This window comes from Nyctereutes procyonoides, unplaced genomic scaffold, assembly GCF_905146905.1.
Source record: "Nyctereutes procyonoides isolate TBG_1078 unplaced genomic scaffold, NYPRO_anot_genome, whole genome shotgun sequence".
NCBI classification, from domain to species: Eukaryota; Metazoa; Chordata; class Mammalia; order Carnivora; family Canidae; genus Nyctereutes; species Nyctereutes procyonoides.
In genome coordinates this window covers 28,691,994-28,834,541 of record NW_026575024.1, presented here as the reverse complement: position 1 = coordinate 28,834,541, position 142,548 = coordinate 28,691,994, and the positions used below count along the sequence as shown (strand labels likewise).

The 142,548-nt window shown below is 49.3% G+C and overlaps 2 protein-coding genes across 6 annotated transcripts; one reads left to right on the top strand and one right to left on the bottom strand.

The window, feature by feature from the left end:
* The first annotated feature begins 33,465 nt into the window (after positions 1-33,465).
* Positions 33,466-46,574, top strand: PDYN (prodynorphin). 2 transcript variants are annotated; one of them, XM_055303312.1, is made up of 4 exons: positions 33,466-33,609; positions 34,862-34,918; positions 43,043-43,187; positions 44,500-46,574. In XM_055303312.1, exons 3-4 carry the CDS (start codon positions 43,059-43,061, stop codon positions 45,139-45,141), a joined length of 771 nt encoding a protein of 256 aa, XP_055159287.1. In that variant the 5' UTR covers positions 33,466-33,609; positions 34,862-34,918; positions 43,043-43,058; the 3' UTR covers positions 45,142-46,574. The 2 variants fall into 2 exon arrangements, with proteins under 2 accessions (XP_055159287.1, XP_055159277.1); XM_055303302.1 differs by having other exon boundaries at positions 43,040-43,187.
* Positions 46,575-84,322: 37,748 nt separating this feature from the next.
* On the bottom strand, positions 84,323-126,703 carry LOC129523286 (tyrosine-protein phosphatase non-receptor type substrate 1-like). Of its 4 annotated transcripts, none has more exons than XM_055345972.1 (9): positions 126,495-126,703; positions 125,317-125,404; positions 106,809-107,162; positions 101,703-102,023; positions 100,764-101,102; positions 98,740-98,847; positions 95,502-95,526; positions 89,190-89,241; positions 84,323-86,947 (listed from the first exon to the last, which is right to left on the bottom strand). In XM_055345972.1, the coding sequence occupies exons 2-9, from the start codon at positions 125,393-125,395 to the stop codon at positions 86,693-86,695; spliced, it is 1,533 nt and encodes a 510-aa protein (XP_055201947.1). In that variant the 5' UTR covers positions 125,396-125,404; positions 126,495-126,703; the 3' UTR covers positions 84,323-86,692. The 4 variants fall into 4 exon arrangements, with proteins under 4 accessions (XP_055201947.1, XP_055201929.1, XP_055201957.1 ...); XM_055345954.1 differs by lacking the exon at positions 126,495-126,703 and adding an exon at positions 126,040-126,117; XM_055345982.1 differs by lacking the exon at positions 126,495-126,703 and adding an exon at positions 126,040-126,117 and having other exon boundaries at positions 89,202-89,241.
* Positions 126,704-142,548: the final 15,845 nt, after the last annotated feature.

The following is a 142,548-nucleotide window of genomic DNA, read 5'->3' as shown; positions in this document are numbered from 1 at the left end:
TACTACTTTTCATGAAGGCAATATGACCAAAAAAAAAAAGGCATCAAGAGCATTAAACACATAGCTTTTCCACGTCCAGATACAATATTTAGTGGATACTTGCAAAGATTTAATTAAAAGGTATGCTAGACTGATGATTGCAGTGCAAAATGTAAAATAATGTTCAGCACCAGATTCTTAAATAAAGGTGCATCTGCTCATAGGGCTAAGCAGCCATTCTAAATGATGTTTTTAGAAGTGTGGTCATTGGTGTGAATATAAAGTTAATTGGAGGAAACCAGGGAAAAAACTGCAGGTGTTCTATGATCCCTGGAATGGATGTGAGCTTTTCATCTCGCCAGAATGTTCAGGGCAGGCCATGTCATGACAGGCTCCCCTGGGCTCCTGAGTCAAGCTGGGCCACTGAAGGCCATCCCTAGGATGATGCTAAAACCCTCAGAAGAGAAACAACTATCCTTCTATAGGCCTAAGGCCTGCCAAGAGTTGTGGTATGCCCTTTTGCCATCATGTGGGAGAATCTGCCTGAGATGAAATCAAACAACGGAAAGTAGAACAAGGAGATGTGGGAAGACAGATTCAGATGACATTCATTGAGCTCCTGGATCCACTTGCTCCTGAAGTCAGACCCCTGGGATTTTCAACTCTACGAGTCAATGCATCTCTTTTATTGCTTACATTGGTTTGAATTGGATTTCTTTCCATTTAAAGAGTCTTGGCTAAAATAAGCCCTGTTTTTTGAAAATCAGTAACAAGAAAGTACTCCATAAAAAAAGAAGTATTCATAAAGGTAGACACCAAGATGTTTTTGGTGATTTTCTTTGAGTACCCAAGGCTATGTTGTTGCTTATTATTTTCTTTTTGTTTGAATATGTAGTAAAGTTAAAACATGCCCTCCCCCCAAAAAAACCTTCCCCAAGCTCAAATATGTCCACAAATTCTTTGATACCTCTGCCAACAGAAGATGGGGTCTCTGTTCTCTCCCACTGAATCTGGAGGACCTGAGTGACTGAATACCCTCTAGAGTGTGGTGGAAATTATGCTCTGTGACTTACAATGCTAAGTCATAAAATGCCATGAAGCATTGGTCCAGTTTTTCTGGTACACAAGCCTTGGAGCCTGGAGCTTCCACATAAGTCTGAGGCAGCCTTGCTAGGAGGAAGCCCAGGCCACATGGACAGTCCCCGTGTATGTGTTCTTGCTGACAGCCCCAGCTGATGTCCCAGCAAATACCCAGCATCTATGACCAAACATTTAAATTCAGATACTTCTAGATCATTTCTCCCCCCACCAATAAAGTCAGTCCCAGACTTTGGTCTTCCCAGTTGATGGTCCATGCTGGTGCAAATATGCCATGGCTACTGTGTCCTTTCCGAATTGTTGACCCACAGAATGTGGGAGCATAATAAAGTTATTTTAAGTTGCTAAATTCCGGAATGGTTTGTTACACAAAAATAGATAGTTGAAACATAGATATTTTCCGATTATTCTGCAACAACAAGGCTTGTTTCATATTTAAGAATTTAAAAAGAAAAACTAATAGGAAATGTTACTCTTAAAAGTTGCATACATAAAAACAACACAGCACCATCTAGGAACAGAAATTGGTCTCCCCCCTCAAAGAAAGAAAGAGAAAGTTGGTCTCCCACCTGCCTGTTTCTCTAGGTCAAGGTGACAGATATCATTTTTCTTTATAGTCTACTGCTTGCTGGATGAGGGGGGGGGCAGTGTGAATGAGTTAATGTCCTAGAGTCTTTGTGACCCCTGATATCCTAAATTATTGAATTCTTAGAAGCAGCTGTCTTATCAAAAAGGTTAAAGCAATTTCAGCCTAATTGCAAATGTCGACAAATCCTCGAAAAATAATCTAAGAGCATGTATTATATGCATTAGGATGCTTATGTTTGAAAGTAAAGATAAAATGTAACTCAGGGGCACCTGGCTGACTCAGTCAGTAGAGCATGTGACTCTTGATCTGGGGGTCATGAATTCAAGCCCCACGTTTGGGGCAGATATTACTTTAAAAACAAACAAACAAGGAACTTAATGTGGTTTAAACGAGAGACAGAGACAGAGACAAAGACAGAGAGAGACAGAGAATTTATTGAGTAACTAAAAAGCTGAGGGGATGGGAGCACCTGGGTGGTTCAGTGGTTGAGCATCTGCCTTTGGCTCAGGTCGTGATCCTGGTGTCCTGGGATGAAGTCCTGCATCAGGCTCCCCTCTCTGCAGGCTTCTCCCTCTGCCTATGTTTCTGCCTCTCTCTCTCTCTCTCTCTCTCTCTCTGTCTCGCATGAATGAACGAATAAATAAAGTCTTTAAAAAAATTAAAAGTTGAGGGATAGACAAATTTCAGGAGAGGCTTATTCCAGCAGCAATGTGACCCAGGTCAATTTCTTTTTGTGTATTTCTCTCCTTTGCTTCCTCGCAGGAGGGGGCGGTGGTGGTGTGCTAATTCTTATTAAGCGATGGGACCTCCCCTTATGGCCACAAAATTGATGTTAGCAGCATAGGAGCTGTATGCTTTCTGGCTCTGGTCATAGCTATGCATTTTCCTGTTGGTGGAAAAAAGAAGTGTTGAATCTGAGTCTAGTTGGTCCCACGGGTCTAGCTTTGATCATGTAATTATCCTTAAATCCATCGCCGTGTGTGGTGGTGGGTGGAGTGGGGAGTGATAGAACATCCTGATTGGATTAAACGAAAATTTACTCAAGGTATTAAGGGTTGATCAGTCCTACCTAAACTCTATGGGTGGCATATTCCAGTTCTAATGAAGAAAGGGGAAAGGAAAAGTATGGAGTGAGACACATGTCTCTGTAGCAAGAGGCACATTAATCTTTATGTCCTTGTCCCAGTAGCCCTACTTCTGGGGTAATGTTCTAAAATACAAGAAAAGGCTTATTTATGGAGATGCTCACTGTTATTTACAGAAGTAAAATTCTAGAAGCATCCTCAATGTCCAGTTCACCCATTTATTTCAGTTATTAAGGTCTTTTACAATGGGGTAGACATTTGTACTAGACTCTGGGGACACATGCAAGTAATAAGACACAATCTGGATGTGACACTCAAGGTTCAGAGGGGAAAATAAAGTAAATGTGCAGTTTTACTAGGGCAGTAAGTATGAATACAGTAGATCCACAACGCTGTGGAAACCCAGAGGAAACACACCCAACTTGGGTTTTGAGAATGATGATAGGAGGGCTTCCTGCAGGAAGAAAGACCTAAAGGACCAGTGAGAGTTGCCACACAAGGGGAGTGGAAATGATGTAGGGACGGTGGGGGGAAAGAGGGGAAACATTTGAAAACTACCAATGCCTAGGTCCTACCCCCAAAAGATTTGTTTTCTGTTAGTCTGGGGTAGGACCTCAGCATAGTTTGCCTCAGGGGAGTCCTGTCAGTGTTTAAAATAAACAGCTGGATAAACTGTATGGGGTGGATAGGATATGAGACCTCAAGACCATTGCTTAACTATGGAGAGGTGATTGCTCTAATGTGGGAACTGAGGCAAGGAGAGGCATCTATTCTGGTTCTGAAATAAATTAGGAATGGTGATGGCGTGGGGTGCTATTCAAGTGTTCCCCCCTCTCCTCTTCTTTCCCTCCCTGTTCCTTCCCTCTCTCCCTTTTCATTCCCTCTCCCCTCCCCCCTCCTCCCTTCTCCCTTCCTCTCTCCCTCCCTTCTCCCTCCCTCCCTTCTTCTCTCCTTACAGAGTATCTAGCAGGGTCAGGCTGTTCCCAGCCAGCACAAAGCCCTTCCAGACACCTTCCTGTGAATAGTGAAAGGCAATATAAGGGAAGGGAGAAGAAATGTGTGGGAAATATCAGAAAGGGACACAGAACATAAAGACTCCTAACTCTGGGAAACGAACTAGGGGTGGTGGAGGGGGAGGAGGGCGGGGGGTGGGAGTGAATGGGTGATGGGCACTGAGGGGGACACTTGACAGGATGAGCACTGGGTGTTATTCTGTATGTTGGTAAATTGAACACCAATAAAAATTAATTTATAAATAAATAAATAAATAAATAAATAAATAAATAATAAGTAGTGTGGTTCTCGGGAGAAAAAAAAAGACACCTTCCTGTGGACATGCCTCTGGATTTGTTGAACACTTTCTATGGTTGGACAGCTTGTGGAGTCCACAGGGTGACAGGGTGGGAGGATGCATGTGGGGTTTGCCGAGATATCAGAGACAGTGGCTCCCAATAAAATCAACCGAGGGCACAGCCCCATGGAAGTCACAGGAACTGGGGGTGGGGGGGTGTGCTTCTGGTTCCATGGGCTGTGGAGTGGGAGGTTCCAAGCTCTTTGAGGGAGCAGTGGGTTAGGATACCAGTTGAGCTGGGATAGAGGGTCTGGCATCTTTGGGAGCTGCATGTCATTCATTTGACTGTCTGGTGCCAGAGGGAGAGGTGAGTGACAGGACAGGAGAGGGTACCGGTCGTCAGGTAAGCCTATTAGAGTACTTGGACTTCATCCTGAGGGCAAGAAGGAGCCAATGCTTATATCTGATCGGAGAGTCTCATGATCAGATCTGCCCCCCAGGAGATCCCAGCGCTGCTGTGTGGAGAACACCCCACCCGTGGCAGACCTGGCCTCTGTCTTGGGGCTTTGCCGCTCACAAGTGAGGAAGTGGTTTCACCTCTCTGAGCATCAGTGTCCTCATCTATAAAACAGAGATGAAAATGTTTACCTGCTTTGGGTTGTCGGGAGGATACATACAATGTAATAAGGTGAATAAAGCCAGAGAGCACCATGCTTAAGAGGACTGACGACCAGGGAGCCGGATTACCTGCTTTAAATCCTGGCTCTGTCGTTACCAGCTGTCTGACCTTGGAAATTCTCCTGACCTCTCTCTGTTTCAGTTTTCCCATCCACAGAATGGAGATACGATCATTCATCCTTCCTAGGATTGTTAGGAAGATTAATATTATTATAATATTAAAACAGTGATCCATTATAGAATGAATAAGTCCCGGAAATGAAAGACACAGCATAAGGAATATAGCAGATGCTACTGAAATAGCGACATATCCATTGGGACAGGGGGTCGCTGTAGTTGTGATGAGCATCGTGTCATATGTAAACTTGTTGAGTCACTATGTTGTACACCCGAAACTAATGGGACATTGTTTGTCAGCTATACTCACAAAACCAAAGCAAAAAACAGTGACCAGAGAAGTGTTTGCTAGTAAAGTAGCTGAAAGGGCACAGGAGGGCCCAAAGCCGAATGGCAGGTAAGGTGTGTCAGAGCCCGATCTGAGTTAAAGCCTCTCCCTGTACAATGCCTTTCCAGTTAGACTGTTCATCTCCTCACTATTGTTATGAATCTTTTCTCTAATATGAGAGGAGAGCACAGACCCGAACCATAAACACCACATAACACTGCTCCTAGGAAACACCTGGCGCTTAGCAATGATTAGTGATCAGAGAAGCAATGTCCCCTCTGCCATGCAGTGTTGAGTGGGAGGATCAGCACAGTTAAGAAAAGGGTGTGCGAAGGGGGCTGAAGAAATCCTGGGGTGGGTCTGTGCCCCCCTGGATCTGCATTTTATTCTGAGTTTGAGACTTGGCCCTGCCGGTTAGTAGAAGTGCGACCTTGAGCAAGTCACTTAATGTCTCTGTATCCCACTTTCCTCATCTGAAAACTGGAGGGAATGTAACAGTATCTCCTCTAGGGGCGCTTTGTAAGAAATACTTGAGCTAGCACATGTACCCGGCACATGCTAAACGCTGAAAAAGCTTTTAAAAGCTACGACGATGATGGAAACGGTGATGGAGGTTCTTGAGTGTTTACTCTGTGCCAGGCTTTACCTTCATTGTCTTATTCCAGACCCACACAGACTTCAGAAGGCAGGATTTATATCTGTCTTTTTCCAGAGAGGTGAGAGCTTGGACTCAGAGACTTGACACACCTTGCCAAGGTCACACAGCAAGTATAAGGTCAGGCTGGGATTTGAATCTCCATCTGTTTGATTACAAGAGTCTAAACCTTCAACCACCCACCATCCTTTCTCCTGTCAGTCAGCAGCACCCCCAGACTTCAATGGGGGTGAAAAGCATATCCTATTATTTTCATACCCTCCACCACTCTACTCCCACACCCAAGGGCTCATCCCAGAGTGGGTGCCAGGAAGTGTTTGCTGAGTGAATTGATGATCTCCCACACCTTGCAGCCTTCCATCTCTACATCCTTGAACCAGCAGCCTCTACTGAACACAAGAGGAAGAGTGACGAAAAAAAAAATCTTGGTCCCCAAGGATACAATTAATCAGAATGCTTCAGTTGCGTACATACCTCTGTCTGTATAAATATGTGTATTTGTATCTATATAAATAGTAGCACTCACAAAGGTTGCTGGCTCAGTGATGTGGTTGAATGGGAGACTGACAGCATGATTCATGGCTCAGGTCAAATTTAACTCTAACCTGTTGTGCAAGACAGATTTACTCTGAGAACCCTTTCTGCTGCATAATTGCCATGGGCCCACCTTCTCCCCAGGGAGAGGATATTTCCACACCAGCCCACACAGATTCTTCTGCTGGAGTCCTTGGCTACTTTCCCAGTGTGGGCCCAGGTGAGATCCAACCAGGCAGTCGTTGTTGGCAAAGGTAGAAGAAGCAATCAAAAGCCACAGCCTGAGGCATCCTGCCAGGAACCTGGAAGGTGATATGGAGACCCCTCTGGGATAGGTGGTCTAGGAAAAGCTTCTCATCTACCCAGGCCAGCCAGCTGTCCTGTTCGTACAGCTGTCCTGTTATTTACCTAGAGCATCCATCCAAATGTGTCCCTCCAGCCATTTGTTAATTCATTCATTAACAAATCCATCCATCCATCCATGATATTCTCCCATCCATCAGAGCCTATCCCTCCAAGCTTCGAATGTGTGTGCAGCATCTGCTATGTGCCAGACACAGTGCTGAACACTGGGAATATAGTAAACAAGTCAGATATTTTGCCCTCACGGAGCTTCTGTTCTAGCATGAGTTCAGAAAATAAGCAGATAATCATGCCTGTGTTTTTTTTAGCTATGGGCTCCAGGAAGTAAATGTAGAAAAGGGGTAGGTGGTATTTAGGGATCCAATGCCATGGACAGATGTTGACTTAGTCTTGGGGTTGGGTCAGAGAAGGCTTCTGAGAATTGATGGGTGAGCAAGAGCCATCCATCCACCTGAGAGCCGAATGGAACTTTCAGGGCGGAGAGGACTTCTAAGTGAGCATGGAGGAAAGGCAATGGAGTGCATTAAGGATGTTACAATGACAAACGACTGGTGGGGGAGGTGTTGGGAGGCTTGATCTGGAAGCTCTGGAAGGATTTGGTGTCTGAAAACGCTCCAGTTTCCCTGTGGTTCCATTTTCTCTGAAGAAGTGGGAGTTTCACAGCTTTGTTTTTAACAGGAAGGTAGGAAACCATGGTGGAAAAGCACAGAGCTAACCTGAGCAATTGGCTCTACGGCTCTACAGGTGTAGGACCTTGTGAGGCAAGCTCTTTAACCTGAACCTCAGCTCGGAACCTCAGGGGCACCTGGGTGGCTCAGTGAGTTGAACGTCTGACTCTTAATTTTGGCTCAGGTCATGACCTCAGGGTCATGAGATTGAGGCCTAAGTAGGGCTCTGCACTCACTGTGGAGCCTGCTTGGGATTCTCTCTCTCTCTCTCTCTCCTTCTGCCCTTCCCCTGCCTCTAAAATAAATAAAAGCTTTTAAAAGGAATTTCTCTGAGCCTCCGATTTTTCACCTATAAATAATAATGATAATTCTGCTGGTCTTTCTTCCTTTGTTTAATATTTAAAGAGTCCCTCTTATGTCCCAGGTGCTTTTATGGACACTGGTAATATTCCAATGACCAAAACAGACTAAAACACTGTGTTGTTATAAAGATTAAATGAGATAATGCAAATAAAACATTTGATACCTTGCCTGGCCCGTTGCCTATGCTTATTAGATGGTGGCTGTTTTGACTAGTATTTTAAAAATCAATCAAGGAACACATTTCTAATATGGCTCAGTATACTGCCCCCCCCCATGGAGGTAGCCGGTGGCATATTCCCCTGCAGCCCTAGCACCCCCACTCATCTGTTCTACCAATTCAGAAACCGGAGAGGCATCTTGCATTCCTCTCTCCTCCTCATACCTCACAGCCAGTCGTCACCAAGTTCTGCTCTTCCTGTTTTCTAAATATCTCATATGTACCCACTCATCTCCAGCCCCCTTCATTGACATAGCTTGGGGCTCTTAATGTCTGTCACACCTGTCTGACAGACATTGTTAATTAATTGCTTACCTGAAATGTACATTCTCGTCGTCTTCTTCTACATTGAAAAACATCATTGTTTTTCATTGTGTCTGTAATATCTATGTATCTCAGGTTATTCACATTCCCAGCCTCTCTTGCATTTAGGAGTGACAGTTGTGACAAAGAAGAGGGAAACAAAAAATCTCGTGGAGGTAAAAAGGATACGGCATGGAGCCTTGTCTTATACCTGTTCTGAATTTTTCTTTCTTTAAACATGCATGTGATGTCTGGAGCTGTGGCAGCTATCTTGGAACTGTGAAGTAATAAGCTGGAACGGAAGGACCCCACCATCACCACCAACAACAAAAAGATCCTGGATCTTTGGTAAAATAGCTAACTGCTGACCTCTAAATTTTGTGTGGAAAGAAGAGGAAACCCCTCCTTTGTGTAAGCCGCTGTCATTTGGGGTTTCTGTTATTGGGTATAAATGGATTCCTACATGGTCTGCATGTTGTGTTATCAGCTTCCCAACTTGCCAGCTTGCCTCCCCTGGGGCGAGCCCCCCAATTCATTCCCTGCGTAGCAACCACAGGTATGTTTTGAGGCATACAATTCAGTTCCCTTTGGTGCTGAAAACTTTGCAAAGGTTTCTCATCATCTACAATAGTCCCTGGGCATGGTGTTATTTTCTGGCTAAATAAGGGTTTTCAAGCATCTCAGCACCTTGATGAGTTTTTTTCTGATGAATATTGAGATATTAATCTCTCACTCAACTCATATGACACTGCTGTTATTGCAATAGCATTTCAAATAGAGTATTAAATTTAACTTTACCTGACTTTAAAGAAAAAGAAGAAATGGAAGTAAAATTGAAGTACTTGATGATTTTCAAATAATTTTTCTTCACACAAGGGTTATTATATCTTAATAGATCTCTCTAAGGAAATTATTAAGGAGACATGAAAACTGAGTGCAATGTGGGATTGGATCAGATTCTGGACCAGGAAAAGGACATGATTGGGAAAACTGGCAATATTTTAATAAGATCTGTAGTTCTGTTGATAGTATTATATCAGTGTTGATTTCATGATTTCAATGACTGTATAGGGTCATATAAAAGGTTAACATTAGGGGAAACCAGTGAAGGGCATACTGAGTCCTCTGTATTATTTTTTCAACTTCTCCATAATTCTAGAATTACTTCAAAATAAAAAGTTTTTTAAAAAAAACACTTTAAGGAAAAAATTTATAAAACACAAAAGAGTAGAGTAAGTTTTTTATTGAATTACAATTGACATACCAGATGAGTAGTTTCTAATTATGTTCTGATTCAAGAGAATATGGAGCACTCCCTGGTGTGAAATGTGATGGCATGAGCACTTCTAGAATTCCTTTCATTTTCTCTTCCTAAACTTCCAAATTTTTGTTAATTATTTTTATGTTGTCAAGATTTTAGAACATTGACTTGTTTGTGGGCTTCCTCATTGCTACTGGAGCTGTTTAATCCTAATTATGTATTTAAGTAATTCTGCACTCACCACTCTGTTTCCTGAATTCTTTTTTTAAAAATTTATTTATTTATGATAGTCACAGAGAGAGAGAGAGGCAGAGACACAGGCAGAGGGAGAAGCAGGCTCCATGCACCGGGAACCCCATATGGGATTCGATCCCGAGTCTCCAGGATCGCGCCCTGGGCCAAAGGCAGGCGCCAAACCGCTGCGCCACCCTGGGATCCCTGTTTCCTGAATTCTTTACTTTGGTTTATTTCCTAATTGGATTTCATAAATGAATACTTAAAAAAATGTCTCTGACTCTTAAAGAGAGAGAACTGAGGGTTGATGGAGTGAGGGGGGGATGAATGGCGTAGATGGGGGAGGGGTAGTAAGGGGGGCAATTGTGATGAGTACTGGGTGTGGTATGTGATGAGTCACTGAATATTTCTGAAACCAATATTGCACTGTACATTAACTACTGAGAATTTAAATAAAAATTTGAAGAAAAAACCCCACACAATGTCTTTGCTCCTAGGTTCACGTGTACTTGAAAATGTCTATGTGCTGCCATTTCATTTATACAAATGAAAACTTGACTGGGTATAAAATTATGGGATTTTGGTTTGGAACTTGTAGACATTTCTCTACTGTTTTTCTGTCATTGGTGTTTAAAGCAATTTATATACAGTGCCGTTGACTTTTCGGTATATACTGTTTTATGAAGTTTAATGCGTGTAATGTTGATATAACCACAACCGGAATCAGAATGTAAAACAGTTCTGTTATCCTTCAAAATTTCCTTATGCTGCCCCTTTTTGACAACTCTTGCCCCATCCACTGACTTCTGACAACCAGAGATCTATTCTTTGTCCTTATCATTTTGGCCTATAGATGTCATATAGTGGCATTATGTAATATGTAACCTTTTAAAAAATAAATTTATTTATTTATTTATTTGAGAGAGAGAGTGAGCGTGAAGGAGTGAGGAACAGAGGGAGAGGGAGAGAATCCTCAAGCAGACTCCACGCTGAGCATGGGAGGGACTTGATCCCAGGACCCTAAGGTCTGAAGCTGAAGACCTGAGCTGAAATCAAGAGTTGGAAGCTCAACCGACTAAACCATCCAGGTGCCCCACAATATGTGATTTTTTGATTCTGACTTCTTTCATTCAGCTTAATGCTTCGGAGTTACATCCATATTGTTATATGCATCAATACTTTGTTTTTATTATTTCTTACAATGTATTTAGTATTACATTATGCTGATGGTACACACTTCATTTATCGCTTGTTGAGGGACAGAGTGGCTATACCATTCTCCTTCCCCCAACAGTGGATGAGAGTTCTAGTTGCTCTGAATCCTTATCAACACTTAATATAGTTAGATATATTAAGTGGCCACCTTAGTTGTAGCCATCCTATTTGGTGTATAATGATGATGGTTTAATTTGCATTTACATAAGCAAATGATGGTTGAGTATCTATTTGTGGCTTATTTACCTCTCATATATCTTCTCCGGTAACATGGCTATTGAAATACTTGACCCATTTTTGGTCTTATTACTGCTGAATTTGGAGCATTATTTATATATTCTGAATAAAAGTCCCTTACAGACTATGTGATTTGGAAATATTTTCTCTCCATATATAGCTTGTTTTTTCATTCTCTTAGCAGAAAAAAGTTTTCAATTTTCATGAAGTCCAATTTATCAGTAATTTTAATGGACTATGTTTTTGGTGTCATATCTGTGAACTCTGTTTAACTAAAGGTCATGGAGAGTGCTTCTATCTTTTCTTTTAAGTGTTTTATGTTTTATGTTTTATCTGTGATCATGTTGTGTTAATTTTTGTATAAGGTGTGAGAATATAAGTTGAGGTTCATTTTTTTTGCACATGAATGTCTAATTGTTCCACCATCATTTGTCAAAAAGACTATCTTTCTTCTATTGAATTGCTTTCACAACTTTGTTGAAAAACAATTGACTGTGTTTATGTGGGTCCGTGTCTGTACTCTCTATTTTGTCCCATTGATCTATGTGTCTGTCCTTTGTTTAATACCTCACCTCAATGTCTTTGTTACTGTGGCTTTACAATAAATGTTAAAATTGGTTAGTGTGAGCCCTCCAACATTGTTCTTTTCATCAAAGTCGTTTTGGCTGTTCTAGTTCTTTTGCATCCCCATATGAATTTTAGAATTATATTCTAAATTCTATATTTAGAATTATATCTACCGAAAAGTTCCTGCTTCAGTTAGTTTAGGGATAATGGGTATCTTAACTGTTGCCTTTCAATCAGTGAGCATGGTGTGTCTTTTCATTTAACTTCAGTTTTTTCATCAGCATTTGGGAATTTTCAGCATACAGATCCCATACATGTTTTGTTAAATTTATACTTACATATTTTACTTTTTGAGGACTTATTATAGATGGTACTGTTTTTAAAACTTCAGTTCCTAATTGTTCATTGATAGTATATATAGATACAATTAATAATCGTATTTACAAAAAACAATTTACACTCTGACCTTCTATTTTATGAGCTTGCTAAACACCCTTGTTAGTTCTGGAAGTTTTTTCTTTTTGTAGATTGTTTGGAATTTTCTGTATAGACAATCATAGTATTTATGAATACAGTTCTTTTTTTTCAATCTGCATGGCTTTTATTTTTTTTTACTTGCCTTTCTGCAGTGGCCAGGACTTATAGTACAATGTTGAGTCAGTAGTGAGAGTGAGCATCCTTGCCTTGTTCCCAGTCTTAGGGAAAGCATTTAACCTTTCACCATTATGTGTGATGTTAACTGTCAGTATTTTTGTAGAGGCCCTTGATCAGGTTAGGGAGAATTCCTTCTAATCTTAGTGTGCTCAGAGCCTTAAAAAAAATCACAAATGGATACTGGGTGCAGTTTAAGTGCTTTTTCTGCATTAGATAATATGATCATGTGGTTTTCTTCTTTACCATGTTAATGTGATGGGTTACATTGATATTCAAATATTGACCCAGACTGCACTCCCCAGATAACCCTCACTTGGTAAAGATATATTATGTGTACATGTGTATGTACATACCTTATACACAGACACACACACACATTGTGTGTATGTGTACATATATATGTGTGTGTAGTTTGCTAATACTTTTTGAAACCATGTACTTGTGTGCATATATACACGTGTGTGTGTGTGTGTGTGTGTGTGTGTGTGTGTGTGTAGTTTGCTAATATTTTGTTGAAACCATAGGGGCCTGGAGTTATATTGTTCAGAATATTTTAAACTACTTATTTGATTTCTTAGACATGGGAATGTTAAGGTCATCTATTTCTCCTTGGGTGAGATTTGGTAGTTTGCTGCTTTCAAGAAATCAGTCCATTTCAACTAAGTTGTCAAATTTAAGTGGGTAGAGTTGTTCATAGTTTTTTTTTCTTTATTATCCACTTATGTCGATGGGGTCTATAGTGATAGTCTCTATTTCATTCTGGATACTGATAATTCACATCTTCTCTCTTTTTATTAGTCTGGTTAGAGATTTATCTATTTTATTGACAGTTTCACAGTAGCAGTTTTGGTTTGATCAATTTTCTCTATTATTACTTGTTTTCATATCATCAATTTCTGATCTTTATCATTGTATCTATCTTTTTTATTTCCTTCTTTCTGATTGTTTCTGGTTTATTTTGTTCCTTCTTTTCCTCATTTCATAAGGTGGAATCTTGGATGGTGGATTTTATACCTATATGACACCTGCCCACATACATGCATTTAATGATCTACATTTCCCCCTACACACTGCTTTAGCTATATCCTACACATGTGGAGAGGTATTTTCATTTTCCATTATTTCAAACTGTTCTAATTTCCCTTGATACTTTTTGTTTGATGCATGGATTATTTAAAAGTGTTTTTTGTTTGCTTGTTTTTTAATTTTCTAAGTATTGGGGGGCTTTTCTAGGTCACTTTTTAAAAATATTTTATTTATTTATTCATAGAGACAGAGAGAGGCAGAGGGAGAGGCAGGCTCCATGCAGGGAGCCTGATGTGGGACTCAATCCCAGGTCCCCAGGATCACACCCCAGGCTGCAGACGGCACCAAACCGCTGCGCCACCAGGGCTGCCCTTCTAGGTCACTTTTTGTTGTGAATTTCTGATTTAAGTATGTTATCTTCAGGTATTTTTTGGAGGTTTTCAAATTTTCAAACTTGTGAAGGCTTATTTCGTGACCCAGAAGATGGTCTATTTTGGTGACTGTTCTTTGGACATTTGAAAAGAATATGTATTCTGCTGTTCTTGAATGAAGTATTCTGCAAATGTAGAATCAATTCAGTTCCTTGATGAGGAACCAACTGTTGTTGGTTCTTCTCTATCTTGCTGACTCTCTCTGTGCTTGTCCTGTCAGTTACTGAGAGAGTAATAGTCACATCTCCAAATATAATTATGGATGTGTTCATTTCTCCTTTCCAGCTCAGTAGTTTTTACTGATTTTGAAACTCTGTTGTTAGATACAGGCAGTTAAGAATATGGGACACCTGGGTGGCTCAGCGGTTGAGCACCTGCCTTTGGCTCAGGGTGTGATCCTGCGGTCTCAGGATCGAGTCCCACATCAGGCTTCCTGCCTGGAGCCTGCTTCTCCCTCTGTCTACATCTCTGCTTCTCTCTTCTGTGTCTCTCATGAATGAATACATAAAATATATTAAAAAAAGAATATTATGTCTTGGGGTGCCTGGGTGACTCAGCTAGTTAAGTGTCCAACTCTTGATTTTGGTTCAGGTCATGATTTCTCAGGGTCATGAGATTGAGCCCCACAATGGGCTCCTTGCTGAGGGTGGAGCCTGATTACAATTCTCTCTCTCTCTCAATCTCTCTCTCTCTCTCTCTCTCCCTCTACCCCTCCCCTCCCCCACACATGCAGGCTCTCTCCCTCTCTCTCAAAAAAGGAAGGTTGTACCTTTTTTGTGAAATGACCCTTGTATCATTATTTAGTGGTACTTCTCTCTTCTATGAGGCATACTTTGATAATAATAGAGCCACCCCAGTTTTCTTTTTCTTAGTATTTGCATGATACATTCTTTTTCATCCTTTTACTTCTAACCTACCTACATCATGAATTTAAGATGGAATTCTTGCATGCAGCTTATAATTGAGTCTTTTTTAACTTCAAATCTGATCATCTCTTTTAATTGTATGTTTACACCATTTTCATTTGGTGTAATTATTGAGAAGTTTGAATTTAGGTCTCCTATTTTATTTTACTTTTTTCATTCTTGACTTCTGTTTTTTCTTTGCTTTGTTTTCCTTTTCTGACTTCTTTTGGATTTTTTGAAAATTTTTTTAGTATTCCATTTTTCTCTTTTTATTTACTATATCTCTTTGTATGCAGTTTTTAGTGGTTGCTGTATTATAATATATATGCTTGATATAGGGAATACAATATATATACTTGACTTTTAACAGTTTACTAGAATCAAGAGGATGTGGTAATTAATTTAATATGGGGATAGGAAAAAATAAAGGATTAAATATGACACTGAAGTTTCTGGATCAGGAACTGAGTGTAAAGTAATGTCATCCACTACCAAGGTGAATTTAAATGGAGGAACAGATCTCAGGAAAATGAGTTTTGTTTGGAACATATAGAGTTTGGGATGCTTGTGGATCAATTGAGTGGAGATGTCAGAAGGCAATTTTTTAAAAAGATTTTATTTATTTATTTTAGAGAGAGAGGACATGAGTGAGGGGAGGGGCAGTAAGAGAGAGAGAGAGAGAATTCCCAGGCTGACTCCCAACTGAGCACGGAGCCTGATGCAGGGCTCTATCCCAGGACTCTGAGATCATGACCTGAGCTGAAATCAAGAATCACATGCTTACCTGACTGAGCCACCCAGGTGCCCCATCAGAAGGCAATTTATCACATGGATTTGAAGTTAGGAGAAAGGTCCTGAGCTGAAGGATAGATTTGGAAGTCCTCATTTGCAGTTGGCATCTGTTGTTTTTGACACTTAACATCTTGGCCTTTAATATCCCATCTGCAACTCTTGGCCACATGAAAGGAACTAACCCACTCTTAACTCTAGAAGTGGGAGTTGAGTGGACTCAACTAATTATCATATCCCATTCCTCCTGGCCACAGGAGGGGATTGGCTTAGGGCTAGTTAGATCTGTAACCAAATTTGGCCAATGATAATAAGGTCCAATATTTCTGTCCCATTGTCTCAGGGAGACACACTTTGTTTCTAGTTGAAGTTAATCTGATAGGAAGTAAGATCTGAAGATACTGCTGCCATCTTTCTTCCCTGAAGGAAGAATCATCTGCAAATACATGAGCAAAGGAGGGAGCAGAGCTGAGGGATGCTGGGAATGAGTAGGTCCAGGGGATACTATTTGAGCCTCTGGTCAATCTGTGCTCAATCTCTGGACTTATCAATCATGTGAGCCATATTTCTTAAATTATGTGGATTGGGCTTTCTATTCTTTTTGAGTAAAGAGTTCTGATTGATATATAAGCATCTAGTGGGTGTGGAAGCCATGGTGGTGAATGAGAGTGTGGAATAAGAGTGGGTCAAGTGTGAGTGAAGAGGGAGACCCATTTAAGGGATAGGTAGAGGAAAAGGAGACCATGAGAAAGCATGAGAGGAGCACTCAGAGAGACAAAGGAAGGGCTCTTTGTCTTAGAAGCCCCAGAAAAAGAGTGAGTCAAGAAATAGAGAGGAATTAGCAATGTAAAATACTTACGGGGGATCAGTCAAGATAAGGACTGAGAAGGGCCCTTTGGATCTTCCAACAAGGAGACTGTTGACAAAATAGTTGTAGTTAACCAAAGTAGAAGGATTCTCTGAAATAATCATTACTTTATACCCTCTTCTGCAAATGAGGAAATTGAGGCAATTGATACTTATTTTTTTTTTAGTAACGGATATAAAATTACAAGTAAAGAACAGAACTCTAAGAGTCCTTGAAGGTCACTTGATCTAATTACTTATCCAATACTCGAATCTCTTATACAACATCTCTGAAGGCTGTGCTTAAATGCAGCTACTGAGAAAGAACTCATTACTTCCCAAATCCTGTGAGAACTCCCCAGTTTCTGACTTCTTAACCATGTTCTCTTTACCCCACAAAGCAGACACATGCCAAGAGATTGTATACATCCTAAGTTGAGCTGTGGGAAAGCTGGTTGGATTTGAGGAACTCAGAAGATTAAGTCAGATTTTGAATGTTAAGAGGGATTTTTGGCTGAGATGGAACCCTCTTTTCATAACTCCGTCCATTCCTTAAATAAAGCCAAATCCCAGGATGCCTGGGTGGCTCAGCGGTTGACAGTCTGCCCTCAGCCCAGGGTGTGATCCCAGAATCCCAGGATCGAGTCCTGCATCGGGCTTCCTGCATGGACCCTGCTTCTTCTTCTGCCTATGTCTCTACCTCTCTTTCTCTTCTCTCTCTCTCATGAATAAATAAATAGAATCTTAAAAAAAAAAAAAGCCAAATCCCTTGGGAGTTTCAGGACCAAGACATCCCAGGGCCAGCACTAGATTTCCATGGGCATGCTCACAGGCAACATAAACATAGTATACCAAAAGTTGAACTCCTCACCTTCCTCCACTAAAACCTGCTTTTACTCTTGAGATTCTGACTCCCCTTACATCCAAGGGCTCAGGACGGAACCCCAGAGATCTCCTTGACTCTTCTCTCTTCCTCCACTCTCCCATTTCTTATGAATCACTGGTATCCCTGGAATTTGTTAATTTCTCCTTGATCCATCATCACATCCAAGCAGAGGCCACCGTTACCTCCTGCCTAGACCATGATCAGTCTCCAGCTGGTTTCCTATACCCAGTGTCTTCCCCTACAATCTGCTCTCCACACTGAAGCCTTATCAGACCCAGGCTCAGCACACTTCAGTGACTTTCCACTACCCTGAGGAAAAAGTACAGGCTCCCTGACATGGTCTAGAGTTGGTCCTTAACCCTGAGGCTTCTGCTTACTCTTCAGCCTTCCTTTCTCACACTCATGCCTTCTACCTCCTTGAAGAAGCCATGCTCTTTTTCTCTTTTATTCCCTTGTGCCATTCCCATTCTTGGTACTTCTTTGTGTCCCCTCCTTCTTCTCTTTCATAAATACCAATGAATTCTTTGTTTGGATGTCAACTCCCCAAGAAAGCCTCCCCTAACTACTCCCACCACAGGCAGAACTGCTCTCCCCACCCCGTTCTCTCAGTAGCCACTGGAACTCCTCTCTTACACAGAACTTATAGTCTTCTCTACTTGTTTTGGAATATTTCTTGCCTCTTTGACTTTAAGACCCATGAGAACAGGAAACTCATCTTCCCTCTTTATCACTGTATTCTTACTGCCTGGCACAGTGCTAGCACACAGTGTGTGTTGTGTGTACAATTCTGTGGTTTAATTATTCGTTTAATGCTTATGGTGTTGTTGGCACCATTTGACTGAAAAGAAACTGAGCTCAAATGAGTTAATGTTGAGACATTCTTACTGCACCTTATAAAATCCAGCTGGAAATCCTCGAAATTCTCCACTGCTGTCTTAGAAGGTGCTAGATGTAACACTGAAGATGGGAATCATTAAAGCCTCTCCAAGAGACCAACCCTCAAAAATTTATCCTCTTCAATACTGGAAATTTCTTCCCTGAAGACCAGTAAGCCCCATGATGACATCAAAGCCAATCAGATCTTCTGATTAGGGACTCCTGGGTGGCTTAGCGGTTGGGCCTCTGCCTTAGGCTCAGGGCATGATCCTGGAGTCCCAGGATCGAGTCCTACATCGGGCTCCCTGCATGGAGCCTGCTTCTCCCTCTGCCTATGTCTCTGCCTCTCTATGTCTCTCATGATTAAATAAATAAAATCCTTTAAAAAAAATCTTCTGATTAGCATGAAACTAATTACTATTAGTCAGTGATTCAAGCCCACATCTAAAGTCTAAAGGTCCAACCATCTATTCACTCATTTATTCAGCACATATTTATTGAGTCTTTATGTCAGTCTCTCTGCTAGATGCTGAGGGTACAAGAGACACAGGGTCCCTGCACATTAGTTAACATGATTGTTGCCAATTAGACCATGGGGAAAGAAATGCCTACTTTATTTATTTATTTGAGAGAGAGAGAGAGAGAGAGATATGGAGCAAAGGGAGAGGGATAAGTAGACTCTGAGGTGAGGGCAGAGCCTGGTGCGGGGCTCCATCTCATGACAATGATATCATGACCTGAGCTGAAATCAAGAGTCAGACACTCAACTGACTGAGCTACCCAGGCACCTCAAGAAATGGCTATTAATTAAATAATACCTTGTGATTGTGTGCTCGCTTCAGCAGCACATATACTAAAATACCTTGTGATTGTGATTAGTGCTATGAAGGAAAGCATTGAGTACTCGAAGAGCATATAAAGAGAAAGAGAGGACTGGATACAGGTCTCAAGAATCATGGTTTCCCTGAAGTAGTAACCTAAGGTGTATGTATTTTTTTTTCCTAGGCAATAAAGTGAGCAAAGAGTGTTCCAGGCAGAGGGAGCAGCAGAGCAAAGAGGCTTAGAAAATGGGAAGGGGCATGATGCCTTTTAGCTGCTGAAGGAAGGCAGCTGGCACGGAATTTGAGAGAAGAAATAGGCAAAATGAGGCTGGAGAAGAAATTACGTACAGACCATACAGATCCTTGTACACCATGGTAGGGATTTACAGTTTTTATTTAAGAATAACGAAGAGTTCTCACAATGAACTAGTCAATGCTCTGAGAAAACAGGAGTAGCTGGTGTCAAGTATTTCCCATGCATTTAATTGTTACAACATCCATGCATGGTAGATGTGGTGATTTTAAAACTTGATTGCAAATTGACACTCTTCATTTAGAGATAGGGCCTATATCCCCTCCCCTTAATCTGGGCTCATTTGTGATGGTTTTGACAAAGAGAATATAAAGCAAGTGATACTGTGTGACTTCCAAGATGTTGCTAGGTCATTAAAGGTCATGCAACTTCAGCCTGTTAAGTGGAACTCTAGCTCTTTGGGTCCTGAGCCACCACCCTGAGGATGCCATGCTGGAGAGGCCACTAGTCATTGTTCCAGATGAACTCAGCCTTTAGTCACCCCAGTATAGGACTATATGAGTGAAGAAACCTCCAGGCCATTTCAACCCCCATCATTTGGATTCTCCCATTTGAGGCCCCAGACTTTGTGCAGCAGAGACAAACCATAACTCTTATGTCCTGTCTGAATTCCTGACCTAAGAATCTGTGAGCATAATAAAATGATTTTGTTATGCCATAAAGTGTTAATGTAGTTTTTTATGCAGAAATAGACAGCTGAAAGAGTAAGTACTATTATTCCTGTCCTGTTTTACAGACGAGGAAACCGAGTTTCAGAAAGACAAAGCAACTTGATCCGGGTCCCACAGGTAGTCAAGATCTGAACTGAGGTCTGGCTGATTGATTGGAGCTTACTCTCTTCCAATTATTCTAGATGACTCTGACTGAGTCAGTCTCTTTGACAAAATCTCCCAAGTCCCCCATTACTTTCTTCAGCCTGGAGAGCCTCCTTGGCCAATCTACATTTCAATGACTAAGATATGGTTAGAGAAGCAGCCTTTATGAAACATTTGATTCACATCCTTTTCAAATAATTGAAAGATATTCACTCTGCAATCAGTTCTTTCCTGATTTTATTTTCTCCTCTGCACTCCCAGGCAGGAGCCAGATACTTCTGCCAAGCCTGACGGATCTGCTCCTCCTCTCCCCACACTGCCCCCAGTGCAAATACCCACTGGCCCCCATTAAATCCCAATCAGGCTTGGAGATAGCTGATTCAGCCCCCTCCCTTGCCTCCCAGGAAGAGTTAGGGATGAGCAAATCACTTATTGGAGTAATTCTGGGAGCTGAGGCAGAGCCATGGCTGGAAGCCACCCGCTAACTAGAAACCCAGGACATCAATCAACCAAACTGATTTTTCCGCTGCTGCAGCCATTTAAACAGTTATCTTTGCTCAGGGCTTTGTCCAAAGTTACTCAACCAGTGGGTTCCTGGGCGATAAGTCACCACAACCTCACTCCACTGTCTCTGTGTCCTGGGGCTGCCTCTTTACTCACTTCTCAAGAGGGGTTGAAGTTCATTTGTTGCACTCTAAAAAGAAAAGAGCCTGCACTTCTTGTGCACACGTTCTGGTTATAGCAGGAAGATGAAAGGGGAGCCCAAGGTCTGTTGGGATATCAATATACTTCTCATTTGACGCCCTGCAGAGGCCGGGGGAAGAGATTTTACATTCATTTTTATACCGCCCCCTGCTGGTCCCATTGCTCAACTGCAATAGATGCATGATCCAACTGGGGGATGGGAGTTGCTGGGAGCGGGGTGCTTATTAACCAGGTTCAGGGGGGAGGAGAGTCTTTAGCCGCTATACCAACCTCCTCTCCACACTTTACATATGGGGAAACTGATGCCAGAAATAAAAATGTGATATACTCAAGGTTGTGATTTAAAGTCATGTTAAGGTTATAACTAGTCTCTCCATGACTAGTACTTTGTCTAGTTTCTAAGAGTGCCCAGGACATAGTAAGTGTCTCTGGTTGCCATCATAGCATGAAATCAGAAGATCCTGGTTTCTAATCCAAGCTCTGCCACTTAATAGCTGTCACGAGAAGACAATTCCCTGAGTCTCAGATTTCTCATCTGTAAGCTAAGGATGAAAAGACAAGGTATAAAACAGGGTTTTGTAAGAGTTCCTTCGTCCACGCGTCTATTTAAAAACTGCTGAGTAGGGCAGCCCCGGTGACTCAGCAGTTTAGCACCTGCCTTCAGCCCAGGGCGTGATCCTGGAGACCCGGAATCGAGTCCCACATCAGGCTCCCTGCATGGAGCCTGCTTCTCCCTCTGCCTATGTCTCTGACTCTCTCTCTCTCTCTCCTCTCTCTCTCTCTCTCTCTCTCTCTGTCTCTCATGAATAAATAAATAAAATCTTTAACAACAACAAAACTGCTGAGTATCTACTATGTGCCAGGCACTGTGCTGAGTATTTGGAATATAACAACACGTAGGATGTTGCACTACCTATTCTCCTTGAGGGTGGCAGTCTAGTGAGACATGTGCCATCACATGGGCAAAAATTCAACAATTGTTGAAAAAGGAAACATTTTCCGTTTGACTCTCCAACTTTTCAAGTATCTGGAGGCTCAGGGCCTTGCCCCAGCTGTATCAGTCTAGGAATGTTGATGACTTGAAGGGATTAAGTTATTTGAAGGTCAAGACCACGTAAATCTTTATATTCTCCAGTGTGCCTGGCCCCAGGATGTGCTCAGTAAATATTTGTTTGGCTGCGTAGATGCCCCAAGTTCTGGCTCCCTCTGCCTTCCCGGCTGCCAGCCGATTGCTGTCCGTGGTGCTGAAAAGCAAATTCCTGCTACTCAGCATGAGGCAGCGCAGGTGCTGAGGCAGAAAATGGAGCCCAGGGGAAGTGAATAGAGAGGGGGAAGAATGAGCCAACTTTTCACTGGCTATTAGTGACATCTTCATTTTGCCATATCTTGGAAACCAAAGCTGGTATTTCTTTTTCCAGCTGTCCCCATTTGGCATTTCTTGCTAGCTGAGAACATTAGGTAGGTAGGTGTTCTTTTTGATAACCACACAAGGTAATAATGTCTAAGATGGATAAGGGGGTGGCTCCTGGGAGCCCATAGTCCCATAAAGCACTGTTTGAAAATGTTATTGAAAATTGGTGGTCCTGGGCGCCTAGGTGGCTCAGCAGTTAAGTGTCTGCCTTTGGCTCAGGTCATGATTCCTTGGCCCCAGGATCGAGCCCTACACTGGGCTCCCTGCATGGAGCCTGCTTCTCTGTCTGCCTCTGCCTCTGCTTCTCTCTGTGTGTCTCTCATGAATAAATAAATAAAATCTTTAAAAAAGAGAAAATCTGTGGTCCTTTTTCCAGTCTCTTCCTGAGCAAGTAAAAGGCAGCAGTCATAGATGCTCCCCACCCCTAGTTGATTTCACCCATGTCTGCCCCCCAGGAATGTGGGAATCCCTGAGTCAGAACTGGCCATAGGGAAACCAGAGATAGGCAAGTCTGGAGCTGGTGAGTTTCCAATTGGCCAAGGATTCCTTTCGACCAGTATTTTATGTGATAATATGTTCATTCATTCATTCAGTCTATGAATATTTATCATGTGCCTACCATGACCTGGCATTGCTATAGGAGCTCCAGATAGAGTCAAATTAAGAAAATCAAGGGATCCCTGGGTGGCGCAGCGGTTTGGCGCCTGCCTTTGGCCCAGGGCGCGATCCTGGAGACCCGGGATCGAATCCCACATCGGGCTCCCGGTGCATGGAGCCTGCTTCTCCCTCTGCCTGTGTCTCTGCCTCTCTCTCTCTCACTGTGTGCCTGTCATAAATAAAATTTAAAAAAAAAAAAAAAAAAGAAAATCAAGGCCCCTGACTTCCTGGAACTTACATTCTGGTGGGGGAGATAAACAATAAACAACTATAGAAATGAATGTGTTGGGGATCCCTGGGTGGCGCAGCGGTTTGGCGCTTGCCTTTGGCCCAGGGCGCGATCCTGGAGACCCGGGATCGAATCCCACGTCGGGCTCCCGGTGCATGGAGCCTGCTTCTCCCTCTGCCTGTGTCTCTGCCTCTCTCTCTCTCTCTCTCTCTCTCTCTCTCTCACTGTGTGACTATCATAAATAAATAAAAAATTAAAAAAAAGAAATGAATGTGTTGTATAAATCCAAGCAAGAGGGAAGATAATGAAAAGGAACACTCTTTTAAGTAAGATGATCATGGGAGGCCTCTTGGAAGAGGTGAAATCTGAGCATAGTTGTAAATTAATTGAAACAATAAGACATGTAATTATTCGGTTAGGACAATGTTCCAGGCAGAGGGAACAAAAGAGCAAAAGTGTTGAGTGGGAAAAAGATGTTCAAGGACAGGAAAGAGGTCAATGTGTGTGGAACAGATTTATCAAAGGGGACATTAGAAAGGGTTGGATAAATACACAGAACCCAGATCCCATGTTTTGAGGAGGAAAATCAAGATGCTCAGAATAAAAGAAACACAGAATGACAGTTGTAGCCACACCTTCCATGGATAAACCAAAATACTCTGGATGTCACTAGAGATATAAGGATAATTAGAGCTCCTGCCTAGATAGATCTCACCATGTTTAAAGATCTAATAAATGGAGGCCAGAGGGAGTTAACAATTTACCATTTATTCAGCCAACATTTTTTTAGTGTTTTTTTTTAATTTTTATTTATTTATGATAGTCACACAGAATGAGAGAGAGAGGCAGAGACACAGGCAGAGGGAGAAGCAGGCTCCATGCACCGGGAGCCCGACGTGGGATCCGATCCTGGGTCTCCAGGATCGCGCCCCGGGCCAAAGGCAGGCGCCAAACCGCTGCACCACCCAGGGATCCCTCAGCCAACATTTTTTGAGTACCTGCTATGTACCCAAAGGCCATTGTCTAAAGCAAGTCTCAGGTTTAGAAATGGGAACAGAGGGAATGAATCACTGGATGAAACCAGAATATCTAAAGGCAAGTAAGAAGCTCCACATAGCAGAGGGCTGAGGTAAAGCCACTTCTTTCTGATACTTATCTGTTCTCCAATAGGGCCTCTTGAGGAACAGCGGTGGTCTAGAGTAGGCTAATCTTAGAAACAGGTGCTTTAGAAGCCCCAACCATTGAGTCTGAGTCAAGCAGCATGGGCTACTTTCTGCCAGACTACATAAGGAAAGCAGCTCATATTTCAGGCATCTTTGCCAAGAATTTCACTTAGTCTTCCATGAGGTGGTTGGAGTTTCCTTATCACCCCCATTAGGAGACTCCCAAGTTCCCAAAATAAATCCTGCCAAACAAAAAGAGTACCTCCTTCACTGGTCTTGGGTTGCACAGGAATTTTATACACCCTGCCTTGTAGCTGCAGGATCCTCAGCAAATTTGAAATGTTGACAGAGTAATGTCTATTCTTTTGACAAAGGAGAAACTGAAGCTTGGAAAAATTAAATGACTTCTCCAGGGTTACAGAATGCTTAAAGTGATGAAATAGGACTCAGTCCTGAATCTGCCTGACCCCAAAGCCATTTGCAGTCCTAATCTGTTCTTGGATCTCAAGCATGGAGATCATGTTTGGCTTTTTTAAAAAAAACAATCAATCCTCTGTTTGGCTTTTTTGAAAAACAATCATCCTTTGGATATTTAGAACCAAATTTATAATGGTAGCACCAGACATCTCTGCCCCTTCTATGGCACAGTCTCATTCTTAATCTCTCTCTTTTTTTCATTCTTAATCTCTCTTAATCCTCCCAACAATATTGGAAGGTAATAGTGATGAGAATAATAGTTAACATTCACTGAGCACTGAGTATGTAGTAGGCACTTTCCTAAGCATTTTACATGTACTAATTTCATATTTGCAACACCTGTGAAGTAAGCGCCATTTTATTCCCATTTCATAGGTAAGAAAATTGAATCCCAGAGAGAGAGAAAAATAACTTGCCAAAAATCACACAGCTAGTCAGGCAGAGCCAGGTGGTGTGGCTCTGGAGCTCTTGCTCTTAATCACTGTACTCCACTGATAAAACAACCATTACTCAGAGAGGTAATCAACTTGCCCAGTTATATACAGTCCAGAAATGATGGTTCAATGCAAGCCCAGGATCAAACTCCAGATTATTACCATTGCCCCACACTGCCTTTCTCAATGGTAAAGCAGAAGAAAGGAGAGAGCTTGTTCTATGACACCTTCATGGAGCACAGTGTGATTTAATGCTGCCAAGGAGCCTCATGGGGATTTTATTTAAATGATGATCTGCATTGTGCAGTTGTCTGATATTCCCTCCCACTTACTTTTCTCAAATGTGGAAACCATGTCACTCTGTTCACCCTTCCCAGTGCATAAATGCTTCACTGGGGAAGGGATTTGGGGTGTTCAGAAAGTTTCCTCCTTAAGTGCTGTTATTGCAGGGACCTGTAAGGATGACTCAGAGAGGGAGAAGCTGTAATGGAAAATTAATTATTTTACCAGAGATGGGACTCAGGATGAATACTCAGAATTAAACCAATAAAGGCCTTTTAATGAGGGCAAGGAGGAGTCCTGACTGGTCATTGACCAGTTAGTTATTCAAAGGGAAGTCAAGAACAGGGCTTCCCATCTTCCATTTCCCAGAACTTTTAATATCTCTAATGTGTCCCAGAGCCGTGAGGTGTGCCTGTTGGAGAGTATGTTTCCTTGTGTCTGCTGTGTGTACATTTGAGTGTGGTTGTGTTTCTGTGAGTTTGTGTGTCAGCCTGAAGGCCGGTGAGGGTCTGTGTATGTGATTGTATTTGTGTGTGTGTGCTCTTGTCCTTGTGTGTGCATCAGTGTGTGTTTGGTGTGAATCTATGGGTGTGGGCTTGAGGATACTTGTGGGTCTCTGGCTCTAAGTCCCTGAGGGCCTCCAGGAGGGGATATTGGGTTAGAAATTGACGTATTGGTGGGGCAGGGATGGAGGAAGCACTTGCAAAGGAGGTGTTTTGATGCTTCTGTGATGTAGGAGAAGAGATGGAAATAGAGGATAAACACTATAAAACCTTCAAAAATTTTTTTCTCCTGAACTGGGGAGGATGAGCTACCATTAATAATAATAGAAGGTTATAGGGATCCCTGGGTGGCGCAGCGGTTTGGCGCCTGCCTTTGGCCCAGGGCGCGATCCTGGAGACCCGGGATCGAATCCCACGTCGGGCTCCCGGTGCGTGGAGCCTGCTTCTCCCTCTGCCTATGTCTCTGCGCCTCTCTCTCTCTCTCTGTGACTATCATAAATAAATAAAAATTTAAAAAAAAAATAATAATAATAATAATAATAGAAGGTTATAAATTAACAATAGTATCATAGAACTAGTCATATGAGCTCCATTTAGCGAGTACCCACTCTAAGCTTTCTTTTGTACATGTTAGCTGCGTTCTCATCATTACTCTGTGCTACCGTTATGTCCATTTCAAAGAGAAGGCAGCTGGAGCTCAGAGGGGTAAAGTAACTTTCCCAAGGTTGCACAGCTAGGAGGGCTGGGGCCAGGAAGAGCATTCAGGTCTGCCTAACTCCAGGGCCTGAACTTTGCCCCCCATTGTCAGACTGTCTTCCTTGGCCGGCATCAACCACTACCCCCAGCTCTAGCCAAGCCCCTGCCCTGGCAGGATGAGCCTCAGAATAGCAAGGAGAGGGGCCGAGGCTGGCTGGTAGAACAGATGTGATACAACGGGAATAACTAAGTTCTAGGCCCCGCTGGCCATGCAGTGGCTGTGTAGCCCTTATAGCACTACTTCTTCTCTGGACCTCGCTCTATGTGGGTCATAGGGCTGGGGCTCCATAGGGGCCCCCACATTACCTGGGGAGCATTGATGTGGAAAATCGGCTCTGCGTGAGGGCAGAAGAGAAAGCTCAAGACATGTGTCCACTCAGCCTAGGACACTTGCCTTTCCACATACAGTGGCCATGCCGGCTTGGCCCTCAGCACGCCTTCCCACCACCTTCTCCCACTTCTCTCTCGCGTACCTCCCTGGACAGCAGTGATGAAAATTGTTTTGCCCAGACTCCCTTGCAGCTCGGGTTCTGGATGCAGATTACATTCTGCCAATTAGCAGAGGTCAGGCAACCGAAATGGAACAGAGGTCATCTTTCTGCTGCTTGGGCTCTCTCCTCCAACAAGAGCAGTCATGGAGGTGTGGGGGGCTACACAGCAGCATTTCAGGGATGAGGGACCACCCCTGGGAATGGAGGGGCTGCTGTGATGGCAGCGTGGTGGCTCTCTGGATCATAATGTTGTGGTAAGTTCTTGAGCTCCCTGTTTGCAGGGATGGCTTCTGTCTGCCTACTTTCTGATAGTGTGACTGGTGTCATACAGTGTTCTCAGATTCATTCCCAGAAGCCCAGTCTAGTCCTCCAGCACATGTCCCCCCAACCCCAACAACATCTTTTTTAAATTCCCCAATTTGCTACATTAAATCTCTGTTAGTGAAAGTTCAGGATAGTTTCTTTCATCCACACTGAACCTTGACTGATCAGCATGGTGTATCCCTACTTAGCCTTCAAAACCCAGCCTCAGCCTTCAGCTCTGGGATGACCACCCTTAAGCTAGGCTGACTTAGGTACCTCTCCCCCATGATTCCACAGTCACCGAGTCGCAGACTTCTCCACATGGTACTGAAATTAACTGTTCACTTTCTATCACTCCCATCAAACTGTGATCCCCAGATGGCAGGGATTGAGTCTTCTCAGCCATGCCACTGGGTGTTTAGCAGAGAACCTGGCCTATGGCAGGCAGTCTGTGAGCATTTTGTGGGATGAATGCAGAAAAGGTACCAACTTGCCAGTTTAGGAGAAACTGTGAGATTTAGAGACTGAAAATAAAGCAATTTAATCTCCCCCTTTGGCAAAAAGAAACTTACTTCTCATTAAGAGCTTTTATTAGGGGTGATGGACCTCATGGAGCTTGTGGGATGATGAGGAGCATTTCAGATCAAATATCCAGAGTCCCTTGGTAGAGTTGTCCTCCCACTGATGTTCAGACTACTCCTGAGGAATATAAGAACAGGTGGCTTTTGAGAAGCAGCGTGATGAGTGAGGAACCCCGGCTTTCCAGGCTGACAGACTGGGGTTCATATACCAGCTCCTCTACTTCTTACTGGCTGTGCAGCCTCAGGCAAGTGACTGCACTCCTCTGAGCTCGGTTTCCTCCTCTGTAAGGTAGACCTAATGGTCTCTATGTCATAGGGTGGTTGTGAGTGGTACGTAGGGTGGTTTAGGAGAAAAGATGAGCGCCTGGTGGAAACTTGATACATGGTGACTGTGATATGATTTGGGTGATTGGAGATGTAAGGTTTTTCTCTTCTTCATTTGAGCAAAACATTTCTCACCATTGACCTCCTGTTTGACTGATGACAGAGGTCAAGAGTGGGCTCCAGGTGTGGGAAGTTCTCTCCAATTTCTGTTCATCGATTCCGCTCTTGGCACCGGCCTGTGTCTCTCAGCTAGGAGAAAAACAACCACTTCCTCCCTGTTGTTACCCAAGAGCTCTCCTCAACCAGGAAAATAGACACCTTCTTTTGTCTGTCCTGCCCCTCCATTTTTAGCCATTTGAAAGTGTACAGTTCAGCGGCCTTAAGCACATTCATTATATTGTGCATCCATCACTGCTGTCTATTTCCAGAACATTTTCATCACCCTAAACAAAAACCCTGTGCCTTTTAAGCAGTAACGCACCCCTTGGTGGCTTCTGTTCCCCTTTCTGTCTCTGAGTTTGCCTGCTCCAGATGCCTCACTGAAGCAGTGAGATGGGGACAGTTCAGCCGAGAGCGGGTCCTGCAAGTAAGGAGTATGGGTCTTCTTCCAAGCTGGATGAAAACCACTGGAGTGTTTTAAACAGGGATGTAGCACAATTGGAGGTGCATTTTAATTTTCATTCTTTATTTAAAAGATTATTTATTTATTTATTCAGGGGGGCGGGCAGAGACACAGGCAGAGGGAGAAACAGGCTCCATGCAGGGAGCCTGACGTGGGACTCGATCCCGGGACTCCGGGATCACACCCTGGGCTGCAGGCAGCGCAAAACCGCTGCACCACTGGGACTGCCTAATTTTCATTTTTTTTTTTTAAGATTTTGTCTGTTTGAGAGACAGAGAGAGCACACAGAGGGAGAAGCAGACTCCCTGATGAGCAGGGAGCCCAACGTAGGGCTCAATCCCGGGACCTTGAGATCATGACCTGAACTGAAGGCAGATGCTTTTTTTTTTTTTTTTTTTTTTTACTTATGATAGTCACAGAGAGAGAGAGAGAGAGAGGCAGAGACACAGGCAGAGGGAGAAGCAGGCTCCATACACCGGGAGCCCGATGTGGGATTCAATCCCAGGTCTCCAGGATAGCGCCCCGGGCCAAAGACAGGCGCCAAACTGCTGCGCCACCCAGGGATCCCTGAAGGCAGATGCTTAATGGACTGAGCCACTCAGATGCATCCCTCCGAGGTACATTTTTAAAAGAATCTCTCTGGCTGTGGAGGAGCCAGTAGTAGGTAGGGGTAGGAGTGGAAGCAGAAGCCAGGTGGGGAAGTGGTGGGTGCTGGCCCAAGGCGACAGAGCCATGGCAGTGAAGACCTCTGACGAATCAGAAGGGGGGCAAGAGAAAGGGGAGTGAAGCATGAGTCCTCTGGAGGATGACATCCTCCTCAACTCTCCTTGCCTCTAAGCCTTCCTCTGAACTGTTCCCTCTGCCTGGATGTCTTTTCCTCCCCTTTGCCTGGCCAACTCCTACTTGGGATCATTTCTCACTTAGCTCTCCTGCCCTCCAGGAAACCTTCCCCTCCTCAAGTACAGCTTCGGAACTCCTTGGCCCTGTTCCCATGACAGCCAGGTTCACACATGGTGGCTCCAGCATCAGAGGACACCACAGCCGGGACACAGGAAGCCAGTTGGAGACGGGAACTGAATCCCACTGGAGCGCTCCGTGTGCTCCATGTCAGCTGCTCCCAAGTTCCCAGTGCAACAGGTGAAGCAAGAAAATATGTAGAACTTCAAGATGAGATAGAAGCAAGACAGGGAGAAGCCAGGAAGCAATAGGACCCCTGCTTGGGGCACAAACCCTGGTCCCCCTGGCCTGGTTTCAGGCGGCACTCTGCCCTCTTCTCCCTGCATGGCTCCGTGCCAACAACGTACCCTTCCCAGCCTCTCTTCCTGATGTGTAGCATGGGGGTAGCAAGTGCACCTGATTGCAGGGTCACTGGGAAAATCAGGTGTTATTATTAACTGGGAAAGATTTGCTACAGGGCCTGGCATGGAGGAAGGCCTTAGGAAATGCTGGTTTTACTTATCTTTCTTCTGCCAAGTTCTTCCTTTTCCTTCTGAACAGAATGACTCAGGGGCTGATTATTGCAAATATTTTCTTCTCTTCAGTGTTTGCTTTTGGCCCACTTGGAGATCTGAATTAGAGCCTTGTCATGCCAGGAAGAGAGCATGACGGAGCTTTGGAATCATTTCTGACACCTGCATGGAGCTGGTGCTGTCCGCCTATGTTCAGATGACTCAGGAGCCCAGAGAGGCGAGGGACCCATCAGTTGCCACACAGCACGTAAGTAGGAGCATTGGGGTTTGAGCCCAAGTGGGCCTGTGATTCCACGGTTTCCCATCCCACGTGCTGCTGTCTGTAGGGCTGAGATGTGACCCTGGGCATCACTGAGACTGTGTAAAGGACGCTGCAGAAGGAAACAAAAAGCAGATGAATAAACCATTTGTTTGTCAGGCTCACAATTGGCTCCGGGAGTGAAGAATGCCAAACCCTGATGGTGTAAAGCAGGATTATCTGTGGTGTCTCTACTCTGTCTCTACCCTGGCTGTCCTTACTCCTCTTTGTGATGAACAATGGTTGAAAGATGCCCCCACTCCTCTAACTGGTGCCTGCTGACTCCCAGGAATGGGAGCTGTTGTATTCCATCTCTTAGAGCCTTTGTCTGTTCCAAGGTTATTACCAAGAGCTTATGGAGGTAGAGGTAGAGAGGCTGAGCAGGAGGTGAAGAATAAGGAGGCTGGAGACAGACTGAGGATGCAGTTGGCTTTAGGGAGGAAGAAGCCACTGCAGCCCCAGGCTCCCAGATCCCTGGGGTGGCAGTGAGTGGACTCCACCCAAGTCCCCTGGGTCCCCTGGTGGGAGGGGGGGCACAGCTTGACCTGTGGGCAGGAACTCACTGAGCCTGGGCCATGGTCACTGGACACTGGGGACAGGGGCTGCCACACTGACTCATGAAGTCCTTTGCAGCTGCCCGTCAGACCCCATGTGCTGCCTGAGAAAATGGACAAGGGGGAGAAGAAAGGCAAATTCGGATCCCCAAGAGTCCTCTCTGAAAGGGAGGAGGTACAATCATCTCCAGGCTGGAGGGGAGCATGAGGGGGCTGAGCCCTGGGGCCCAAGGGACTGGGTTCAACTCCTCCTCCCTCCCTTTGAGACAGACTTCCACTGTCTCATGGGTTTGAGGATACATCTCTGTCACACACCTGCTGGTGGTGAGGGTGCAGCGCAACATGCGGACGTGTGTGGAACATAGTAGGTGCCCAGCAAACGGCTCCTTCCATCTTCCTCCTTGTCATGAATCAGGTGCAGGGAGAGGACAGCGCCCCAGAGAACGGAGAATGCTGGTGCGTCAGAGCGCGAACGATGGCATTCATCACACGGACAGATGGTGACGGAGCACTCATTAAGTGTTGACTGCGTGAAATGATGCTGCCCACGTCTGTTTCACTCTTCACAAGAGCCCGATGAGCTAGAAACTTATCCCCATTTTATAGATAAGCAAACAGGAGCTGAAGTTGGGAACTTGTCTCAGGTCTCCCCACCCATGAGCTGGAGATGTAGGCAAACCCACTTTTTCCTCACTGGGGAGATGGGGATAATATTCACTACCTGACCAGGTGGTGAGGACTAAGCCCGACAACTCTGGCTGAGTGCCTAGTGCAGCATCGGTGCCCAGGGAATGGGCAGCCCCCGCCAGACTTCTGAAACAGTCTTGCCTCCCACCACAAACTGTGTGTCTGCTGTTGAGTGAGGAGAGAGGAGAGGCATGTTCTCTTCCAGACTCAGAGACCACCCCCCATCCCCACTCCCCACCCCACCCATGTTCTGGAAGGTATTCGTAGCCATGAGAGTGCAGCCTTCAAGCTGCTGCTGGCACGGGCCGAGGGCTCACAGGAGGTAGGGATGCCCCCCACCCGGAGTGCAGGCAAAGGCACATCGCAGCCCATATTTTGAGGGGGATTTCAAGATACTCATTTTGTGTTGTCACCAGAGCAAAGTAAACCGCAGCTCCTGGCTGCCGGGGAAGGGCTGAGCTCCTGCCAGGGCTGGTTGTGCCTGGCACCAGCCCAGGCATGTACCAGAGTCGGCTGTGGGTGCAGGCAAGTGTACACACAAAAACATTTCAGGACACGCGTGACCAGCCACACGCGGGGCTGCCGTAGCACCCAGCACCCGGTCTGCCTTCCCCTTCTCGTCGCTTCCCTTGTCTGGGGCTCTCTGCCTTTTCTGTGGTCTCTAGATCCCTGTAGGTTCCGAGCCTGTCCTCTTGCCTGGTTTCCTTCTCTCCCTTCCTCTGACTGTCCCTCCACCCGCCCCCCAACGCCGTCTCTCCGGTGGCCCCATCTCTGGCACTCTACGTCTCTCCGTTTTCCTGCGGGCTCCTTGTCTGGATCCCGCCCTGTCTCTCCGACTGTCTCTTTCTCTTTCTGATCCTCTTTGAATCTTCTGTTTCAGCTTCTCTCTCTGTGTCCCCATCTGTCTCCAGATCTGTCCTGTCTGACTCTCTCTCTCTTTCTCTCTCTCTCTGTCCCCATCTGTCTCTGTGTCTCTCTGTCTGCTGGTCTCTGGCTCTCTTTCTCTGTCTCTCTTTCTCCAACACTTTCTGTCTCTGCCCTTCCCTACCTCTCTCTCTTTATTCCTGTGACTCTCTCCTGGAAACGCATCAAAGACTGAAGTGGCCGGATTTCAAGTGACAAACAGCACTACACCCAGGATCCAGCCCCCTCCCTGCACGGCTGCTTTCCTCCTCCACATCCCCTGTCACGAAGAGAAGCCTATTGTGTGGGGCCCAGGGAGTTTGAGTTGAAGGGCCCGGGGGTCTGCGCCTCTGACTGCTCTGAGCTACTTCCCCATTGGCTCCCAGCAGCTTGTGCTCAGCAAGGGCTGAGCGACAGGGGGAGGCTCTAGTCCATAAAAGGGGGGGCGAGGCACCAGAACTGCCATTCTGAGGGGCTTTGGTGGTGCTCACGGCCGCCTCTTTGGCACCTCCTTCGGAGCCCGAGTCTGGGAGACCCCTGAGTCTTGAGCCAGCCACCTGCCACCACCCTACGACCTGCTCAACCAGAAGCTGCCCGGGGACAAAGCAGGGCACAGGTAATGTCTGGAGGGGCACGAGAATCTCTCTTTTGATCATATTTGTTTTTCCTTGTCCTCTGGACCTGGGGGGGTGGTAGGAGCTCGGGCTGGGGGATTTCAGGTCTGGGGCTGATAATCTGGCAGATACAGTTACAGTTACGAGGCTGGGTTGCGAGCGCCAGATCCGTCCGTGTGAGACGGATGGTTCTTCGGAATCCGCCCTCCGCACAGCCCCGGCTTAAACAGGTGGGTTCTTCTCTCCCAAGAGGACCACCCCTCCGTGTCAGCTCCAGGGTCATCTTCTTCCCCAGCAGCCTGCACACACAGTTCCCATCTGAGGATGGGATGCCCTGGGTGGAAGAAGTGAGTTTGGCCCCTCGGGAAGGTTTTAAAGGTCAGTGATTCTCACCGGACTCACAGAACAAGGTCTGAGGGGACGTTAATGAGATTCAGGGCTCTGGCATTTACCAGGTATCATGTACATCACTGTACAGCCAAGTTCAGCCTTTTCATCCCTTTTTGGATCATGTTTAATTTTTGACAGGGTACTGGCTTGAGTGGTTTCCTTTGACATCATTTACACGGAAATGAAGTTTGGGGCTATTTTGTTGGGAGGGAATGGGGAAAGAGTGACAGCATGCCAGGAGACTCAGGCTTCGCAGTATTTTTCTTGTCAATTTTACTTTGAAAGGACTTGTTGCTCTCATGTAAATTAGAGCCTGAGAAGTCCAAGTTGGGCAGGGAAAAGATGCTCAGAGGGGAAAGCCATTTGCTCACTGGTAAAGACATCCCTGTCCAAAGAAGAGTATTATTGATTCCCAAAGTTTGACTCTAGCAAAAAAGCTGGTGAGCTTCAGAGAAAAGAGAAAAAGGGAGAAAAAATGCTTGGTGACAACCCAGAGGTTGAATAGTAGATTCTGTGACCCTATACTTTTTCCTGGGTATCTTTTATCTAGAATCTCTCCAAGCTTTACAAACATTCCTTAATTAAGCCTCCAACCTTCCCAGGGGAAACAAGCTCTTCAGGTTATTGGATCTGATTTCAATTCCCTTCCCACAGACTGAAAGTCTTCATTACCGTCTTTCTTCCAAGGGTTGGTAAAATATACAAGTCTTTCTAATTTGACAGGCATTCCGGTCAAGATCCACTGCAAATGTTTCAGAATGTCAACCCCTGGCCTCCCCCTCCCACTGCCACAGCTCCCTCTCTTTCCCCCTTCTTCCTCCCCTCAATCCCACCCCACCTTGCCTTTTGTTCTATTTTTTGCAGGTCATTTATCTCCAGGCTTTGAGATCTGCGTGGGGGAGCTGTTGCAGCAGCCGAAGGGTGAGCTGCGCTGCCTGGGGGAGGTTTGCGTTTGCTGACGGGATCTCAAGCCCACTGCTTTGCCCCAGATGAGCTAGAGGTGTGATGGGTGGCGGGCGAATCCCGTGTCTCCGCTGGCAGCTGGGAGTGGGATGTCGCAGTGCTTCCTGAGGCATGTTTTAGCAGAGCAGGCAAAGGGACGGGCTTGGGGGCTATTGGAGGCAATTTGCAATCACCATAAAGCAAATGGAAAGGGATGAGGGTCTTGGGATAACTCCTGGGAGCCAGGAATGTTCCATAGATTGTCTAAATGTGCGTCTCACAATACCCAGATCTGGGGTCAAATCCCAGTCTCACCACTCATTTGCTGTGTGATTTGGGACAACCTGCAGCTGAAGGTTCATTTCCTCACCCACACGGTACGGATAATAGTATTCACCTTATTGTGAAACTCCCATTGGGTACTCTAATATGCCTGGCATTCAGTAGGTACTCAATGAGTGCTAGTGTGACTGCTCAAGTTCCCACCGTCTAGAGCGCAGAGTTGGGCCCCTTTCCCCTCAATCTGTTATAATATCCCTCATCATTCCACACCATCCAACTGTGAGCTACGTCAGTGTCTGTCCGTGTCTGTGTGTGTGTGTGGGGGGGGGAATAGGTCCAGGAAATAGGTCTCGTATTTCAGTTTGCAGGGCTGGCACTCCCCTCCCCTCCCCATCCCGTCCTCTCCACACCAACAGAAGACCATTTCTTCATCTGTTGCCTCAGGATCATGAAGTCTTCCATATCGATCCTCCCTAGCCCCCCTCCCACTGCCTACCTCCTTGGGCCATTCTTGCACAATTGTTGTATTTATTAGATGTCTTCCATCATTCTAAGTGGGATCAATAGTTGGCGGTTTGATTTCAACTCGTGTCTGAGAAAGTGCAGTCAGCTAGCTGATTTCTCTCACCGTTTTCGTTCATCTCAGCCCATAAATGTTGGTTAATCTCACGGCGTCTGACAAAGGTCTAAAACGATTTCACTGAGACAGGGCTGGCCATTGTGGTGGCAGTAAATATTTCTGGAGACACTCAGCAAGCCCAGGATCAGGCCCTGGAGATGGAAAGGTGTCCTGGGTCCTTTGATGTTGGGCCTCATAAATCCTGCCCCAGCCCAGGTCCAGATTGATGCTCCTGGCAGGAGGTAGATGGCCCAGATCCACGAGGCACATATCCGGGCTCGGGACGCTTCTCCAGGAGGCCATCCAGCCAAACCCATGGCCGGAGTGGGGGGCTACAGGCATGTTCACTGCATTTGTCCACCGTCATTTGGCTCTTTGACTAAATGAACCTGTTGACCTGTTACTGGATAGTTCTGTTTAAGCTGAGAAGGGTTGAGTGAGTAGTTATGTGATTGGATCTCTGGTCCACCGGCAGGAGGAGGAACTGATGTTTGTGATTCCCACAGTAGGTCAAAGCCCTGGATCCAAGTCCACTTTCTGTCCTGCCTTCCCTGTCTCTGGTTCTGTGCCCTCCCCTCCTCTTTTCTCCTCACCTCCCCACCTCTGCTCCTCCGTACCTTCTGCCTCCGGTTCCCATCACCTCTCTCACTGTTTGTTCTTTCATCAGTTCTCTGCTTCTTTGGTGTGTTTATCTCTTTCTCTGTGTGCGAGAGTCTCTACCACTCTAGTTGGCACACCCCCGTGTATGTGCCTCTTTGTCCCTGTCTTCCTCTCTGTCTCTGCCGCCCTCTCTGTCTCTGTCTCCCTCTCGGTCTCTGTCTCCTTCTCTGCATCTGTATTCCCATCCCTCTCTTTGCTTTTCTCCTTAACCCTTAACTGCATCAAATAACCAAGGGTATGACTCCTGCTCTTAAAAATCATTCTTTTAAAACCCCCCATGACCACCGAGGGCAGGGCTCCTTCACTCTGGTCTCTGAACAGCAAATGGCCCAAGAGAGAGGGCCAGCCCTGAGGGTGGGCCCTCATTACCATGTTCTCCGCTTTGATTCTTGCTGGACTACATGGTAGTTTCACTTACCATCTGATTTCTGAGCCCCCCGTGTCCCCCGGTTGAGAATCCATTCTTTGTCAATGACTCTAAAGGCCTCACAGGAACACTGTCCTCCACTTTTCAGGATCTGCCTTTGCCAGTCCCTGGAGACCTGCAGAGGTGAACTTTGTGTGTTTTCTGGTGGGATAGAAGTCCAGCAACTATCTCAGCTTCAGGAATGTGAGAGTTTGGTAGGAGGGTCCGCTGGATAGCCAACGTGACCACACACCTCAGGGAAGGTTTGTGGGTGGAGCACAGACCAACTTTCAAGCCTGCTTCTGCTATGTCCTTGCCTCTTGGCCTGGACCTGGTGATTTTGTCTCTCTGAGACTCTCTTTCCTCATCTGGAAAATGGGGCTCATCATGCCAGCCTCGTGGAATCTCCTGAGGGTGAACAAGCAATAATTGAGCTGAAATGCAGAGCGGTGAGTTGGCCCCCATGGCTGTGTCTTAACCAGGGATGGACTTGGAGAGCCCAGCTCTGCCATGCATGTGCTCAGGACCCTGGGGCCCTTAGTCACTTGGTTCTCACCCTTCCTTCCTGGAGCCTGAGCCTGTACCAGTAGCAGCTACCCCAGGAGGGGCCACAGGAGGCCACAGGTCTGGCACAGAGCCACCGTGCAGTACTCCAACAAGCTGCTATGAGGCAGGTTGTTGGGGGGTCATTGAAACACCATCTCCTCAGTGCAAGTCACCGCCTGGGGGTGGGAGGCCCCAGCTCTGTCTCCACTTCCCTCCTGACTCATGATGTGACCTTAACAAGTGACTTCATTCCTACCTTTTCCCATTTCCTCTTCTATCAAATAGGGATAATCATATGCGATAAAGTGCCGGGAGAGATAATTGCAATGTTAAATCAAGCCATTATTATTCCATGCTGGCTTTTTAATGCTTGCTGCTCCTCTGAGCCCTCTGACTACAATATAGAAATATCACCAAAAGGAGATGAGAGGGCGGGCAGGCAGTCCCTTCCCTTTCCAGGAACCCTGGGCCCTGGGTAGGAGAGAGGACTACTGTGTGCTGGCCCTTTGAGCGATGCTGTCACTGGGGCAGCCCTGGCACAGGGCAAGGGGTGATGCGTCCACTTCAGGGACAAGTGAGAAGCGCAGGCTTGAGGAGGGGAATGATTCCCCTCTGATTTTTCCCCAGAAAGTCAGCTTCAGAATGATGAGAATAAATAGAATTAGGAAAATGATTATAAGATTAGTAAAAGCAGGGGTCAGCAGACCTGGTCGGTAAGAGACCAGCTAGTATATATTTTGGGCATTCGGGGCATCCAGTCCCTGTCTCAACACCCAGCTGTGCTTTTGCAGCATGAGAGCATTGGGTGTGTTCCCAGGGCTCCCCAGAGAAATGGAAACAATAGGATGTGAACATGTAGAGAAAGAGATTTGGTAAAAGAATCCAGTGATTGATGGAGGCTGATGAGGCCAAAATGTCCTCTCCTGCCCCCCACCAGCCCCTGCATCCCTCACTGGGCTGTCACAAAGCCCATGAGGTAGTGGCTGAGGAAGTCCCATAGATCTGCAAGGAAAGTGGGTTTTTCTTTGGGAAGGCTGCTGGGAGGCCCCCCTGGCCCACCCAGCCCATGAAAAGAGGTGCCTCCTTCCCTGCAGGCCATGCAAGCAAGCTCCCCATTGGGGTCTGTGCACCTCAGCCCACCACATGGGCTTGCTTGCGCTTCTCACCCCGTGAGCTTCCAAGTTCCTTTTCTTCTCAGTTCGTTCTGGATGGGAGTTGAGGGGCAGACAGGGCTATCTCTGATGGATGAGAGCTCTCCTGAGCAAATCCCCTGAGCAAAGGTGAAAATGCTCCTGGAGGACCCATCTGGCAGTGCACAATAATTTGTTTATCCTACAATAGAAAGGAAATAGGATTGCTTGGGAAAAATCTCAGGGCTTATGTGTCTTTATTAGAGTCACCTTTTAACCCAGAAAGATCTGGTCAGAAGCCTAACTCCCATTCACAAGCTAAGTGAACTTGGGCAAGCGACTTCTCCTTCTCGGCCTCAGTCTTCTCCTCTATATAAAGGGTATAAAGACGTTTGCTCCCACCTTGTGGTGAGGACGAGAATCACGTGTGTGAAGGGGGAACACACAACCTGGCACCCAGTGGGCTCTTGAGCTGTGGTGGCTGTTACTGGACTGATGTGACCATGAATACAGAGCTCTCATCCCTGCCTGGCACACAGTAGGACCACCACATGTGGAAGTTCATTCATTCAACAACTTGTTTTTTGGAGTTTCACCTGTGTGTGTTCTAGGCCTTTGTTATCACTCCTTTTGGCCTCTTTCTTTTTGTATCTCCTGTAGTGCAGGAGTTGTATCTCCTGTAGTGTAGGAGCTTTCATACTCCACTATTTAAGCACCTACTATGTGCCAGGCACCCTGCCCGGTATGTCCTGTGCATGATCTCTTATTTAATTCCCACACCAACCCCCTGGTACACTATTATTAGCCCCATTATGTGACCAAGGAAACAGAGACACAGCAAAGTTAATTTTCCCAGACGGGGTGGGGGTAGAGTCGGGGTCTGAATCCATATAACTAAGCCCTTGGTGATTCTGCTTCTGGGTCAGGAAGGGATTGGAGGTGCTCCTTTCCTTTCTGCTTAGAGGAACCCTCTGACCCCACGGTGCTTCTCCAAATTGTTAGAATAGGCCATGCAGGGGCTGCAAAGTCAACTGTCTGTCAAATGCTTGGCAGCAGACACAAGGGAAACTGCCAGGTAGGGACATTGGTGACCAAGCTGCAAGTGTCATTTGGGTGACAGTTGCCATACGGCAGCACGGGCCCGATGTCTCCAGTACTTCTGATTTTTTAAAGATAAGTTGGAAATTAAGATTTGAAAATTCCCCAATTTAAAAGTGTTGGCAACAGAATTAAAACCAAAAAGAAAAAACCCCTGTGCAAGTCAAAACACCCAGTGCCATTTGCTGTTTGTTCCACCGGCCACCAGGCTGTAGCCTCTGAACTTTTGCCATGTGCAGGGAGAGTGCTGTGGTTGGGGGAGAGCAGGAGCCTCAGCCCTGCCCGTCTCTCCTGACCCCCATTGCTGCCTTGACCCTTCCTGGGCACTCCCATGCCCTTCAGGTCCCTCCCCAGTTCTTCCTGGGAAACACACTGAGACTTAGGGAGCCAGGGCCCTGATGGGGGGAGGGAGGTGTAGGGTGGTGGGGAGAGAGGGGCTTTGCTGGAAGACAGGGACTCGGACTCGGCCCTTCCCAGGACGAAGGAACCACAGCTCTGATCATGCCTTGAGCAAGTCTGGAAAAAAATCAAAGCCTCACAACAAAGCCCCTAATATTCAGCATGTGACCTGGTTCCTTCTGCCTCTCTTGTCTCCTGGGCCTTCCCTCTTTCTGTGCCTCCCGCCTGTCTCTCTCGCTCTTGTCTCTGTTTCTCCCTCCCTCTGTCTCTCTCAGGACTGTTTTTCACTAAGCCCGCCTCATCCCTCCCCACCCCCTTCCCCTTCCTGTCTGTCCTCTTCTCTTCCTCCCCCCCCCAACCTTGGCTCCCTGGTTTTCATAACATTTTCTCAATTTCCTCTAGCAGTGTTGACTCTAGACTGCTGCAGACCCCGTGAGGTTTCTCTGGGGGCATGGAGAGGTGCAATACAGAAAAATTCAAACTAAGCTTCCCAGATGTCCAGGGGTGATCTGTGTATTCACTCAACAAACCCTGGGCCGAGCTCTTGTTCACAATGGAGCCCCATGTGCTGCGCTGGGCACCCCATTCACTCCCCCATTCATTCATCAATCCTCAGATGGCCCTAGTCTTTCCACATTAGAATGAGGTGCAGACCCCTCACCTTAGCCTAAAGGTGCTAGGCCACTAGCACTATCTGGCCACAGCTCATCTCTCTGCTCTTCTACCCCAGTCTCCTGCCTTATGTTCTCTTATCCATCCTGGTATCTTTGTCATCCTCAAATGCACCACACACCCTCACTGTAGTGACTTTCACCTGCAGAGACGAAGCCCCCCACTGGTTAGAAACTCAGAAAGCAGGAGCACTTGTGTCATAGAGCCAGCATAGTGACTGTGGGAGTTCAGAAGGTCAGGCAGACTTCCTGGAGGAGGTAACCAAGGCTGAGTTTTGAAGAACAAATACAAGTTAGCCAGGTCAGTGGGAGATAGGAGTGGATGGGTGGGGTGAGGAAGGTGCTCCGGGAAGAGGGAATCCCTTGGGTGAAGCATGAAAAATGGGGTACATGGGGCACTATTTTGGAGTTGCAGGTGGTGTGGTCAGGCTCACATCAGACGAAGCTCACAGCCAGTCTGGGTGCTGCATATTTGCTGGGCTGCCTTAGACAGATGACATAGTCTCTGGGCTTCCATTTCCCTGCCTATAGAATGGAAAGAATATTAGTCCCAGGTTTATGGGATTGTTATGAGACATCCTTCCATTAAGACACAGCTGAGGCTCAGCACAGCCCGGCATGCAGTGAGCACCAGTCAGTGCCAGCTCTGCTTGGTGGGAAAGCCCTGGAGCAGCTAGCTAAGGGGCAGCCTTCCTCTCAAGGTCAGTGGAGAGCCGGGAAGCAGGGCAGGGGTGCAATCAGGCTGGTAAGAGCAGAGGCTCCCTGGAGCCTGAGCCAGAGAAACTGGAGACTTGGGCTGGGAGTGGGGTAGACTGGAGGAGCCCGGCCAGTGCCCTGTGGTAAGAAGATGGGCTCGAGTTAGACGCCCCCCAGATACAAATCCCAGCTTTGCCACTTACCAGCTCAAGAACATTGGCAGCCTTCTTAACACAGTCTTCTGATCTGTAAAGTGGGAGCAACAATGGGACCCACCCCAGAGAGTCGCTGTGGGTACAAATGAGTTCGCTTGTGAGAACACCTCAGAACATCATGAGTAGTTAACAACCATCTGATCAGCTAGGATTATTATTAAATATGAAGTTAGTGGATGAAGGGAAAGGCCGCTGACATTATTTTTGCCTGGGACACAAAGGATCTCTGATCAGGCCTCCTAACCTGGAAGCCACGCCGTGTGGGAAGCATCAGGCCAGGAGGTGTGTGGTGTAGGCTTCTCCTCCCCTGCAGGTAATTCACTGCTGATCTTGTACTGAGCCAGCCCTGCCATCACCATCCGCTGATATCAGAGAAAACACAAACTGCCTGCTTTGCATCTGAGCATAAAAGGCGCTGCTTGGTCTCCTGGAACCCCAAGCCACTCAGCAGGTGGTAGAGCATGAGAGAACATGGGGGGTGAGGAAGGCGAGAGAGGTGGGATGGACCCACGTCCACTCTTCTGGGTTTTCTTCTCTGAGCCTCCCTGCTTTGTGGAGCAGAATGTGCCCAGCCTCAAGAGAGGCCTGGGTTCCCACCTTCAATCGCTATGTGACCCTAGATCTGCCAGGCCTCTCTGAGCACCTGTTTTCTCATCTATAAAGTGGGGATGATGAGGGGCCAGGCCTGACCCAGCCTAACAGGTCTGACTGCAGGATTGCCATGCTGCGCAGGGCATTTCAGGGCGGACAGGGGGGATCTGAGAAGGAACTGGAGGCAGGGAGGCCCACTTGGAGAAGGTGGAAGTATGGCCACGGTAAGTAGAAGTGCTGGGGTAAAAAAGGCAAATTCTAGAGAACTTACAAGGCAGATAGGACAGGCCTGGGGACAAGCTGAGAAGTCGGGGGCAAAGGCAGGGGATGGGGCCTCAGAGAATCTAGGAAAGCAGATGCCGAATGTCTTCCCGCTCGGTAGGTGGGTAAAGTGGATTTTGAAGGCTGGCAGACCCAGATCAAGTCCTGGCTTGTCTGTTGCCTGACTGGTGCTGGTGATCGCTTCCCCTCTTGAGCCTCGACTTCCCCATCTGTCTGATGAAAATAGACAGACCCTCCTCCAGAGCTGTCGTGCAGATGGAAGGTGAACAGGTGGGAAAGCTGCTGGCACGTAGCAGGTACTCAGCACATTAATTCTCTTCCTTGGCCCCCAACTTTGGGCACCCACTGTGCCTCCCTGGGCCTCTATTTTCCTGACTGTGAGATGGGAATGAGAACAAGAACGTTAGCCTTACAGTGTTGCCCGCAGGGGTCAATGAGATAGCTCAGGACACCCATGCAGAGTAGGCGCTCACTGGTTCATTATCTTCTCTTTCTCCGTCCCCAGCAGGAAGTGCTGAGCCAGCATGGTGTGGCAGGGGCTGCTGCTGGCCGCCTGCCTCCTTGTGCTCCCCTCTGCCACAGCGGACTGCCTGTCCCAGTGCTCCTTGTGTGCTGTGAAGACCCAGGATGGGCCCAAGCCCATCGAGCCCCTGGTAGGTTTCAGGATGTCCAGGTCCTAGGCCCACGTGCAGAAGGGACATCTGTGTGCAGGGCATGGACAGACAGCTGTGTGTCCTGTAGGCTTGTCCTACTAGTGCAGGACACATCCTGCCCCGGGGTAGGTCTGATTACCCGGGGCTGCAGGTTCCCACCTCCATCCCCACCTCAGACCTTACCACCACTGCCTCGTTCAGGTCTGGGACCTACAATGCAGGTTTCCAGGGAGCCTGATGCCCGGCAACAGGGAGGGCCATTAAGGAGGCTGTGCTGGGTGAGAGTTGGCAGCCTTCTGGTAACTTTCCAGGGCTTCTTACCATTCCCAATCTAGTCACTCCTACAGAAGGAGGTCTTTCCAACACCACTAAATGCCAGGATCCAAGGCTTGACCCCTCTCCTAGGTCTCAGCCTCTCTTGACCTGGCCTTGTTAGCTTTGCTTTGACTCAAACTCCCCCACGTGTCTCTCCTTTGATGGCAGACAGGTGAGACTAAAGGTCCCAAGGGTGTGGTGGACAGAGCACAGGCTTTGGTTCTGCCACTTTCTCACTCCACGACCCTGGAACTCATCCCTCTTCAGTTTCCACATCTGCAATGTGGCGGTGATTCTATGAGCTAACAAGGCAAAGTTCTAGACACGCAGTCCTAGAGGTTCTTCATTGAGAGGCATGCTGGGTGCCAGCTGCTGCCTGCTCTCAGTCACTGGAGAGCACAGTGGTTAGGCATGAGGGCTTATGGCATTAGCCTGCCTGGGTCCAAGTTCCAGAATTATCCAGTATTGTCATTTTCATCCTCAAGACCATCATTGTGATCACGTTTGAATTCCCCCAGCATTCCTATGAAGGAGCTACTTTTATCCCCTGGGTTTGATGAGCCCTCAGACCCATCACATGTGTTCTCTCCACCATCCTGCATGGTTCCGTGCCTCTCTGTAATGTGTTAAGAACATCCTTCACACCTGGGGAAGGTGGGGAGAACCGAGTACTCCCTCTGGAATCAAGCTGAAGAGGATGAGTGAGTGCACCAAAGAGCTCTCTGGGAAGATCTTAGCTGTGATGTTGGCATTGCCATCTGTAGCCACGTTTCCTTGGGAAAGCCGGTCCACTCTCTATGTCTCTCGCACGCAGGCATAGAGTCCCCTATCTTCATGCACCTCTCTGGGAGCATTAAGGTGGGAAGCCCAAACTTTAGTAATGGCAGATACTTTTTGATATTCTCAATAAGGGAACTCTCTGGGGCAAGGGAGTGCATATGACCTGGCAGTTGGATGGTGATGAGATCACCACTCTGGTCTTTTCGGGTTTTTGCAGATCTGTTCCCTGGAATGCCAGGCTGCTCTGCTGCCTGCTGAGGAGTGGGAGAGATGCCAGAGCCTTCTCTCTTTCTTCACCCCCTTCACCTTTGGGCTCAACGGCAAAGAAGACTGGGAGACCAAGGCCGCTTTGGAGGAGCCCTATAGTGAGCTGGTTAAGCGCCCTGAGCCCTTCCCGAAGGAGCTTGAGAAAAACAGGTTTTTGCTCAGCACCCCAACAGAAGAGAATGCACTGAGCAGGAGCCTGGCGGAGAAGCTCCGGGGTCTCTCTGGCAGGTTGGGGGAGGGAGGGGAGTCTGAGCTGATGGGGGACACTCAGCTAAATGATGATGCCATGGAGGCTGGGGCATTGGATTCCAATGAGGAGGACCCTAAGGAGCAGGTCAAACGCTATGGGGGCTTCTTGCGCAAATACCCCAAGAGAAGCTCAGAGGTGGCTGGGGAGGGGAATGGGGATGGGGATGCGGTGGGTCACGAGGACCTGTACAAACGCTATGGGGGCTTCTTGAGGCGCATCCGTCCCAAGCTCAAATGGGACAACCAGAAACGCTATGGAGGTTTTCTCCGGCGCCAGTTCAAGGTGGTAACTCGGTCTCAGGAAGACCCTAATGCCTACTCTGGAGAGCTTCTTGACGGGTAAACTCTTCCCCATTGTGGAGTTGAGTCAGGAGCTTCCCCTGACCCCCTCCCAAACTGGAGTTCCCTCATTCATCCTGCCGTATATCTCCGTCCCCATGTTGAATTCAGGCTTGTGTGCAAAGCACCTAAACCCAGCCTGCCTCTTTTATGCCTGGGGCACAGTGTTTGTCTGGGGTCAGTGAGGAAAAAGGATGGAGGTTCACCACCTCTCTAGTAGTCTCAGTGCTTGGCTCCAACTCTAGACCTTTGAAACTCTGGCCAACAGCAGCTTTTGCTATGAACTCCCCCCCCCATTAATGTGACTCCCCAGTTTCAGGAATCTAGACTGACTTGTTCTTCTTCCCTCTAGATAAATAGCAAAACAAGATAAATAAACAAATAGAAATCCTAGCACTTTATCCCAAACCAAATGGACCTCCTTGAGGAGACCATGCTTTAGGCAAAACGCTCAAACACTGCATTTTATTGGAGCAGGGAGTCTTACACGAGAGAGTTCAGTCCTCCAGTGGGCATGTGTTCAGTTGAGTTCTCTGCGTTCTCCTCATTTAGAAACATACCTCTTGAAGAACCAGGTTCCTGGACTCCAGTTCATGTTGGTACCTTGGATAGCACCCAGCCTCAAGTGAGACGAAGGGGCATGAAAACCCCTCCCCAAATGGTAATGAGAGCAGTCTTCCCACTGAATACTGAAATGATCCAGAAGGGAGCAAGACAAAGCAATCTGCTCTGTGCAGCAAACTCAAAATGTGGACCAGTTCCCTCAGCCCTCATTAAACTAATTAAACAGATCGGCATCACACTCCTACCCCAGGATGAACTGAAGCCGAGTCAAGTTGATGAGGTTAAGCACGACCATGTTCTTGAGCAGCTGAATTGGCCGCCAAGAGTCTTAGCCATCTGGTCAAACATATGCATTGGGCATTGGGTAAGGGAATCCAGAAGCAACAGCTAGAAAGACAAAAAGGCCCTTTTCAACCCCTGTGATGATTCTTTCCTCTTAATGTCTCAGAATAAAACCCGAAAGAGCCATGAAATGATTAAGTGCTTGAGGCCAAATGAATTCCCTTGATTCAGATAACCCAGAATCAGAGGCAGAGACCTCCCAATGCCTTGGTTTCAATCAAAGTCTTCTCTCTCTCTGTTGCTCTTATTTGCTCATCCCTAGGCACTATGATTTGGTTTGCAGGCCCAAGAGGCTGGACTGGATAGGAAAGGAAATGGTCTTGAATTCAGTTAATTTGTATAAGATGCTACTGAGCATACCTCTTCGTGTGCAGCCCCCAGATCTCATGATGTTCTGAAATGTGTAGATTGTTTTAGGGTTACTTTGTATGCTTTAAAAAAAATCCCACTTATGCAATTTACCCAGAATTTGCTTTATTCCTTAGCAGGCCTGTGTTATTTCCTACTCCTTCAGTGCAATAAATAAAAGAAAGATGGTGATGAGTCGGGTGTGCATGTGTGCGCCTCAGTCCCCAGAGTGTAGAAAGACCATTTGCAGAAAAGAGTGCTGGGGAATGAAAAATGCACACACACACACATGCACATTCACATCAGAAAACTAAGTGTAGGATGAGAGAAAGAGCACAAACTTTAGAGCACCATTGCCCTAAATTTGAGATCTGTGTGATGTTGGGTAAGTTATTTGACCTCTCTAAGCCTTAGTTTCCTCTTCTGTAAAAGAAAGACAACCCCCACCCCCGACTCCCAGGGACTTTCTCCTATGCTGAGAGGGGCAGATGTTGCTAGACAAAGGTGAAGAACCCTCTAGAGAGTGGGTAGCATAATGTCCTTTACTAAAATGACATGCTTTATTAAATGGCATCAAGGAGATGTCTTTAAATAGTGCTGGTGTGGAAGAGTCTCAGTGGCTCCAGACCTTGTGGGTCTGGCTTTCTGAGTGACTCTATAGAAAACACAGGACCAGGGAGGTCTCCCTCCTTCTTTCCTTCACTCAAGAAAGAATTAATTGAAAACTCTACTGTATGGTAGGTCTTTTTCTAGGTTCTGGAGGTACAGGAAAATGAAATGAACAAAGTCTCAGTTCTTACAGAACTCACAGTCTATGGCAGGGGGAGACAAGTAAACCAAAATAGAAATCTAAAGTGAAAAATTAAATTTAAAAAATAAATAAAATGTAATGAATTTAAAATTAAATATAAATGAAATGTAAAATAGTGGTAATTATTGTGAAGGGAACACTTGGGATTTAGTAATAATAGATAATAGAGGTAGGAAAGGAATATCCCTAGGGCATTCAGGATCCTTCTTGAGGAATATTCCATTCTCGATGTTCAGAGGATCATCAAGTTGGAAGGAACCTAAGGCTGGGATTATCTCCTCCAACTAGCTACTCTTTGCCAAATTGACACATTGATAATAAATTTTAACTTGGATTTCACAACCTATTGCTATTCCTTTATGATTCAGTGTGAGGAAGTTCTATCTTTATTTGGGTTGAAGTTAGATTTCTGTCCCTTTAATACATTGGATCTTGATCTTGCTGTCTATCAGCCCAGGAGCCTGTCTAGGGAAGAATTTTCTGTGACTTGTAGACAAATGGCTCCTAACTATCTCAAATGGGTCAAACGAACAAACAAACAAACAAACAAACAAACAAAACCCCAAGTAATTTGTTGGCTCACATAAATGAAGAGTACAGGATATTCGCTTTGAGTACAGCTTGAGCAAGGAGCTCAAAAAGAACACCAGGACTTCTCTATCACTAACCTCTTTTCTCCTCTGTGTTGAATTCATTCTAAGACTTCACATGCTTTTAAGATGCTACCATACCATGCAAGTTCAGGTCTAGTATGCTATTCTCACAGAAAATCCCCATCAAAGTGTTACTGTACCTCATTACCTCTGACTGTGTCATTCATTCTATCCTGAGCTAATGCCGATCATTATGGACAAGCCAATGCAATGCTCTGATTGTCGGGACTGAACGAACATGGATAGCCAGGGATCGATTCTACCCAACTCAAAGCAAGGTGGACTAGGAGTGGGAAAGAGGATGGTTTTTGGAGGACAACTGGCGCATGGTTCCCAATAGAAGAAAGAATAAATGCCAGCCCACCATTAATAGATGGTCACCTCCCCTAATGAGTGAAAGTAGCTGGGTGGGAACTGGGGCAAACTGGAGAGTGTGATGGGGAATATGGGCTCAGAGCAGCCAGATTTGATTTTTAAAAGACCACAGAAATCTGACTTTGCATTTTTTTTCATGTAAGTAATTTTTTAAAAGAAGTATTGAGTAGGACGAACAGTAACATGCTTGGGATGAGATGCATCACTTTCTTACCATTATTTTGTGACTTCTTTCTAAATTTTTTTAAAATAAGAAACACTTCTTTTTTGGGTTTTAAAATTTTCCTCATATGCCATGGATTCTTGAATGCTATTGCTCTGGACTCCCTTTTCTGGACCCATTTCACTTGATCAATGAGGCATGGCCACATGAGGTGGAAGAAACATGGTTGGGGTCCCAGAGACCTGGGTGAGGATCCCACTGTCCTGGGTGGCTCTGGGCATGCCGCTGCACTCCACGGAGCCTCAGTTGTGGGTTTTTAAAAACATTTGTTCATTTATTTTAGAGAGACAGAGAGAAAGAGAGTGTAGGGAGGGGCAGAAGGAGAGAGAGAGAGAAAGCAGACTCCCCCCTGAGCGCAGAGCCTAACCCTGAGATCATGACCTGAGTGGAAACTGAGAGTCACATGCTTAACCGACAGATCCACCCAGGCACCCCTGAGCCTCAGTTTTCAATCAGTTGGGGAGGAAAATACTGACTTCCCTTGAGGGAGGAGAGGATTTGGTAACATGAAGTCTATGATGCACCTGCCACACCAGAGGTATATGATGCTAGTTGCTGCCCCATCTAAAGTGTGGTGCCTCTGATTACAGTATTCCAGATGTCACCTGAGTGAGGCAGACACCTGTTGAAAGAAGGAAATTTTCCTGATGGTAAGAGAAGGATGAAATTTTTAAAAAATTTTTTATTAAACTATAAGATATGTGCTGTAGAGTGTACTCAATCTTAAGTGTGCAGCTCGGTGGATTCTTACATATGTATACACCTGTGTGACCACCACTCGGATCACAATATAAAATATTTCCAGCACCCCAGAGAGGTGATCATTTTTTTTATGAGCTGTTTGAGGGGATGGAGAGCAAGCCATATGAAGGATTGGAACAAAAATACCCCAGACCCTGCAGAGTCCTGATTCTTTGTCCATGTCACGAAGGCCCCTGTGCAGCAATCATAGAGCAGTCGTTGGCTAAGGGATGCCAACATCCCGGTAGCCTTAGAAGAGCGTGTTACTAATAAGCACACCGTTTCCACGACAACGCCATACACCATTAGCAGTGAGGAAAGTCTTGTTATAACGATCATGACAATCATAATGATCTCTCGGATTTGGATCACCCCTCCCCCACCCCCAGCTCCAAGCTCTTCACACAAGCAAGCCCAGTGATGGGGCTTGTCTATTAATTAAAGGCCCCCAAGTGAAGACAACAAAAATCCCCATGACAATGCTGGGAACAATGGTTCCCTAATAGATGTCATTTTGGTATTCTTGATTCATGTACCGGGTCCGTGTGGACTTCCATTGTAGCTGTAGGAGGTTTATAACAAAGATGTATAATTACTCTTCTGATATGCAAATTTGCATGTAAGTTGCACTCCCACCCTATTTGTCTTGTCTCTGTCTAACTTAAGCCAAGCCCCATTATTCTTTGTCCCCAGGACTCCCCTCATTCTTAATTCCTTTTGACGTGAAGTTTGCCATCCGAAAATGTCCACCTGTCTCGGTCTTAAACTGCCCGTTACACGAGCATAGCTCCTAAAGAGACTGCCCTGGTGTCTATGAAATTTGGGAGTGCTTTCTTGTCCCTGGTAAGATCCATGCGGGGTTTGGACTTGGAAGGAGCACTGGACTGAGAGCCCGGGGACCTAGGGACCTGAGAGTGGCCAGGCTCTGCTAACTGGCCATGGGGGTGGGCTTTGAGTTCTCCAGGACAGTTTTCTCTTTTGTAAAATGAAAAAGATTAAAAAGATAATATCGTTAGGGCTTTTGTCATTTCCAGAGCTGACACATAGCACTTGTTCTATATCAAGCACTGAGTCAAAAAATGATGAACAGAGCAAAAGAGCCTCAGTTTCCTCCTTGTCTGACAATGAGGGTGATGGTTTCTGCCCTGGCAGGTAGTGGGGGTCACATAAGAAGAAGACACAGGGACAGTACTTGGCCCAAAGCTGGGTGATTAGTGCTAGTACCCTCCCAACCTGAATCCATCCTATCGCTTGATGAACATTTATTGGGCAACTGTTGTATACCTTGCACTGAGGTAAGGGCAGGGGGTTCAGCTGTGATCAAGTAGAGTCCTCACTTCACAGGGCTCACTTTCTGGGGGGAGGGGACCAATCACCTATAAATTAACCAATGGGTCAATATTTCAGGGGGGCATGAGTGCTATGAAGGAAATTAGAGGTACCGGATTCAAGTGATGGCAGATGGGAGGAGTTACTCAGGGGAGTCCCAGAGGCCTCTCTGGCTGGGGGGCATGTTTGACCAGAGGTATGTAGGAAGTGGGGAGAGGGAGCTTTGTGTGTATCTGGGTAGAGTCAGGGGAGAGCATTCCGGACAGGGGAACAGTAGGTGCATAGGCGGAGAAGAGGGTGCATAGTTGCTGTGTAGAGAAGGGTGGGGGGGTGGAGAGTGAGGGCAGAGGGTAGGAGGCAGGCTGCAGACACAAACAGGCAGGTCACAGAGGGCCACCCAGAACTCGGTCCTGGCATACGCTATTTCCCATGGAATTACTAGAGCCTCTTTTACTCTCCAAGTCTGTTTTGGGTAATATATCATCTCGTTGCCTTTCCTTATGGAAAGGATCTTGACTTTTGCTCGGGGTGAGATAGGAGCATTGGAAGGTCGTAAGCACAGGCGGGACATTACCTGACACAAAAATTCAGAGGGGTCAGGCCAGCTGCCATGGGGAGAGCAGGCTTCAGGGAGCATGGGCGTCATTCTGTGGTCCTGTCAGAGAATGGCACCCTCCAAGGTGTGCAGGAGAGATGCAGAAGCTTTTCTTCCTTGGAATGGAGGGGCCCCAGGCAGAGTATTCTCTTCTTAACAGGAAGTGGTGGACACCAGGGCCATGGGCAGGCAGTGGTGTGCCCTCAGTTGGTGGATTGCACTTAAGAAACCAGTCTGTAGGGACACCTGGGTGGCTCAGTGGTTGAGTGCCTGCCTTTGGCTCAGGTCATGATTCCCGGATCCTGGGATCGAGTCCTGAATCAGGCTCCCCATAGAGAGCCTGCTTCTCCCTCTGCCTATGTCTGTGTCTCTCTCATGAATTAAAAAAAAAAAGAAAGAAAGAAAAGAAAAGAAACCAGTCTGTAGACACCAGCTAGCAGCATTCCACCTGCCCTGCCCCATCTCAGCCTTGAACCAATGTTGCCTTGGTGGTTTGAGCTTTGTGCTTTTGAAGAGAAAAGTCCCTGAATTGGGACTTTACATAAAAGATTCATCATTGGAAAGTGTATAAATCAAATTTTTATAAATCAGATTTTATTTTAATGCACTAGGGAATATTGCTATTCAATTTCCTTATTGATTTTACAGATTACGACACTGTCTCTTGCCTGTTTAGAAACATTTGACAATGGGGCAGCTGGTGGCTGCTCATGGTGGCTCAGCAGCTTAGCGCCACCTTCAGTCCAGGGTGTGGTCCTGGAAACCTGGGATCGGGTCCCACATCCGGCTCCCTGCATGGAGCCTGCTTCTCCCTCTGCCTGTGTCTCTGCCTCTCTCTCTCTCCCTCATGAATAAATAAATAAAATCTTTAAAAAAAAAAAAAAAGAAAGAAACATTTGACAAACTCTGAAATGAACCAACAGTCAGGGTTCAGGTATCAGACATTTACTGAGCCTCCATCCTGGGCCAAGGCACAGTGAGTGTCAAAACATGTGTGATCTTTGCCCTGAAGGAGTTTCCAGGTCAGCAGAGACCTGATAGAGCAAATAACTGTGAAGAATACATAAGGAGTTACTCTGGGGAGGAATGTGTTGCAAAGGGAGCTTCAGATGTAGAGAACAGAGGCCTGACCTGATGGCAGTGCTGAGAGGGCTTCATGAAGCCATGGACCCAAAGCTGAGATCTGAAGGAGGAGCAGGAGTTAGCCAGGTGTAAGTGCGGGTGAATGTAGGGCGTTTTCAGGAGAAAATCAGCAAAGGCAGATGTCCAGAGGTGGAAGGAGCAGTGTGTGGGCAAGCATCAGGAGGAAAGCCAGGGTGCCCATGCTTGATCACGCCAGACCTGTAGGCCATGTCGTGATGGCCCTATTTCAAGAACAAGGGAGGCAAGTGGAGGATTTCAAGCAATGAAGTGACATGGTCCGGTGTGCTGAAACAGTTTTCTGGAACAAGGTGAGGCATAAATATTTATATATAAACCTACAACAAAGAAAATAATACCAACTTTGGTCCCACCCCTTAGAGACAGCTGGATCAATGTAGTAACACCTCCTCCCAGGGTGGCTTCTCTGCTTATCTCTGAACACTGGATGACATGCTGTCTTCATTTAACGCTATATGTCTTAAGCATTTTTTATACATTCTTCCTAAGTGTCATTTCTAAATTGACATAATCACAATAGTTCACAAATTGGATCTACCATAAAGTTAACCCAGGCATTTCCCCATGGGTAGAGGGACTGAACGTCCCCATCCGCCCGAACATTCACAAGAGTATGCCTTTGCCTTGGTGTCATCATAGCGCCTCTTTCACTTTTAAGAGTCTTGAGTGAATAATTACATGGTCCCTCTTCCTAGAGGATGAACATTTGAGTTGCTCATGTTATTATTAATATCATTGTACCGCTGTGGTATATAACCCCGTGATATGGGTGTTTCAGCCAATCAGCTTAAACGAGCCGGAGGGTCACCACCAGTCCTTGCTGAAAACACCCTCAGAATTCACCTCGTTGTGTTCCTCGAACTCCAGACATCCACCTGCCATCTGTCACAGACACACTCCTGGTACCACCCTGTATTTAACGTTCATCTCTCATTCAACTTATTTTTTTTTAAACGTCCGTGAATTGGTTGACCGGGGAAGAAAACTTCACGTCACCACACAATGGGGAAGCCAGTATTAAATTCTGCTAACGGAAGGGGCATAACAACAAATTCAAGGAATAATATGAGGGGCAGCCCTGGGCCAAGGTTAGTCAGGGACAGAAGAAAAGGAAGCTTTGCAAGTGTGATGGCTGGGAAAGACTCTCCAGCTTTGAACTGAGCCTCTCCCTCTGATACAATCAGAAGGTTACAAAGAGCATGATGCTTGTCTCCCTCTGGGGTTCCAGTGGAGGGGGTTGCGGGGGGGGGCAAAGCAGGGCCCAGCATCACCTGGGGGAGCTGTAGTCACTAAGGGCTGAAGTAGCCTCAGATCACAGCCATGTGCATGCTCTCAAGTTTGGTCTTTACTGCCAAGGTTTTTGGCCTGCTGGTGGCGTGCTTCTCCCGGGTGTCCGTGTACGGAGTGCTGCTCTGTGCCAAGCCCCGAGCTGACAACCTGTCAGCAGACTCGCTGGCTCCCTTGTGCATTCATTGTGGGGACGCACAGGCCAGCTGCCCGTTCTCCTGGAGTCTACGCTTGAGAGAATGAGACAGCAGTGAACCAGGAAAACCCCATTACAACTTTATAGAAGTTAAATCCGGTAAGAGCTTTAATTTTTTAAAAAATTTTTATTTATTTGTCTGAGAGAGAGAGAGAGAGAGAGCACGAGCAGGGGGAGAGGCAGAGAGAGAAACAGCGTCCCCACTGAGCAGGGAGCCCAATGTGGGACTCCATCCTAGGACTCTGGGATCACAACCTGAGCTGAAGGCAGATGCTTAACCGACTGAGCCACCCAGGCACCCCTAATTTTTAAAAAATTAATAAGCTTTATTTTTAGTTTTAAGATTATAAGGAAATTGAGTGTCTGTACAGCGTTCCTATCTACCACTTCAGCTCCCCCAGTACCTATGGTGTTTGCTATTATTAACATCTCGCATTAGTATGAGGCATTTGTTGTAACTGATAAGCCAAATGCCGAGACATTATTATTTGGGTTTACTCTTCGTGTCGCACAGTCTGTGGATTTTTACAAATGTGTAAGGACATGTGTCCACCATTATGGTATCACATAGAATAGTAGTTTCACTTGCTAAAAATCCCCTGCACTCGACCTGTTCACCTCTCCAGCATCCCCTCCTCCATCTTCTAGTACCCACTGTTCTATCTCCATAGTTGAGCCTTTTCCAGAACATCATATAGTTGGAATCATCCTATACAGTACATATAGTATATATAATGTCTAGTAGGTAGCCTTTTCAGGTTGGCTTCTCTCACTTAGCAATGCACTGAAGCTTCCTCCATGTCTTTTCGTGGCTGGATAGCTCATTTCTCTTTAGCGCTGAAAGCTTCTCTGTTGTCTGAAGGCACCACAATTTATTTACCCACTCACCTACTGAGGGACATCTTGGTTGCTTCCATGTTTTGGCAATTCTAAATAAAGCTGCTATAAACATCTATGCTCAGGTTTTGGTGTGGGCAACATTTTTCAACCTGGAGTTTTATTTTTTATTGAAGTTACAATTTAACTACTAAAGTTTTTTTTTTTTTATTGGCCTTTGGTCAATAGGGAGTAAGATGAAAGGGACTGGCTCTTTTGATAATATGGTCAGAGAAGATGATTTTCAAAATAAGACCTCAAGGGTGGGTAGGAGCCAGTCATGGCAGAGGCTGAGGGGAGAGCATCCCCAGAAGAGGGAGGAGCAAGGGCAAAGGCCCTGAGGCAGGAAGGCACTGGGGTGTGAGGAACAGCAGAGGCCAGTGTGGCCTGGTGCTGGCTGAAGGAGGTGGAGAGCTAGGCAGGCCTGTAGGCCACAGTGGGCATCCCAGATTTTATTGCCAGTGCTCTGGGAAGTCATTTGGGACCTTAAAGTAGGGGGTGCAGGGCTGAGAACTGCAAGGTGCTTGTAGATATTACCCCAGGGGGTTTCCCAGCACCCGACAGGGGCAGAACACAGTCTCCATTTGCAGATCAGAAAAGTGAGGCTCTGAGCCAGAGAAGGCTGGCCTTCCCCGTCTAACTCAACTCCAGGGCCACTGCTGCACAGAACCGGGGAAGAGAGACATGCGGAATCCGAAGGGAAGCCTCTGAATATCTCTCTCCATTGCAGACTGGGCAGACAGCTTCAGAATTCAATTAGGCCATAAGGAGATTAGGGAAGGAAGTCGGCTTTGACCTCCAGGGAGGAGAGTGGGCAAGGCAGGGAGAGGGTGTGTGTGGGGGGGGGCGGGGAGGTTGAGGGTTGTGGTTTCAGATTAGACAGAGGAATTAGGTAATGGGTATGGCCAGAATCTAATTGCCCGTAGACCAACCTCTTTAGAGGAAATGGAGTCCTTTGTTGTCATGGTAACCAATTAAAAAAAAAAGGGTTCAGCAGGTCCATGAACAGCAAGAGAGAGTCACCCTGGACACAGAAGTATCACATCCTGGCAACCTCTGTGGTCCCCAGGTGCATCAGGACCCATAACAGAGATGGCATAAACCAGATGAAGTTTCTCTCTTGTGAAAAAGTCAGGGGTGGGCAGCCTAGGGCTGTGTTTTACTTATTTAGTTTTTGCTGCATAAACAAACTGCCCCCAAACTTAGTGGCTGAAAACAACAATTTATTTCTCCTCTTCTGCGCGGTGGTGGGGCCCCTCCCCTGCAGTTTGATCTGGGCTCGCTGTGCAGCTGCAGCCAGCGGGAGGCCGCTGGGGCTGGGTGCTCCCACGTGGCCTCTCTCCGGGGGCTGGCGGGGCTGGCAGCTGGGGGTCTGGGCCCAGACCCTCGCCTCATGGTAGGCAAAGCTGTCTTCCTCGCCCGGGGTCTCAGCTCAGCACTCTCAGAGGGCAGTGCAGAAGCTGCCTGGCAATAGCCCCACCTCAGAAGTCACCCCAATGCCAAACCTGCCTCGTTTTGCTCATCAGAGTCACGGGACCCATCCAGATCCAGGGGAGGGACACACACATCTCTTGATGGGAAGAGGGCAAAGTCACATTGTCAGGAGGCATCGGGAAGGGAGGGATCATTCCAAACACTATCACAGGCTCAAATTGATGTTCTGCTCCACGGAGTTATTGGAATCCGGGGGTCCTTCCAGCTCAACACTCCCCCATCCCTAATGTGCAGCCCTGGCCCTCCGGGTCCAAGGGAATAGCTAGATGCTGCCCACCACCACAGCTGGGAGACTGGGGAAACAATAGAAAAAGAGAGGGAGAAGGACACAAACACCAGCTGGCTTTCCGGAAGGGTTGCTGGAGATTGCCACAGAACGGTTCTGCTTAGATCTCACTGGGAGGATCTTAGCCGCATGGCCCCACTTGGCTGCAAGGGAGGCAGGGAGCCAGAATCTTTGTTCCAGGTGGCCAATGCCCATTCAGAATCTGAGGTTCTATTTCTCAGGAGAAAGGGGAGTGGGGATATGGGGCCCCAGCAGTTCCTGGCACTCTATGAAAGTCTACCCTTGAGATGGTACAACGCCCGGAAGGAAATCGCACCAGCTCATGTAGGATGGAGAACTGTCCCCTCACTAGGCAAGTGCTTATAATCCCACAAAGGGTTAGAAGTCAAACCCACATCATTGTGTATTTGGAATTTAAAGTATTCATAACATTGAAGAGACTTTTTTTTTTGCATATTAGAGTACAAACAAATTAGCTTTGTGACTCCAATTTAAACTGTGTAATGGATTTTAGACTTGTGATTCTTCTGTCAAGAAGCAAACAAACCTTCTTATCCCAGATTTATAAATACTACCAAAAGGTATAAGAGAGTTTGAGATTCATTGTAGGTATAAGTTTTTAAATTAGATTTTCCAAAGTGGTTTAGATGCTTTGGAAACTTTTGCTTGTCAGGTCAGGCAATGGGAGTATTTAAGAAAGGAAACTGAATGTGCTCAATTTGTACGTCCTGTGTAAAATGTTGAAGATAATTTAATTAGCCAAGTTTGCAAATGGGATGGATCATTTAACTGAGTATGAGTGGATTGACCATTAATCAAAAGCCCCCTTGAAAGTGACTGTATAGAAATAGAATAATGGTTTGTAAATTGGACTTAAAGGCTTAAGAATAACTAGATTTTTTAAAAGGCTACTGTAATACATTGAATATTAATTAAACAACGAGTATTTCCAAGGAACCTTTTCTGTATACAAAAAATCTTCCCCACACCGATATTCTCAAGCTCACTTAAGAGCTAAATTGGGATTTTTGGGTGACCCCAAAGTCCCCGCTTATGCCCTGGCCACACAGTGATGCCAGCCTGGGTAGAGAACATTAGGGGAACAGAACTGGCAGGACATGGCACCTGACTGATGATGGGGCAGGGTAGGGGGTGGCAAGAGAAGAGCCATGACAAACGATCTGTCTGCAGGTTGGGCACAGGTGTGTGTGCTCAGACTCCAGGTAAGTGCCCCTGGGAGGATGCCCACTGTCCAATCTCACTTGGCGCAAACTCCCAGGGCTACACATTGACTTTCACTGAAGACTTTCCTCTGGAGAGTGAAAGGAGATCCCAGGGGACCCTCAGGAAAGTGTCAGGGTGGACACAGCAGTCCTCTGGTTAGCTCTGGAAGACAGGGGCTCTGTGAGCCATCTCCTCACTCTGTGCCTGGGAAAGATGAATCCTGGACATACCAATAGTCTGGAAACAACCACTGCCAACTTTGGTAGTCAATGCTGTGGGAGCCATAGCCCATTTCTGGCTGGCGCACCCCACTGCGTTGGGTCTAGGCAGAAAAGTGCCCTCTCTTCACCAAGTCTATCAGCCGAGCCCCAGGCTTGGGGCTGCAAAAGGCCAACCCCTCATTGGTGTGGGTGCAATTCGCACTCCAGAGCTCACCTGGGATGAGGGCTGAAACTAGTCCACAGCTAAGACCACTTCCTTACTTAGCAACATGGTGTGGGAAGTGGTGCTGGCTGTTCACAAGACTCATCTGAAGGTCAGGGTTCCTCCTGGACCCTCAGTCTCCTCTTCATATTGGGTAGCCATCACCGAAGGTCCTCAGTGTTTGTGGAGTGAATGAGTTGAGTTACGTACAGCCCTGGCACACAGTGGGCCATCCATTTAGATTCCGTTGCCTCTCCAGAGGTCCAGTCTCTTCTGTGGCGATCCAGGGAAGTCTCGAGGAGCATCCTGAGCATCCTGCTCCTCTGTAGTGACCTTGCTTCAGTCTTGAGAACTGCATCTGGTCTTTATGGAGATCTTAGGGGGCAGGAACTCCTCGGTCCAGCTCTTCGGGATAGGTCTGCAAAGTTGCTGCATCCACAGGAGGTGGCAGCAGAGAGGCAGGTGGCTGAGAGCCACCTGTGTCTGGTCTGAGAGCGCCCCCTCGTGGCTAGACGGAGCAACACACGTTGAGGGAGGTTTTCCCTCCATCCCTGCGGTCTTGTGGTTGTAGACGGAAAATAAGAATTTATGTGAGAGCTCAGGGCCCTATTTAATATAAATGGGCGCTTGTGAGCATTATGATGAGAAGTCTTCTCTGTACTTCCTATTAAAATAGAATGTTCTTCAGGGCTGTCTTTTTTCTTTGGCTGCAAACGATGAAGCAATTTCCTCATTGCAAAGAAGAGGAAGTAAGGCTTGCTGAAGCTCTCCTCGGCAGGGAAGACCGCGAGCTTGGGCAATTGGCTTTCAGAAATTGAAGCCTCACTCAAGAACAAAGCACTTTTCTTTTTCCACCCATCCCATCTTTTCTCCACTCCAAATTTAAAATTAAGATAAAAACAGGTCCAATTTATTTTGTCACCTGGCCCTGAAGCTCTGGGGAAAAATTTAAATAATAATGATGGTGATGATAAAGGCAACAATAACAAACTGCAAGTGCTGAGGGTTCTCCATGGAGGCTGAAATGCCTGAGTGGAAGAGCATTTCATGAGCACAGACCAGAATCTGGGGAGGTGCTATGGGTTAAATTCAGCTGCTCAGATATATAAGTGAGCAAGTGTGCTTCTGTGAGAGGGGAGACTAGGAGGGGCTTTGTAATTAAACAATATTCAAGGTACTTCAATAGTACAAAAAAGTGGGGGTGCTGGAGTGACCTAATATTTGTTGAGCCATTATTATTTTTTTTAATTTTTTTAAAATTTTTATTTATTTATGATAGTCACAGAGAGAGAGAGAGAGGCAGAGACACAGGCAGAGGGAGAAGCAGGCTCCATGCACCGGGAGCCCGACGTGGGACTCGATTCCGGGTCTCCAGGATCGCGCCCTGGGCCAAAGGCAGGCGCCAAACCACTGCGCCACCCAGGGATCCCTGAGCCCCTATTATTACCACATGGCTCTTACTAGTGCATCTTTATCGTAGGCTTGACAAATAAAGGCAATCATCTCCTTCTACCAATTCAAAAACAGAGGCTTAGAGAAGGAAAAGGATGAACTCAAAGTAACATAATTGGAAACCAAAGGCCTGTGATTTGAACCCAAATCTAATGCCAGCCCTAGTGTTTGCCTCAGCATTGGGTCAACTGGTCTACCAACATTCATTCAGTCCTTTTGTTATTGTTTTAATCTTTTTAAAGATTTTATTTATTTATTCATGAGAGTCACAGAGAGAGGCAGAGACATAGGCAGAGGCTCCCTGCAGCGAGCCTGATGTGGGACTCAATCCCCGGATCCCAGGATCCCAGGGTCACGACCTGAGCCAGAGGCAAATGCTCAACTGCTGAGTCACCCAGGTGCCCCTGGTCCTTCTTTATTCAATGCTTACTATGCACCGGAGACCTTCCAAGCAGTGATTACTTGGGTGGCCTGAATTACCCTCATTCTCTACTTTTCTTCATTAACTCGTTCACCTAACCACTTGTTCTTAATTTTATTCATGCAAGTTGTTTACTTATCCATTCATTCTCTCACTTATTTCCTCCTTATTCATTCACTCACTTGATCATCAATTCACTTGCTCATTCATTCTTAGGATTATTTATTTATTTATTTATTTACTCATTATTTGCTGTTTATCTTACTCCATCTCTTCACTTCCCTAATCCTAATTTACTCATTTCTTCACTAATCCATACACTCACTTATGTATCATCCCATCCATCTGTTCTTCCACCTATCCCTCACATATCCATTTATCCTCCCATCCATAACTCATTTCATCCATCCATCCATCCATCCATCCATCCATTCACCTCCATTCTTTTGGGCCTCAGGTTGATCCTGAAAATCAAGAAGTGGTTAAAATCCAGTTCTAACCTCTGCCATACTTACCATCCAGTGGTGGTGAATAAGAAGAGAGGCCTCACTTCACTGTAATGACAAGGGGCTGGCAGAGCACAGAGGGAATCCTAAGTCATCTGGAGGGTGAGAAGTTCTGGAGGAGAACTAGGCAAAGTCCTAAAAACAGAATTAGCCAAATGGAACTTGTTGGAGGCAGAAGGAATTTCAGGCAAAGGGAATAACTTGTAAGCTTACTTGGAGGCAGAGCAGGGGCCTGCAGGTGTGGCTGGAATTCGGAAACAAATAGAAGGAAGGGCAGGGAGACAGTAAAGGGTGGGTGTGACTGCCTGTAGCCACATTTGTTTCTCTCCTAGGCATTGACTTCTAAGATATTTGGCTTTGTACATTGTGAGGATGGCTCTGTTTGGAGCTCTGTCTGCCTTAATCCCCTTCTGGCTTCCATTAGCTCTGAGAGAATAGTCCTGTAGGACTATGAGAAATCCAGGCATCCTCTTATGTCCTTAGTGATAGCCTACCTCTCTATCACTATTATAGCCAGTGGTGAAGAGTTACCGTTAACCCTCATCTTTGTCTGTGATTGTATCTTCGAGATCACTGCAGCACAGCCCTCCCTGGGTTCCACTTCCTCCTTCATATCTGAGACATTCCAGTTCTTCACCCCATCTACTCTTTTATTATTAGCCAGGCTGACATTTACCTAATTTGACTCTCCCATTATTTCTTGCCAGTATCTCTTTAGCAGCCTCCTTTTTCATCTCTATGCCTCCAGCGGCTTCCTGAAGCCCCCACCCATTCCTCTGCCCCCCAGAGTGGCCTCTCTGAAACTCCAATACCCTCGGTCATACACCCGAATATAACCCTTCAAGGACACCTTTTTCCAGACCAGTGGATCAAGTCCAAACTCCCTGGCCAGGCATTCAAAGTCCTTTCCCATCTAGTGCATTCCATTTCTCCAGGCTTGACTGACCCCACCTTCTTACTTATATACTCCATGTTTACCAAAGCCCCAGGAGCTCCCTGATAACATCCTACTCCTATTCACTTTTGCCTCTGCAACACTGGTCCTCACCTGCAATGGCTTTCCCTATCTTATCTCCCCCAGAAGACTCCTGCTCATCCTTCAAAAAATGGTTGGATTCATCCATTTACCTTGTCATGGCTGCTATTACGCCAGTCATCATTTACTTTACTACAAGGGCTTTTTTCCAACTATCTGTCTCCCTCTACTGGACTGAGAGTCCCTGGGAGACAAAGCCTTTTCACAGTCCTCCCTGCATTCTCAGAGCCTAGAACAGAGCCTGGAATGCAGAAGGTGCTCAATAAATCTATAGAAGAATAAATGAATGAATGAACAAAATATCTCTATGGATACCTGAGTCTGGATTGGACTGATGACTCTTCCTGGGTCCTCAGAGATGTGTGTCCAGCCTGGCCATTTAGCCTGCTACCGGAGCAGTTTTACAGACGTTGGCAAAGGTCTGAAAAAATGCTAGGACAATCTGGTTGCTTGGCATTTGGAACTGGCTTCCAAAGGCTTGTCTTCCCAGAAAGGTCTCATCTCTAATGCTGATGGGCAGAACAATGTTCTGAGGGTGGGACAGGCCACCCAGAGAATACACAGCTGCCAGGCTGTCAGTGAGCTGAAGTCTAGAATCAGAGCCAAGGCCCTTGGGAAGAAGGCAGTGGCACATGAAGATTCATTCAAAGGTGCTGGCAGCTGCTTCCCTGGGCTAACTTGATGCTGCTCTGCACTGACATTCCTGTAGCACATGATGGGAAGTCCTCCCCATTGTCAGCCCCCGGCACAGATGGCCCAGCCTTCTGCTTTGACCCTATAAGAAAGGCACCACAGGTCCAAGAGGAGGCAGAGTGAGATGTTAGAACGCAACTCCTGAGGATCCATCCCTAACTAGGAAGTGACCTTAGCAAGTTCCTTCCCTTCTTTGGGCCTCAATTTATAACTTCAGCCATAACACAAAGGTGACATTAGTACAATAGCTATGGGGCTATTGAAGATAGATGAGATAATACATCTCAAGCCCTTAAAAAACTATGAGGCAGGGGATCCCTGGGTGGCGCAGCGGTTTGGTGCCTGCCTTTGGCCCAGGGCGTGATCCTGGAGACCCGGGATCGAATCCCACGTCGGGCTCCCGGTGCATGGAGCCTACTTGTCCCTCTGCCTGTGTCTCTGCGCCTCTCTCTCTCTCTCTCTCTCTCTCTCTCTGTGACTATCATAAATAAATAAAATTTAAAAAAAAGATTAAAAAAAAAAAACTATGAGGCAAACAGGAAAAGTTTAATAAGAGTTAGCTGTTATCATTTCCTGAGTCTTTACCACAAGGTTAGCAAACACAAGTGCCTAACTATTATGGAATCTTTTTTTGAACCCATGACTCTGAGATCAAGGGTCACATGTTCTTCTGACTGAGACAGCCGGGTACCTCTGGGGTCTTAATTTTTAATCCAATCTGAAAATGTCTGCCCTTTAATTGGGGCATTTAGAGCATTTATATTTAATGTGATAATTAATATGGTTGGGTTTAAATCCACCATATTGCTATTTGTTTCTTATTTGTCCCATTTGTTGTTTCATTTCTCTTTTTCTTCTTTCTTTTAAATCAACTATTTTTCATGATTCCATTTTATCTTCTTTGTTGGTTTGTTAGCTATAACTTTTTTGTTTAAATTTTATTTATATTACATTAAATGTAAATATTTATATTTAAATAATAAAATTTTATATTATTTTTTTAGAGCAGTTTCAGGTTCACAGCACAATTGAGAGGAAAGTATAGAGGGTTTTTTTTTTAAGATTTTATTTATTTATTCAAGACAGAAGGAGACAGAGAGAGGCAGAGACACGGGCAGAGGGAGAGGAGAGAAGCAGGCTCCATGCAGGGTCTCCAGGATCACACCCCAGGCTGAAGGTGGTGCCAAACTGCTGGGCCACCGGGGCTGCCCAAGTATAGAGATTTACCATACATCCTTTACTGTCACACATGCACAACCTCCCCCATTATCAATATTTCCACCATTTGTTACATGTGATAAACCTAGATTGCTATACAAAATAATGCTGATTCTTCTCAGGATCCACCACAACCACCCCTCTTTGTTTCCTAACTAGACTCAGATCCCATTAGGTCCCAACACTTGAAGTAAAAGATGAGCTATAATCCAAAAGAATTACTTGGGTTTTCTAATTTTCATGGACAGAAACCCCAGGAACATGTGTGAGAATGAACACTAAGGGGGTAGGATAATGGTAGAAGGAACATAAAGTTGGATCAGGCAAATTTATTGACATGGGCTCACTAAGCAAGGATTCCACCTTTAATGATGTAGCTCAGGAAGTCAGGAAGGGCTCTGTTTGTTTGGTTGATTGATTGGCTGCAGGATGGACCAAAAGTTGGTCAGCTCACTGTGAATGAATTGGAAATGCCCAACCTCCTTTGGTTTAATGTAGAGATAGGGACTACTTAGGGACTTGGAGAGATTAGAATATTAGAATGGTTTTGTCCTTTAAGATCTAGCTTACATGAGGAGGGTCCAGAAGACATACCTGTCACCAATACTCTGAGAAATACATTTGTGAGAGGAGTCCCAGCATCCTTGAAGAACTCCATGATCAGTCTTCTCTGTAGGCCAGACCTCACAGTGGGAACAGAAGCCATGCAACTGGAAAACTTAAAAGCAATGGGAATCCTGGGGTGATAGGAGCCGTGTGGCTGCATTCAACCAAGAGCAAGGTGGGTGTGATGACCATAATGGACAGCACAATCCAAACAGCAATTAGAATAGTGTGATTCATGTTGACCCACTGCATTCCTAGAAGTGAACAAGTATTCATGGTATTAACTGTGATATTTCCTAGAAGTAAAATAGGAAGCCTACATCTTACTTGATCTGTATAAGCAGAAGAGTTTTAGGTCAAGTGAGCAAGAGTCTAATTCAAATAATAAAACAGGGTCATGTTCCCTCAATTGATCCCCAGACTTGAGTCATTTTATAGACCCAGAACCCCTTAAATGAAGGGGCAGCCAGGTCCCCTTCAGGAAGTGTCCTGATATACTCCCAAAATTTTATACTGATAATCTTTTCCCAGTCTTCCCTGCAAAGAGACCTACAGCCTTTTGCCCATGTATCTGTACGTCAGGGAAAAAGGAAATAACCAGACCATTCAGGGAATATTGGACACTGGCTCTGACATTAATTCTAAAGACCTAAAATGTTGCTGTGGCCCACCAGTCAGAGTGGAAGCTTATGGAGGTCAGGTGATCAATGGGGTTTTAGATCAGATCTGTCTCACAGTGGGTTCCCAAACCCGACCTCTGGTCATTTCTCCCCTTCTAGAATGTATAATCAGAACTGACATATTTAGCAGCTAGCAGAATCCCTGCAACGGTTCCCTGATGTGTGGAGTGAGGGATATTATAGTAGGAAAGGCCAAGGGGAAGCCGCTAGAACTGTCTCTACTTAGGAAAATAGTGAATCAAAAGCAATAGCACATTCCTATTGGATTGCAGATATCAGTGCCACCATCAAGGACTTGAAAGATGCAGGGGTGGTGATTCCCACCATCTCCCCATTCAACACTCTCATTTAGTCTGTGCGGAAGAGAGACAGAGCTTGGACAATGACAGTGGATTATCATAAGCTTAACTAAGTGATGCCTCTGGTTGCAGCTGCCATACCAGATGTGGTTTCATTCCTTGAGCAAATTAACATATCCCCCAGTACTTGGTATGCAGCTACTGATCTGGCAAATGCCATTTCTCCATCCTTGTCCATAAGGTCCACCAGAAGAAGTTTGCTTTCAGCTGGCAAGGGGAGCAACACACCTTCCCTGTCCTACTTTGGGGTACATCAATTCTCCAGACCCACATTATGATTTAGTTTTCAGGGATCTTTTTTTTTTTTTTTAATTTATTATAGTCACACAGAGAGAAAGAGAGAGAGGCAGAGACATAGGCAGAGGGAGAAGCAGGCTCCATGCACCGGGAGCCCGATGTGGGATTCGATCCCAGGTCTCCAGGATCGCGCCCTGGGCCAAAGGCAGGCGCCAAACCACTGCGCCACCCAGGGATCCCAGTTTTCTGGGATCTTGATCACGTTTCCCTTCCACAAGACATTGTGCTGGTCTCTTATGTTGATGACATTATGCCGATTGGACCCAGTAAGTAGGGAGCAGCAACTACTCTAGACTTACTCATAAGACATTTGTGTGTCACAAAGTGGGAAGTAAATCTGACAAAAATTTGGGTGTCTTCAACCTTGGTGAAATGTCTAGAGGTCTGGTGGGGTGGGGCATGTTGAGATATTCCTTCCAGGGTGATAGTAAGTTGTTGCATCTGGCCTCTCCTATGGCCAAGAAAGAGGCACAATGCCTAGTGGGCCTCCACAGATTTAGGAGGGAACATATCCTTCATTGGGATGTGTTAGTGCAGCATATTTACTGAGTGACCTGAAAAGCTGCTAGTTTTGAGTGGGGTCCAGAGCAAGAGAAAGCTCTGTCCCTGAGCCATCTGATCCATTATAGAAATAAGAAAGATAATGTTCTTGAGTATTTCTTCCTTATTTAATTACAAATACATTTGTGTGTACACATATTTATTAAGTAAATATCTTTGTTTTCTTTGTTCTCTCTTACCTTATCATGTAACAAAAGATGTTTTGACTCTATATCAGTATTTAAGTGTTGCTCATTTTACATCATAGTATAGTATGATGTAAAATGAATCCTCCCTTACTCATGCTTTTGCTTTCAGTAATTTTAACTACCCATGGTCAACCACAGTCTGGAAGCAGATGATCCTCCTTCTGACGTCATCAGAAGATCCATAGTCACCTAATGCTTTGTCACAAAGCCTGTGTCGTTCACCTCACTTTATCGCATCACGTAGGCTTTTTAGCACCTTCCTCCATCACAAGAAGAAAAAGGGTAAGTATGCTATAGTGAGATATTTTGAGAGACCACATTCACATAACTTTTACTATAGAATATTGTTATAATTATTCTATTTTATTATTAGTTATTGTTGTTAATCTGGTTCTCTGCCTAAATTATAAATTAAACTTTATCATAGGCATATGTGGGTAGGAAAAAGCATAGTATATCAAGAGCTCAGTGCTATCCACGTTTTTAGGCATCCATGGGTGTCTTGGTATGATCCCTGCAGATAAGAGAACTACTGTATTTCAGTTATGGGATGTCAGGAGAAGAGTAGACATCATTCAAGGAAGGACCTTATCTCTTCTTCTGGGGAAGGTATTGGTGCATTTTTGGTTGTACAGGGTAATTTTGTCATGTTAAATAGAAATAAGACTTTTTATTGCTTTTACTTGGAGATTAAGTACGGCTTGAGGAAATATATAAGTGCACCAAGTTGACAAGGGGTAGATTTATAATGGTCATGACTTCAGTTTCCATGTATATCCTGATGGTTGTTTTTATGTGTCAGCTTTATCGGACTAAGGAATGCCCAGAAAGTTGGTAAGACTTTTTTTTACAAGACTTTATTTATTTATTTATTTATTTATTTATTTATTTATTTATTTGAGAGAGAGAAGCACAAGTCCGCAGGGCTGCAGGCAGAGAGAGAGGGAGAAGCAGACTACCTGAGGAGCAGGGAGCCCAATGTGGGGCTCAATCCCAGGACCCTGGGATCATGGCCTGAGCAGAAGGCAGACGCTTCACTGACTGAGCCACCCAGGTACCCTGGTAAGATTATTTTTGAGTGTGTCTGTGAGAGTGTTTTAGAGAAGAGATTAGTATTTGAATTGGTAGACTGAGTAATGAGCCAATGTGGGTGGGCCTCATCCAATCCCTTGAGGGCCTGACCAGAACAAAAAGTGAAAGGATGAATTCCCTCTTTGCTTGAGTTGGGACACCTGTCTGCTCCTGCCCTCAGACATCAGAAATCCACGCTCCTGGTTCTTGGGCTTTTTGACTTGGATTGGGACTTGAATAGAGAATGGGTGGGATTTTTGGCAGGGAGACCCTGCCCAGGTTCCGAGGGTATCTTAGGTGTGCAGACACAAAATGGAATGAAAACAAAGATGAGGAAGAAAAACCAGACCACCCTGTCCCAACTTCTAAGGCTAAAACTGTTTTTCTAATAATTATATTGTGACCACAGAAAATAACAAATCACCACAAAACAATGATCAGGCCTCAAAAGAGGGGTTAACTATAAAGATTAACCAGATCTAGCAACACCTATCTATAGATCACAGGAGTCACAAGAAACAGAGACTCTCACATATTATCTAAGCATCATACCTAGTTCCAGGCCACTGACCTAACCACGGGCAAGCTTCTTGGTAAAGTCCTCATAAAAGGCCAGAGATGAAAAGTCCTCAGTGGCAATCCAGTCGGGACCCCTCTCACTCCCTCCCGAGAGCTTTCACTGTATTCTTGCTTAATAAAACTCTATCGCTTTGCTCATTCTCTGTCCATGAGATTCAGTCTTCAACTCTGTGAGACAAGAATCTCGCTCTCCTGCTTCATACTTACACCATTGGCATCCCTGGTTCTCTTGGGCCTTTATACATTGGTTATATATATCCTACTAGTTCTGTTTCTCTGGAAGACACTGAGTAATATACGCTCATCAGTACTCAGAAGACTCCAGGGGTTCTCTGCTGATCTTTAGATCTTTTGCATGCTCTGTCTTCCTCTCAAGCCTGCCTTCCTTCCTTCCTTCCTTCCTTCCTTCCTTCCTTCCTTCCTTCCTTCTTCCTTCCTTCCTTCTTTCCTACCTTCCTTCCTTCCTTCTTTCCTTCATTTCTCTCTCCTCAGTGACTACCCCGTGAACTCTAGCTGCCTTGGCCTCCCAGTTACATCTCCTTAGCTCAGGAAGGCTATTTGGCTCCACCTAGGTCTCCCCTCCTGCACTGTGGCTTGAAAACTCTCTAGATAGTAAGCTAGGGGGCAGTAGTCAGACTCCCCTCTTTTTTTTTTTATCTCAAAGATCACTTTCTCATTGTCTCATATCCAATGACTTGAAAACTGATATTTTGTATATTTTACCCAGTTTTTTGTTTCAGATAAGAGGACAAACTCAATTCATGCTACTCCATGTTATCCCATGTTACTTAGCCAGAAGGAAGGTCAATGAATGAGCTCAGATCCCTTCTCAAGGAACCAACACATCTCCAGGTGTTTCCATTGGTCAGCTAGGATGGAGAACTATTGGCCCAAGCCATCCTAATACCTCTTTAAATTTTTTTCCAAAAACACTGCATAGTCCAAACAAGACCTTCCAATGGCTATATTTAGCCCTTGGGTCACCATTTTGAGATTCATTGTCTACCTGTTTACAGATATTCTTTACTTATTTTAACTAATTTAAGCCTCAGAATAGTCTTCACACTTTACAGTTGCAAAAATTAAGACTCACAGAAGTCAGGTAACCTGTCAAAGTTGGGAGCTGAAAGACAGGATTTGAACCCAGGTCCACTCTGACTTCAAAGCCACATTGTTTCTTACTTGAAATTCTTCCCCTTCTGTCCTCGTCTGCATCCTCATTGCACATTGTGTTGTATGTACTGTGTTTTTCTTCCTAGCCACCTCACTCCCAGATGTTGAGACTTCCTGGTCCCTGTGTTCCCACCCCTCCATGTTTAGCAGAGAGCCTAACTTGTGGAGAGGATAAGGGAATTTTGGTTGAACAAATGACTTCTTTCTCTGTTTGCCTTGTTAATGTTTCATGCCTTCTTGAGTCCACACCTGTCTATTAAGTGGGAGGAATGTTACCAGAAGCACAGGTGGGATTTAAACAGGCAGGTGTTACGTGTGAGAGGTACCACGGGGCTGAGGAGGTGGAGCTAAGCCAAGATACTTGGTTCATTAGAGGGGAAAAGCCCTGGTTGACTTCATGTAAACAGAGCTTTTGAGGGATTTTTTAAAAATATATAAATTATTTGAGAGAGAGAGCATGAGCAGGGGGTGGGAGGGGCAGAAAGAGAGAGAGAGAAGCAGACTTCATTGAGCAGGAATCCTGATGTGGGACTTGATCCCAGGATCCCAGGATCATGACCTGATCCAAAGGCAGATGCTTAACCCACTGAGGCACCCAGACACCCCTGAGGGATTTTTTTTCCAAGTTAAGTCCTAGTATATTGGAGGGGGATAGTCAACTTCAGGAGTCATAAAAAAATTCAAATTAACAAACAAAATGTTAGCATAATTAAAAAAACAAAACAAAACATGGATATAACAAAATAGAAGGATAAGATGTGCTCAGAAGCTGCAGATGGAGTTATAAATCAGTATTATTTTTCTGGAAGGCTATTTAGTGAAGCTTATCAAAAGCCTTAAATATGTTGATACCATTTGACTCAACGATTTCACATCTAGAACATTCTATCCAAAGGAGATAATCGGACAGGTGCACCATGATTTATCCATGAAAATCCTCATTGCAGCCCTGTTGATACTGTATTAGTCAAAAGACAGGGACTTGGTAAATGCATCAACTTGAAAGACAACTCTGCAGCCTTTAAAAGCAAATACACAGAGAAATAATGACTTGAAAAATGAACAGTGAAAATTATGAACAATGGTTAAGAAAACGCAATTATAAAGTTATATTCACATTAATCATAATTAATACTTGCTGTATGCTTCACTTATGTAATTAACTCATTTAGTCCTTTCAATAATCTTCTGAGGCAGGTAGTGTCCTTGTGGATGTAGAAGCTGGAGGACTGAGGCCAGTGAGTTCCCTGCAGGCAGCTAGTTGGTGGCAGAGCCAGGATTCCAACCCGTAACGCTAAATCCCAGAGGCCAAGACCTTAACAGCCATGCCAGCAGTTCCCAAAATGTGGTCTCTGGACTGGAAGCTCTGCATCACCAGAAACTTGTGAGAAAAGCTAAGTCTCAGGCCCACCCCAGGCCTTCTGACCAAAAGCTCTGGCAAAGTAGGGCGGTGGAGGTAGAAGTGGGGGATGGTCCAGCACTGTGTGCTTGAGCAAGCTTTCTAGGCGGATGTATGCTGTATTTGAGAACCATTGCACTATTCTTATACTGTTGCTCCTCTTCTTACGGTGGAATGTCTCTGTATGTATGAAAAATGATGGATGAATTGGTCACTACAATATTACCAGTGTCATCTCTGGGTGGTGGGATCCTGGGTAATTTTGATTTTCTTCTCTGTAAGTTTTTTTTGTTTTTTTTTTTTTTTGTCACTTTAGAAAGTTTACAATGAATATTTTGATCAGGACCAAAAAAAAAAAAAAAAAAAGATGTTCTTTAAAGGTAAGAAAAGAGGAAAAGCCCCAGGGAGAAGGAACTTTGCTTTAAAGTTCAGTGAGTGGATATATATTTGTAGGGCAGTGGGATGTAAAGAAGGAAACAGTTTTCCTAAATCATGTAGAAGCTCAAGCAGCTCTTCTCAAGTGTGTACAAATCGCCAGGGGGTCTGTTAAAATGTAGACTCTGATTCAGGAGGTCAAGGTGGCTGAGAGTCTGCATTTCTTTTTTTTTTTTTTTAAAGATTTTATTTATTTATTCATGAGAGACACAGAGAGAAAGAGAGGCAGAGACACAAGCAGAGGGAGAAGCAGGCTCCATGCAGGGAGCCCGACATGGGACTCCATCCTGGGTCTCTGGGGTCACGCCCTGGGCTGAAGGCAGCGCTAAACCGCTGAGCCACCCGGGCTGCCCAAGAGTCTGCATTTCTAACCAGCTCCCAGATGATGCAAGTCCAGGAACCACACTTTGAGATACAGGGACCAGAGAGACAGAAGCTCTCAACAGCCAGAATGCAAGCTCCACAAGGGGAAACCTCCTCTGTTCAATGATGTATCCCCAGTGCTGAGAACAGAACAAAAGTAGTTATCAAATCAATGCATGGAGATGCTGGGGATCCAGGAAACTGGGTTTTGATCATGGTTCTGCACCTGTTGCCCCGCAGGGCAGGGTGACGGTTCTGGCCCTCCTTTTCTATGACCCGATTCCTAAGCCCCACTCAGCATGGTCTGGAACTGCCTGAGATTTTACCTTCATTCCAAAAAGTATCAGGAACTCTGCAAGTCTCGGCTAGGCATTCTGAGGAGCCCAAGGAAAGAACTTAGCAATGAAGAAATCCCTAAGTTGAGGCTTCTGTAGGAACATGAACTCATCCACATAGACTGCGCGCTGCATTTGGATTACAGGTTAGGCTCATAAGCCTGAAATAAATTATATACTCTTCGTATTATTCAACACTGTACTGTATAATAATAAATTATACAGTTATAGGCCTCAGCCCAAGTTATAACAAATTATACCACAGCATATAATTACCCCGCACTGCACCATATAATAATAAATTAGACAGCTACAAACCTAAGTTGTGATTCCAGAAAAGAGATATAAGAATGAATAGGGGCTGTTGATCCATTCCTCTGATTATAATCTTGTTGTCAGACAAGCCTGGGGAGAAAGGGGTCGATCCTTCCTCCCTCTCACCCTCCCTTCCTTCCTTCCTTCCTTCCTTCCTTCCTTCCTTCCTTCCTTCCTTCCTTCTTTCCTTCCTTCCCTCCTTCCACATATGTGGATGCCTCCTTGATCCGAGAACAGACTTGGACTTGGAAGCGCGGGCTAATTGGAGCTAATGCCCATCCTCCCCCAGGTTGTCGGGGAGAACCACACGTGAACTGAAAATGTAACGCGGTGCGGTAACAGCTGCCTGAAGAGTAAAATGCTAGAAGCAGCCGGGTAGTAAATGTATTAGCACAGATGTTAACTCCTCACAGCCCTGCAAGGTGGGCACATCATCTCCACTTGGCTGGGGAAATGAGCAGGGCTGAAATGACTGGCTCAGGGTCCTGCGATTGGAACTGACAGGATGGAGATTTTAGCTTAGGACCATCTGCTGGTTTTCCCTCCTCTAAGGGAGAGGGTGCCATTCCATGGGGTCAGCTTGGAAAGCCAAAATCAAGTAAAATAAAAATTGCACATGACATAGCCTTAGGAGACACCAGGTTGGGGACATCTCCTGGCGAGTCCGTCACAGCCAGGTTTTTCTGCAGCCCTGGAGCAGGTGGCTCTTCCACCTCTGAGCTCATGGGCCTGGTGTGATATTAGAGTGTAATGTTAGTGGGTGTTAGGTACTTATTTTACCCTCCCAATCTTCCGAAGCTGGTATTCTTACACTCACTTTATAGATAGGGAGCCTGAGGCACAGAGGGGTAGTGGCTGGTTCAGGTTATACAGGTAGTCAGTGGTAGAGCTGGAATCTGAATTTAGGCCAAACCCGGTCTCCCAAATCCTTCACTCTTGATGCTATACTGCTGATTTAAAAAAATAAAAAATCTTCAAGTCTAAACTACCTCAGGTAGTTATAGGATGAAAGACCCTCAGGGACTGAGCCCCAGAGAACAGATTCTCACCTGTATCTCACATCGGTCAGGACGTGCATGCGCATTGGGCCACTGATACTTTAATTTTCATCTTTATGTTCTCTTAAGAGGATAAATTAAACATGCGTAAGCTGTGAATCCCTTGTAACCTAAGCATGTAAGAAGCCCAAAGGGACAGAGAAATGAAGACAGGTGTCTCTCTGCCTGCAGTGGTCAGGGAAGACTCCTGGGAGGAGATGGCATTAGAGGTGTAAAGGGTCAATAGGAGTTTAAATAGCGGGGCAGCCCAGGTGGCTCAGCGGTTTGGCGCCCTCTTCAGCCCAGGACATAATCCTGGAGACCCCGGGGTTGAGTCCCACATCAGGCTCCCTGCATGGAGCCTGCTTCTCCCTCTGCCTGTGTCTCTGCCTCTGTGTGTGTGTGTGTGTGTGTCTCATGAATAAATAAATAAAATATTTTTTTAAAAAAGGAGTTGAAATAGCATTCAAGGGAGAGAGAGGCATTCAGGGCAAGAAGAGTCAAGGTAAGGTCCTACAAGTGAAAAGAGATTGTCTTTGGGGAAATATCAAGTCCTTCTAGGTGGTTGTGTGAACTGGGCAGAAGGTGAGATCTGGTGGCAGGCAGGGCCCTTGGATGCCTCAGTAAGGAATCAGGACTTTATCCTGAAGGTGATGATGATGAGTGTGGGGACTCTGAGTTCCCTGGGGACTTCATCGTTTCACAATGTAGCCTGAGGAAGAAACTGAGGCCCTGTAAGGTCCAAGTGAAGCCTGTCCTACATCCTCCAAGGCTCTCAAATGCTGGCTGAGCGCTTATTCACATGTTCTTGTCATCATATCTGTCAAGAAGAGGAAGAGGAAGAGGGCATCAATGGGGAGATATAGATGGGGGGCCAGATAAAATACACAGGCTGCCCACACTCAGTTAAATTTGAATTTCGGACAACAAATAATTTTTAATGTCAGTATTCCCCAAATATTGCATGAGATATACTCACGCTAAAAAAAAAGTATCCGTTCTTTGAGTGAAAGTCAAATGGAATCGACTGTTCTGTATTTTTATTTGCTAAACCTGTCAAATCTAGGCAGAGGGGCGCGAGGCACTTTTCAAATAAAATCCAAACTCCTGGAAACCGGTCAGGGTCCCATAGAGAAGCAGAGGCTTCATGAGTGATCTGGAAGGAAGAATTCATCACAGGGCTGTGACCTCATGTAATGGGGGAGCTGGCCGGGCCTCTGCACATCCACATGTCACCTCCACGTCTCCTGTGGGCCAGCTGTGTCTATGGATCTGTCACAAAGGATTGCTGGCGCAGCAGGCCCAGGACTCAGAGAAGCTGAAGATCTGATGGGAGCTGCAGGATCCTGGGGATCTGAGCACTGAACCTTCCAACCCTCACCTCTCAACCCCTCACCCTCACCCCCTGCCACCTAGATGAAAAAATGGGTCAGTGACAACAAGCGTGGGCCTTGTACCAACCCTCAGAGCATAAAGCAATGGTGCCTTCTTCACTTGTGTCTTCAAAACCTTGAGCGAAATGTTGCATGGGTCCAGCATCAGCGCAGAACCATACAGGAAAGGATTTCTGGGACACACAGCTCCAACTCAGCTAGTTTGACTGACACAGTTTAAGGCCTTGTTGCTGGTGAAAACCGTGATCACAAAGGGAGGGCGCTGGGAGGGCCAGATTTGAGTTCCAGTTCTTGACTGGCTCTCAGATAAGTTGGCTTCTCAAAGGTTGGGTTTCTCACCTGTGAGATGTGTAGAAAACTCAGACCTCCCTTACAGAATTGCTGAGAAGACAAAACGAGACAATGAGTCCCATCTAGCAGCTGACATCTCATAAGAAGTTAATGAATAATAATTCCTCTCTGTGTCAAAGACTTGGCTATCCAGCTATTTTGCTATGGGAAAAAAAAGTCCCTCGTCTTAAAAGATAAAATATTAAGAACGGTCTGTTGCAATATCTTCTCTCGCATAACTCACCAGGTCAGTCGTGGAAAGATAACATAAACCGTCTTCAAAAGCATCTCCAAATGCCAAGATTAAAATCAGACATCGCATGCAAGCTGGTTGTGAATTACTGAGATCTGAGCACTCCTTCCCCTTCCCCAAAATAAACAACAGAAATAAGCCCTAAATGATGAGAAAAATAGTAAAATCATGCTCCCATACTGCTGCAGATGCTGTGGCTGCTGATTAATAGAGAATGCTTTCTTTTAAAAGGCCACTTATCGAAAGGAAATCTGGCATCGGAGCAGGCCTGGAATGGAAGCCATGAGGCCGAGGAGCAGGTGGTGGCCGTGGTCAGGGGACACTGACAAGGCCAGACAGGCACCCCCCAGGGGTGGGAGGCAGAGGGCTCAGAGGACAGCAGCTCTCTCCATTCCTAGTGCTCAGAGAGCGGTAGAAAGGGAGGGGTTTCCAACTAGCCCTCCATCACTTATAACCCCCGGGCCTGTTATCAATGTCATCTCTGTGCCGTGCCTTATTTTCACGGCTGAACAGAAGAAAAAAAAAGCGACTTCTCCGTGGTTGGAAGAATAAGGGTAAATTGGCCTCTTTGGGGTGTTGGAGGCCTGTCTCTGACTCCCACTGGAAAAGGCGGCCCGTGGGCAGTCTTTTTAGCCACTTAGCCTGATTTTGAGATTTTTCTTCTCGACAACTTGCGATTCCAGATTGCAAGGAGAACTAACGAATGCATTCAGGCCTCGTGGGTTTGTGCCAGGGCCGGAGAGGTTGGGGAGAGTGTGGCCAGGAGCAGAGCAGGAGGAGCCGTTCAGGGGTGGCAGCTGGAGCTCCTGTGCGTGGGACGGACGGTGGAACGACGCGCAACGTGGCGATCTGGACAGGATGAAACCAACAAACAAAAATGATCGCGTGTTAAAGCCGACCATCCCACTTCTAGGAATTTCTGTGCTGTGATGTTTACTGCGAAACTATTTGCAAGTAGGGAAAAATATAGAGGGAGCCCAAACCTCCGTCGATGGGGGAATTCGTGAGCGTCCTCCTCCTCCCATCACTGCTCCTCCAATCCGTCCTGCCCAACAGCTGGGGTGGTTTGTAAAAAGCCATATTGGAGCACACTGCTCCCGTGGTCTAGCAGCTTCCTATTTCAGTGTCTCAAGCTAAACCCCAAGCTCCTCAGAGTGGTCCCAGGCTGCCCATTTCAAAGATGCGCATTGTCTGCCTCCAAACCGCAGGGAGCTCAGTCCAGCCTCGGGGACTCTGCCCTTGCCGGTCCCTCCGGCCTGGAGTCTTCTAGCCCTCCTGCCTCCTCTGCCTCCCCTTCTCTTTCTGCTGGCGGCAGCGGGAATGCCCTGTCATGTCCTCGGGGAGTTACAGCACCATAGCCCAACTTTTTTCCCTCCCTAGCAGTACCTCTCCATCTCTTTACCTCCCGTCTTATTTTCTGCAAAGCAATCGGCACAAGGTGAAATGACCTCAATTATTTGTATATTTATTAACTGTCACCCCACTAGGACTGAAAGCACCTCTATGTGTTCGGTGCCCTGGCCTGGTATATAGAAGCTGCCATTGTACACGTTTGGCAAATGCATGAATGGATGAACAAATAAACAAGAATACATGAAGCTCTTTAAAAGCGTGAGGTTGGTCTCTGTGTGTTACTTGGAAAGGTGCCCCAGATACATAAACTCATTGGATATGAGCCCACTCATGTAGACAACAGTGTACACAGTAAGAAAGAGCTACATGTTTTTGAAGACTCGCAATCATCTGGGCCCATTTGTAACCATGTTTGCATTTCTTGTCTTGTCTCCTTTGAGCTTCCTGGCAATCCTCTGGGTGTAGGTAGGGGTTTAGGGGCCGTTCTACAGAGGAGGGACCCTGACACAGAGAGGTGGAGAATATTGCCCAAGGACGCACAGACAGAAAGTAGGGGGACCAGAAAAGAAATCCGGAGCATCTGTCTTTCAAGAGTATATTCACTCAGTGGTATAGAGTGATGATCTCGGCTGGTGGAGAGGGGCCAAGGTGACATTCGGGAGGCACGGAAGTCAGGAGAGGGGCCCAGAAGCCAGCACTGTGTGACCTCAGGCAAGTCATCTCCCTTCTCTTTTGTTTCCATCTCCTGGAGCCTGGGTGCTTGGATCAAGGTTAGGGTGTTCCCTCGGGGGTGGGGACCCAGGCACTCCCAGCTGTCGCCCCACCCTTCCTTCTGTTCCCACCAGGCTGGAATGTGACACCACCCCGCCCCTCTGCTACTGGGCTGGGGGAAATGCCCAGGGGCCATTCCTGAAATAGCTGAGCTGCAGGCTCAAGGTGCTAAGGGCGGGACGGGTGATTTCAAAGGGCTTTTGCCAATCTCTTGAAAGATGAGACCTTAGAACTTGTTCCTAGTCAGCAGAATACACAGTTTGGAAGGGAAATCAAGTTAGGAGCAGGTGGCTCAGGAATTTCGTGCAAGCCAGAATGGCACTGTTTCCACACATATATGAGAGAAGGTGTGGTCTTGGGCTCACTCTCCCCGTGTGTTTGTCGGGATGTGCATTTGGGTTCCCTGTTACGTCCCCTTCTGCACGCTCATTGCTCATTGCTAACTGCAGCTCCATATATACTTTGGGGATTATTTGGTGATTTCCAGCCTCCTACCCCCGCCCGAGACAACCCAGGAGCCTAGGACTTTTCTGTTGCTCCCTATGTGTCCACAGTATAACCTGCAGTAGATGCTGGGTAAAGCTTCCTTGAATGGATGAATTTTCCCCTTCCACCAGTTTTACCACGTTAGAAAGGCCCTGGGGTTTCATCCTGCCTCTGAGACTAATTACTTGGGTAACTTTGAACTTGGCTTTCAAAACTCTTAAGGCCCTGTAGTCAGCCTGTCTGGATCAGAACCTATGCTTTGCCTCTTCCTAGCCTCATCACCTTGGGAAAATTTCTTACCTTTCCTGTGCCTCGGTTTCTTCATTTGGGAAACGGGGAGCCCTCATGGTACCTGTGTCACAGGTTGAAGTGGAAGATGAGTAGCTTAGCACATGGAAAGTGCTTACAATAACGACTGGCACGGAGGAAATCTGGATAAACATTAACTCACACTATTTAATGTAATTTATTTTAAGAGGATTTTATTTATTCAACTCACATTATTTTATTATTAAACCTCCTTTGCTGAGCTATAACTTACAAATGATGAAATGCACTCATTTTAAGTACACTGTTTGGTGAGTGCTGATGGCTGTACACACCCACATGAGCACCACCTCAATCAACGTAAAGGCCATTTCCATCTCCCCAGAAGTGCCCTCTGCCCCTTCAGCCAAGCCCTTCCTCTTCTCCAGCACCCGTGTCTCTGCTCTCTGGCATGGTAGATTGGTTCTGCTGGTTCTAGAGCCTGATAGGAATGGACTCACACAGTGTGCACCCTCTAGGGTCTGGCTCCTGCTCAGCATCACACTTTTTTGAGATCCATCCATGTTGTTGTATCAGTACTTTGTTCCTTTTTATTGCTGTAACTCATCCTAGTACGGATTATTTTCTCCTCTGTAAAACGAGGGCAGGAAGTTCCACCTCAGGGTGGGTGGTGAAGGACCCGGCAGGACCCCGAGCCACACCTCTGCCCCATGCAGCCACACCCCAGCAGTGCTGTCTCTCCATTCCCCCAAGAGGGCCTCCCCCCAATGCCCCAGGGAGCCCGGAGTGCAAAGGGTCAAGGGCTCTTCGGAGCAGCCCTCTGAATAGATGCAGGGCCGCGAGCTGATGGCTGTGTTTATAAAGCAGATTTGTTATTTTTTAATTCTTCGCCTTGTGTCCTTTCCCCTACTTCTCTCTTTTAAGGATAATTAAAATGCAAGCAGGCACTCCCTGCGAGGAGACAGCTGAAGATTTAATTGCCCCAAGAAAAATTTTCCAGCTAAAGGTCCTGGGGTAATGGCAGCTCGGGGCGGCTGCCCGGGCGCCTCTGCCTCTCCACATGATCTTGGCGGTAATGCGTTAATCTGCACGTGCATGGGGTGCACTTGCCGGCACCCCCGCGAGCGGGGACAGGAGGGAGCCCAGAGCCTCCGTGGGGCCACAGCCCGCTGGCCATTAAACCCTCACCCTGCCTCCTCCTGGAGACCGGTCCCTGGCCCAGATCCAGGCGACCACGACCGGCTGCCACACCAGCTGACCCTGCCCAGAGCGGGCCCCCAGGGGGCAGGAGGCCCGGGTGGCCAGGACGGCACCTTCCCCCACCAGGGCTGGGCCTGCTGTCCTTGAAGTGGGGCCAGGAGGACGCGTCTGTTGGGGCCTCCGAAGCCCCACCGGCTTCGAAGTGGGGGCCCGCCGCACCGGGGTTGTGCAACCTCAGGGTAGGGGAAGATCTTTGCAATCTCTCATCATGTTTTCTAAGACCAGCCCCACTCTCCCCAGAGGAGGCACCAAAGGCTCAGACAAGGGTCACTGCCTCCTTGCCTGCTGGGGAGCACGCAACCATTTTTTTTTTTTTTTTAATAATTGCTCTGAACCCAGGATCACGATGAAAGGCAGAGGGACTCAGTGGGGAAAGTCAGATGGCTCAGGGTTTGAATCCTAGTTCCAAACCTGCCAGCAGAGGCACTTTCTGTTCTCCTAAGAGGCCTTGCAGTCTCTGGCTTCTGGGCTTTTCTATGTGATATCCTTTCCTCACCTTTCTCCTCCCTTCCCACCCACACATCATCCATCCTCCCAAGCACATGACCTTCCACCCAGTCATCCTCCCTCCCATCCTTCTATCCATCCAACAAATATTTATTGGAAGTCTTGTGGGCCAGGCACAGAAGTGTTACTGTTGAGTAAAGCCAACACCCTGGGAGGCTGCTCCCAGGGCAGTGGAAGAGGGGGATGTTAATTAAGGAACCACAAGGTCAATATCTAGCCACAAACAGTGACAAGAGTTACAAAGAGAGGTTCTGTACAGGGTTGTTACAGTGGTGTTTAACCAGGGAACTCGGCCCAATCTTTGCATTGGAAGAACAAGCAGGAAAGAGACCCAATGGGTCTTCCAAGAAGAGGGAGTAGCATGTACAAAGACCCTGTGGTTCATTCCAGGAACTGTTAGGAGGCTAGTGTTGCCAGTGCAAGAGTGATGGGGGTGGGGGTGTACGTGATGGAAGATGGGGCAGCAGAGCTTGGCAAGGGCTGGAAGGATCATTTCTCCAAAGTATTGGCGCCACCGCACCCTCTTTGTTTGGCTCATTTCTTACTCATCCTTTGGGCCTCAGCTCTGGGTTTCCTCTTCAAAAGGCCTCGATTGCCCTCGATGCACACTGAGTGAGGTCAGTGTACTTTCTCCTAATAAGAAAATACTTGGAAGTAAGGCAAAGAAAGTGGGACCTTCTTTCAATGCCTACTGGGGCATTGTTTAAAAAGCTCCACTGAAGGATCGGTTAATTCTACAAGCAGTGTAGCTGTGTTTGGCTTTGCTATTCTGTATTTGCATCCATCCTGTTTTACAACTTCCTGAAAATTACCCATGGACACCCCCTTGTCCAGATGCTCTGGCTCCCTTGTGCCCCATGAGCTCATAAGGGTGTGGCCTTGCTTTAGTCAGCGTGGCTCTCCCAGGAGGCTTGCAGGGCCTGGCGCACAGCAGGAGCTACAGAAATAATTACTGGCTGAATGAGTGATCTTGTCTCTCCACCTCCCTGAGCCTAGATTTTCTTATCTGTGGAATGGACAACATAGTGCCCATCTTCAGAAGTAAGAGTTCACTGAAATAAAGAATTCAAGTGCCCAGGACCCTGTCTGGCACATGGTGAGCTTCAGTCCCCCTTCTCCCAGGGGCTGTATTCCAAAGGCAGGAAGTGACATGCTGGTGTTGGGGAGCTTGTGGTCTGCTTGGGGGACAGGCAGGAGGGAGGATGACCTACCGTGCGGCCAGGGCAAAGGTAGCTCCACCTGGTACCTGATGGGACTAGGCTGGCCAGAGAGTCCAGTCCAGGCCTGGGAGGAGCAGGACGTGTCCTGAAGGTCAGGTGGGGTGTTAGGAAGAGGGGCCTGAAGAGGGGACTGGGTGTTGGATTCCCCAGAGTTGGTAAGAGGGAGCCACCCCAGGCTAACGAAGGAGGGAGAGACCTAGTTAAAGTTGCTTCAGCCAGGAGGGGAGACCCACCATCGTCAAGCTCCTCTGAGAACCTGGCCCTGGTGTATGGGTGTGAGTGTGTGTGTGTGTGTGTGTGTGTGTGTGTGTGGGAGTGTGATCATGTGTGAGGATGTGTGCAAGAGTATGGGTATGAGTGTATGAGTGTGGATGTGTGTGTAAACGCAGTGGTGTGAGTGTGTGAATTGTGTGGGTCTGACCAGGAGTGTGTGTGTGAATGCCTGCAGGTGTGGGGGTGTGAGCATGCGAGCATATCTGTGTGTGAGTGTGAATGTGAGTGTGCTGAGTGCTGTCTGCCCCACACTGTTGCAATGGGTCTTAGGTCTACTCTCTGTGTTACCTTCACTAGAGCCCCATGGTGAAGAGTCCACCCCACCTTCCAGGAGTACACACTGAGGCTCAGAGGCAAAGCCACTGCCCAAAGTGACAGGGTGAGGACTGTGCGGTGGCCTCTCATGCCTGGGTGGTGGGGTGAAGGGCGTGGGCGTGGGGTGAGTCAGTAAGGCAGCCTCAGTAGACAGATGATGGCAGATAAGTGGCTTGTCCCATAGCCTTGGCCTTCCCCGTATTGCACTTTTTCTTTCACTGTATCATGTGCTTTTTTGGTCACCGAGATGCTATTTCTCAGAATTGCTCAACAGTGTTCCCAGAGCCATCCCTGGGCCAGGCCCTGGGCTGGGCTCCTGGACTGTCAGGTTGGGGCAGGCATCCAGGGTTGAAGGTGGGGGTTGAAGCCCCAGGGGGACTTCCTATCTTTTTTGAGGTATAACTGACACACGAGAAAATGCAGACCTTAAATATGCACTTGATGGAGTCTTACGTCTGCAAGCCCCCACATCGGCCCACTCAAATGGAGGTACAGAATGTCTCGTCGCCCCAGAGGGCCCCTCAGACCCCTCCGCATGGCTGCCCTCGACAAGGATAGACCCCATCCTCCCAACCTCTGTCACCAAAGTGTTGCCAGTTTTTGAACATCTGGGGCACATGTCTTTTGGGAAAGCATTTTCAATTTCAAAGTCTTATGTTCAATAAAAACAACACAAAATCTTATGTTTAGAAAACAAACCCAGACCCCAGCAAACATAGTGCTACAGTTAAAGGCAGGGTGGTGGTGGAGTCGTAGCGATGCTGATGGTGCCAGGCTGAGCCCCAGGGAAGCTTAAGGACATGTTGGCTGGCCGGTGTCCAGGCAGGCGATGGGGGCTGCCCCAATACTCCGATGTTTCGGTGGTTGAGACCACGTGGCATTTCTTGGCTCCCAACAGACATCCCAGTGCACGCCAACACTGTCTGTGGCCCCTGCTGTATCTCCAGCAACCCCCCCCCATGCCTGTCCAGGACCCACCCATACCCACAGTGACACCATATCCTGGATGGTGGCCCTTAAACAAGATGTGCAATCTTTCTGTGCTTCCATGTCTTTATTAAGCAGAGGATAATCATAGTACCCACCTTATAGGTTTGTTAAGAGAATGGAGTGAATTGATTTTAAATAAGTTAATATTTGTACAGAGTTTAGGAGACTATCTGATACGTAAAAAGTACTTATGTAAAAAATAAATAAACAAATCTTGGTCAAATTTTGGCTGGTGGAAATATGCACGCAGGGGTTTTCACAGCTGGGCATTGGAATCTGGAGATGGCAGAGATTTTCCTGATTATCATGTGAAAGGGGTGGGGGGGGGGGAAGGCTGCAAATGTCCTCTGGGTCTTCATGGGGGTTGGGGGTGGGGGTAGGGTACGTGGTGTCCTGTGTTTCTTTGCATAAGGCAGAATCAGAGGAGATACCCGATAAATGCCAAATGTTTGACTGATTTCCTGGAGGGCAGGAAGGGGGTCACTTGGCTCCTATCAACTTTCATTTTGCCTGCCAACCCACAGCCCTGGAAAGTGGGCCATGGAGGAGGTGGGTCAGGTGCGCCAGGTGCCGCATAAAATACATCCCCCATGTCTCCTTGCCTGGACACGCAGTCCATCATTCCCCACCTTCCCAGAAAATGCAAGGCACTTCCCTGCCCACTCAGCCTGGACGCATGCCTTGAACACCTCATCCCTGCCAGCAGCACACAGATTGCCCGGGTTGGGCCCCAAGGGCAGCTGAGAGCTCAGCTCTCTGACCTGGCCTGCGAGGCAGGTGACTTCTCTGAGCCTGCTGGAGTCTCCTTTGCCCTACGTGCCTTAGGTCCCTGATCACGGGGTCAGGCCGAAGGCTCAAGGATGATCCTATGTGGGCTCGCAGATCCAAGTGCAAGTCCCAACCTGATGACGGGTTCATTGCATGAGCTTGGACGGGTGCCACGCATCTCCTACACCTCCACCTTCTTTCCCGGCCAAATGGGCACAGCCACAGCTATCTGGCCACTCTGAGAAGGGAACAGGGCAGTACGATGTGATGAGGAAGAGCCAGACTCTGCCATGGGACACTGGGGAAATGACTTAGCTTCTCTGGGCCTCGGTTTACTCATCTGTAAAACAGGGATGACAAGAGTTCCAGCCTCATCTGGTGGTTGGGGGGGGGGGATTAAATGAGATAAGGACTGTGAGATGCCGGGGCATTCCTTACCATATAACCTGGTCAGTGCCAATACATGAGCTCTTAATTGTTGACTCAGGCCACAGAAGCTGGGCACTGGGGTTGGGCAGCTGGAGCCTGAGTCTCAGCGACGTCACTCGGCAGCTGTGTGACCCTGCATATATTCTACTGCTTTCCTGTGCCTTCCCTATTCACGGGGTCGGGAATATTTCCTACCTCAAATCGTGAGGTTTGAAGAAGCTCATCAAGGGCAAGTGCTGACACTCAGTAAACATCACTTGTTAATATCATGACCATTATTATTTCAGTCATTAATATTAATAATATTCTAATGGAGGAGAGCTAAGAAAGCCAACATTTATTGAGCACTTATTATATGCTAGCATCTGGCAAGAATATTCTAGGGCCAGCACTGGGTTTCTGCATTCAGTGGAGGGGGAGGTGAGGTTCCCAGAGGGTGACCCACTTGTACATGATCCCACAGGTGGGGACGTGTGACTAGTCCCAGCTATGCAACGTCTGGGGTGGGAAGGGAAGACTGACACTTAGTGAGGCAGGCAGGTGCCAAGTGTGGGGCTCGGCATCCCTTTGATCTGCACAAGAACCCCGGCTGGGGGTATGACTGTCTCCATTGCATCAATGACATAGTGAGTCTGAGTGTCCGGAAGGAGGTGAGCTCTTTGACCTCTGCCAAGTGGCAAAGCCAGGATTCAAATGTGGTTGTTGGTCAGGATTTTGCATCCACAGGTGTCTGGGGCACAACCTTCCACCGACTCCCTGTGAGCCAGGCGAAACAAAGTCTTTGTGTCTAGAAAACCCAAGAGAGAGACCCAAACCTTTCAGTCTCCAATCCCCGAGGCCATATACCATCTTCTCCCAGGTTCCTGGGGATAGGGACCCCCATTCCCAAAGACAAAGACACTCAACATCCAGAGGGGTTGTTGTTACCCAGAAATCTTTATTACAAAAATATTTTGCAAGCCAAAAAGTTTAAGTTGCAACTATATACAAAATGGGGCCTGTTTCCTTCCTAGCAGTCTTAAAATAAACTCCCGAAACCACGCTCCTTCCGCAGTGTTGTTTCGACCTCTTCCTTTTCCTGGGGTTCGATACACAAGGTATGGGAATCTCCAGGCTGCCAGGCCGGAGCTAAAAGCTGCACAACTTCCTTGGCCTCATTCCCTTACTCCCCTTCCAAAATTCAAAATAAAATTAAATTAAAATGGCACCAAGAAAACATTCTCTTAAAATTCCATTTGTGTGTGTGTGTGTGTGTGTGTGTGTGCATGTGTGCATGTGTGCACACGTGTGCACGCTCAAGCACATGTGCCTTCTCTGGGCAGAAGAGAGGGAGACTAAGGTTTACAAGCCATCCTTTTGGAATTTGGAAATAGCTTGAGCCAGGTGGCTGCACCACTGTGCTCCCAGATGCCACAGAGAAACTCTGGCTCACTGGGCCAAAGCTGCCCACATGGCCTGTTGGCTCAGCCAATTCCTGGATGCCATCATGTAAAACGCCAAATCGCCGTCCCCAGAGAACTGGGTCTGAGTAGAGCTCCCGGTGTTCCATGCGTAGGACCTGCTGATGGACAAGATGGCTCAGCCTCTCGCTCTGATGGCCTGGAGTCCCTGGGGCATCAAATGGCAGGACCCAGGGGGCAGAGAATATGAACCTCTCAGCTCCAACAGTAGGTCGGTGATACGTGAAGACTGAATAAACAGGGCGTGCAACACATGCTGGCCCTGGGACCAGCCAGGCCCCCTTCACCCCATTGGAAGGGTGGGCGTCAGGGGTAAGAGGTCGCAGCATCTGCCCAACCTCCTGCCTGTCTTGGATTTATTCCAGTTTGATCTCGAAAGGATATGAGAGCAGAAACAGAAGATTCCTCCTACAGGGATCAGCTCAGTGAGCTGGAATGGGAGCAGTCACTAAAGGGTGGGAACAACAGCCAGGCAGAGCTTCCCTCCCCTGCACGGCATCCAGCACTTGTGAGATGGCAGGGAGCGGGGGTGGGGTGGGATGGGGGCATCTTTCTCCTCTTTCTGGATGAGAAGACTGAGGCCTCAGTGTTCGACAAGACTGCCCTGTGAAGGATGCAGCCTGGAGAAGTAGTGGGCAGGCTTGGACTTAGCACACTGGGGGCACGGAAGGCAGCAGTTTCAGCCACGTGGCTCAGCTGAGGACATGGCCAGTTTTGTCCTGGAGAAAGAAGGCTAAGCACCTCCATGGAGCAGCCACACCACGACCTTCCTGCCCCATCCTCAGGGTCTGGGACGGGGAGGGACTTGGTTTCTGCTGTAAGAAGATCCCTCCAGGACAATCAACTGGTAAACCTTAGACCGCACAAGACCCAACCAGGTACTTCAACACATGACAAAGAGCCAAGATAACGTTGCTGTCATTTTAAGAAAAAAAACAAAACAAAACAAAACACCACAGATCAAATTTTCTAACACCTCAGTTTCAAGATTGCACATTTCACATTTCTCAATAATTTACAGGCGTCCACAGCGAGATGTTGCTGAGTTAGTGCGAGCTGGAGGAAGCAAGCTCAGGTCTAGAAAGGAGAGGAGGGGCCACGTGGAGCGTCACGGTTGGGATGATGGGTCCTCAAGGAGTCTCGGAGGGCCACCAGGAGGAGAAGGGCTTTGTTACTCAGTCCTTGGTGGTGGTGGTGGTGGTTGTGTGGGAGTTCCTTGGAGGATCCTCCCCTCCCCCAGGGCTTGTGCCTCAGTAGTCCAGGGATGGGGAGGCTAGGACTATTGGCAGCAATCTCACCAAGTCTTGGGATGCGGGTCCCAGAGGTTTTTTTTTAAATTTAAATTTTTTTTTTCCAGCTTCTCCATGGATGGGGCAGTTCGATCTACAGGGAAAATTTTCCCCAAGCCTCAGTTGGGTGGTAGTGAAAGGAGGTGGGGTTCTCTCCCTCCTCATCCCGGAAGATCAGGCTGCAGAGCATTAAGGGCGAGGTCAGGTTCTCCAAGACCATGACCAAGACCCACATGTTGATGGAGACAGGCATGAGGATTCCCGGACCCCCAGCAGCTCTGGCCAGTTCCCAGGTCGGTCCCCCGGCGGGTCTGGCAACATTGGCCTCCATGTGTGGCCATGTGGGGGGACTGTGGCTGCCCTGGAAATGCTGGAGAGCCAGGCGGGTCGGGGAAACAAGAGCCAGCCTCATCCTGGGGTCCCAGGGCCTGCACCATCCCGGCCCTCTGGGAACTGGGCTGGCTGTCCCCATCACGGCTGTCCCACATGGGACAGGAAGGCTCATGAGGACAGACCCTAGAGACGACCATGGTCCTATTCACTTCCTCTGGACCTGGACGCTGGCGTACTCCGAGTAGGATGGCTCGGGCTTGGGGGCCGTCTGCTTGGGAGCCCGGTTGAGGTGGACCATGTCCAGGTCGGCGTAGGTGAGGGTGTCCTCGGGCGCGGGCGGCGGGCCAGTCTGAATGCTGGCATACTCTGTGTGGTTGTTGGGCTCGGCGGCCCGGGGGGCAGACTTCTTCCCCTTGGGCAGGTTCAAGTCTGCATACGTGATGTCATTGTTGTCCTGGATCTAAATGTAGTGGAAAGAAGTTCATTCTGGAGCCTCCCGCCGCTCATCCACCCCCTGGCATCAAAGCTGGATGCCTCTGGCTCCCCTTGGACCCCACTGGCTAAGCCCTAATTCACACCCTGCTCTAATCTGGCCTAGGTTCCCTGTTTCCAGCCTGACCCCTCCACTACTCTCATGGCCTGAAGGAGTTTCCCGAACACCTGTGGGGTCACTTCACAGTGTTGCCTTGCTGTCCCTCCCCCGGAAGCTCTTGCCTGCCTTTTCACTGCTCTTCCCTGTCTGCTGTCCACCCCCCTTCTCCTTGAAATGAAACCCACTCCACCCTGTACATTCCAGCAAAAGCACTGCTTTATCCTAAGACCCTGCCCTTGGCTGGTTCCAGGGCCCCCAATCCATGCTTCTCCATTACAGCACCCACCACCCAGGACCGAGTCGGTGGGGGGGTCTGAGTAGATCCCAAGGCCCAGTGGGTGGAGGTATTCACTCACTTACTGGTTTCTTCAACCTCTATTCACTAGGTATCTGTTATAATGCAGGAACCAAGGCTGGCATTGAAGAAGCCTCATCAGTGTTGAATGAGTGAATGAATGGATGGATGGATGGATGGATGGATGGATGGATGGATGGATGAATGGACAGATGGACAGCAATTTCAGCCTCACTCAGGAAGACAAGGGATAGAAGCATATGAGAAGGAGCCCCCAGGTAGCAGATGCAGTAAGAAGCCTGGACTTTGAATCTTGGTTGCGCTCCCTCTAGCTGAGGGACTTTGGGCAATTCACTTGACCCCTCTAGGCCTCGGTTTCCCCATCTGTAAAGCAGGGATATACTAGTGTCTATTTCCAGGGTCCCTGTGAAGATCAGATATGATCACCCACATAAAACTCTTATTATTTTTTTTTCAGACACAGCTCTTAGAACAGAGCCTGTCACAGAGTGAGTGATCGTGTATGTTCAATAAATATTAGCAATCATCAACCACCTAGCAAACTCGAGCATCTCGCAGGTGCTAATCTTCTCACTCACAATTGCCGCCTTAACATTACTCACCATGAATCACAAACTCTGCTCCCCCTGTGCCCCACACCTCTGCTGTAGAAGAGGAGGGGGTGACAGCAACCAATGCTCCTAGTTGGTGTGTGGTGATCACCACAGACTCAGCTCCCGAGGGCTTGCAGGCTCCATGCCATCACATGGACCATCTTCTCTAGGCCCTATCTCAGCCTCTTGATAAGAATTACCCCATTTTATCAGTGAAAAAACTGAAGCCCAGAGAGGTTAAGTAATTTGGTCAAAGTCATACTGCTGGAAAGGATCCCAAGCCTGTGGGACCCTAGAATGTGGTCTCCCCACGCAGTCTGCACACTCACTCAACTTCTCTCTGGGAAACCCACACTAGCAGCACTAAATTCCCTCCCTGGCAAGGGCTGGCATCTGGCACTGGGGAGTCTAGACACAAGGTGGCAAGCTCCAGAAGGGCTGGGTTGTGACTGCCTCGTTCACCGTCAGGAAGTCTTGGTGGGCTGTGAATTCTGGGCAGGTTTCCATGACCAGTTCTCACCATCATCTTTTACCCCGAAAGTTCCAGAAAGAAGTCTGGAGGTAAAATGGCCGGGGAGAACGCCTTGTTTTCTAATTACCCCTCGAGCTTGAGCCCCACTGGGGGCCGTACTGAGGCAGGAGAGCAGGCCACGGTGTTTAGGCCTACAAATGCTATGTCTTTTAACAGCCCTCTCTACAACAGATTGTGTCTAAGACAACGACAACAGTCCAGGAAATGTCAAGGACATCTGGTGCTCTCTCACTCCAGGTTCAGGGCAGAGGAGCCCTGTACCTCCAAGGTCTGATGGCATCAGCCAGTGAAAAAAGCGGGGCTAAGTTTCTCGGAATCAGGCCAACTATGTCATCCGTCCAATCGCGTTAGCAGTGTTGAGAAAGCACCAGAAAGTGAGCATGCCCTTGCACAAGGCAATTAGTGAGCAAACTGTGGACAGCGCCCCCTGGAGTTGTGCGATGGGTGTGCTGGGTCAAGGAGGCTGTGACCCTCTCCTGATTGAGGCAGAGGGAAAGAGTGTGCAGAGGACGAGGGGGAAATCAGAAATATCAGGCTCCCCCAGTCTCCCCATCCCACTCTGGCCCCCCTCCCCGCACTGGGGAAGGACTCCTAATTTAGAACAGCATCTGGAACTTTGGTTGAGGCAAGGAAATCACACCATCAACATTCCAGGGAAGGGCATCTCACCAAGGACTGTACCTGGGTTATTTCTCTGGTGTTCTTCTCGGGCTCATGCAACCTAAAAAGGAAAGAGACGCACAGATAAAAATATCCTCACTATCTCAAGTGCTCATGCAAATCAGTAAGCATAACATTTCGTCCCATTTTCTATACGGGTGGAGCAAGTCTCAACAGAAACACAACTGTTTATCAAATGTTTGGACAACAGGGTCACTCTCACTAAGAAGGAATTTTAAGCAGTACACTATCTTTTTTTTTTCCCCAACCTACTTTTTTCAGCAAGATCTTTAAAAGTTAAACTACTGGGTGCTAGGGAAGGTATGGTGAAAACAGATACATTCATACATTGCTGGTGGGAAGGGCAAACCCATAGAACCCTTTTGGGAAGCAGCTTGGCAAAATCAAGATCTTGGAAGGTGTCCTCATCTTTTGACTCATAAACGCACATTTTGGGGGTAATTCAAAATACAGAAAAAGCTTTGTGCACAGAGGCATTTGCCACAAAGCAGGATAAGGAGGAAGGTTTATATGTTACAGCTCTGCCAATTGGGACTGGTTAAGGAAATAAGGATAGAGTCACAGATGAAGATTTAAAAGGTTTATGAGATTTTTTTCTTTATTACAAATGATTACATTAAAATGATAGTGAAAAGGCAACATCCTCTGTAGAATGATCTCAATTCTAAAAATGTGTGGATAACACGGCAAGGAAACATAGTAAAATGCTAACAGCAGTGGTCTTTGGGAGGCTTTCGCCCCCTGCCCCTTCCTTTTATTTCCCATATTTTCCACATGTTCTACATTCTACACATCTAGGTCTTAGCATTAAAAAAAAAAAAGAAAGAAAGAAAGAAAAGGGAAGGAACAGTGTCCTGGTTAATCAAAGAAGCTGTTCATGCACTTGATTCTGTAATTGGAGGCCATGGCTCGGCTCACTGCAGGGTCACGGTCAAGGTGGCGAGCAAACCAGAGCCACGGTTCTGCAGGAGTTGTGTAAATTCTCAGGCCGGCAACTCTGGGGATGTGAGCCTGGATAATGTCAGAAATGAGCAATGGGGCTTGGCAGCAGGGTTATTAATGGATTTGGCATAAGATCTTGGCTCAGAAAGCAGTTCTGGGGCATGACAAGCCCCACGTGGCCACAGAAACAGCCCTCTGGGAGCAGGGACACCGGCTGCTAAGGAAGATCACGAAGATCTCTATCCGCACCCCTACCTACTGATTCCAACCCTTCCAAGGCTCCCCACTGCCTCTGGTTCAAGTAAAACCCATCGCCTGGCTCATAAGCCCCTTGTGGGCTGGCCCCTGCTGACTGTCCAGGCTCTTTCACTGCCTCGGCCTTATTTACTCACATTTCCACCCCCAAATATTTCACAACAGCTACTCAACGAGACATACTTTGCAATAACCATAGCCTGGAAAGCCACCCTCGACCACTTTTTCTCTCTGCTAACTTTTGGGCATTCTTCAAGACTCAACTATGGTGTCACCTCCTTGGCAAAGCTTCTCTGACAGTGCTGGGCTAGCTGGGCTGCCCCTCCATGACACCTTCAAGCCTCCTTGCCTCTTTTCCCAGCTGGCATATGTGTTCACCTGCCACTTGCTTGTCATGCTTCCTCAGCACGTGGGTACAGGCACATAAAAGTGACTTGGAATGAAGACAGTCAGACTGTCCCAGGGCCTTTGCACATGTAGCCCTCCTCCTTGCCTCTTCATTTGCTTCACTGCTTCTTTTTCCTTGAATTTCATTTCAAACAGTCCTTTCTTGGGGAAACCTTCACTGAACCTCATCCATTCTCAGAACACTGGGTTCCTCTCTTTCAGAACAATACTGCAGACAAGAAGCAAGTATCCATTTTGTTGTGTCTGTCTCTCTCATCTCTGAGAATGGAGCTGCTATTATCCATCCCTGTGTGCAGGCTAAAAAGCGGGAATCTTCCCAGATTTTCCTCTGTCCTCCTTTACAACCCATGGTGTGAACCCATCACAACACTTGTTGACTCTGCTTCCAAAATCCTTATCAAACCCAGTGACTCAAGTCTCCTCCACCATCTCAGCTCGGTAGATTCCTGAAGAACCTCCTCCCTGGTGTCCCTGATTCTGTTCCCACCCTTCAGCGTGCCATTCTCCACATGGAAAAGGCATAGGTGATGTCATGGCATTTTCTGTTCAGAATGCTCAAACCCTTGTCACCACACAGTGAGATCCAGCTCCATACCTAGAATGGTGAACCCATGTGACTGGCCCTCCTGAATGTTCTAGTCTCCCGTTTCTTCCCTTTGCCTGCTCCAGTCCAGCTGCCCTGGCCTCCTCCGTGTTCCATGAACATGTCCAACTGCTCCCGCCTCGGGGTCTTGGCATTGGCTGTTCCCTCTGCCTGGCTCACTCTTGCCCCAGATATTCCTATGGCAGGAGCCTTCCCGTCCTTCGGCTACTTTCTGAATGTCACCTCCATAGACCAGCTTTCTCTGACCACCCACTGCACCCCACCTCCTGCCCTGCTCCCTGCCCAGCTTAATTTTATTTAGCCAGCACCTGTATCACATTGTGTAACAACCTCCCATCCAGCTTGTTTGGTGACCTGCCTCTGGATGGATCACGGGCTCCACACTACAGCCCTGACACCCCATGATGGGCTGATGCACTGTCAGCATGCCCTAAGTGTTGAATGAATGAACACCGAATCAAAAGGGCCCCGAGACCAGGGCTGGTGTCTTCTTTGCTCTCCTTCGCAACCCCCCTCCCCCCCCCACCGACTTAAGGCCTGGCACTGAGCTGGGCTCAATTCAGATGAATAAATGAATCAGAGAAGCCCTAAATATTCCAAGAATAAACGCAGTGAATGTCTGACAAGTGAACAAATGGCCGACCGAATGAACCCCAGTGCCCAATTAAGGGAGCAGGGACATATTTTTCTCTTGTCTGAGCTGGGGAAGATTACAGACAATGTTCTACTGGTAAGTCCCTAACCCAGGGAGTTAGAAATACCCAGTCCCTCCACCAGTCTCACAACCTGAAGGGCCCTCTGAGCTCAAAGCAGCTGTACCCGCCACTCGGCATCCTCCCCAAGGTGCTTGGTTGTTATCTACACCCGCGTCCTCGGGAGCGTCCTCGGGAAAGCGTCAGATCCCAGCCAGCTGACTGAAGCCAGCGCTGCATGGGAACCACCGTTCCGATAGCCAGCTACTGCTTTGGTTTAGGGAGATGAAAGGGAGCAAGCAATCTCACGGATCCCTTGGTAGGTCCATGTTGGAAAAAATAAAACAGAGGCAGAAAATGGTTGGCTGCTCTGGGGGAGAAAAAAATAGGCAGCGGGAGGCACCAGAGCCATGATGAGCAGCACCGGCTGCAGTGTAAGAGCAATCTGGGCTGGAGTCGGGAGTTCTGGCACTTGCCAGCTGTGGGGCCTTGGGAATGTCACACGACTTCTCTGAGCCTCGGTTTCTTCCGCATACAAGAGGACAAGAATAACCTTCTAGAACAGAGGTTCTCCAAGTCTGAGTTGGTAGCAGCAGCAGTAGCAGCACCTGGGAACTTGTCAGAAATGCAAGGTCTGCATCAGAAACTCTGGGAGGGGGGCGGGCAGTCGTCCACGTTTTAACAAGCCATCCAGGGGATTCCGCTGCATGCCTGAGTTTGAGAAGCTCTGTTCAATTAATGTGGGGTGATAGTAAATCAGAGGGGTTTTGCCATAATTAAAATTACCATTGGGTTACTAGAGGGAAAGGGCACAGATCGGTTCCCAGGACGAGTAAGTGCCTGATAAATGTTAGCTGCTGACGCGGTCATTACTATTATTGACACTGCCCCTTTCTTTGGGGGAACTTCTTATCTAACTGGAGAGATAAGACAAGCAAAAAACAATGACAACAATAAAAACAAAATAAAAAAAGAACGATCCTCCTGTGTGTGAGGCCCTGAAGCCACCGAGGAGAGTTTTAAGGACTTGGAAGAGGGAGAGATTGGGGATCAGGGCTGTGGTTTGGGATGACATTCATTCATTCCTCATGCATTTGTTCATCAACAAACCTTACCTGAGTACCTATTCCATTCCAGGCATGGAGGCAGGTTCAGCAGAACCTGGGGGAAAGGCTCATGCCCTCAACAGGGGAGGGTCATAGCGTGGGGCAGGTGCCAGAGACACCAGGTGGACTCCCAGGATGAGCCCTGGGGATGGTAATGCCCTCACTGAGTCTGGGGGAAGGGCGGGAGGTAAGCAGGTGAGAGGAGGGGTGCCCCCGGGAGCCCCCTTGTCGCACACCTCCAGGAGGTGCTGTTCACAGAGCCTACGGTGACTGCTGCCCCCTGATGCAGTGGAGACCCTGGGTGGTGCGGGAGCACATCTCAGGGAGGGAGGCCAGCACGTGAGGACTGGGAGCAGAGTGAGGACACAGCGTGTGGGAGGCTGTGAAGGGAGTGTAGCGTGGCTGAGTCACCGAGCGTGAGGGCTGGGGAGTGGCCGGAAGGGAGACTGTCCAAGTCAGCGGGGGCTGGACCACGAGGCGCTTGAGGGCCTCGGGAGCATGGCTGGATACTGTTTGGGGCTGTGGGGAGCCACTGAAGTTTTCAGGCAAAGGATAGACGTCAAGTCTTGGGGCACCTGGGTGGCTCAGTCGGTTAAATGTCTGCCTTGGGCTCAGGTCATGATCTCGGGGTCCTGGGATCGAGCCCCACATCTGGCTCCCTGCTCAGGGGAGAGCCTGCTTCTCCCTCTCCCTCTGCCTCCCCCCTCCCCACTGCTTATGCCCTCTAAGTAAATTAATAAAAACCTTAAAAAAAAAAAAAGTCAAGTCTTGCCCTTGGAAAAGAGTATACTTGGTATACACACAGCACTCCCATTGCCCTCAACAACTCTGGGACTGTCCTTGACTCTAATCCATCAGCAAATCCTCTTGCCTCTACCTCCAAAACATATCCAGAATCTGCCCCTTTCTCAGCCATCCCACCACCATCATCCAGACCACCAACATGTGCTTGGACCACTGCAGCAGCCTCCTCCTGGGCCTCTCTGCCTCCACCCTCACCTCCTACAGCCTATTCCCCACAGGCCGGTCACGGTGGTACCTTTAAAACAAAAGTCAGATCATCTCCCTCCTATGGCTCCTTATCCCACTGGGAGTAAAACCCTAGACCACTGGCCTCCACTCCAGAACCTCAGCTCCTGCTCTGCAATTCTGAAATCCACAAAGCTCTAAAACGAAAAAGGAGAAAAAAAGATTTGCACAACCCATTTGTTAGCAAAACCTGACCTGAACCAACATAAAGCTATTTATGGCTTTTATTTATTGCCAATTGGGGCATACCCATGCAATTTATTTGTCGCTTCCATGCAGGTATGTTTAAGTGGTAGATTATGGGGTTCTGGATCTCTCCACTGGGGGAGAAGATGGGGCACTCTCCTTTAAAAGCTAGGAAGTCTGAATTGATAACAAACGGGGCTGCATGGCCTTGGGCAGAGACCATGGACCTGTATCTCCCTGGCTTCCTCTGGTCCTCAGGCCTTGGCCACACCCACTCTTGGCCACCTCCACCCCCCACCCAGCAGACACATCCCCCTCCTCAGCTCCTGGGCTCAGGTCCCAGTTCACATCCCCTCTTCAGCAGAGGTCCCTCTCCCCACCCGCCCCCCAAGCTAACCCTGGCCATTCATGTCCATCCCCTTGCTGGGCCTCATTTGTCACCACCTGACAAGACAGTACACATGGCTTTGCCACTAGGCTTACTGCCTGCTTCTCTTCTGGATCCTGAGCCCCATGAAGGCCTGGATTCTTGCTTACTGCCCCAGCACCCGCACAACAGCTGACACATATAGGGATTCAGCAGAAGTCACCGAAAACATGAATCAGCAAAGTAATGTACTGTCTGCGGCATAATGTCATTGCTTTGGCCTCCAAGCAGGCCCTTGGCTGCAGGAGGGCAGACGGTTTCTACCCTACTTGCCCGGCATCCCCAGGGCCAAAGGCAGCCAAGGTATGAAACACCTACTGAATGAATGAAAGCAAGAGCAAAGTACACAGCTGGGATCTGGGGGCTGTGTGTGTGGGTGGCGGGTTTCTGCTACCATCCAAATGGGATTTGATGAGGGTCTCGCTGTCTGTGGACGGCAGGCAGGAAATCAGAGCCTCGGTGTGCCAAAATCCCCTCATTTGAGACGATTATTAAAAACGAAGCTGGCAGAGCAACTTACAAAGGAAATAGAAAGGTTGCCTGGCACAGGGGTGAGGGTCAGTGGGTGAGGATCGGGCTTCACAATTTTGGGGGGCTGTCAACCATCCCACCGACAACTATGGAGGCATCCTAGCCCAGCAGTGCACTCACCTTGTAGAAGAAGTGGAGCCCTTGGCTGAAAGAGAAAAGAAACCAAAACCAGTTATTTAACCCAGAAACACACTGTTCTTACGTAACTTTTGTGGGGGGTAGGGCAAAGGTTTGCCTCCAGGGAAGCTGTGAGGAATTGTTGAAATCACCTCTGAATCACAGGAATTGCCTATGCTCACTCCAGTGGGGTGGCCCAGTATCTTCCAACAGGAGGACCAGTGGGCTGGGGCTTCCTGCTTTCCCATCTCTGGGGGTTCCCAAGGTCATATCCCAGAGCAGCCTTCAGCCCAGGAGGGGCCAACTGCCCTGCTTCTGCCTGGCCTTACTTCCACCCATTATATGCCTTACCTGAGACCCTAGAGGAGCCTGGATCCCAGCCAGGGTCCTTCACTGCTGGGGAACAGATTCCAGCAGAGCTGGAGTTGGGGGAGCAGGTGCAAATCCTATGTCTGTCCTTAACTCACTGGCTGTGTGACCCTGGGTGGGTTACTTCCCCTCTCTGAGCTTGGATTTCAGCTCTCCAGCTCGCACAGTTGGGCTGGACATTCATTTATTCTCATGTCACCACTTTCCAAAAAAAGGATCTTAGGAGGGAAGAAAGGGCCCATCTGGTTCAGAGATTTTAAGCCTATGATATGGGGCATCCCACAGAGCAGTTGCTGGGGTTTGGCCACTATCTGATTCCCATCTAATTGTAAAATTGTAATTAAAAAGCAACCTGCACACCAAATGTGCTCTGCACTGCACTTTACCAGGCTAGAAGCTGCCACCATGCAAGAATATTCCCTGCCGGCTGAACGCCTGGTACCAGGGCAAACAGTGGATTTTTAGGTGAGCTGGTACCAGTTGGGAAGCCTGTGGCTCAGCATCCAGCGTCTGAATGGAAGCTAATGGACTGCAGAATGCTGGGACATGAGCTGTCTTAGGGTGTCCAGTCATGAGACATCAATCACCCTCGTTTTACACCAGAGAGACTGGGTGGCTCCCTAGGGACCTCGCAAGGGTCACACAGCTGGTAAGCAGTAGAGCTGAAATCAGGACGTTTCACTGCGAGAATTGAAGTAGACGATGGGCAGACTCCTCCAGGGACCAATGAGAGAAGGGTCATCTCGTTAAGGAGGAGATGCTGCACAGAGTGGTCCCAGACACTGTTCCTGGAGACTGACCACGTTGGACTCTTGGCCTCACCCCTTAGCAGCCGTGAGGCCCTGGGCAAGTTCTAGAATTTCTCCATGCCTCAGTTTGCTCATCTGTAAAAGGTTAGTGAAACCACTGCAGAGGTCTGTGGTGAGAACAATGCCTGGCGCATCAGAAAAACTGAGTGAGCGCTAGCTGTCACTGTCACCAGGGCCTCTGTGTGAGGGCTGGGCTCTGCACACAACTAGACCCGTCACTCAGAGGCTGCATGGCCTTCACCAGTGACTGCAGCTCTCCAAACTCCATCTCTCTTCTGGAACACCCAGTTCCTAACGCCCAAGCCCACAGTAATGAGAGTGCATGTGCCAGAGCCTGACATGGTACCCAGGGATGGGCCTGGGATTTCACTAATGGCCACCAGGGGTGCCATCCGATGGGCTGGCCTCAGTGGGCAGTGGAGCCCGCTTCTCCACCCTTCCTGCGTGAGGGCTCTCTGTGGACTTAAGGGAAAGACCACTGGGTAGATCACTTGGTGGAACCTCTTTCAGACTCCAGACAGGCAGGGCCAGACTCCAGCCCTCCTGGAGGGGGAGCTAAGGCTTGGCCAGTACGGCCAGTACTCCCAGCAGAGTCCTTCCAGCCCAGCCAGGAGGGAGGGAAGCTTGAGGAGCCAAGGTGAGGGGGTGCAGAGATGTGTGACTGATGAACAACACGCCCATCGGAGCCCCGCCCAGGGGTCCGGGTGCAGAAAGACAGCTCAGGACAGCACTTGGTGGTCTGTGGCACATGGTGGATCACAACCAGCATTTTAAGGAGAATTTAGTAAATATGACAGAAAAGAAAACATCAGAGTTCCAATTTATCTATAGGAGTGTGGTGTGCATCAGGTGGAGACATAAAATGTGTTTCTCTAACTTCTAGTCAAGTAAGTTTCAGAAACACTGGCTTAAAATTGTCTCCTCCAAGGGGATCCCTGGGTGGCGCAGCGGTTTGGCGCCTGCCTTTGGCCCAGGGCGCGATCCTGGAGACCCGGGATCGAGTCCCACGTCGGGCTCCCGGTGCATGGAGCCTGCTTCTCTCTCTGCCTCTCTCTCTCTCTCTCTGTCTGTGTGACTATCATAAATAAATAAAAAAATTAAAAAAAAAAATTGTCTCCTCCAAGAGTGGCAAAGAGAACACGTATTTTCTGAGGGCTGAGAATGCATGAGAACTGTTATTTTATGTGAGCTTATTTGTGTTTCCTAACTCTTCTCCAAGGGAGGAACAGCTATACCCATTTTACAGATGTGGAAACTGAGGCTCGCAGGGGTCAAACTGATTGTTTAGGGCAGATAACAAGGCTCTGGAATCCTGGTTGGTGCGAATCCAAAGTCAGAAGCCTTGCCACGGCAACAACTACACACATAGGCCTGCACACAAACAAGGGCATGACGCCCTAGCTTTGCACTTATACCCTCCTGCTGTGGACTCTAAGGCTGTGCAGCTTGCCACCATGAGAAGAGCTTTCCAGGAAGGTGGCTTTTGTTTCTGGGCTCACATACGATACTAACAACAGGAGCTAACATTTACTAAGCACCTGCTGTATGCCAGGCACTCTCCTAGCACTTTTCCATGACATCACCCACTTAATTTTTCCCAATAGTCTTGGAGGAGGTGCTGGTACAATCCCCACTTCCTCCAGTCTCCCACCTAGGGGTGGGCATGTACCTGGATGGGTAAGAGGAAAGTAGAAGTTTGCTAGGATTCCTGGAAAATCCTGTTTCTTTCTTGAGACCCTCCGTTCACGCCCTGGCATCTCCCTGCTCCCCATGTTGGTAGTGGTCCCATGGGGATGTGAGGCCTGGAGTGGTGATGGCTATCTTGCAACTGCAAAGTGAGGTGGAGGGAGGCACCCACCAGGGGGAGGGAGCCACCCACACTCTGGCCTGGTAAAGGTGCTGTGCCGGCCCTGACAGGACACTGCTACCACTTGGCTTTATGTGGAAACAACTGGACTTCCTCACAGCTTAAGCTACGTTAGCCCAAAGCACCCTCATGGCCTCTCCTTCTTGGAGGGACAGCCCAGGGGCCAACTCCGGGAGGAAGAGGAGAATCCACGCACCTTTCTTCTGTCGGATTCGGAGGAGGTAGAGGGCTGCGATCAGCAGAGCCACCAGCAAGGCACAAACCACGCCCACCACAATGAAGATACTCCGGCTGTCATTATCGTCTAGGGACCACAGGGAATAGAGGCTTCATGTATGCAAATTAAAAACGGTGAAACTTAATACCCACCACCCCTTTTCACCGCTAGGTAGGCATCATTAACTGAGAACACCTGGCCATATATATTTTGAGCCACATGAGCATGTTCATGGGTATGCACACACTTCCCCACCTGGGTCACCTGTGGGCAATGCAAAACCATGCTGAGGTGCCAGGAGGAAAAATGCGTGTTGCTGACAGTGATGGAGGAACCCTGGCTCAGGATGTGGGCAGAAATCTCACTCCCAGGGGACAGAAACATGTTCCTTCTCATCTGGAATGAACCAGAATGGCCACCATGGCAGCACAGGTCCATCTGAAACTCTGAGTCACAACTGGCTGTCACACACAGGCTGGGGGTGGGGGGGTAGGTGGGCGTTGAGGGACGGTGAGGACTGGCAGACGTGCAGTTGACTACTGGACTCTACAGAGCTCTCAGGAGCTGTCTACACATCTGTGCCCGGGACCTGAGCAGAGGCGCTCTGAACTCAGGACCCTTGTAATGGAGACTGTGTAGGTAGGGCTGGCGCCAGGGCACAGGTAGGGAGGGAATCCTGCACTAGCGCATTGTGGGTTGTCAGGAGCAGGGTTCGGAGTTGCAGAAACGTGGGTTCAAATCAGTGCACTTGGTTGTGTGACCTTGAGCAAGTCATTCAAACCTCCTTCTACGTACTGACTTCTTCTTGTGTTATTGAGGCCAATAATAATCTCTACCTCATTGAACAGCTCTGAGGATTAACTTGCTAACTAAACAATCAACCAAGTCACTCACTTACTCTCTCCTTTTTAAGAGTATGTGCTGAGTGTCCACTATGTGCCAGGTCCTGAAGCTATGATGCTGAACAAGACAACCATGGTCCCTAGCAGCTGAGTCTTAAAGCTGAAGGGTCAAGCACATCTTCTTTGACACTGCCATGAATAAGTGAAGAGGCCCAGAGAGAGACACTGACTTGTCCAAGGTCACTCAGCACATCTGCGACAGAGCCAGAGTCGAAATCCACATGTCCTATCTCCTAGTGTAGTGCTCATCCTATGAAAACCAGGCATCGGTGACATCAAAGGGTCACCCTGCAGGGCCCCAAGGCTCCTAGAGCTCCCCTGTTCTCTTAGAGATGCACTAAGGAAAGAAATGGCCTCTACTGTAATCCATTCAAAAGGACAGCCAGGTGCAAGGCAGAGCCATGCTAATGACAAGTGATGGAATATTCCATAGTGGCACCAAAATGCCAACGAGGTGCTGCTACTTTGAAGAGAGATATCTTGAGAACAGGTTGGAAGGGGCTGAGAAAAATCACATCCAACACCTCTCACTCTAACAACAGAGAGGCAGGGCTGTCACTGTCTAAGTGGGCATGGACCTTGGCCTAGAAATGCTCTTGGGGAAATCATCCCCCAGAAACAGCTGCACATGTAACAGAGTCTGTGCAAGGTCATTCATTACCACAGTGATTCTACTTGAGATAAGCTGCAAAGATTCTGAAGCCCCCATCCCATTCCAGGGCTGCAGGCTTGCAAAGGAGGCCAGGGAGACAAAGCTGAGGTGAGAAAGAACAGCGGGAGGGGGTGGCTGGCCTGGCATGGTGACAATCTCAGTCAGGTGCAGGAGCAGGAGGCAGGAAGCTAGAAACAGACAAACGTCCCTCCCTCCCTTCTCTCTCGAATGTATGCTCCTGTCAAAAAGATCTACAAAGATATGTACCAAACTCTTACCAGTAGTCCCTCCTGAGGTGTGTAGGCTTTGGGCGAGGGGCACTCACTTTAAAATTCTACTTTGTATCTACAAGACTTCTAGATCATTCCATAATAAACATAAATGACTACTTTTAACGTTAAAAAAAGATAAAATTTAAAGTGCCAGGCCAGTCGGCATTGAGGCCTCACCCTGGGGTTTAAGTGTTTCCTGGTCCTTCTGGCGGGCAGAGGCCACAAGGGTATGGTTTTTGGTGACTGCAGGCTGCCCGTCATGCTGCACCTGGCAGGTGAACACCACATCTTCCCTGTGGGTGGATGAATTCACCAGGAGCCAGCTCGTCCAGTTAAAGGTCCCATCCTTGTTCTCTAGGAGGTTGGAGGCCACTGAGGGAGTTTCTGTTCGGGACACGTTTCCATTCTCCAACCAGGTCAGCTGTAGGCGCTGAGGGTAGAACTTCTTCACTTGGCAAGTGACATTCACCTGGTCCCCTGCCATGGGGTGCTGGGAAACCTCCAAGGTGGGCGGAACTGAAACAGCACAGAGCAGAAGCTCTGACCTTATGGAACAAACAGATCACAGCGGAGGGGCCGAGAACTTAGCTCCCACCACATACAGCAAGGGAATCACCCAGAACACTGCCAGGCATGCAGCTGGTGCTCAAAGACTGAGGGCAGTCTTTGCATATGAATGACACCCCTAAGTACAGTGCCCAGCACACAGTAGGTGCTCAAGGACTGATAGCTCCTATTAGGGCAAGGATGAGTGAAATCAAGACACACAGCCCCTGGCATGCAGTTAAAACAGAGTAACTGTAGCAAAATAAATGAAATCACCAAGCACGCGGTGGCTTGGATTACAGCAGGTGCTCGGTGCTCGGTAATAATTGGAAGCGCTATGGTAAAGCAAATCAGACTGCCTAGCACAGTGCTTGGCACGTGGTCAGTGTTCACCAGGCAGCTGCCATGGGAACAGGGGAGGTGACTGTACATCCAGGTGCAGGGTGACTGGGAGGGTCTTTCAGGATTCAGACTCCAGACAATGGAAGGCCTGGAGCAGAGTGGGGGAGGGGCAGGCTCCTAGGCTTGGGGGCCAGACCTGGGCTTGGGCTGAGGGTGAGGGGCGTCTACCTCGAAGGGTCTCAGACAAGTTGGCAGTCCCACGAAGAGGAGGGCCCCCCTTCAGGGTCACGTGGGCCACCTCGCAGATGACCTGGGAGCGAACGTCCCCCGGGGCCAGCACCAGCTTGGTTGTGCTAGAGATGCTGTAGGAAGCGTTGTCTTCCTCTGGGTACACAGTGGTCTGAGAGGCTGTCAGTTCATTCCCGTTTTTGAACCATCTCAGGGTGATGTTTCTGGGGGAGAAGCCATGCGACTTGCAGGTGAAGTTCACTGTCTGCTGAGGCGTGGCCCTGGCCGTGGGGCCGGACACCATGGGGGGAGAGGGTTTGGCTACAAGAGGAGCATCAATGAACAGTAAGCATGACGGTAGTCAACAGCACTAACCACACGTGTGACACTGTGGAGAAGCCTCAGCCCTCCTGATAGTGTGAGGAGGGCGGTGTCATCTCCTCATCACACAGAGGAGGACACAAGGTTCCAGAGCTGAACTGTGAGTTGGGCGCAGGGGCTCAGGTGCAGTTCCAGGCCTGAGTTCAGAGTCCCTTCTCTCCTCTGCCAGGTGACTTCCCAGCAATCTGGGCACAGGAAGGACATTTCTGATGGCTCTCACTCTTGGTATCCAGGGTTCCTCGCTGCCTCCCTGGAAACCTCCTTCCTTACAGGGGAAGCAGGGGTGGAGCAGGACCCCATGGATGATAGAACCAGGCTGGCTGGCTGACCAGAGGTGTGGCCATGGCACAGCGCAGCTCCCCCATCTGTGAAATGGGACAGCAGGCATTTCTCTTTCCCTGGGGTTGCAGTGAGGGGCAGGTGAGGCAATGCATGCAGTTTTGCTTGGAATTTAACATGGAAATGCTTCTCAGAACGAAACACGGATCTATCTTTATCCCAAACCTAATTTACACCCAGAGCTCTCTGTTCAGGTATTTATGAATTTCCTCTCATTTTCACCCTTTTTTACAAATATTCCACAGGGTCTAATCTGTGCTACCCCTGAATCCAAGAGGGTGGGAATGAAGGGATGTTTTCCTGAATCTGCATTCTTTTCTCGGGTCAGTTTTGGGTTGAAAACCAAGATCATTATGTGCTGAGGAAGCCAAAGGTCATTAATTTCTTAGTCATGGCTTAATTTCAAGGACAGAAATACGGAACTACGAGTAGGCAGTAGCTGTCCCGTGTCCTGAAAGCACACCCACATTAGTGAATCAAAAAGGGGGGGGAATTTTACCCATAAAAGGTCCTATAGGGTACCTCCAAGTTGTTAATTATTACCCAACACCTTGTATAACAAACACAGGAAATATAAATATTTACATTTGTGAATATTTAACTTCCTAAAACTCATCAAACATGTTGAGGACATGGGAAGGAGGTGTCACTTGAATAAGTGAAGTCATGAAATCACCAACAGACTGGATGCCCCTAGAGAGATGAGGTGCTGTGCTCAGCTGCCAGTCACGGGCAGCATCTTGGGCATCTGGCTCTGGGCTGGTCTCTCCTCGCCCCTCAGCTTCTTTATCCCTCTGCCAGCCCTTTTAAGGGGGGTGCCCAGTACGGTCCCGTTAATGGGACAAGGCTCCGGGAGGAACACGGCTGGTCCAGGGCATGCATGCAGTGAATATAGGGCAGAGCTCATCTCACCACACATACAACTGATTAATTTTAGCTTCTCTGTTCTTTCTTCCTGTGCCTCTGGGCCTGTTTTGGTACAAAGTGGATCCAAACACTACCTTGGTAACATGTGAGGATGGATGTAAAACACAGAATCTGGCATACAGTAGGTGCTTAATAAGCAACACCTATGATTATTACCATAAGATCTGGCCGTGACTACTTCTGAAACTACCTATTTGTTCTTTTGGCAGTAAGAAGGCAAAACGAAAGCTTAGCAGAAACACAAGGAGAGTCCCAAAGCCTGCTCCCCGCAGCTGCCATGCAAAACCCCAAATGAGAAAAGCAGCAGAAACCAGCAAATTATGATTCTCTCCCTCTTCTTTTAATAATCCCCTCAGGAAACAAGTTTGGCGAATTGGCTTTCAAAACACAAACGAGATCACAGGCGTATTCCTGCAGATTAGCTATTTACAGAGAGCTGGGAGCATTCTGAAAGAAGGAGGACAGATTTTGTCCGTGACATTTTGGTGTGTTGAGGCTGGGAGGGCTCTGGGGCTGAGCGGCGAGCATTTGTGGGGATTCCAGCACCTGCTCAGACACACATGTGCTTAAAGACGGGAAGGTCCCCTAGCAGTGACGCTCAGATCTGAGCAGGGTGTCGGCTCCCCTCCTGGGGCTGGAGGACAGGAAGCAGCTCAGCCCCAGGCTCCTTGGGAGAGTGTCCTGGCCACTCCACTGGTGTTCATTTTCCCAGGAATTGCCACGGGCTCAGGTTATTCTGAAGCACCCAACCAACCAAAAGCTCCTCTCCCAGTCCCGGTAGCTCAGGGAGCCAGCTTTGTCAGGGGTAAAAATAATTCAACGTGTCCTCTGTGATCTCTGAATATCCAGCTCAGGGCTCTTCTGCCCATTAGCATCCTCAAGACTAGTTAAAAAATTCACCTGCCCAGGCTCATGTCTGATTAAGTTAGTTAGAATATGTAGAGGGGAGCCAGGGTCTGGAGAGCTTTTTTTCCCAGGCAATTCTAATGAGCAGCCCAGGTTGAAGGGTTCCCAAACCCCACTTACATTCGGGGCCTGGGAAGAAGGGTGACCCCGTCAAGGTCCTGTGGCTCGGGCATATCACTGCCATGTTCATGGGATAGTGACCACCTGCTAGGCCCTGCTCTAAGTGCTTTATGGGCATTTGCTCGTTCAGTCCGTGCAACAGCTCTGTGGGGTCATGCTGTCACAGTCACAGACAGATGAGGACACAGGACCCAATGTGGGGATGACTCATCAGAGGTCACAAGCCAAAAGGCAGAGCTGGGTGGGAGCCCAGGCTGTGGGGGCTGGCCACGCCCTCTGACGCCCAAAAATCACCTAACCCCCACATCTGGAACTTTCTGGATCTCTTCTCCGATCCTCAGACCTCTGACTGGCAGCCTGATTGTTGCCAGGTCACAGATGGGACAGGGAGGACCTGAGGGAAACTGAGGCTAGCCCAGGATCGCACAGTTCTGGCAGGATCACCACCCAGGGCTCACTGAGGGTCTGTCCCCTCCTCCGGCTCACTATGTTCCCCCTAACATGCTGCCAAGGCTGGTGTGCTGATTCACTTGCTCGGGGTGAGGAAATGAGTCCAGCAAAGGGAGCAGAGCCACAGCCCTGAAGGAACACCTGGATTTGGGGCTACCTCTCCTTGCTGGGTGATGCAGACAGAGCCTCAGATCCTTCCAGTTGTCCTAAAAGGAGGATTCCACGATTATCACCATTTTATAAGTGAGAAAACTGAGGCCGAGGCAAACAAAGGGGTTGCTCCTCACCCTCACTGCATCCCAGGGGGGGCTTCCTGCAGCCCTTAGCTTTCACCGCCACAAAAGAGCAAGCATCCCACCTTCTCCAACCCGACAGTGACCACCACCCTCCTTGGCTCTCTGATATTCTCCCCTGTAAGCAGTTATGGGGAGGGGTCCCTCTGGGTGCCCAGACCTGCTGACGCTGCAGCAACAGAGGGAAGATGTGAGGTCCCAACATCTGAATCTAGAATATGAACTTTGGCTCAGGAGCCCGAGACACCCTCCAGGATGTGTCTCCCAATCATCCTCAGTCTGCAGAGCCAGGAATGGGGTGCCCAGTATTGCTGGGATTGTGGGGGCCCCTCTGCTCTGTCCAGGCCACTGCCCCAGGCTGCTCAGTGAAGGAGCAACATCACACAACGAGAAAAGACTCCTGATGCTCTTACATGTGAGGAGCTGTCCCCCAGGAACAGGCTCGACACTTCATGAGATGTTGGCATGTCTATCTGATCTGGACATGCAAGGCTAGCCCACCTCCCCCCATCCCAGGACTCTTTTTTTAAATGCATATTGCTGAAGAACAGAATACAGGATTTTAAAGGAGAGGGTTATAGCATTCTGAACCTTTGGAAAAATGATGAAAAGGAGAAATACTGGCTTATTATTGAAACGGTCAGTATAACCTGGTTTTACGCGGTACCTACTATGCACCAGGCTCTTCCATGGAAACAGTATCCAAAGCTGGGGCAGGAAGGAACCTGCAGGAATCAGTGGGTTCTGGAATGATCTCACTCACTGGATACATGAGCAGGAGCAAGACGCTGTCGTCTCATGACAGGCTCTGAATTTGTACAAGGGAGGTTGGGCTGGATGGGGCCTTCATGTGCTGACATCCCAGGGTTCTGGACCCTGGGCCTCTGGCAGAAAACCCTAAATGACCATCTTTGTGTCAACAGGGAAACCCTCCTCACCCACATGGGGCACCTCTGCCCTGGGTGAGGACATTCCGAGATGCCCCAGGTCTGCTGGGAGCCTGCCAGGACCGTGAGTCAGTCCCTGAATCACATGAGGGTTTTCTGGATAGATCCACAGCAAATGCTAAACCTCTGGCATCTCCTCCAACCAGGGCTGTCAGGGTAAACAGTGCGTCTTTGCCTCTCAGGAATGTCTTTTCAGAGCAATGTCTCCGAAGATAAAATAAACACATTCTTCCTTCTCTCCACCCTGGATGGGTTTGTCCTCATTGGATAGGGAGGGAATGTATACTTCATGAGAGGGGAGCCCTTGTCTGTTTTGTTCCCTGCTGCTTCCCCAGCACCCAGAGCAGAGTGTGCATACAGCAGGTGCTCAGTAAGTGCTGAGTAGAGAGAGGAGTCAGCCACATGGAGGGGAGTGCTCTCTGGAACTTGGGTTGAGGTCAGACCTTGTGACTGGGCAGGCCACTCAGACCTCCAGTCCCTCATCCCTGGAACCAGAGGGCTGGTCAGGATTGAAAAAGGTATGAGCTGTGGAGCCTGCAGACTGAGGTTCTATGTTTTCCCACCATTTTCTAGTCTGAGCAAATAGCACGACCCCCCAGGCTTCAACTTCCCTGATCTATGGAAGAGGCCGAAATAGGGGCACCCACCACAACATCCAATTCTTAGCTGGTGCTCAGACAATGGAGGGCATTCTTACTGACTTGTCACAACCAGGGGACAATGGAGGCTCAGGCCATACTCACCGCTCACAGTGACCAGGGTGCCTGGTCCAGACTTCAACTCCACATCGGGGTTTCCTTTCTGGAACTTCACACAGTAGTAGGTTCCCGTGTCTGCTGGGGTGATGTTACTGATGCGGATGGAAAAATCCATGTTGTTCCTCTTTGTAGAGTCTGAAACATTTGTTACTCGGGGGAAGTGGCCTCCTTTGAAATGGAAGATCAACTCCCGGCCTGGCCCTGTCCCCCTGAACCACTCAACCTTCCCAACGGGGATCAGGGAGGTCAGGGTGCAGTGCAGAGTGGCGGTCTCTCCAGCCGCGACAGACACTGACTTCTCAGGCTGGATCACCTGCAGCTCTGCCTCACCGGCCACACCTGGAGGGGAAACAAAGCAGTCATTTATCCATCCTTATGTGATCCTGCATGTTTCCTCAAGGGTTGATCCACAACAGCACGTTGAGTACACCGTGAGCAGGCCTTGACTCAGCATGTTGCATGTACACGGCACAATGAGCCTGTGACGTGAGACCCTATCAAAACCCAGTAAACTGAGGTTAATGATGTGCCAGGGAGCAGGCTGGAGGGCCTGAGCCCTCTCCGGAAGCATCACGTCTGACCTGGGCTCTGAACCTACCAGGATGTAAGGGGCACAGCAGGGCAGTGGCTCAGAGGTCGGGGTTGGGGGGCTAGTACGACGTGTGTGGGGCTCTACGGGGAGCTTAGATTCTCTTTGGGGCCTGGCTTAGGAAGCAGGTCCCCAGCAGGGAAGCCACACCGAGCAGCTGGGGCGCGTCCAGGCAGTGGAGTAGTGAGGCGGGAGGACTTGGATTTGAGTCCTGGCTTGGGCCTCACTGCTCTGTGACAATGGCCATCCCTTGGGCCAAGAACATCCAACAGGAAATGGGTGTGGATGGGAGTGCTGCCCTTGGTCTGAGCACATCCTTCAGGGCTCACAAGCCTCAGTTTCCTCATCTGTCAAACAGTTACTGCGATCCCATCTCGATGAATCTCTGGCATGACCAAACGACAAGCCTCGGCCAGGGACAGTTGCAAAAGAAGCATCCAGTCTTTGTAGCCATCTGACCTGGCCGGAAACGTGGCCCGCCTTTTATTTACACGTGACCTGAATTTATCTATTGATTTCGAGTCTTAGTTTCCTTATCTACAAGACGGGTAGAGCAACCGCTAGCCCTCTGCTTTGTTCTGAGGAGAAAGTGCGATGGCACGTAGAAGTTACTTAGTATCACTTGGGGCACAGGGAAGCTACTACTGTCATTACACAACCAATAAATGATACAAGGGGGAGGCTCTGCTGTGTGAACTTCATTCCTGCTCTTGTTGATGCACCTGCAGGCCAGGCCGTACTGATGCTGGGGACACACAGGGGTTGGATACATGTCAGCCCTCAAGGGCTTCCAGGCTGGGTAGCTGGAAGGCTCCCTAGGAGTGGTGGAGGGGAGGAGCCTGAGCCCCAAACTGGAGAGGAGTGGGGCACTTGAGACAGAGGACAAGGTGGTGATGGGGGCGGGGGACACCAGGAAGGTGACCAGGCAGTGGGAAGTGGCTGGGAGAAGCCGCTGAGATACTCAGGTCGAGGTGCACCCAGGGACTGATTCTGAGCAAGGTAGGGTTGAGGGAGAGAGGACAGATCATAAGGCCCTTGGAGAAACACAGAGACGGGGAGATAGAGAGCGGGACCTCAGACATAGGCCGAGGGAGAGACAGACAGGCATGGACAGTGAGTGAGGGGAATGGAGTGGGGGGAGAGAAGACAAAAGATAGACAGGGAGTAGTGGCAGCCCGGGGTAGGGCGGTCTGTCTCCTCCTGGTCACACGCTGACCCACAGTGTCGCCTTGTCCTGTTCTGACACCTTGTCTAGGTCATCTTTGCATTGTACCACAGAAAGGATGCAGCCGATGCCCTGAGCAGCCCCCTCTGGCTCTGGCTGGGCAGGAGAGAGACCTCGGAGTCTGCCACCTGCCCATGGCCTGACAGGGACACCTGCCCCCGCTGGCAGGGACAGGGCGCTTAAAGGCTGGGAAGCCCCCCGACTCCAGGCTGCCCTCATGGCTGGCAAGCCTGGGGCCTCAGAACAGTCCTCTCTACCCCTGTGCCTGTTGTCCCAGTCCTGACTCCCAGGCTAGAGGTCACCCAGTTCTCCTGGAATGTGCCAGAAAGCCAGAGCTGCAGCCAGAGGGTGGCCCGACCCTCACAGGGGAGAAACCAGAGCCCACAGGAGGGCAGGGGCTCGGGGTGAAGCTGGTGACCAGGTGTGTGACAGGTACACGGAGGAGGCCCACCGAGGCAGCCAGCAGCCCCGAGATAGCACAGGCAGGTGCCAAAAGCATGCAGCCAAGAACAACCCCAGTGGGTGCATTCTAGCACGGGACACTGGAGGAACTGGAAATGCCGCCTGGGGGAAGCACAGGCCCAAGTGCTGGTTTCCCTCTTAGCCAGCTCAGCACCCACCCTCTCTGGGCCTCCATCCCATCATCCATCAACTAGGGTACCGGTGTCTGCTCCACGGGATGGTCATGAGGACGAGGACACAGTGGGACATAACTGCCTGCCTCATGGGTGCTGGGTAAATTTTAGTTTCTGTTCCCATTATCATCACCGATCTAACGTTTATATCCTTGATTGTCATCTCCCCCCCCCCTCCCCGACCAGGATGTAGCATCCACAAGGAACTGTTTCCAACCCCCTGCCTGGAACAGTGTCTGGCACACACCAGGCCCTCAATAAATACACGCTGAATGAACGCTCATGAATGAAGGAAGGAGGGATTTCACTTGCTCCTGGGCAAAGCCCCTCTCTGAGTCTTTGCTCATCTGTTGAATGGAGCTGCCACAGGCATACCCAGGAGACCGTGCGAACTGGGCGCCCGGGACCGCGCCTGGCCCCTGGGTTTGCAGAAGAGATGCCAGTTATTATTATCCTTATCAATAACACCACACAGGGCCGTGAGTCAGCAGCTGGTGAGGGGAGCGGCGCGAGCAGGAGATGGCTGCAGAACCAGGCGTGCAACGTGTTGGAGCAGGGCTATTCTTGGGGTGCAGCCGGAGGCCTGTAATCACACCCTGGGCAGGCGACAATAAAATCTGGAGTTGGGTAGGGCTGGTCCCCCCCCCCTTTTTTTAGCTCCTCTTGCGCTCTCTCCACCAACTGCAGCCAGATTTAGGCGGCTTAATTAATTAGCTAGTGTTTATAAAGCGTTTGAAGAATTTTAAAAGTGCGACGTAAGTGCCAAATATTATTTTAATCTGTGTATATGTGTGTTTTTTCCAGCAGAGAGGTTTTTTTCTTGCTTGCTTGCTTTTCTTTTTCTCTGCAGGTTCTGTTCTGGGAACCGGGCTTGTTAAAAATCACTCCTGCGGTTCTGGGCCTGGGGTCATCATGCTGGCATTGCGGACAAAACCATTTCCTGCTCTCTCCTGCCCTCCTGGCAGGGAGAGCCGCTGTCCAGGGGCCTGAACCGTCTCCAGGAGAAGAGGGCGGCTGGGCAGGCATTCTCGCACGCTGCTGGTGGGAGTGGAAATTGGAACATCCTCTCGGGAAAGCAGTTTGGCAGGATGTACCAAAGGTGTGAAAGCTGTTCACCAGCCTTTGCGGGGCTGTTCCATGAGGACATAGCCCCAAACGTGGCGTGGGGTTCCCACATGACGATCTTGAAAAAGTTGGGAAAGAACCCAGACAGTCGAGACGGGGAAGGCTAAATGAATTACGGCCTATCCCTTACATGGAGTACAGGTAAGTCCAAAAAGCCACCACCAGGAAAACTGGTAATGTGGACATTTTTTGGACATCATAATTTTAAACGACACTGTGATTATGCAAATAAAACCTGTTCGTTGTAAAGTTTTAGAAAAAAACAAAAACACAATAATAATCTCACAAAATACCATTCAAAGGTAACTGCAATCAACATTTTGAGGTAGTTAAAATATGAGTGAGTAAAAACAATGTAAAATCGGACTCAGATAACTAAGATCATGAGCAAACATTCTGCTTCGTTCACTCAAGCGTTCTCATGAAAATAAAAAATTGGAAATATCCTAACATCCAAGAGGAGGGGACTGATCGATCCCATGATGGTAAACCCCTATGAGGACCAAGTGTACAGCCATTAAAAATGATGGTGTAGAATCACAATTATCAACACAAAAATATATCATGAGATCAGGGTCAGTCACCGAGTGACACATTCAGTGTGATCTCAGGCTTCCAAGTTTAAAAGGAAGTAAGTACATATTAAAGATTAGTAGTGGTTAATTCTGCAGTAGATTTACAAAGGATTTTGCTGTTTATGCTTTCTGTTTGCATGACTTGTGCAATAAAAAAGTAAGAAAAACTGTGCTTTCAGTATGATTATGACTTTGTAAAATAAAATAAAACTCTTTTTAAATAAACAACAGCAAGGTACTATATACAAGGCCATAAAACGCCACACTCTCTGGATCATGAATCTAAAACTGAGGGGTTTTTCCTTCTATTTTGGGGATTTTTCAGACTTCCTAAACTGGAGGAGTATTAAATATTTACACTATCCTATTTTGTAATAAGGAAAATCTATACATGTAATACATCCGTCACATACATGTTCACTGTTGAAATGAGCCTGCCCTCCAGGAATCTTGTCTGTGTGTTCACTAATGTTTTTCCCCAGCTCCTGACACAGTATCTGGCACAGATTAGATGCTCAAGAAACATCTGCAGATATGACTAGTCCCTGGAATATCTAGAGACAAAGGTCTAGAGTGACAAACACCATGATGCTGAGGTACATTATGTCCGGGAAATGAGGCCAGGGTTGGCCCATTGTCTTTTTCACTTGAAAAAACAATATCACTGAAAAACAATATTCACTGAAAAAACAATATATTGAAATCTGTTTTTTTCAGTGAATATTTACTTCTTTTGGAAAAAAGTTTAATGAAATAAAACCTGGGAGTAAGTTTTCTAACAGGAGAAGTCAGCACAGTGGGTAATGATGGCTCCCTGTATTTGTTGTAAGACAGGCTGGAGGCCACTGTCAGATAGCCACAAACTCAAGGTGCCCAGAGGCCTGGAGGCCATGGCCAGAGCTCTGGCTCAGGACCCTGGTCAGGTGCAGAGAACCCCTGGCTCCCACAGCAGGAGTAGTTCAGTGGCCCCTTCCCTGTCCATGACCATTCCTGGCTGTTCTCGTGCGGGTAGCTGCTGGTTTATGATCCCCCCCCCCACACCTTGTCAGGGGCTGCCTTTGGCCCCTTCTGGGTTAAGATTTAGGGTTGTGGGTGAGAGCGCTTTTAATGCAGGAGTGTGGAGGAGTGTGCAGATGCAGATGCAGGAGTGTGCACATATGTGCACACATGTGCTGGGCAAAAGGGGCGTGTGCACCTGTGAGTATGTGCAGGAGATGATGCAGGTGTGCAGGTGAGTACAACAGGGCTGCTCAAGAGTGTGCACGAATGGCCCCCAGTGAACAGTGGCACAAGGGGGTATGAGCTTTGTGCGGGAGAGTATCTGAATCGTGGGCGGCCTGGTAGTGTGAGCATGTCAGTGGCATGAGAGGGTGTGTCCGTGCCCAAGGGTGTGAGCAGATGTCTGGGAGGGGTATGAGCACAGGGCTGCCTGTGAATGTGTGTGCGGGCAGGGGAGCATAGGAGTGGGATGTGTACGTGCATGTGTAGGCATGTGTAGAGAGAGTGTGTGTGTGGGGAGCCTGAGTGCGATGGGAGTGGTGTACACACGAGTGTGAATGTGTGTGTGTGCACTGGCAGAGTGTTGTGGGCAGGGACAACAGCGTGTGTGGGGACCACTGTTGGCATAACATCTGTGTGTCCACGTGCCCAGCTGCGAAGGTGTCCAACATGCATGGGTTTCCACACATAAGGGTGGTGGGGGGGGGTGGGGAAGAGCCACTTCCCTCAGGTTTGCCATCAGCTGCTGGTGGGCAAGGCCTGGCATGGTAGCTGGTCTCAGGCACCTGCTTATGCTTACTACGTGCTCATGTGGTGAAGAGGCCAGGCCCAAAGTCTGGAACCCATGGCCCAGGGCAGGTAGCAGACAGTCCCTGGGACTGATCCATGCAGGGCTGCCTGGTGGATGGCTTATGGATCCTGCGGTTTCCCAGAGGCGGGGCTCAGGGCTGGATGCAAGTTTGCCAGGCCTCCGACAGCCACAGCAAGGCACTGACTTTCTCTGAAGGTGGCCTGGCTCATTGTGTCCTCCTGAACCCCACTCCCATGCCAGGCCCAGTCCTAGATGCTACAAGACACAAAGCGGAGGGCAATGGGTCCCGGCCCTTGTGGGGCAGAGTCCCAGACATAGGCAATGACCACCTGTACAGAAATAAATGAATGAAGAGGGGCTTGAGATAGGGTCTCGGGAAAGGGGTGGGATGTGGGGAGACCTACTGGAGGTTGGTGGCCCCTGAGTGGGGTGGTGAAGGCTGACAGAGGCTGGGGAGATGAGAAAGCATTCCAGGAAAGGGGACCCATAGGACCAAAGGTGCAGAGGAGAGGAAGAGCTCTGTCAATCCAGGGACCAGGGCAGAGTCCTTAGGACATGTTCGCCGGCCTTGAGTCAGCTAGGATGGGGATAGCCCGGGACTGGGCTTCAGGTGCATGGGGCTAGCCAGGGACCGGGCTTCAGGTGCATGGGGCTAGGCGGGGATGGGCTTCAGGTGCATGGGGCTAGCCGGGGACCGGGCTTCAGGTGCATGAGGCTTGCCAGGGACCAGGCTTCAGGTGCATGGGGCTAGCCAGGGACTGGGCTTCAGGTGCATGGCACTAGGTGGGGATGGGCTTCAGGTGCATGGGGCTAGCTGGAGACTGGGCTTCAGGTGCATGGGGCTAGCCGGGGACCGGGCTTCAGGTGCATGAGGCTTGCCAGGGACCAGGCTTCAGGTGCATGGGGCTAGGCGGGGATGGGCTTCAGGTGCATGGGGCTAGCCGGGGATGGGCTTCAGGTGCATGGGGCTTGCTGGGATGGGCTTCAGGTGCTTGGGGCTAGCCAGAAACTGGGCTTCAGGTGCATGGGGCTAGCTGGGGATGGGCTTCAGGTGCCATCCGCACAGTAGGCTATCACCAGCAGTGGTCTGGTGCCGTGGACAGACCTGTCGTGCTGCAGTAGGCACAACCCCAGCTGCACTGGAGCCAGCACAAATGGGGATGCACAGGGTCTTGTCCATAAGACGAGGGTACTTTCTCCTCCACCCCGACTCCAGGCAATTCTGGGAACTGGGCACTGTACCATATCCTTGCAGGGAGTGCACAGACCCTGGCACCCCCTCCACACAGCAGGAGAACCCCTGCAGGGCCAGCAGTCTAGAATCAGGGCTCTGGGGCCAGAAGACCCGTATGTCTCATCCCCAGCGGGGGTACTTGGCAAAGTCCCTCTTCTCTGAGCCTCCGCTCTCTGCAATCTGTAAACAAGGAGGTACCAATGGCTCTCTCCCTAGGGTCGGAGGTTAGTGGCTCAAAGAACTGGACAGAGGATGGTCTCCCGCCCCATCACGTCGCACAACCCATCTATGAGCAGATCTTGCCAGCTCCACTGCTAGGATTTGGCCAGACTCTGATCTCTTCTAGCCACCTGACCACACCACTGTCCCTTACCTGGATCCTTGTCTCAGATTCCAGATTGGCCTTTTGTGCCTTCCCCTCCTTTTCTCTACAATACACACTCTCCTTGTAGCTAGAGGAGCCTCTAAAATCTAAGCCAGATAACCTCTTTCTTTGCTGAAAACCCTCCTGCAGCCTTCACTGCACTAGAAGGGAGACTCAGAATCTTTCTGGTGGCTGCCAGGGCCCTACCGTAGCTTGCTCTCAATTGTGCGAGATGCTGAATGGATTCACCTCAGGCCCTTTGCACCTGCTGCTGACTCTGCCTGGTACTCTCATCCCTTAGATACCTACACTCTGGCTCCTTTACCTCCTTCAGGTCCACCTGAAAGGCCGCCCCTAGCCACACTGTATAAATTTTTTTTCTTTTATTTATTATTTATGATAGTCACACACACACACACACACACACAGAGAGAGAGAGAGAGAGAGAGAGAGAGAGGCAGAGACACAGGCAGAGGGAGAAGCAGGCTCCATTCACTAGGAGACTGACGCGGGACTCAATCCCGGGCCTCCAGGATCGTGCCCTGGGCCAAAGGCAGGCGCCAAACCACTGTGCCGCCCAGGGATCCCAGCCACTCTGTATAAAACACTATCCCCTTTGTGTCCCTTGCTCTGTTTTATTTTCCTACGTATCACCCACCACCCAACATATTACCTAGGTATTTGCCAATTTCATTAGCACCACCTCCCTACCCTAGACTTACTTATGAGCCCTTTGAGAGCAGACACTTAGTTTTGTTCCCCACAATATGCTCCAGGTTTATGCCAATACCTGGTATTCGCTGAATGTATGTTCAGATTTAGATTCTAACTCGGCCACTTCTGAGACCCCAGGAAAGGTCTTGACCCCTCTAGACTTGTGGTTTCCCATCTGTAGAATGGGGATGATAATAACCCTAGGATCATGCTAGAATGAAACAGGCTGATGCATGTGAAGAGCCTAGTACTGTGCCTGGTAGAGAGGAAGCATGTAATGCCGGGCAGCTGTTACTGTGCTGCAGACATTTAAGGACAAAGGAGAGGATGACCATGGTTTTAAGACTGAGAAGCTAAGGATTCTCTCCAATGCAGAACCTGCTCTGTCCCAACACAGGCATGAGATTGCTCACTGCTGCATCTGCTGGCTAGGAGGCCTGGAGGCGGGGAGGACCAAAGGCCCTTGTGAGTGTTTGCTCGGTGGTGAAGGGACATGGAGGTGATGAAGCAATGCCTGCAGTGTGGCCTTCTCTTTCCCTCCAAGCAGCAGGGAAAGAACTCTCAATATGTGTCCTTTGTATCTACCAGGCCCAGGAGGACCTCTCAGGCAGGGAGAACATACAGGGGACAGCTACACCATCCACTGTGCTTGGTGCCTCAGTGACTTAAGGACCTTCTTCTCACCTTCCCATTTTGCAGATGGAGAAACTGAGGCTCAAAGGTGGGGCCTGGAAAGGCTGAGAATGCATGCATCCTCCCTACCACATGCCACATGGTTCCTCTAGGACAGGCCCCAGTGCTGCCCAGCTATGCTCCCACGGGTACCACATATGCATGAGGTCACATAACAGGGAGCCCCCACGTAACTGTCCTGAGCAGCCCAGAGAGAGGAGTGCTGTTGTCACCAACCCCCATCCAGGTGAGGCAGCTGTAACCCTGAGAGGCAGAGAAGGGGCAGAGGCAGGACTCAAAGAGAAATCTGCTCCCAGAGCTGGTGCGCGATCGTTTCTCCCTGTGATGATGGAGTCCCCTCCAGCTCAGGCTTCTGGATTCTCACGCTGCCAAGGATCGCACACATTTTCCCAGCCGAGATAAAGGCCCCCTTAAAAGCGACACGCATTTATTAAATGGCATTTGCCAAGGCTTCAGCACACTCTGCTGCCGACAGCAGACAGTCTCTGGATGAGCTTTTTCCCCAAGCTGACACTATCCACTGATGCCTTTTATAGCGCTCCTTGCAGCTCACAAAGCACTTTCCACAGCTCTTAATTCCCTTAACCCTCAACAGTTCCCCGTGTGAGAGGAAACAGTGGTTCCAGGTTCCATTTTGCAGATGGAGAAACTGAGCCTCAAAACAGGGAAAGGCACTTGCTCCAGAGCACATGCTTACAGAGTAAGTGGCACATGTCAAATTCGAACTCAGCAATGGGCCCCAGAGCAAGCACTCACTCCACTGCCTCCCCTGCTAGAGAGGGGGCCTGGGGTCTCATAAAGACAAAGGTGAGTGAGACAGGCATCTGGGTTGGAGCATCAGAGATGGCAGGAGCTCACAGGAGGGCAACCAAGGTTGCCTCCACATCACAGAAGGAGAAATTGAGGCTGAGAGGGGCAGCGTGTGGGTTTCAGGTCTTCCCGCCAGTGAATGATGGAATGGAGGTCCCACCTGTTCTCTCCAGCCCCAAACCAGGAAAAGATGACCATGCAATAAGAACAGCGATAGTAACCATGATGGGAAAGCATCACACATCACCATTACCAGGAGCACGACCAGCCTCGCCAAACCTCCACGGGGACCCAGCAAGTCGGGGCCGTTACTGCTCCCATTTCACAGAGGACAAGACTGAAGCTCAGGGAGGTACAGTCCCTTGGCCAAGGTCGTGGGGCTGCCGAGCATCTGACTCCACCTGCATCTTCACCTGCTGAACTGGATGGCCTCACACAATGAATGGCTCTTTGGGAGCGACAGACCTCAGGCTGGGCCCTCCACACCAAACCCTGCTGAGAGACTGGAGCACTAATGGCATCACGTTTCATGGGTTGCCAGCTCATTCATCACAGTGTCTACACCGGGGCAAGCAGTTTTGTGTAGCCAGAATTTTAAGTACAAATGTGGGGTCTCTTGGCTACCTCCCTCCACCCAGGCTGACCCTGATATTTGTGTGCTTCTTGATGCTTTGGGGATCCCTATGACAGCAAGATGGGTGGGGATTTGTGCAGTGGGCATGGCCCAGCCACAGAAGTGAGACTGTGTAGTCGTCAGGGCACGACTCTGCTTTCAGACTAGGGTTGCTGCCTGTGTGCCCTGAAGGCTCTGAGCCCTCTCCTGAAAATGGGGATCATAGCACCCACCTGTTCCTTCATTCAGCTGTATGTATTAACCTGCCTACTGCTGCCAGCCCCTGTGCAAAGGCCTCAAGAGGCCCAGCAGCAAATAAGACAGACACAGTCCCTGCTCTCATGTAGCTTACATTTTAGCAGGGGACACAAGGCTGAAAGAATGACACAAATATAGAAATGGCTGGGAGTGCTCAGAAACAAATTTGTTGTCATGACTGAGAATAACAAGGAGAAGTCGCTTTCAGAATGGGGTGGCTGGGAAAGGCATCTCTGACCAGGCGAGACCACTGTTGAAACCTGAAGGAAGCAAGAGCCAAGGAAGGTATAGGAGAGAAGAGCATGTGCAAAGGCCCTAAGGCAGGAAAGAAGCTGGTGTGTAAGACAACTGGAACGAAGGCTGCTGTGGCCAAAGCCCCCAGACGAAGGAGAGTGTGGTAGGAGATGAGGTCAAATAGACAGATGTGGTCCAGAAAATGCCAAGCCCCATGGATCATGGTAAGAAATTTGGTATTATTCTAAGTGCAGTGGGAACCAGGAACTTGGGAGCAGGAACAAAGAGGATTTGATTCACCCAGCTGCTCTGGGTGATGAGACGGGAGGAGGCAAGAACGGAAGCAGGAAAGCGGTGATGAAGATGCTGAAGCACTTAGGGCCTAGGCTCAAATCCTAGCTCTGTACTTATAGGCTGTGTGATCTTGGGCAAGTCACTGTACCTCTCTGGGTCTCAATTTCTTCATCTGTCCAATAAGTATAATAATAGTTCCCATCTCACAGAACTGTGGTGACAATTTAATGAGGTGATACATAGCATACTGATTCTATACATGGCCTGACATGGTCAATGTCACGGTGCTCAGTGAACCAGACCCTATTTTGTCTGGCCCTGACCTCTCCCAACTGTCACACTGTCTATCTCCCTTCACTCCAGCCTCACTGACTCCTTGCTATTCCTGGAACTTATTCCAGCCTCAGGGCCTTTGCACTTGCCACTCCTGTGTGGCTTGCTCTTCTGATATTCCCATGGCTGCTCCTTTAGTGTTATTCAGGCCTCCGCTCCTCAGAAAGGCTCTCCCTCTGTCCCCACTCGACCTTCTATTCCTTTGTCCTGTTTTACCTTCTTTATAGCACCTGTTTCCACCTGATGCAATATTTACTTGGGTCTGTTTTGCTTCTTCGCTAGAACGTCAGCTCCATGAGAACAGGTGTTTTTGTCTACCCATGCTTGTATCCCCAGCAACTAGAGCCACCCTGACACATAGAAGATGCTCAAAAATATTTGTTAAATGAATATTTATAATTCAAATGATCATAACGAGAATAGTAAAGGAGTTAAGAGTAAACTGAGGCTGGGATCTGGCTTTAAATCTCACTGGCTACATGGCCATGGGAGGAGCCCGACTTGGCTTTCGGGAGCCTCCGTTTCTTTATCTGTGAAATGTGAGTGAAAGACTCCACACTTTTTGGCACACAGTGAGCGTCAGGCAACAGGGCACATTGAGAGATGTGGGAACGGCTGAAGTGACACCTGATGTCTAGCATTTGTTTTCTAAAATGTCCCTCGACCCCTCCACCCCCAGTAAAGTGAGGAGCAGGCACAATAAGAATGATAGATCAGTTGAAGCCAGGGGTCCTCCCACCATTCCTTCTCATTTTTGTCTAGGTTTTAAATTTTCCAAAACGAAAAGGTAAGGAAGGGAAGGACAGCATGGATTTGAGGCTCAGCTCACCCCTAGCACCAAATGCACTATTTCTTTCCACCGTGGGCTTCCATTTCTGGGGGACACTGTCGGCTTTAAAGAATGGTGGCAATGGGGACGGGCCTGGCAGCGGCCCCCAGTGCTCCAGCCGGCTCTCCAGGCTGAGGCTCATGGCTCTCCTGGCTCCCCATCTCCCTCCTGATCCCCTTGGCTCCTGGCTCCAATCTGCAGCCATCTCACACCCTGCGCCCCCAAATGGATGTGCCAGGAAATCCTACAGACACAAAGAGCCGATTCGTATCATGTCTGACTTCCACCTCGGCTCTTCCACATCCCTCTGGATGGAGGGTCTGGCCAGGGGTCTGGCCAGACACCTGGCAGGGGAAAGCCATCTTGCGGAGGGCTCCATCAGAAGACCTGCCCAGCAACACCCAAGTGAACAGGAAAGCAGTTTCAGCTGTGAAAATAGAGTCTTCCTTCTCCAGCATGGGACGGAAACCCATCTTGGGAACATCCGCCACCTCTGCCTCCTGGGACGATTCAGTGATTGATAGAAATGTGAGAGAAGTGCCAAGAGAGCGGGATATCAGCATCCTGGGGCCTCAGTTTCCCTACCTGTCAAACAAGGCTAAGAGATGTCTACTTAGCAGCCTGGGCTCTACAGAAGGCTGATCTGGGTTATCAGTCCGACTCTACCACTTACTGTGTGACCTTGGGTAGGTTACTCCACCTCTCTAAGCCCAGTCTCCTCTTCGGTCAAATGGATCTGATAACCGTGCACAGCACCCAGGCTAACTGTGAGCACCACCGGGATCACACGGGCCAAGTGCTGAGTCCAGCAAGTGGCTGGAAACAATGGTTTCCATTATTATTACTTTAGTATTTTTCCATAGATTTCAGGATCCTGTCAGATTTCTGGCTTTAATGATGGAAACTTCCAGCACAGCCCAGTTTCAAAAAGCCTTGGCTGGAAGAGAGGGCGCTCGGTGTCCTACCTGGGCTTTGCAGTGGATCTGCTGTGCGAGCCCACCAGTCCCGTGCTGTCTCCCACAATGGGGCACAGCAAGCTTCTCAGTGAGAGCACCAACAGCTCTCCCAGGCTTCCTCTGGTTTTCTGGGACTGGGAACACACGATTCCAAACCTGTGGATCCCGACAGAGACACCTAGAGGCAGCCTGCGCCCATAGCCTCAGTCCCGGGAAAGGACAATTAAATCCCATCAGCCTGGGGTTCTGCTCAAGTTGTCCCTCCTCCTACGGCCCCAAAGCTACAGGGAAAAACCCCAAACTGAGCTGCACTCACTCCCGTGACAGCTTTTGTTATGTTGTGCCCGCTATGTGCAAGAAGCTGTGCGAGGTACTTGACAAAAGTCAGCCCCACTTTTGCAGAGGAGGAAATCTGAACAGAACACAACAGTGGCCACAAGGCTGGCTGGCACGTGCCGAGTGCTTACTATATGCCAGGCACAGGTTCAAGCATTACACATGCGTGTACAAGGACTTCACCCTTGAAACAAGAGTTGCTAATGTCATCTCTATGTCACAGATGAGGGAACCGAGACACAGAGTGCAGTAGATTGCCCAATACATGGTAGAGCAGGGATTCACACCCAGGGCTCCAGGTTCAAGCCTGGGACTTAGCACTAGGCTCTGCTTGTTCCAGATCCCGAATCCCCTGGCCGCCAAGGGCTGATCATGTATGCACATGGTGATAAAACAAGGAGAGAGCAGGGAAACCTGGGTGGCTTAGTGGTTGAGCATTTGTCTTTGGCTCAGGGTGTGATCCGGGGTCCTGGGATCGAGTCCTGCATCAGGCTCCTCAAGAGGAGCCTGCTTCTCCCTCTGCCTGTGTCTCTGCCTCTCTCTGTGTCTCTCATGAATAAATAAATAAATAAGTAAATAAATAAATTAATCTTAAAAAAAAAAAAGAGGAGAGTGCAACAAGTAGCCTCAATCAGGGTCAGATAAAAATCCTGGGGGTGGGGGAGGGGAGGGCTCAGAGAAGGAAGAGCTCCCATGGATCATGAGGCAGCACAAACTGAAGGTTTGGGCATAGAAAGATAAGGAAGTACAGGGAAGGGCAGCTCTGATGGCAGGAATAGTGTAAGCGAAGGCATGGAGAGGAGAGAGTGTAGCTGAGGGCCCGGATTTGTACCAAAGTGTTTACCAAACTGGGTTAGGCCGCGTACTAATGAGCATTCCACAAGCCAAACGCCTCGTGTTCATATGTTTGGGGAATGCTTGGAGTAAACAGGGTCCACGCTGGGATCCTACGACTCTGGGCTCCTCAGGCCTCAGGTGCCAATGGGCGCGAGCGGCCAGGGAAGCCGTGGTCCGCGGGGAGGAGGCCTGGCTGTCTTGCAGCATCTCAGGTCAGCTTTTTGGAAAACATGTGGCTGAGAACCAAGGCCTGTCAGGGAGGAGGCCCGGCACACTGCTGCACTTTTCTTTTCAAGTGTTTTTGGAGAAAACTGGGACCCACTCAACAGTTTTGAGCCAGGGAGTGACATGATCTGCATTGTGTTGACAGGCCAGAAATCTGAGCACATTTAGAAAGGGGGGTGGGGGGGAGAAGAACCTTCCATCAGTCCAAGACTCTACAAATAAGAAAATAACCTGTCGCACGGAGCCATTGGAAGCAGCGAGCGAGTGTGTGTGGGCTCCGTACAACAGTTTTAGACTCCCTTCCTCTCACACACCCCCTCTCCATCTGTCGCAAAGGGCATCGGGAAGATGCAAGGAGGAATATTCCAGCTCTGGGGGCTCCAGAGCTCGGCAGCCCAGATGGGGGGCTCTGGTGGAAGCCACATAGCTCCTGTGAGCTGTTCCATCCTCTGTGTGCCTTCTGAGAGACGACCGTGACTCAGGGAAGGACTTCTGCCCCAGAGGAACTCCTCACGCACCTCCATCTAGGCCTGGAGGGGGCTCCTCTCGCTCCCTCCAGCCTGGACTAAAGTCACCCTGATTCAGTCAGTAAAGTTCTTCCCTCAGAGGCTACCCAGCCAGAAGGACTGGATTCAGAATCCCGGCGCCCTGCCACATACTCCTTAGGCAAGTTACTTCTCCAGTCTGGGACTCAATTTTCCTCATCTGCAAAATGGGGTAACAGCCAACTCGTGCTTTGCCTTGCTGCTTAAGGAGATGACACAGACAGGCACTCGGCACAGTCTGGGGTACAGTTAACTTTCAGAGACGTGGGTTCTCCTCCCTTCTCTCTCAACATGTGGTTCACATCAGGACTTTGTACATGCTGAATGACTACAAATAGAGCAATGAATCACACCGTGCGTCTCCAGGGAATTGGTAAAGGAATAATTAATGGCCAGAAAGTACCTGGAGAACACCATGGCTTTAAGGAAACTTCCAACAGCCTGAGCCCACTGGGGCCCAAGCGCCCCCCATCCCCTATGTCTTCTTAAGAAAGAGGAAGTGAGATTAACTTCACCATTTAGGAAAGTACACAGGAGCCACCAGTATGTCCCCCCTCTACCAAAGGGTCAGAAGGTCACTGGAGAACCCAGCTGTCCCCCAACACCTGAACCCCAACGTGGCCTGGCCTCCTCCAGGCTAGAGTGAGGAGCCAGTGGGAGCTCACCAAGGTCCACCCAGTAGGGGACCCAGGGGACCATGAGCTCGGTGGGGCCACCCAAGGAGCCCACATGTTCTGTGCCAGGTGCTGCGGGCTGCTGCAGAGCCGGGCTACCCGGGTGTCCCCAAGCCCCAAGCCCAGCTCCCAGGCTCCAAATCTCCCTCAGCGGGGTTGTTTTAGGAAACAGGCCTCACGTTGGCTCCAAGAACACAGGTTGGTGACTTCACTGGCATCATTTTAGAATTTCCCTTTGGCAGCATTTGTGCTATAAGCAATCTTTAGAAACTTCTTCTCCTGCCTTCCCCAACCCAGATAATTCACATGACCAGCCCCCTGCAAACAGTGATCATGTGGAGTCCCAGTAATCATGTGACACCTCCCGGGCTGACAGTTCTGCCCGAGACACTAGTAGTCATTCAACCTAACGCCGCCTTCCTAAGCCTGACATTTGAGTTTCTCACTTGAACAAATCTATTTTCTTGGAAAATTGGACAACTGCCTCCTTCTACCTTCCTGCCCTCCTCTCCTCTCTTCTGCTTTGTCATAAACTCCATGCTGGGAGCAGCCAAGGGAGGGGCCCGAAGCCCCATCCTGCCGTCAGCCCAGGTGAATCCCATGCCAGGGCCCAGAGTGTGACCAGCAGCCCAGAGGACACAGAGCAAAGGATGCTGGCAGGCTCCGCTATGATGGCAACACCCCACCCCTGCCCCAGCACCTTCTGCCAAAAAATTTATTCTTACCTCCTAGGATTTATTTATCTCAAAGTTAATCTAGGCCCCTCTGCTGCTCCCACTTTTTCAGGCTATTGATGCTGAATGGATTGGAACGGAAGTTTTACGGCCTAATCTTTACCATTTTATAGATTGTTTTTATAGGCAAAAAGGGGTGATTTGCTCACAAGAAGGGTGTTGGCGTTCCCAGCCAGCGCCCCGGGAAAGGCAGGCTGCCCATCCGAACACTTGTTAATCAGTGTCACCGGTCATTTGCCAGAAACTGAACCACAGGTCCTGGTTGGAGAAGGGTCTAGAATAGACATTTAGAAATTAATGTGGGCCCAGTTCCCTGTTTCAGGAAAATTAAGTACTTGCGAGAGACACTTGTGCATTTCCCGGCCAGGCCAGGCAGGACGTGGGGGCAGGAACTGGGACTTTTGCAGGGTGTAAATGGCTGGCTCGGGCAGGAAGGAGCAAATCGGAGATGCCACTCACCAGGCAGACATGAAATGTATCAGTGCTTCCTTCCTCCCAGCCAGGACCCAACGAACATGGAACATGCCGCGGGAAGACCAGGGTGGAGTGGGGTGGGGTGGGGTGGGGTGGGGGGGATGCCTACGTGGATTCCTGGGGTACTGGGGAGACTGCAGGGCAGAGAGAAGCTGCTGTCCACCCCCACTTCTCCCTCCACCCACTCTTTGCCAGTTCTCCCTTCCTCACTGCTATCAGATGGTTACCAGTCTCTAGGCAAATGCAAAAGGCACGAGGGGGGGGTGGACGGGAGGTGGGTACTGAGCTCATCTTTACCTCCCTCCTCAAGGATGGTGATGCAGACCCCTCTGCCTACCACACAGCTTCAAGTAGCCAAAAAACAAGATCCCCATTCGTCCCCCCACCCTAACTCCTTTAAAGCCATTACTCTGCCGCCTGTGCCCTCCCAGGAGACCCATGGTTTTGCAAAACCCCTTTAAGATGCAGGACTCCTGAATGGTGACCTCACCCCTTGGCGAACACACACACACACACACACACACACACACACACACACACACACACACACGGTAGCCTTCAGAGCCTGCCTGCTGGAGACAGCCAGGTGTTTGATGTAAGCCAACAAAAAGACATGCTCAGAGCCACAGGTAACAGCCCCATGGAGCACCTGAACTGCAGGGAGCTGCCTGGAAGCCGGGGGTGGGGGTGGGGGGATGGCAGGAGGAAGTGGGGGAGCCTAGAGAACAGCCAGGAGCACACCATCCAGCAAGAGGCTTTGGCAAGCACAGGGACAATCCACCAGCGCTTTCGCATCGGGATCTGTTGATCACAGCAGCTCACCCAGAGTTACTGCGGCCTCCCTTCCTCTCTGTCTCTCATACACACACCAACACTGTTACTCTGCACACCAGAGGGAGAGCTCACTCTTCCCTCATTGCAATAGGCTACTTCTGTTCCCTTCCAGGTAGTACCTGGGGGACCTTTGCCTCGACCCCCTTCTCTCAGACCCTGAAGTCGGACTCATCAAGAGCATTAAGTCCAGGGAAAGAGCTTCTGGAGAAGCCAGGGGCACCTGGCTCTGAAAGCTGCTGACAGCCTGCCTCCCCCGTCAGACTGGGCAGGGGCTGGGTGGACCAATTCATCTGGGTATGTCCCAGTGCCCAGCACAATGCCCCCGCGATCAGAGTCCACGGAGAGTGGGTCCTACCCATGGCTGTGTGACCTTGGGCAAGTGGCTGGCCGTCTCTGGGCCTCAGTTTCTGCCTCTGTAATCCCGGTTAGAGACACGTCTCCCCTTACTCCCGCTGGACATTAGCCCAGTGGTTCCCAGAGGCGCTCCGGCAGGCCTGGGCCCCCAGTCTGGCAACGGCAACGGCGGGGGGCAGGGGTGCTTACCTGTCCAGGCGCAGGACGCGGCGAACAGGAGGCAGAGCAGCGGCCCGAGGCGGCCGGGGGCCGGGCCGGCGGGCTCCATGGGCCGCGGCTGCGGAGCGAGGAGGGAGAGCGGCGGTGAGTGCGCGCTCGGGCGGGCGCAGGCTGGAGCGGGGAAATGACTAAGGCTCCCCCTCCTCTCCCCCCACCTCCCCCCGGCCGGGCTTCCCCCCCCCCACCTCCCCGGAACAGGCGCCTGGAGCGGCTTAGGAGCCGCCGTCACCGCCGCGATTTTCGGAGGAACCCCCCCAACCCCGGGAGGCCGGGAGACGGAGAGGGGGAGCGACCCCGAGCGCGCGAGAAATAAAGCCGGGGACGGCCAGGGAGAGGCGGCGGGAGAGAGAAACAGACCCGAGGGAGCCAGGCGGAGAGCCAGAGGCGCGGAGAGGCGAGAGAGGGGGAGAGGGGAAGTGGGGAGAGGGGGAGAGAGAGAGGGGGGGAGAGAGAGGGAGAGAGAGGGAGAGGGAGAGAGAGAGAGAGAGAGAGAGAGAGAGAGAGAGAGGGAGAGAGGGAGAGAGGGGAGGGAGAGGGAGGGAGAGGGAGGGAGAGGAGCGCGCGAGGCGGCGCGCGGATCGCGGCCCCAGCGCGGGAGAGAGGAGGACCGCGCAGGGGCGAGGGGCAGCCGCCAGCCCCGCCAGCCCCGCCGAGCCCCGCCGAGCCCCGCGCGCCGCCCCCGCCGCTGCCCACCTGCCCCTCCCGGGCTCCTCGCGGCGCCGGCGGCTCGGCAGGGCTCGCTCCCGGCCCGCAGTCCCGGCCGCTGCCCCCGCCCTCCGGGCAGCCCGGCCCCCTCCCGCGCGCCCGCCCGCCCGCCCTCCCCGCCTCCCTCCTTCCCGCCAGCCCGGGGAGGCTGCGGGGCTCGGGCCCGTGGGCCCCGTGTAGCCCGCCGGCCGCGCGCCCGGGGGAGGGGAGGGGGAGGGGGGAGGGGAGGGGGCGGGGGGCTGCGTCGGCCCCAGCCCTCCCGCCGGGCCCCGAGCCCCGCCGCCGGCCGCCCCGCGAGCGCCCGGGACCGGACGGGCCGCCGGCCGCAACGCGGTGCCAGTCCGGGCGCCCGCGCCGCTCCCTCCCGCTTGCCCGGTCCCGGCCCCGGCCCCGGCCCCGGTCCCGGTCCCGGTCGCGGTCGCGGCGCCCCGTTCCGCCCGGACCTGCGCCGCCGCGGGGGCTGGGACGCGGGGGAACGCCGCCGGGGCTGCCCAGAGGCCGGGCCCCGCTCCACTTTGCGCAAACTTGTTTTCCTAAGGTCAGCGCCGCGGGCCGGCTACATCGTCCTCTTAAGGTGGACCGGGGAAGTTGCGGCCGACCTCCCCGCCGCCTCCGGACCCGGGCCGCGCGGCGGGTCCCCGCTTCGCGCCCGCGGGCGGCCGGCGAGCGGCTGGAGGGGGCGCGGGGACGCGGCGGGGGCGTCCGCCTTGGGCCGCCCCGGGACTGCCCCTGCCCCTGGGCCCCAAAGCCCGACGCCCCTCTGGGGGTAGGCGCGCGCTCCAGGGGCCCGGTTCTTTGAGAGCTGGGCCGAGGTGAAGGAAAAGCAGGAAGTAAGTGAATGTAGGGGGAAGGGGAGAGGAAGGAGAGAGTGATGGTACAAAAATAGCGTGTGTGTAGGAAGGACTTCAGTACCGCCTGGAAAAGAGGCGCAGGGAAGCAGGGAGGAGAGGGAACGCCAAGGGGGGCTGTGGCGCCGAGAAGCCAGAGGGGCAGGGTCCCGACGAACCGGGGGCAGCGGGCTCTCTGGCAGGCAGAGCCAATTCAGGGGGTGCAGAAGGCCCAGGCCGGGTGTGGGGGAGAGGTGGGGCTTGAAGGCCTGGGCTCCCGGAAGATGCTGGGGGGCAGGAGTCGGGGAATGAGAGGTAGGGAGAGCAGGGGAAGGGGCCTGGAGACAGGACAGAGCTTCCTGGTGAAGCCTCTCTCTCTCTCTCTCTCTCTCTCTCTCTCTCTCTCTCTCTTCCCCTCACCCCCACCTCCCCCTCTCTCTTTTCCCTTGAGGGAAAGCTGTGTTCCCAACAGCACCCAGGTCAGTGAGAGGGACTGGGGATGCCCTGGCCACCTGGCAAAGGGATACCACACGGTAGGTAGGCATCAGAGGAGTCCAGGACCCTCTGCACATTGGAGGGATCTGGGCTTGGAAATAAGCTATAACCAATTTTGCTTCACAAGGCCTGTAGGAGAATATGAATGAAGCGAGGTGGAGAAAGAGCCAGTCCTATCAATAGAGAAGCAGTTGAGGCCCAGAAAGGGAGTGGACTTGCCTAAGGCCAAACAGCAAGGCCTGGAGTAACAACAAGATTTCAATCCCGGATTTCCAGGCTGCAGAACTTTGCAAAGTGACTCCACCCAGACTCCCTGTCAGTGTCCGGACAGGGGGTTGTGCTAAGACAGGGAGGCAGCGTACACCTGTTGAGAGCATGAAGCAGTCTCCCTGGGTTGCAATCCTGCCAGCCTTCTCTTCTGATTGTACAGACTTGAGGAAATGCCTTACCATGTCTGTGCCCCAGCTTCCCCATCTGCGATTAGGCTAACAGGAGGATCAACCTAAAAAGGCTGGTGCGGGGATCAGATGAATTCATATTTGTACAGTGCTTCAAAAAGTGCCTAGCATGTAATCTGAGTGCTACACAGCATTTGATAAATAAGTAAACTGGCAACCGTCCTTGGGAGCCCACAGGGTTCTGAGCAGTGTTTGAAGTGCAGGGGGATTTTCTTTTCTTGGGGTGTGGGAGGCACAGCAATGACCCACACAAGGTCCCCGTCCGTAAGCAATTTACATGCTAGTGGGGAGACAGATAAGTAGACGAGTAGAAATAATTCATGAACAACAGAAGATTAGGCATAGAGAGTGAGAAGTGAGGGCAGGGCCTGCGTGAGATGCTGGGAGCAGAGTCACCAGATGGGGCAGCAAGATGAGGATTTGGGGACTTGACATTCCAGGTGAAGGAAACAGCGCATATCAAGGCCCTGGGGCCAGCTTGCCCAGAGGGGAATGAGCAAATATGGGGGAAAGCGGTCCAGCCCCATGGCCTTGAAGACCTTGGTAAAAAGCCGGCATGTATTCTGCAGGTAGGAAAATCATTGGAGGGCATTGAGCAGGGAAGCACCATGGTCTGATTTATATGTTTTAAAAGGCCACTCTGGTGGAGGCTAGAGGGTATGCTTGAGAGAGGGGAGCATGGAATCAGGGCACCAGTGAGGAGGTGGTTTTGGGGTCCTCTTCATATCTGAGGTAGGGGACGGGCAGTCTCCATCTCTGCAGGCCACATCTGGCTGAGACCATGAAGGTGAGCCGCTGAGGCTCCTGGGAAAATCTATCACCCGAATCCTTCTGGGGTGCAAGGAGAGGGCAGGAGCTACCGCTGAAGGTCAAGAGACGAGGCGGTCTCCTGGCCTGGGCTTCCAGAAAGCTCTGCCATTCACTGTTCCCCAGCACACACACACACACACACACACACACACACACACACACACACACAGACCTGCTCAGGATTAGGAAGCTGCGGATTAGGAAGGATAATAATTGAACCACCTGCTATTTATATAGAGCACCTTTGGCAAAGGCAGCCAGCAGGGCTGCCCCACGCAGGGGCCCCTTCCATCCTCCTCTCTGCCCCAGGAGGGGGTCTGGCCTGTTCTGGTCCAGCCACCACAGAAAAATCACCGTTCGCTGTCAGGGCTGGAAGGTCACCAAGACCAATGGGCAGCTCAGTATGCTGAGGTTGGGTGACAATGTGCCTGAGGTCATGCAGATTATGGCAGATAATTGAGGTGAATCAGCTGCCTCCTCTGAGGAGGCGTCCTGGGTTGCCCTGGATTAAAATCGAACTGCTTTCATACATATACCCTTCATTCTTCATGCACTCAACAATGTTTATGAAGCACCTACTGTGTGCCAGGCACTGTGCTAGACCCTGGGGATAGAGCAGTTGGGAAAAAAAAAAAGACAAAAACTCCTGCCTGCAAAGGGCTGAAAGTTGCCAGCAGAGGGAAACAGACAACTCAACATGGAAGATGGGGCGAAGTCTACAGGGGAAAATGAGCAGGGAAGGGGCCCAGGAGAGCCTGTGAGAGGAGATGGGTCAAGGAAGGCCTCCGAGGACATGATATTTGAGGGAAGACTGAGGGATTCGGGAAGCCAAGCCAGAGGCTGTCCCTCCTTGCTTTTTCTTCTCTGTCACTCCCTGTGGGCAACCTGTCAGCAATCCCTGGCTCTACCTTCCCGGCATGTCCAGAACCAAACCACTTCTGGGTGCCTTCATCATCTCCCACCTGGGCACCTTCTTGCTGCCTTGGGCCCCCCTTCCCCCATCTCCTCTCTACGCAGCAGCCAGAGGGGCCTTTAGGGAAATCAGGTGGCATCCTTCCCCTGTTGTCCAGGGTGCACTGGAAAGCAGACTGGAACAAGCATGAGGAGGGGCAGGGGGATCAGGGGCTTCGGAGCCAAGACTGCCAATTTGGCTTCTGTGGCTCAGGGAAACGTTTTTATGTGTGTGTGTGAGCCTCAGTCTCTTTGTCTGTGAAACGGGAATAGGCAGGCCCACACTGACACGAGGGGTCACAGTCATGAAGCGGCCACAGTAGCTGGGGCGGGGGACGGGCCGTGGGTGCACACCAGCTCCCGTGATGCGTCATCTCACCGAAGCCCCAGCAACAGCACCATGTTCCCAGAGGCAGAAAGCCACCGGGCCAGGGTCACTGTTCCCCGGGCAGGCCGGGACCTGCTGGCAGCCCCCTCTGCCTGGGCTCCGCTGCTGGCTTCCCGGAGCCCCGGGCTGGCGTCAGCAGGCAGGCGGGCCGGCCAGGCTGCCTTTGCACGGGTCCTTTCGGGAGACGAGAGCTGCCAACCGCCTAGTTTTCTGGGCGAGAGGAGCCATGTGGAGTTACAGGCCTCAGCTATGGAGCCAGAACAATAAAAATAAAAATAGCCAGGACTCCCAGGCAGCCTGGGCCAGGGAGCCCACTGCCCCAGAGAGGAGCTCCTGGTGAGTGGTGAGCTAGCCTGGCGGGGGCAGGCGGTGGGAGCGTCCTCAGCTCCTCACCTCCTCACTGGGGCTTGCTCTGCTCCCTGCCCCGTGCTCCCTGACCTGTGTGCGGGCTCTGGCCGAGGTGCCCCTGCTCACGGGGATGGAGTGACCTGCCGGGGACACACAGCTGGTGAGTGGCCAAGCCAGTTAGGATTAGAACTCAGTTCTCCAGCTGCTGATCCCAGGACCTCATCTTGAGAACCACATGATGACCACATGATGGTTACAGCCAAGGAATTGGAGGCTCAGAGAGGTGAAGTGACCTGCCGAGTCCACGTGGCTAGAAAGTGACCCCATTATAAAACCAACAACTGGGGGCACCTGGGTGGCTCAGTGGTTGAGCATTGACCTTCAGCTCAGGGTGTGATCCTGGGGTCCTGGGATCAAGTCCTGCATCGGGGTCCCTGAGGGGAGCCTGCATCTCCCTCTACCTTCTCTGCCTCTCTCTGGGTGTCTCTCATGAATAAATAACATTTAAAAAGTAAATAAATAAAATAAAATGAAGGCACTGTCAAGTCCCCCTCCTTAGTGTGGTCTGAATATGTCATAAAGAACATGCCTGAAAAGCACGGTAGCTGCTGGACAAATGGGAACTGTTGCTTTCTGGAGAACTGAGTTTGTTGTTTTTTATTCATGAGAGACACAGAGAAAGAGTCAGAAACATAGGCAGAGGGAGAAGCGGGCTCCCAGTGGGGAGCCTGATGCGGGACCCAGTCCCCGGACCCCAAGATCACAACCTGAGTCGAAGGTAGACACTCAACCACTGAGCCACTCAGGTGCCCCAGTGCCTTCATTTTACAGACAGAAAGGTGCCTTACTGAAGTCTCTGCTCCCAGGTCACCTCCCCAGGCCCCCCTGTTAAAAGAGTCACCTCTTCAAACCCCAAAGTGCTCTACCCCCTTTCTAACTTTGTCTTCCTAGCACACAGCATGACCTGCCAGGGGTGGGGGTCTTTATGGCATTTTGCATCTCCTTGACCAGCCACAAGTCAGCCCCACCCAGGGGCCCAATGCCTGGCCCTGGAGGCATATCCTGTGGCTCAGATGCCAGTGCTACTCAGATTGACTATGGGGCAAACTACCTTGCCCCTCTGGGCCTCACTTGCCCAGACTGGAGATTAATAGAAACATACCTCAAACGTCTCTTGCAAGGGATGAGTTCATATAGGAAAAGATCTTGCTGATTGCTGTTGTTTTCAACCCATCCTGCAGCCCCAGGGCCTTCAACAGTAGAGAGTAGGTTGTCAGTAAATATGTACCCAGTTAAAAAAGATGCCAGGGTAAGAAATCAGCAGAGCCTAGATTTGAAGGGTCTCTCTGAGGCTGTGCTTTAAAGTACCCCACTTCTAATCACCTCTCCACAGCACCCCACCTTTCAACCATAGCTGCACAGGAATCAGAGCTGTGGTTCTCCTACTGAGCAGGCATCATCATCACCTGGAGGAGGGGTTGTTAGTGGATCCTGGGGCTCCACCCTCTGATTAACTGATTCAGCGGGTCTTAGGTAAGGCCTGAGAACTTGCATTTCTAACAAGGTCCCGGGCGCTGCTGCTGCTGCTGCTGCTGCTGCTGCTGCTGCTGCGGTCTGATCCAGGGACCACCAGATACAGTGACAGGAATGTTTCAGAGCTCAGTCCCAGCATTCCCACTGGTGGGTCTGTCTAGCCCTCTGTTTACTGTTCTCCCTGCCCAGGGGAGAACAGAGGGGGCAATGGTGTGGCTCAGAGATTGTAGCCAGTGCCCCGGAGCTGAGGGGCTGTGACAGATCACCGAGCCAGGGCCTGGAGGAGCCATGCTGTAATTAGTGCTTTCCAGGGGAAGTCAGCATCTAAGTGTCTTGGCAGGCAAGCAGGCAGGCGGCTCGCCTGAGCTCCTTAGGGGTGGGACCAGGCTGTCAGGCCCTAAACACTGTTCTCAGGCTCTGGGGCTCTGGCTCCGCCAGGAGCTGAGCCCAGCTGTGTGGAGCCAAGCCTCTCCCAACACCTCTGGGTGGGGGTGCTCTGCAGGGTGGTGATGCAAGGGCTGGCGTCAGGACAGAGAGCTGATTGCTTTGGCGCCTACCGGGAAACCTGAGTTCAAGTGCAGACTCTGCCCGGTGGTGATATAATACAGCTACAGTGTACAAGCACCTTCTGAGCCCCAGGCTTGAAGGACTCCAGCAGATTCTCTCATGCCCCTCACTCCAACTCACATGACCACAATTCTTATCCCCATTTCACAGATGAGAAAGCTGAGGCATAGGGAGGTTCAGGGTAAGCTTGTGAGCTACAGCATTAGACTCTGAATCCAGTTCTCATCCTCCAGCCCCTGCTCCCAACTTCTGCACATTCTGACTTCTGCTTTGCTGGGAGCCCGGGGCCCCATGGTGCTGCTGTCTTGGGGTCTCCCTTGGCACTGGAGGGCTGGCTTCCTGATTCCCAGACCCCTCTGTGGCACCCAGCCTGGGCCTGTTGGCTGGCTGGAGGCACACGAGCAACTGACTTGTGAATGAAATAATGAATGGACAGATGAGTCTAACTCTTCCCAGTGGTGATGGGACAGTATAGCTCAGAGGCTGGGATGTGTGTTCAACTCCAGGCTCTGGACGGAGCTAGCTATGTGATCTTGGCTGCTTCCCAGCCTCAGTGTCCTTATCGGATAACAGGTTGAGGGCAGGCTTAATAGATAAAAAGGGCAAGGGTGTGTATGTGTGTGAGAGAGAGAATGCGACTGTGCTGGGGAGGAACAGCTGCCGAGAACCCTGTTTGGTGCCTGCTTCTGCCTTGACTTCTCCATCTCAGCTCTGTTCCTGTGCTTGCTCAGGTGTCCTCACTTTTTCTTCCTCCCTACTCACTGTCCTGCCCGACGATCCTCTGGATCTACCTTTCAAAGAGACTCCGAATCTGACCACTTCTTACTGCCTGTGTCACCCTCTGGCCCCACCACCTCCAGATCTCACCTGGATTAGAGCAGTTACCACCACACTGGGTTCCTGCTTGCTCTCCAGCCTCCCCATCCTATCCTGCCTTGGGTCTAAACCTCCCAGTAGCTTTTCCTGTTGCCTCTTGCAGTAAAACCTAGGACTCAGTGTGGCCCACAAAGCCCTGCCTGACCTTACCCACTACCCCTTCTCTTGCCCTGGCTCACTCTACTCCAGCGATAGTCATCTCCTCTGCATTCCTTGAACATGCCGAGTAATTGCCCACCTCATGGCCTTTGTACTTGCTCCCTGGACCCAGGGCCCCCTCTCCCCAGCTAGCTACCTGGCTTGCTCCATCTCTTCCTTTGGGTCCCTACCTAAATGTCCCCTCCTCAGAGAAGCCCATCCCAACCACTCTGTCTAAAAGTGTCCCATCATTTCTTACCCCACTTTCTTTTTCTTGATTGCATATAAATATTATATACTTCTTGGTGGCTCTGACTTTCCCCCTTTCAAATTTGAGCTCCATGCAGGGTCCTTATGTCTGTTCTCCTGTGCCTGGAGCTGTGCTTACACAGGGCAGGGCCTCAGTAAATAACATGGACGGAGTAATAGAGGGGGATCAGTGGCCCATAGCTCTGTCCAAGAGGCACCAGTTGTTCGACTGGGGGGCATGGGCTCCTCTGCCCCGACAGCCCTGCTTGGGCTGGGATTCCTCGAGGAACAGATGTACTCATTGAAGTTGGGTTTCCTTCCCAGGCAGGCAGGCAGGCAGGCCAGGAGTCCAGTTGGCTTCATTCCTATTCCCGAGAGGAAGTATCTGTCCCTGGGCAGGAACTGGCCTGGCTCTCAGGGAAAACCAAAGTAACATACACCACTTTCTCCGCTCAGCTTCTGTGGCCTTGGGGATAGCAGGTGGCCACACCAGCCTCCACACTGCTGCTGCCTCCGGAGCAAGGAGGAAGGCGGGATGGGAGGTCCCCTCCAGAGCCCATTAAGTCATGGGAGCCTGGCAGCTGCTTGCCCTGCAGCTCCTCGGCTCCATCTTGCCTGGCCAGAGTTGACTCCTCTCATGCCTCTTCATTTGTGTAGTTGAGCAAACTGAGGTTCCATGAGGGGCAGAGACCACTTGAGTGACATGGCATTGGCGGCAAACAAGGTGATGAACCAGACCCTTTGGTACCAAATCCCTTATGTGCCCTCCTTATCCACAACCCACCCTCCTCCCTCTCCTACTCCCAAGTGCCTGGAGCACTGGGTGGTCTCGTGCCTGAAATACACCTCTGGAGTTTCCTCTCTCTGTGAGTGTCATGCCCTGTCCAGCCAAGAAAGTAGTAATTGACCCCCTGGAGCAGAGGAGACTGAGGCAAAGGGAGGGAAACAGGCCAAATTAGGCCATATTAGCCTGAGTCTGTGCCTCTGGGCTTTTCTCTCCCCAGCTCCCAGCAAATAATTGGGTGTAGTCAGTAGGTACTGCTGGGATGTGGGCAGAAGGGCGGCCCATAGTTAAGACTCTCTGTCTTCTGGTCAAAGTCTCAAATGGAAGAAATTACTGGAGAGAATCAGGAGCAGCTGGGGTAGAGGAAGAACATGGTGGAGCACCCGGGGCTTCCAGACTGGGCGGGACCTGTGTGCGTGGGGACCCGGGGACATGGCCTTGGGGCAAGCAAAAAGGAGTGACTACAGGAAGCCAGCCCTGAGTTGCAAGGCCTCTGACCTCACTATAGACTCCAGGGCTGCGCAGTGCTGCTGAGCCTGTGGGGCCCCTTGAGTGGGATGATGGTTTGGCCATCCTTGGGTCACAGATATGTACTGAGCACCTGCTGCGGCCCTGGGCCAAGGGGACACTGGGGGACTCGGGGGGGGAGGGACATTCCCTTTGGAGGGAGGGTGTGTAGATGAATGCATGGCTGATATGCACCGTTCTTGCTCAGGGAATGGGGTTTTGCTCAGGGAATGCAGTTTCCAGAAGGAAGTGAGAGGGAGAACCACACTCCAATATTAGCAAAAGGAGTAGCCTTTTGGCTTGATTTAGAGCAAGATGGGAGCTGAGGAGCTATAGGGCAAGCAGTGTAGACAGATTCCTGGGAGCCACCTCAGATTTTTGGGGACTCTCTAAGCCTCTGGAACTGAGCCAATTCCGCAGAGGAGGGAACCCCCAGAATGATCAAGGCTGGGCTTGCTTGCCTTCATCCCAGTGGGATGGGATCACAGACCAGATGAATTGAATGTAATCCAGACTTTAACCTTGTTAAATGTAGATTCTAACTCAGCCGGGTCAGGCTGGGGCCTGAGACTCTGCCCTGTAGAACCAACTCCAAGATGAGGCTCAAGCTTGCTGGTCTCTGAGTAGCAAAGTATGTGTCTCGCCCACCGTACTGGGTGGCCTGAGGATCCTATCTGCTGCTTAGTTGCAGGCCCAAATCCTTCCAGGTGTCATTTGAGGCTCTTGACAAGTTTTATAGCCTCTTCCTCCCAGCCTGAGGGCCTCAAACTTGCCACCATTTGTACAAGAACCAAATGGATCTTTCCCTGACCCCATGCAAACCCCACCCCTTCACTGCTTGATGCCAAAGCTTCAGTGGGAAGCAGTAGGCTTCAGAGCCAGTCAGCTTGGGTCTGGATTCCAGCCTTGCCAGCTACAGGTGGCGTGACTTTGGGTAAGAGACTTTGCTTCTCTGTGCTTCAGTTTCTCATCTGTAAAGAGGGGGAAAAAAAAAACATGATAGCCTCTTTACAGGGCTATTCTGAAGATTCAAAGAAATAATATATATCAAAAGTCTGGCACACAGGAGGCACTCAATAAATGTTCTATCACTTTCCCACCAGTTCTACCTGTCGTTTCAGGTAGTGATCTGTGTGTTTTCATCTCATTATTTCAAGTTTTTCTATTTTTGTGTCTGTGTGTCTGTATGTTCTATGAAGTATATAACGTGTCATCCTAAGAGGTATAAACATTTATAAATAAACATACATTGAGGATGTATGTTTAAAATGTTTTTACTGAAAAATAAAATAAGATAAAATAGAATGTTTTTGCTGATAGGGAATATGATAAAAATGTTGAAGATCACTGTTTTGAAACCCAGTAGAATTGATAGAAACAGAGAATATTAGAGCTGGATGGATTTTGAAGGCCTTCAGTCCTGCCCCCCCACCCCAGCACTCTTTCTTCCGTCTGATGCACAAACCTCTCTGTTACACTAGATTGCCTCTAGCAACGGGGAACTCATTACCTTTCTGGGCAATCCATTTTGTTCAGCTCTAGGAATGATTTCCTGAACTCAATGCCTGTGTGTGTTTCCGCTGTTTCTGAGCTGTGCTCCACTGTGTCACAGCTCCGGGATCTCTCTCCCAAGGGCCAAAAGCCAGGCTGTGTGCACAGTAGGCCTGCAGCTATGTCCCATGAATGAGTGGGAATGGCAGAGGGATGAGGGGGGATTGGAAGGATGACTCTTGCCAATTCTCCTTTGGTGGGTTCACTAACAACTTAGTGCTGTATGTATAATATGTATCTAAGTAATGTGTATCTTTGGGTTTGTCTAAAAGTGTTTGTGCATATATGTGCATACTATTGTGTTTCTCTGTGTGGCTCTGTCTCTATAGATGAGTGTGTGTTGCACAGCAAATATCCATGTGTGCTACGCATGTCTTTCTCTTGGTCTTAATATATGTATGTGTTGGGGGGGTGTCACTGTAGAGTTGTGTGTCTGCCTCTATTTGTTTGTCTTGTTTGCATGTGTGTGAGTGCCATGCTGTAGGCAGATGCCCATGTGTGATGTGCAAGCTCCTCTGTGTCTTTGTGTGTCTGTGTGCCTGGGGCCTGTGTGTGTGTGTGTGTGTGTGTGTCTGCATGAGTGTGTCTCCTCTCCCTACTTAGCCTTATTGGGGAGCCAGGAGTGACTCCCCTGCAGCCTGGTCGCCCTCTGACTGGCAGGCAGCAAGAGCTCCACACCCCCCTCTCCTGCTCCGCGGCTGTGCTAATCACTGGGTTATATGCAGATGGCAAATGTGTGGCTGCCAGCCTTGGAGGAGGGAATGTGGAGGGGGGTGTGCAGATGAGCAGACACCAAGGAGGGAGAAGACAATTTAAAGGCAGAAAGGGGAAAACAAGCCTGCTTGCCTTTGGAGTTAAGGGTGTAGGGTTCTCTCCAGAGGCATGAATTTTATTAAGAGAATGTGATGTCTATGATATTTTCCTTCTGATCAAGCTAGAGTCTTAGAATCACAGGATTCTAGAATTCTAGAATTGTAGATCTAGAGGATTCTAGAATCTCAGCCTCATGCAACTCTAGACTCTTAGAATGGTGTTCCAGGACTCTAATCCTCCTAGGATCTTAGGATGTTCAAACACAAATCTTCTCTTTCTCCCTGTTCTCTTGCTTTTCTTTGAATAGAATCATGGCCAAGGAATGACCTTGAAAGTTCATCCTGTCTACCCCCCTGACTCTGGGCCGGGCAGTGGAGAGAGTCTGGCCCACTCAGCTGGGACATTCTTGGGGATGTTGTACTGGAATCTTCCCTTGGCAAGGACTTGTCTCCCGAATGGTCTGGGCTCTCATAATACCCACTCCCCCCCCCCCCCCACCTTCTGAGAGCACCGCCTTCCTCTCAAAGACAAAGGCGCCTATGTTCCCAGAGTATGTTTTCAGCCATTCAGGAGCTGGCGTAACAGCCTGCAGGTATGAGGAAAGCCAGGGCCCGGCAGGGCTCCTTTGAGCTCCTCTACTGTGGAGGCTCAGTAACCCAGCTTGGGGTGGAGTGGGTGGCTAATCAGGCAGAGATACTCTCCAGGATGCCCAATGGGGTCTCTCCTTCCCCTTATGGCTTCTCAGGATGGCAGCTTAAAAGGCTAGTCCTATGGCAGGGATCCTGGGAGCCATGGACTGTCTCTGAGGGAGGTCACTCCACTGTACTTTGACCTCCTCCAGGACTCACCCAAACTTCTGAGCATGGCAGCTTTTCAGGCCCGGACTGCTTGCTAGCCAGCCCATCTCTCCCTCCACACGTGTCCAGCCACACTGAACTCCCTACTCACCTTGAATCTATTTAACTTCTTCATGCCTCCAAATCTGTGTGGGCTTGTTCCTTTCTGCCTCTTCGTCATGATGTAAAACTCTTATCCATCCATGGAATGCAAGGTCTCACTCAACCTTAAGTGCCATGAAAGAGTTTGACTTATTTCATACTTTATTTCCCAGAATCTACAACAGTGTTTGACACGCCATAGGCATTCAATCAATGTTTGTTGAATGACTAACCGATTGAATGTATCCTTCAGTTTTTCCCCTCTGAAACCTCTATTCCCTATCCCTTTATAGGTGTCTCCCGGGGCCCACACCTCCCCTAGGATTACCTGTGGCCCAGAACTTCTGCCTTAGGTCATGAATCTTTGCTTTCTTTGTCTGTCTTCTCTACCAGACCAGGAACCCCTTGAAGTTAGACCAGTGCCCGATCAATCTTTCTACATATAACGTCCAGTTCAGAGCCTGACACCCAGCAGTGCCCAGTCAATGCAGAGCAGTTGCCAGCAGCCCAGCTTGGTAACTTGAAATCCCCCATTGGTCCCAACTGTGAGCACTGGTCCAAGCTGTTGGCAACATCTGCTCCAAAGTCTCATTCGCAATTATATGTTCCCAGGCTCTTGCCACTTAATATTTAATAACCAGGCGGCTGGCCTTCTCTGGCAGCCACTTAAGCCCCTGATTGCCTCTTGTCTGAACTTGGCCCTGAGTGAGGCGGGGACCACACTGGGGTTAACTATGAGGCCTGTATCCTGAGTCTGGGGCCAGCATTGGGCCAGAGCCTTGGGGACAGGAGGAAGGAATGCAGGTCGGTGTGAGGCTCCCGGATGACCTTCCCAGGGAGGCAGCCTGTGCATTTGCTCCAGCTGGCCCCACCTCTCCTCCCCACCACAGAAGGAAGGCTGTGCCGGCTCCATGCCCCCCCACTCCCACCCGTAAGCCAGGGAGCAGGATAGAGGAAAAATGTCAATGGGACCTTCCCTGACTCACATCCGAACTGGGTGAGGAGGAAGAAAGGGGCATTCCGCCTGGGCTGAATCCCAGCAGGAAAGGTGGGTCTATCCTATGTGGCTTGGCCCCTAGGAGCCAGGGCTGGCCCATTGGGTTGGGGGTGGGGAGGCTGTGGCGCCTCCAAGCAGGGCGGGAGTTGGCAGCTCTGCCGGCCTCTCCTGGTGCAGGGCTGGGGAGTCCTTCCAAGTGGGCTGTGCTAGGAGGTGAGGCAGGGCTACAGTGATCTGCCCCTCCGGATGCCTGAGCTGCTGCCCTGTACTGGGACTTGCTGCAGGCTGCACAGGCCCGCCTCTGCTGGACTGCTAGGGAAAAGGGTGCAGAGGAGTCACGGGAAGGTTGAGAAAAGGCAAGGGTAAGTGCAAAGGCTCTGAGGTGGGACTCCTGGCACTGCTGAAGCCTCAGGGTCAGGAAACTGTCTTCGGGACAAGTTCATCAGTGGATTCTGGAGGAAGATGCCATTGGAATTCAAGCCTGGGAAATCGTAGACTTTTCAGATCCCAGAGGGGATTTTACAGCATCGGGAGACTTGGTTTCTGGGTCTTGCTCTGCCCCTGACAAGCTCAGTGACCGTGGGTGGGTCCCTGCCCAGGGCTCATGCTGTCCTGGCACACACTGGACGCTTCCAGTGTGGAGAGTCCTCCGTTCTTCCCTCAGAGGTCATCTGGCCCAAACCAGGGAACTGAGACCCGAAATGCCACCCTGCATAATATGCAGGGCTGGTCCTGGAAGAAGGTTGGGCAAGACACTCTGCTCTTTAATGGGCAGTATTTATTGAGCACGTCTATGTGCTTGGTGCCTTGCTAAATCAACCCTTGACTGGTGAAGACTCTCATGTAGTGCCCTGTCACCCTCATCCTCTCTCTTCCTCTCATCCCCTCACCCACTCACAGGGTCTGTTGACAGCACCTTTAAACCCCAGTTCTAGTCCATTTGCCTCTTTCTACCCTGGCCTATACTCCCGAACCCAAACAGCACCTGTCCTCCCCCAGACGCTGTGCCAGCCCTATCCAGGGTCTCCCGCTCCCACCCTGGCCCCTGCAATCCTTCCCCAACCAGCAGCCAGGAGGCCTTTGAATGATCTAAATTGGGTCATGTCCCTGCCCTGCTTTTGAACCTCCAGGGCTGCTGTGGTGCTTAGAATCAAAGCTCAATCCTGTAGCTGACACTGCCCTCTATACGAGTCCCTCCATCCTCTCAGGTTGTATCATTTTTGCTGCTCACTTGGCCAGATTCAACCCAAGGCCTCCATGCTTGCTGTTCCCTCTTCCAGAGACCCTCCTGGAACTGCTGCCACCATGATATCAGGGACACGACACGCTTCTTGATTTTGCTCCCCAGCTTGGTCTCCTACCGCCTGAGGTTGGAGGCTGAGGGTCTAGGATGAAGCCCAGCTTTGCTCAAGCCCCTCCACCCAGACGCCACCCCTGGCAGCTCCTGGAAGCCCTCCCCCTACACTGGTTGCTGGGCAGTGATCTTAGCCCCCCTGCCCCTGCTGTGGGTTTCCAGCACCTTTCCTCTCTGCTGCAGACATTTCTATACAAATTAATGGAATAACAAGGTATTTCTCCATTATCTGATGCAAATACCTTTTTGTTGCTCCTGCCATCTCTCTGTGATCTGGCCCATGGGCCTCCTGCTGCAGGCTCCAGCCAAGGCCAGGACAGGGCACTCCCCCTGCCCCCACCATAGTCCCTGCAATGCTAGGGCCCAGGAAGTCACCAGTCCTCTTCCAGCCACCGTGTGCAGATCTTTTTGCATGTTCAGTCTTCACACGGTTGCATACAATTCTGGCACCCGTTGTGCAGACTTGGAGATGGAAGTCTGTGTATGCTCAAATGAGGGGGTCCAGTGAGGTCTGGACATGCACTCCAGGGCCTGACCCCCTCCCCCACCCCTCCTTCAGGGCTTTATCCTCATGACCCCTTTAGACCATTTCTCTATCAATTACATATTAGCATCTCCATTTACAGGTGGAGATGAGGGTGGTGACTGGCTCACAGCCATATTGGTGGAGAGTGGGACTCTGTGCCCTTGCCAGGGTGCCCAGGAGGGTGGATGTTTGAATATGAGGGTGTAGTGGAGTAGGGGGACTCCCAAAGCTTGCCCCCTTGGAAACTTCCATCCTGTGACCCCACGCCACCAAGCATATCTGGCTTAGTTCCCATTTAGTGCCTCAAGCATGTCCAGGGCAACTGGAAGGTATCCTGGGGTCACTGGCAAACTCTGGGGTCACCCAGAGAGATAAGATACCTCTCTACCAAATGACTGTGTGTTTCTGAGAAGACAGCAGCACAAACAGCAGCCCCCCCATCCCTGGCTGAGAATATGGGGAGGGAAGAAGAAGGTGTGAGGCTCTATAGAGGTTGTGATGCTCTGCAGGGGAGAGGTCTGCTCAAGGTAGGACTTCCAGGGTGGGCAAAGGTTGAGAGGTTAGGAGCTGAGGGGTGTCCCAAAAGAGCCTCCCCCTCCTGCTTCTCCTCTTAGTGGGTCACCTAAGCCACCTCAGACTGAAGGTTTGTCCCTACAATGACTGCCAAGTATCTCTGACTCTTCCTGGACATCCCTCTTGGATGCCCCATTAGCCCTAGGAAAGAACTTGCCAGCTACCCACCCACCCACCCACCCTTAGGACATGGTTCTTCCATCTGGCCTCCACAAGCATGGGTCAGACTTTCTGCAAGTCAGGACAGTTCTCCACCTCTCAGTGGTGGTCCCAGGACTCCAAGGTCTTTCCGAGCTGCCAAGTGCTCCTCCAGCCCCACGGAGCTGTCACATGACATTTCTCTGACTCTGCCTCCAGGTGATTGTGCAAGAGCACTATCTTGCCACATCTGCCCGGTAAACTCTTACTCATCTGTCAGGGCCCAGCTCTCAAGGACCTCCTTTAGGAGGCTTTCCAAAACAAGCTCCCCATCCCAGGTTAAGGGTTCCAGCCTACGCAGCTCCCTCCCTTAGTGAGTGTCTCCATGAAGCTTACAACCTGCACATGCTTCTTCCTTTCCCACTAGCCTGCGGGATCCAGGAGAGAGTTGGGCTGGTAGCTGTGGGCAGGCAGAGACAGACCCTGATCACAGCATAGCACTAGGAAGGCAGGCTCTGGAGCCTCCATCTGAGGGGTCTTGAGTTCAATTCCTGCCTCTATCAGGAAGGACAGAGCTGCACAACCTTGTACAGTGAAACTTAAGCTCCCTGTCCTCCACTTTCTCATCTGTAAAATGGACAAAATATTCCCTCTTCTCTGCGGCTGTTTTGAGTAT

Excerpts from the sequence above, each read along its gene's own strand:
- LOC129523286 (XM_055345972.1), bottom strand. The coding sequence starts at position 125,395 with ATGGAGCCCGCCGGCCCGGCCCCCGGCCGCCTCGGGCCGCTGCTCTGC. Across the intron at positions 102,024-106,808 it reads CACCCTGGTCACTGTGAGCG|CCAAACCCTCTCCCCCCATG; the intron begins GTGAGTATGGCC and ends CTCCTCTTGTAG. Across the intron at positions 101,103-101,702 it reads CTTGTCTGAGACCCTTCGAG|TTCCGCCCACCTTGGAGGTT; the intron begins GTAGACGCCCCT and ends GTGCTGTTTCAG.
- PDYN (XM_055303312.1), top strand. The coding sequence starts at position 43,059 with ATGGTGTGGCAGGGGCTGCTGCTGGCCGCCTGCCTCCTTGTGCTCCCC. Across the intron at positions 43,188-44,499 it reads CCAAGCCCATCGAGCCCCTG|ATCTGTTCCCTGGAATGCCA; the intron begins GTAGGTTTCAGG and ends GGGTTTTTGCAG.